We start from the raw sequence: 144,179 nt of genomic DNA, 5'->3' as shown, positions 1-144,179 counted from the left end.
TTGCTTGAGGACAAAAGTTTGAGACCAGCCTGGGCAGCATAGCAAGATCCTCATCATTGCCAAAAATAAAATTTTTTTAAAAAATTAGCTGGATGTGGTGGTGCATGCCTTAGAGTCCCAGTTACTTGGGAGGCTGAGGTAGGAGGAGCTCTTGAGCCTAGGAGTTCAAGTCTGCAGTGAGCTATGATTGCACCACAGTTCTCAAGCCTAGGCAACAAAGTGAGACCCTGTCTCTTTCTCTCTCTCTCTCTCTCTCTCTCTATATATATATACACTATATATATATATAGTATATATATATACACTATATATATATAGTATATATATATACACTGTATATATATGTATATATGTATATATGTGTGTATATATGTATATATATGTGTGTGTATATATATGTATATATATGTGTGTGTATATATATATATATATGGAAAAGGAAAGGGGCCAAGAATATCAAAGACATTATTGAAGAAGAGGAAAGATTTGTCCTGCCAAATATAAGAACTTTTATAAAGCTACAGCAATTAAGACAGTGTGGTCTTCACTGATAAACTGATTAATGAAACAGAATAGAGAGCTCCCAAGCAAATCTCCACAAATTTAATCTTTGATATGTGATGTAGGTGACATGGTAGATCAGCAAGGAAAGAAAGGACTTTTCAATAAATAGAATAGAAAAATAATGGTTATTGATATAGGAAACAAAATGAAATTATAGTCCTAGTTCACTCTATATACAAACATTAAATTCCAGATGGACAAAAGACTTACATGTCAGAAACAAAACTTTAAAACTTTTAGTAGAAAATGTAAGTGAATGAGACACAAAAAGCCACTTAACCATTAAAAAAGATTAGACATTTTGACTATCACAAAATTAAGAACTTTTTACATCAAAAAATGGAAAAATAGGCTGGGCATGGTGTCTAAAACCTATAATCCCAACAGTAGATCACCTGGGGTCAGGAGTTTGAAACCAGGCTGGCCAACATGGTGAAACCCCATCTCTACTAAAAATACAAGAAATTAGCCAGGCATTAGTGGCAGACACCTGTAATCCCAGCTACTTGGGAAGCTGAGGCACGAGAATCGTCTGAACCAGGGAGGTGGAGGTTGCAGTGAGCCACTGCACTCCAGCCTGAATGATAGAATGAGACTCTGTCTCAAAAAATATATAAATTAAAAATAAAAGTAAAAAAGTGAAAAGATAAACTATAAATTAGAAGAAGATATTTGCAGTACCTAAAACCTACAAAAGATTAATATCATATCAACTAAGTGCTCCTATGAATTAATTTTGAATAAGGAGCTCCTATGAATTAGTTTTAAAAATAGCAACCCAACAGAAAATTGGGAAAAGACATTAATAGGGATTTCACAAAAGAGAAAGCCCACAAAATATAAAAATTTTCTTAACCTCATTAGTAATCAGGAAAATGCACAAGATACTTCACATCTATTCTCTCCACAAATATTAAGAAGTTTGACAATACCAAAGTATTAGTCCATATTCACACTGCTGATAAAGACATACCTGAGATGGGGAAGAAAAAGAGGCTTAATTGGATTAAGGGTTCCACATGGCTGAGGAGGCCTCAGAGTTATGGCGGTGGATGAACAGCACTTCTTACATGGCGTGGCAAGAGAATATGAGAAGGAAGCAAAATAAGCAAAAGATGAAATCCCTGATAAACCCATCAGATCTTGTGAGATTTATTCACTATCACAAGAATAGCATGGGAAAGACTGGCCCCAAAGATTCAACTACTGCCCCCTGGGTCCCTCCCCAAACGTGTGGGAATTCTGAGCAATACGATTCAAGTTGAGATGTGGGTAGGGACATAGCCAAACCATATTATTCTGCTCCTGGCCCCTCCAAATCTCATGTCCTCACATTTCAAAACCTATCATGCCTTCCCAACAGTCCCCCAAAGTCTTAACTCATTTCAGCATTAACCCAAATGTCCACTTTCCAAAGTCTCATCTGAGACAAGGCAAGTCTCTTCTGCCCATGACCCTGTAAAGTCCATATCAAGCTAGTTACTTCCTAGATACGATGGGGGTACAGATAATTGAGTAAATACAGCTGTTAAAAATGGGAGTAATTTGCCAAAACAAAGGGGTTACAGGCCCCATGCAAGTCCAAAATTCAGCAAAGTAGTCAAATTTTAAAGCTCCAAAATGATCTCCTTTGACTCCATGTTTCACATCAAGGTCATGTTGATGCAAGAGGTGGGCTCCCACAGCCTTGGGTAGTCCTGCCCCTGTGGCTTTGCAGGGTATAGCCCACCTCCTGGCTGTTTTCATGGGCTGATGTTGAGTGTCCGCAGCTTTTCCAGGCTCATGGTGCAAGCTGTCAGTGAATCTACCATTCTGGGATCTGGAGGAGAGTGGCCCTCTCCTCAAAGCTCCACTAGGAAGGGCCCCAGTAGGGACTCTGTGTAGGGGCTCCAACCCCACATTTCCCTTCTGCACAGCCCTAGCAGAGGTTCTCCATCAGAGCATCACCCCTGCAACAAACTTTCGCTTGGACATCCAGGTGTTTTCAAACATCCTCTGAAATCTAGGTGGAGGTTTCCAAACCTCAATTCTTGACTTCTATGCATGTGCAGGCTCAGCACAATGTGGAAGCTACCAAGGCTTGGTGCTTGCACTCTCAAGGCCATGGCCTGACTTCTATGATGGCCCCTCTCAGCTGTGGCTGGAGGGGCTGAAACGCAGAGAAACAAGGCTCTATGCTACACGCAGCACAGTGAACCTGGCCCAGCCCAGAAAACCATTTTTTCCTCCTAGGCCTCCGGGCTTGTGATGGGAGGGGCTGCTGTGATGACCTGTGACATGTCCTGTAGACATTTTCCCCATTGTTTTGGGGATTAACATTAAGCTTCTCACTACTTTTGCAAATTTCTGCTGACAGCTTGAATTTATCCTCAGAAAATGGGATTTTCTTCTCTATCACATTGTCAGGCTGCAAATTTTCCAAATTTATATGCTCTGCTTCCTTTATAAAACTGAAGGCCTTTAACATCACCCAAGTCACCTCTTGAATGCTTTACTGCTTAGAAATTTCTTCCAGCAGATACCTTAAATTATCACTCTCAAGTTCAAAGTTCCACAAATCTCTAGGGCAGGGGCAAAATGCTGCCATTCTCTTTGCTAAAACATAACAAGAGTCACCTTTGCTCCATTTCACAACAAGTTCCTCATCTCCATCTGAGACCACCTCAGCCTAGACCTTATTGTTCAAAACACTATCAGCATTTTTGTCAAAGCCATTCAGCAAGTCTCTAGGAGGTTCTAAATTTTCCCACATTTTCCAGTCTTCTTCTGAGCCCTCCAAACTTTTCCAACCTCTATCTGTTACCAAGTTTCAAAGTCACTTGCACATTTTTGGATATCTTTTCAGCAGCACCCCACTCCACTGGTACCAATTTACCGTATTAGTCCATTTTCACACTGCTGATAAAGACATACCCAAGTCTGAGAAGAAAAAGAGGTGTAAAGAAAAAGAACTGTAAATGGATTTACAGTCCAACATGGTGGAGGAGGCCTCAGAGTCATGGCAGGAGGTGAAAGGGACTTCTTACATGGCAGCAGCAAGAGAAAATGAGGAGGAAGCCAAAGCAGAAACCCCTCATAAACCCATCAGATCTCATGAGGCTTATTCACTATCATGAGAATAGCACAGGAAAGACCGGCCTCTGTGATTCAATTACCTCACCCTGGGTCCCTCCCATAACATGTGGGAATTCTGGAGATAGAATTCAAGCTGAGATTTGGGTGTGGACACAGCTAAACCATATCACCAAATATGGAGAGACTGTGGATCAACAAGATCATCTCGAACTAATACAGGAGGTGAGAGTTTAAATTAGAACAACCACTTTGGAAAGCGATTTGGATTATCTTATAAATTTGAGCATTCTCATATGTTATGGCAAAGTAATTCCTCTACCACAGGCCCTGGAGAAACTCTTGCCCATATGCACCAGAAGTAGTAAAAAAAAATGCTCATGTAATGCCATTCATAATAGCAAAAATCTGGAAATAAGTCAAATGTTCATTAATAGGAGAATGGGTAAATTGATAGAAGAATGGGTAAATAAATTATACCCTTAAAAACTAAATAATATGTCATTTAGGGCAATCATATGTATGCAATAAAACAATGTGTTTTTTAATGGAAGGGAATCCTAAACATAAATTCAGGGTAGTAGTTACCCTCGGGCTGAAGGTTATAAATCAGGAAAAAGGACAGAGGAGGAGCAGATGTTAGGGTCAGAGCCCTAGTTCTTGGGTTGTGTTCTGGGTTCACAAGTGATTACCATGTTGCTCAAATACATTTACATAGAGGCCCAGGCACACACAAGGATGAAATAGGAGCCAAGGTGTGCTATGAGCCAAGGATTATGATTAATCCAATTTTGTGCACTTTAAGCCGTTTGAAAAACAGAAAAGCAAAACAACAATATAATTTTTAAGAAATTGAATATAGGGTGCTATGTACTGAATGTGTCCTCCTAAAATTAATCACCAATATCAAAGGATTAGGAAGTAGGGCTTTTAGGTAGTGATTCAGTCATGAAGGGAGAGTCTTCACAACTGGGTTTAGGTCCTTACACAAGGACTGGAGGGAGTGGACTTCCCCTGTCTTGCCCTTCCGCCTTCTGCCATGTGAGGACACAGTGCATCTCCTCCTGAAGACACCGTGCACAAGATACCATCTTGGATGCAGAGACCAGGACCTCACCGGACACCAATCCTGCTGGCACCTTGATCTTGGACTTCTAGCCTATGGAACTATGAGAAATACATTTCTGTTCTTCAGAAATTACCCAGCCTAGTGTATTTTCTTATATAGTAGCACAAACTCATTAAGGCGTAATGCCTCTTGTCATTTTCTTTTAAAATATTCTTTGTTGCCTCTTTAGCACTGGGGCATTTTATATTTGACCCTTCATAATATCTCTTACTTTTGGTTTTTCACATTTCTGTTCCAAGTGTATTCTTAGATACATATTTTCCACTATTTGTTAGTATCCAGGTCAGAAAGCCCAGAATACCTTCTTTTAAGGCTTCTGTTTCTGCAACAATGAAGTATTAATGCCTCCTGTAAACTAGGCATTTCCTTTCCAATTGTAACTGCCATCGGAAAGCAAAGTAGAATTACAGTCTATGAGTGTGGGGTTGATTTTTAATGTATCTAGAGTATGGTTAAATGCTGGTTTTTAATCACACAGATACATTGATTGCTTGGCACACTAGGGTATCAGTTGCTAGTTATCTCTGTATTTATCCATGCTGTTACAAAGGGAAAGTACAGACCATGAAGTTGGACCAGCTGTCATACCCACAACATTTGGGGAGCATTGATTTTTTTTAACCTTTAGCTGCTTAACTGTCATACGTAGCAGCTTAGGTGAAAAGCACCTTTATTGTGGGGACTTTCTCTTAGTGCTCTGTGGCACAAAAGAGCAGACCTATGTAGAAGCATTTAAGTATTTTGTGCATCAACAGGAAAATTAAAGGAACAAATTCTTATTGTATCCTTTAATCCCTGAAGACAAAACCACAGTGACAGTAACTAGGTCACGGCATTGTATTCAGAGAGGGTCAGCCTTGGTCTTTGAGAATAAGTCCCCTTTACCCCACTATCAAGACTCACTGAGCAAACGGGAAAGTTCAGGTGGAACATGCAGTGAAGAGCAAACACAGTGGGGGGCGCTCACTGTCATGCGCTGCCATGCCTGCCATGGTCAGCAGACCTGTCTTCTACTTGACAACAGGCAAGGTGAGAAACATTTTCTTGTAGAGTTTCTTGATTCTTCCAAGTTGTGGCAGGATGGACTGACTTAGAGGAGCTCAGGAAGGCCGTTAAACAACACAGAAACACAAGATGAATTGTACTCCTCAGCAGGCCTATGTTAGAGCAGCAGGTCCTTGAAGCCTCAGCCACTCCTGGGACACAGCACAATGCCCCTAATGATTTGAAAATTGGTGGAGAGTGGGCTGCTAATCCCTGTGTCCAGGGACAAAAAGAGACATAAACAGCAAAAAGTTATAAAATAAGTGTGCCTAACATCTGCTTATTGTGGGAGGTAGGGATTTAAGATATAAGAATTTAGCTGCATGTGGAAGCTCACACCTGTAATCTCAGCACTTTGGGAGGCCAACACAGGAGGACGGCTTGAGCCCAGGAGTTTGACATGAGCCAGGCAACATAGTAAGTCCCCATTCGTACAAAAATGTTTTTGAAGAAAAGTAGTTGAGTGTGGGGACACATGCCTGTAGTCCCAGGTACGTGGGAGCCTGAGACAAGAAAATTGCTTAAGCCTGGGAGATTGAGGCTGTAGTGAGCTATGATCACAACAATGCACGCCAGCCTGTGAGTCCAGAGACCCGAACCGGCACCCTGAAGCAGGGTCCACCTCTACTGGTAGAAATCGGCTCAAGGAGGTCTTTAGGACAGAACTCCCGAGGCTCCGGATCTGGGGGTCCCGAAGCTCCCTCTCCCACAGTGCCCCCTACTACATCCCAGCTCAAGCAACCACCGCGACTGCAACAGAAACGCCCGTCCGCGCATCACAGAACCTGTTTAAAGGAGCCGCAGCCGGACTTTGAAGAGCAAAGCCCGAGTCAGCATGGGAAACGCGCATGCGCGAGGCGCCAGCCCATTCTCCTGTCACAGTGACTTCAACGGTTGGCTGAGACCACTCCTTAAACCTTATCAAAGCAGGAGCCCTTCGGGGCAGTGCGTCTGTGTTGACGCTCAAGCCTGACAAACCCAGGGGTTCGAAAAAACAGTTTCAGGACACCACGATACAAGGAGGGCTAAACAGGAAGCAGAAAAAGCAGACAGAGTCCTGGCAAAGCAGCGCAACAACCCAGACACAGGCCTACCTGGACGGTATTCGGGTGAGTCTACCCAGAAGTCGTGACCCCGTGATCTCGTCAACAAGACTCCTTGCATACCCGGGGGCTGTTCGCTCAAGCAAGGATCGTTCCCGTAGAGAGCAAAACCCGGAAGACGCAGGGTGTCCTGGGGCGTGTATTTCTGTGCCACTGCGGTAGGACTGTGTGTGTGAGTGTGTCTCCCATTCTCCCTTCTCTCTGTCTCTCACCCTGGGTGCTTCATTCCCTCTCTCTGTCGGTTTGTCTGTGTGTGTGTGTGTGCGTGTGTGTGTACGCGCCCGTGTGGGTGTGTGTCTTTGGACGAATGTGCCCTGTGCGTCAAAAAGGGATGTCTTTTATGTCGGCCGGTCTTTGGTGAGCCTCTTTCTGCGTCTCTCCCTGGGTCCTGTGGCCGGCTGTCCGTCGCTTTGGCGCCGGTTCCACTTTGGGTCTGTGAAAGCCTCGATCACGTGAGCGGATGCTTGGGGCCGGAGCAATGGAAGTCTCATCCCCATCCTGAGCGGCCTCTTTCCTAGGATCCAGGGCACCACACTCCAGCCAGCCCAGGACAAAAGCCCCACAGGAGCACATGGTCCCGCAGGAGACGATCAGACCCGAGTCCAAGAAGATGGTTGTACCTTTCCACGGCTCTTCTCTGCGAAATGAAGCCACACCACCACACAGTCTTCAAGAGGAAGCCGGGAATGGGAGACGGCAACAATCCCTGTCCCTGGAACGCTGGCCTCTCTGGACAAGCCACCCGCTTCCCACCCCTCCTCCCCTTATGCCCGTGGCGGTGGCTCGGCGCCGTATCCTGCCTGGGCTCTGGCCTCTGCTCTGTCCTCCCTCTTGCTCTGTCTCCCCTGTCTCTGAGCGGCCTAGATGCCTCTTGGTCTGGCTGAATATCTTCTACGAAGATCACTTCCCCGTCCATCAGGGAGACACTTCCTAGAGATCCGTGTCGTGACTGTTTCTCTCTCCAAACCTGTTTCTGCTGCATTGGGCAGGTCTGATGACCCTGGAGCTCTTGGCTTCCATACGTGTCTCAGACAGGGAAGCTTCCTTGGTCTCCATGTTTCACCTCATGGCTGGGTGGATTGCCTAGAATGAGCGCTAGGCCACCGTGACTGGCCTTGTCTTCTAGGACAGGTGGTGTCGCATTTCCTCTGCTCTTCCTGTCTCACTCTTGAGGGACATCCTCTCCTCTGCTCAAAGGTGGACCGACTCCCTGAATCTTTTGGCTGTAACGAATGTCAGGAAACCAAGGGACTACGCGGGGACTGGGGCTGGGGCCGGGTGCAGGGGAGGTCGCGTCAGGGCTAGCTGGGCGGTGGAGGGTTGGGAGTGGGGTGAATGTTGCCGAAACCTCCGTGCTCCTCTGGCCGGCCTTTCAAGATGTGGCTTGGGCTGAGGCACAGGCCCCGTCCAGGTTCCCAGGTCTTCTTTGAGTTCCCTTGGTACTCGGGGAAAGGCCACTCTTTCCCCCTTTCCACCGGGCACATGCCTGGACACCATTGTTGGTTGCGCCATCGCCCCATATGCCTCCGGTGACATACATTCACGCCATCTGCTCTGGGATACGCCAGTGCCACGCGTGATCGCATTGTCTCCACCTCGGATTCGCCCCGTCCCTGTCTGCACGTGTCCTGGAAAGCGGTGTCGGCTTGCAGGAGCCCCAGGGCTTTTAGAAGCGGGGCAGGCCACTGCTCTTTCAAAGGAGGAGGGAAGCAGAGGGCTCACGGATCAGTGAATTTTCAGCGACACCACGCCTTGAGGGCCATGGGATCATTGTGTGCTGCAGCCAGGCCCTGGCGGCCTCACCCCATGTGGTGAGCCCATCCTTTGTCACCCGGAGGGGTCCAAAATCGCTTCTGAAGAGGAGTCCAGAGAACCCAGCAGGCGCCCTGAAGCTCCCCCTCCATCGGTGGAAGTCGGCTCAAGGAGGTCTTGAAGACGGGACTCCTGGGGGCTTGACCCTGGGACACCTTCGGCCCCCTCTCCCACGCGGCCCAAACTGGACCCCGGCTCCAGCAGCAGTCGCGGCTGTAGCAGGAGCCCCGACTGCCGCCGCGCAGCCGCCCTTATTTAAAGGGGACGCAGCCTGCCTCACTGCCAGGAGCCGAGCGCCAGTTGGCCCAGCCAATGCGCATGCGCGAGGCGCGCGCCCATTCTCCGGTCACAGTGCTTCCCACGGTTGTCTTAGAAACCAGTCCCCGAGGCTTGGGAACACGGGAGCCCTCCGTGACAGCGCTTGGGTGTCGGGCCTCCGAGGCTCCGGCCTGACCTCAAAACGGGGTCCATGGGAACGTCTCCGGCCGCCAGGAGTCGCAAAGGGCCGAGCAGCATGACGAAACCACACGGGGAGTCGGGGGGAAGCAGCACGGCATCCCAGCCTCAGGCCTGCCCGGACGGTGTTCGGGTGAGTCTACCCAGAAGTCGTGCCCCCGTGATGTCGAGGACAGGTCCGCCTGCGTGCCCGAGGGCTGTTCTCTCACCCGAGGGTCCTTGCGGTCGAGATCAGAACCCGGCAGCCGCAGGGGTTGCCTGGGGCCGTGTATTTCTCTGCCACCGCTGTAGGACTGTGTGTGTGCGTGTGTCTCCCACTCTCCCTTCTCTCTCTGTCTCACCCTCTGTGTGCTTCTTTCCCTCTCTCTGTCGGTTTGTGTGTGTGTGTGTGTGTGTGTGTGTTTGTGTGCGCCTGTGTGTGCACGCGGCCCTGTGCGTCTGTGTCTTTGGACGAATGTGTCCTGTGCGTCAAAAAGGGATGTCTTTTATGTCGGCCGGTCTTTGGTGAGCCTCTTTCTGCGTCTCTCCCTGGGTCCTGTGGCCGGCTGTCCGTCGCTTTGGCGCCGGTTCCACTTTGGGTCTGTGAAAGCCTCGATCACGTGAGCGGATGCTTGGGGCCGGAGCAATGGAAGTCTCATCCCCATCCTGAGCGGCCTCTTTCCTAGGATCCAGGGCACCACACTCCAGCCAGCCCAGGACAAAAGCCCCACAGGAGCACATGGTCCCGCAGGAGACGATCAGACCCGAGTCCAAGAAGATGGTTGTACCTTTCCACGGCTCTTCTCTGCGAAATGAAGCCACACCACCACACAGTCTTCAAGAGGAAGCCGGGAATGGGAGACGGCAACAATCCCTGTCCCTGGAACGCTGGCCTCTCTGGACAAGCCACCCGCTTCCCACCCCTCCTCCCCTTATGCCCGTGGCGGTGGCTCGGCGCCGTATCCTGCCTGGGCTCTGGCCTCTGCTCTGTCCTCCCTCTTGCTCTGTCTCCCCTGTCTCTGAGCGGCCTAGATGCCTCTTGGTCTGGCTGAATATCTTCTACGAAGATCACTTCCCCGTCCATCAGGGAGACACTTCCTAGAGATCCGTGTCGTGACTGTTTCTCTCTCCAAACCTGTTTCTGCTGCATTGGGCCGGTCTGATGACCCTGGAGCTCTTGGCTTCCATACGTGTCTCAGACAGGGAAGCTTCCTTGGTCTCCATGTTTCACCTCATGGCTGGGTGGATTGCCTAGAATGAGCGCTAGGCCACCGTGACTGGCCTTGTCTTCTAGGACAGGTGGTGTCGCATTTCCTCTGCTCTTCCTGTCTCACTCTTGAGGGACATCCTCTCCTCTGCTCAAAGGTGGACCGACTCCCTGAATCTTTTGGCTGTAACGAATGTCAGGAAACCAAGGGACTACGCGGGAACTGGGGCTGGGGCCGGGTGCAGGGGAGGTCGCGTCAGGGCTAGCTGGGCGGTGGAGGGTTGGGAGTGGGGTGAATGTTGCCGAAACCTCCGTGCTCCTCTGGCCGGCCTTTCAAGATGTGGCTTGGGCTGAGGCACAGGCCCCGTCCAGGTTCCCAGGTCTTCTTTGAGTTCCCTTGGCACTCGGGGAAAGGCCACTCGTTCCCCCTTTCCACCGGGCACATGCCTGGACACCATTGTTGGTTGCGCCATCGCCCCATATGCCTCCGGTGACATACATTCACGCCATCTGCTCTGGGATACGCCAGTGCCACGCGTGATCGCATTGTCTCCACCTCGGATTCGCCCCGTCCCTGTCTGCACGTGTCCTGGAAAGCGGTGTCGGCTTGCAGGAGCCCCAGGGCTTTTAGAAACGGGGCAGGCCACTGCTCTTTCAAAGGAGGAGGGAAGCAGAGGGCTCACGGATCAGTGAATTTTCAGCGACACCACGCCTTGAGGGCCATGGGATCATTGTGTGCTGCAGCCAGGCCCTGCCGGCCTCACCCCATGTGGTGAGCCCATCCTTTGTCACCCGGAGGGGTCCAAAATCGCTTCTGAAGAGGAGTCCAGAGAACCCAGCAGGCGCCCTGAAGCTCCCCCTCCATCGGTGGAAGTCGGCTCAAGGAGGTCTTGAAGACGGGACTCCTGGGGGCTTGACCCTGGGACACCTGCGGCCCCCTCTCCCACGCGGCCCAAACTGGACCCCGGCTCCATCCGCAGCCGCGGCTGCAGCAGGAGCCCCAACTGCCGCCGCGCAGCCGCCCTTATTTAAAGGGGACGCAGCCTGCCTGACTGCCAGGAGCCGAGCGCCAGTAGGCCCAGCCAATGCGCATGCGCGAGGCGCGCGCCCATTCTCCCGTCACAGTGCTTCCCACGGTTGTCTTAGAAACCAGTCCCCGAGGCTTGGCAACACGGGAGCCCTCCGTGACAGCGCTTGGGTGTCGGGCCTCCGAGGCTCCGGCCTGACCTCAAAACGGGGTCCACGGGAACGTCTCCGGCCGCCAGGAGTCGCAAAGGGCCGAGCAGCATGACGAAACCACACGGGGAGTCGGGGGGAAGCAGCATGGCATCCCAGCCTCAGGCCTGCCCGGACGGTGTTCGGGTGAGTCTACCCAGAAGTCGTGCCCCCGTGATGTCGACGACAGGTCCGCCTGCGTGCCCGAGGGCTGTTCTCTCACCCGAGGGTCCTTGCGGTCGAGATCAGAACCCGGCAGCCGCAGGGGTTGCCTGGGGCTTGTATTTCTCTGTCACCGCTGTAGGACTGTGTGTGTGCGTGTGTCTCCCACTCTCCCTTCTCTCTCTGTCTCGCCCTCTGTGTGCTTCTTTCCCTCTCTCTGTCGGTTTGTGTGTGTGTGTGTGTGTGTGTGTGCGTGTGCGTGTGTGTGCACGCGGCCCTGTGCGTCTGTGTCTTTGGACGAATGTGCCCTGTGCGTCAAAAAGGGATGTCTTTTCTGTCGGCCGGTCTTTGGTGAGCCTCTTTCTGCGTCTCTCCCTTGGTCCTGTGGCCGGCTGTCCGTCGCTTTGGCGCCGGTTCCACTTTGGGTCTGTGAAAGCCTCGATCACGTGAGCGGATGCTTGGGACCGGAGCAATGGAAGTCTCATCCCCATCCTGAGCGGCCTCTTTCCTAGGATCCAGGGCACCACACCCCAGCCAGCCCAGGACAAAAGCCCCACAGGAGCACATGGTCCCGCAGGAGACGATCAGACCCGAGTCCAAGAAGATGGTTGTACCTTTCCACGGCTCTTCTCTGCGAAACGAAGACACACCACCACACAGTCTTCAAGAGGAAGCCGGGAATGGGAAACGGCAACAATCCCTGTCCCTGGAACGCTGGCCTCTCTGGACAAGCCACCCGCTTCCCACCCCTCCCCTTATGCCCGTGGCGGTGGCTCGGCGCCGTATCCTGCCTGGGCTCTGGCCTCTGCTCTGTCCTCCCTCTTGCTCTGTCTCCCCTGTCTCTGAGCGGCCTAGATGCCTCTTGGTCTGGCTGAATATCTTCCACGAAGATCACTTCCCCGTCCATCAGGGAGACACTTCCTAGAGATCCGTGTCGTGACTGTTTCTCTCTCCAAACCTGTTTCTGCTGCATTGGGCAGGTCTGATGACCCTGGAGCTCTTGGCTTCCATACGTGTCTCAGACAGGGAAGCTTCCTTGGTCTCCATGTTTCACCTCATGGCTGGGTGGATTGCCTAGAATGAGCGCTAGGCCACCGTGACTGGCCTTGTCTTCTAGGACAGGTGGTGTCGCATTTCCTCTGCTCTTCCTGTCTCACTCTTGAGGGACATCCTCTCCTCTGCTCAAAGGTGGACCGACTCCCTGAATCTTTTGGCTGTAACGAATGTCAGGAAACCAAGGGACTACGCGGGGACTGGGGCTGGGGCCGGGTGCAGGGGAGGTCGCGTCAGGGCTAGCTGGGCGGTGGAGGGTTGGGAGTGGGGTGAATGTTGCCGAAACCTCCGTGCTCCTCTGGCCGGCCTTTCAAGATGTGGCTTTGGCTGAGGCACAGGCCCCGTCCAGGTTCCCAGGTCTTCTTTGAGTTCCCTTGGCACTCGGGGAAAGTCCACTCGTTCCCCCTTTCCACCGGGCACATGCCTGGACACCATTGTTGGTTGCGCCATCGCACCATATGCCTCCGGTGACATACATTCACGCCATCTGCTCTGGGATACGCCAGTGCCACGCGTGATCGCATTGTCTCCACCTCGGATTCGCCCCGTCCCTGTCTGCACGTGTCCTGGAAAGCGGTGTCGGCTTGCAGGAGCCCCAGGGCTTTTAGAAGCGGGGCAGGCCACTGCTCTTTCAAAGGAGGAGGGAAGCAGAGGGCTCACGGATCAGTGAATTTTCAGCGACACCACGCCTTGAGGGCCATGGGATCATTGTGTGCTGCAGCCAGGCCCTGGCGGCCTCACCCCATGTGGTGAGCCCATCCCTTGTCACCCGGAGGGGTCCAAAATCGCTTCTGAAGAGGAGTCCAGATAACCCAGCAGGCGCCCTGAAGCTCCCCCTCCATCGGTATAAGTCGGCTCAAGGAGGTCTTGAAGACGGGACTCCTGGGGGCTTGACCCTGGGACACCTTCGGCCCCCTCTCCCACGCGGCCCAAACTGGACCCCGGCACCAGCCGCAGTCGCGGCTGCAGCAGGAGCCCCGACTGCCGCCGCGCAGCCGCCCTTATATAAAGGGGACGCAGCCTGCCTGACTGCCAGGAGCCGAGCGCCAGTAGGCCCAGCCAATGCGCATGCGCGAGGCGCGCGCCCATTCTCCCGTCACAGTGCTTCCCACGGTTGTCTTAGAAACCAGTCCCCGAGGCTTGGCAACACGGGAGCCCTCCGTGACAGCGCTTGGGTGTCGGGCCTCCGAGGCTCCGGCCTGACCTCAAAACGGGGTCCACGGGAACGTCTCCGGCCGCCAGGAGTCGCAAAGGGCCGAGCAGCATGACGAAACCACACGGGGAGTCGGGGGGAAGCAGCACGGCATCCCAGCCTCAGGCCTGCCCGGACGGTGTTCGGGTGAGTCTACCCAGAAGTCGTGCCCCCGTGATGTCGAGGACAGGTGCGCCTGCGTGCCCGAGGGCTGTTCTCTCACCCGAGGGTCCTTGCGGTCGAGATCAGAACCCGGCAGCCGCAGGGGTTGCCTGGGGGCGTGTATTTCTCTGCCACCGCTGTAGGACTGTGTGTGTGCGTGTGTCTCCCACTCTCCCTTCTCTCTCTCTCACCCTCTGTGTGCTTCTTTCCCTCTCTCTGTCGGTTTGTGTGTGTGTGTGTGTGTGTGTGTGTGTGTGCGTGTGTGTGCACGCGGCCCTGTGCGTCTGTGTCTTTGGACGAATGTGCCCTGTGCGTCAAAAAGGGATGTCTTTTATGTCGGCCGGTCTTTGGTGAGCCTCTTTCTGCGTCTCTCCCTGGGTCCTGTGGCCGGCTGTCCGTCGCTTTGGCGCCGGTTCCACTTTGGGTCTGTGAAAGCCTCGATCATGTGAGCGGATGCTTGGGACCGGAGCAATGGAAGTCTCATCCCCATCCTGAGCGGCCTCTTTCCTAGGATCCGGGGCACCACACTCCAGCCAGCCCAGGACAAAAGCCCCACAGGAGCACATGGTCCCGCAGGAGACGATCAGACCCGAGTCCAAGAAGATGGTTGTACCTTTCCACGGCTCTTCTCTGCGAAATGAAGCCACACCACCAGACAGTCTTCAAGAGGAAGCCGGGAATGGGAGACGGCAACAATCCCTGTGCCTGGAACGCTGGCCTCTCTGGACAAGCCACCCGCTTCCCACCCCTCCCCTTATGCCCGTGGCGGTGGCTCGGCGCCGTATCCTGCCTGGGCTCTGGCCTCTGCTCTGTCCTCCCTCTTGCTCTGTCTCCCCTGTCTCTGAGCGGCCTAGATGCCTCTTGGTCTGGCTGAATATCTTCTACGAAGATCACTTCCCCGTCCATCAGGGAGACACTTCCTAGAGATCCGTGTCGTGACTGTTTCTCTCTCCAAACCTGTTTCTGCTGCATTGGGCCGGTCTGATGACCCTGGAGCTCTTGGCTTCCATACGTGTCTCAGACAGGGAAGCTTCCTTGGTCTCCATGTTTCACCTCATGGCTGGGTGGATTGCCTAGAATGAGCGCTAGGCCACCGTGACTGGCCTTGTCTTCTAGGACAGGTGGTGTCGCATTTCCTCAGCTCTTCTTGTCTCACTCTTGAGGGACATCCTCTCCTCTGCTCAAAGGTGGACCGACTCCCTGAATCTTTTGGCTGTAACGAATGTCAGGAAACCAAGGGACTACGCGGGGCCTGGGGCTGGGGCCGGGTGCAGGGGAGGTCGCGTCAGGGCTAGCTGGGCCGTGGAGGGTTGGGAGTGGGGTGAATGTTGCCGAAACCTCCGTGCTCCTCTGGCCGGCCTTTCAAGATGTGGCTTGGGCTGAGGCACAGGCCCCGTCCAGGTTCCCAGGTCTTCTTTGAGTTCCCTTGGCACTCGGGGAAAGGCCACTCGTTCCCCCTTTCCACCGGGCACATGCCTGGACACCATTGTTGGTTGCGCCATCGCCCCTTATGCCTCCGGTGACATACATTCACGCCATCTGCTCTGGGATACGCCAGTGCCACGCGTGATCGCATTGTCTCCACCTCGGATTCGCCCCGTCCCTGTCTGCACGTGTCCTGGAAAGCGGTGTCGGCTTGCAGGAGCCCCAGGGCTTTTAGAAGCGGGGCAGGCCACTGCTCTTTCAAAGGAGGAGGAAAGCAGAGGGCTCACGGATCAGTGAGTTTTCAGCGACACCACGCCTTGAGGGCCATGGGATCATTGTGTGCTGCAGCCAGGCCCTGCCGGCCTCACCCCATGTGGTGAGCCCATCCTTTGTCACCCGGAGGGGTCCAAAATCGCTTCTGAAGAGGAGTCCAGAGAACCCAGCAGGCGCCCTGAAGCTCCCCCTCCATCGGTGGAAGTCGGCTCAAGGAGGTCTTGAAGACGGGACTCCTGGGGGCTTGACCCTGGGACACCTGCGGCCCCCTCTCCCACGCGGCCCAAACTGGACCCCGGCTCCATCCGCAGCCGCGGCTGCAGCAGGAGCTCCGACTGCCGCCGCGCAGCCACCCTTATTTAAAGGGGACGCAGCCTGCCTGACTGCCAGGAGCCGAGCGCCAGTAGGCCCAGCCAATGCGCATGCGCGAGGCGCGCGCCCATTCTCCCGTCACAGTGCTTCCCACGGTTGTCTTAGAAACCAGTCCCCGAGGCTTGGCAACACGGGAGCCCTCCGTGACAGCGCTTGGGTGTCGGGCCTCCTAGGCTCCGGCCTGACCTCTCCACGGGGTCCACGGCAACGTCTCCGGCCGCCAGGAGTCGCAAAGGGCCGAGCAGCGTGACGAAACCACACGGGGAGTCGGGGGGAAGCAGCACGGCATCCCAGCCTCAGGCCTGCCCGGACGGTGTTCGGGTGAGTCTACCCAGAAGTCGTGCCCCCGTGATGTCGACGACAGGTCCGCCTGCGTGCCCGAGGGCTGTTCTCTCACCCGAGGGTCCTTGCGGTCGAGATCAGAACCCGGCAGCCGCAGGGGTTGCCTGGGGCCGTGTATTTCTCTGCCACCGCTGTAGGACTGTGTGTGTGCGTGTGTCTCCCACTCTCCCTTCTCTCTCTGTCTCACCCTCTGTGTGCTTCTTTCCCTCTCTCTGTCGGTTTGTGTGTGTGTGTGTGTGTGTGTGTGTGTGCGTGTGTGTGCACGCGGCCCTGTGCGTCTGTGTCTTTGGAGGAATGTGCCCTGTGCGTCAAAAAGGGATGTCTTTTATGTCGGCCGGTCTTTGATGAGCCTCTTTCTGCCTCTCTCCCTGGGTCCTGTGGCCGGCTGTCCGTCGCTTTGGCGCCGGTTCCACTTTGGGTCTGTGAAAGCCTCGATCACGTGAGCGGATGCTTGGGGCTGGAGCAATGGAAGTCTCATCCCCATCCTGAGAGGCCTCTTTCCTAGGATCCAGGGCACCACACTCCAGCCAGCCCAGGACAAAAGCCCCACAGGAGCACATGGTCCCGCAGGAGACGATCAGACCCGAGTCCAAGAAGATGGTTGTACCTTTCCACGGCTCTTCTCTGCGAAATGAAGCCACACCACCACACAGTCTTCAAGAGGAAGCCGGGAATGGGAGACGGCAACAATCCCTGTCCCTGGAACGCTGGCCTCTCTGGACAAGCCACCCGCTTCCCACCCCTCCCCTTATGCCCGTGGCGGTGGCTCGGCGCCGTATCCTGCCTGGGCTCTGGCCTCTGCTCTGTCCTCCCTCTTGCTCTGTCTCCCCTGTCTCTGAGCGGCCTAGATGCCTCTTGGTCTGGCTGAATATCTTCCACGAAGATCACTTCCCCGTCCATCAGGGAGACACTTCCTAGAGATCCGTGTCGTGACTGTTTCTCTCTCCAAACCTGTTTCTGCTGCATTGGGCAGGTCTGATGACCCTGGAGCTCTTGGCTTCCATACGTGTCTCAGACAGGGAAGCTTCCTTGGTCTCCATGTTTCACCTCATGGCTGGGTGGATTGCCTAGAATGAGCGCTAGGCCACCGTGACTGGCCTTGTCTTCTAGGACAGGTGGTGTCGCATTTCCTCTGCTCTTCCTGTCTCACTCTTGAGGGACATCCTCTCCTCTGCTCAAAGGTGGACCGACTCCCTGAATCTTTTGGCTGTAACGAATGTCAGGAAACTAAGGGACTACGCGGGGACTGGGGCTGGGGCCGGGTGCAGGGGAGGTCGCGTCAGGGCTAGCTTGGCGGTGGAGGGTTGGGAGTGGGGTGAATGTTGCCGAAACCTCCGTGCTCCTCTGGCCGGCCTTTCAAGATGTGGCTTGGGCTGAGGCACAGGCCCCGTCCAGGTTCCCAGGTCTTCTTTGAGTTCCCTTGGCACTCGGGGAAAGGCCACTCGTTCCCCCTTTCCACCGGGCACATGCCTGGACACCATTGTTGGTTGCGCCATCGCCCCTTATGCCTCCGGTGACATACATTCACGCCATCTGCTCTGGGATACGCCAGTGCCACGCGTGATCGCATTGTCTCCACCTCGGATTCGCCCCGTCCCTGTCTGCACGTGTCCTGGAAAGCGGTGTCGGCTTGCAGGAGCCCCAGGGCTTTTAGAAGCGGGGCAGGCCACTGCTCTTTCAAAGGAGGAGGGAAGCAGAGGGCTCACGGATCAGTGAATTTTCAGCGACACCACGCCTTGAGGGCCATGGGATCATTGTGTGCTGCAGCCAGGCCCTGCCGGCCTCACCCCATGTGGTGAGCCCATCCTTTGTCACCCGGAGGGGTCCAAAATCGCTTCTGAAGAGGGGTCCAGAGAACCCAGCAGGCGCCCTGAAGCTCCCCCTCCATCGGTGGAAGTCGGCTCAAGGAGGTCTTGAAGACGCAACTCCTGGGGGCTTGACCCTGGGACACCTGCGGCCCCCTCTCCCACGCGGCCCAAACTGGACCCCGGCTCCAGCCGCAGCCGCGTTTGCAGCAGGAGCCCCCACTGCCGCCGCGCAGCCGCCCTTATTTAAAGGGGACGCAGCCTGCCTGACTGCCAGGAGCCGAGCGCCAGTAGGCCCAGCCAATGCGCATGCGCGAGGCGCGCGCCCATGCTCCCCTCACAGTGCTTCCCACGGTTGTCTTAGAAACCAGTCCCCGAGGCTTGGCAACACGGGAGCCCTCCGTGACAGCCCTTGGGTGTCGGGCCTCCGAGGCTCCGCCCTGACCTCTCCACGGGGTCCACGGGAACGTCTCCGGCCGCCAGGAGTCGCAAAGGGCCGAGCAGCATGAGGAAACCACACGGGGAGTCGGGGGGAAGCAGCACGGCATCCCAGCCTCAGGCCTGCCCGGACGGTGTTCGGGTGAGTCTACCCAGAAGTCTGTGCCCCCGTGATCTCGAGGACAGGTCTGCCTGTGTGCCTGTGGGCTGCTCTCTCACCTGAGGGTCGTTCTCGTGTAGAGCAGAACCCCGCTGCCTCAGATGTTGCCTTGGGGTGTGGAGTGTGTCTGTGCCACTGCTATATGACTGTGTGTTTTTGTTTGTGTGTGTGTTTGTGTCTCCTATTCTCTCCTCTCTCTCTGTCTCTTACTCTTTCCCTCTCTCTGTCTGTTTGTGTCCTTGTGTGTGTGTTTGGACGAATGTGCCTTGTGCTCCAAAAATGCTATTTTTGCATGTCGTCTGGTCTTTGTTGAGCCTGTTTCTGGGTCTCTGCCTGGGTCATGTGGCCGGTTGTTTATCGTTTTCTCGGCGGTTCCACTTTGGGTTCGTCAAGACCTCGACCACGTGATGAGATGCGTCTGTCCCGGGGCAATTGAAATCTCATCCCCAACCTGAGCGGCCTCTTTTCTAGAATCAATGTGACCACACTGCAGCCAAGAACAAAATCCTCACAGGAGGTCATTTTTCTGCAGGGGTGGAGCCAACCAAAGTCAAAGAAGATTCTTGTATCTTTTCACAGCTCTTCTCTGAGAACGAAGCCACACAACGATACAATCTTGAAGAAGAAGCTAAGAATGGGAGATGGCAACAATCCCTGTCACTGGAACACTGGCCGCTCCAGACAAGTCACCAGTTTGGCACCCCTCCCCTTATGCCTGTTCCGATGGCATGGTGCTATATCCTGCCTGGGCTCTGGCCTCTGCTCTGTCCTCCCTCTTGCTCTGTCTCCCCTGTTTCTGAGGGACCTTGATGTTTCTTGGTCTGTCTGAATGTCTTCAACAAAGATCACTTCCCAGTCCGCCAGGGGACACTTCCTGGAGATCCGTGTCATGATTGTTTCTCCCTCCAAACCTGTTTCTGCTTGATTAGCCAGGGTTGATGATCCTGGGGCTCTTGGCTTCCATACGTGTCTCAGACAGGGAAGCTATCTTGGTCTCCATGTTTCACCTCATAGGTGAGTGGATTGCCTAGAATGAACAGTAGGTGACCATGACTGGGCTTGTCTTCTAGGGCAGGCACAGTGTCGCATTTCCTCTGCACTTCCTGTCTCATTCTTGAGAAACATCCTCCCCTCTGCTCGTGGGTGGACTGACTCCTTGAATCTTTTGGCTGTAACGAATGTCAGGGATCCAATGGGACTGGGCTGGGGCTGGAGCTGGATGCAGGGGAGGTTCCGTCAGGTCTACCTGGACATTGGAGGATTGGGGGTGGATTGAACTTTGCAGAAACCTCTTTACTCCTCCAGCAGGCTTTTCAAAATGTGGCTTGGACTCATGCAATAAGAAATTTAGGGGTTGAAAGGGCCCCTTTTTCATTGGCACTCTGGGTAACATCGCTTCAGCACAATCTTATGGTAGAGAAGCCTTATCAAATTTGCAGTCCTTCAGGGCTCTTAAAGATGCTTGATAAATGATTAGGGAAATAAGAACAAAATTGAAAGGAAAAGGAAGTCCAAGGACCTGCCCCAGAAGAATCATAGATATGTTTGAATACTTATTCATTATTTGCCCCAGATAGAAAATGTTTTTTAATCAAAAGGCAAAAGTTATAATGAGAAAGATAATATTGCCTGGGGCAATGTTGAGACAAATAAGGTAAAGATCAACCAAATGCCCTGAGTCCTTTGTCCCAAACCCTGCTGGGGACCCAAATACTTTTGATATAGCATCTTTCTACCTGAGGAATGCAAAGAGAATAATACTCATAAGCAAAGAGCCTCTGTTTTCCAATAGGACTGACTCTAACTATGTGAAGAACTGCTACATATTCTACAGTGCTTGATAGGCGGTTCCCATCTGACAGGAGCTGTTTGGCTTGTGGATAGCAGTTCCAAGATTAACAAATGACATCATGTTTGAAAGCCACTGCTCTTATTACAGAAGAGTCAAGCAAATGTTTTTATTTTGAGTTATTTATAGTTTAGAAAAATTGGGTGAAGTGTGTTTTTGTGAGCAAATTTATTTTTCTCTAGTTTCTCCATAATTTGAAAGCTGTGAGTATTCTGATTAGGTGACAACATAGTCATTTGCTTAAGTACATCTTTTATTGTAAAATGAGACAAATGGAGACACTGGTTATTTTACCCAGGCTTTGACTAGAATAACTTAATTTTAGGTAAATTCCAACAAACCCAACTTAAGAGAAGCCTATATGACCAATTAATTGTTTCTGCACTTTAAGTGAATACTCAGGCTGTACTAGTCCCTTCTCACACTGCTATAAAGATATTACTTGAGACTGGGTAATTTATAAACAAAAGAGGTTTAACTGACAGTTCTGCATAGCCGGGGAGGCCTCAGAAAACTTACAGTTACGATAGAAAGGAAAGTAGGCACCTTCTTCACAAGGTGGCAGGAGAGACTGTGTGTGTGTGTGTAAAGGATAAAATGTCAAACACTTATACAATCATCAGATTTCATAACTCACTATCATGAAAACAGCATGGGTGAAACAACTCCCATGATACATTCACCTCCCACCAGGAGGGATGACAATTTGAAATGAGATTTGGGTCAGGACACAGAGTCAAGCCATATCACAAGCCAACCATAATAAGCCTAAAACTTATTTTTCACACAAATTGTTCTCACTATGACTTCTCTTTAATAAAAAAGGAGAGCTAGAGAGAGACAGAGAGATTGTTTCAAGGGAAAAGGGTAATGCTTGTTACTAAATGTCAGCTCTGGCTTTTATTTTATGGAGTACAAATTGAATCATAAAATTTTTATATTTTATTTTATTTTCCTTTAAGTTCCAGGATACATGTGCAGAATGTGCAGGTTTGTTAAGTAGGTATACACGTGCCATGGTGGTTTGCTATACCTATTGACCCATCCTTTAAGTTCTATTCCCTCACCCCTCACCCCCCAACAGGCCCTAGTGTGTGCTTTTCTGCTCCCTGTGTCCATGTGTTCTCATTGTTCAACTCCCACTTATGAGTGAGAACATGTGGTGGTTGGTTTTCTGTTCCTGTTTTAGTTTGCTAAGGATGATGGCTTCCAGTTTCATCCAAGTCCCTGCAAAGGGCATGATCTCATTCCTTTTATGGCTGCATAGTATTCCATGATGTATATGTACTACATTTTGTTTATCCAGTCTATCATTGATGGGCATTTGGACTAGTTCCATGACTTTGCTATTGTAAATAGTGCTGCAATAAACATATGTGTACATGTATCTTTATAGTAGAATAATTTATATTATTTTGGGTATATATCCAGTAATGGGATTGCTGGGTCAAATGGTATTTCTGGTTTTAGATCCTTGAGGAATCATCATACTGTCTTCCACAATGGTTGAACTAATTTACATGCCCACCAACAGTGTAAAAGCATTCCTATTTCTCCACAGCCTGGTCAGCTTCTACTGTTTCTTGATTTTTTATTAATTGCCATCCTGACTGGTGTGAGATGATATCTCGTTGTAGTTTTGATTTGCATTTCTCAAATAATCAGTGATGTTGAGCTTTTTTTATATGTTTGTTGGCCATGTAAATATCTTCTTTGGAGAAGTGTCTGTTCATGTTCTTTGCCCATTTTTTGATTGGGTTGTTTGTTTTTTTCTTGTGAATTTGTTCAATTTCCTTGTAAATTCTGGATATTAGACCTTTGTCAGATGGGTAGATTGCAAAATTTTTTTCCCATTCTGTTGTTTGCCTGTTCACTCTGATGATAGTTTCTTTTGCTGTGCAGAAGCTCTTTAATTTACTTAGATCTCATTTGTCAATCTTGGCTTCTGTTGCAGTTGCTTTTGGCATTTTTGTCATGAAGTCTTTGCTCATGCCTATGTCCTGAATGGTATTGCCTAGGTTTTCTTCTAGGGTTTTTATGGTTTGGGGCTTGACATTTAAGTCTTATGTTTAAGGTTTAAAGTCTTAAGTTTAAGATTTAAGGAAGGGTTCCAGTTTCAATCTTCTGCATATGGCTAGTGAATTTTCCCAGCACTATTTATTGAATAGGAGATTCTTTCTTCATTGCTTCTTTTTGTCAGGTTTGTTGAAGATCATATGGATGTAGATGTGTCGTGTTATTGCTGAGGTCTCTGTTCTGTTTAATTAGTCTATATGTCTGTTTTGGTACCAGTACCATGCTGTGTTGGTTAGTGTAGCCTTGTAGTATAGTTTGAAGTAGTGTGATGCCTCCAACTTTGTTCTTTTTGCTATTCCAAACAATTGAAAAGGAGTGACTTCCCCCTAACTCATTTTATGAAGCCAGCATCATCCTGATACCAAAATCAGGAAGACACACACACACACACACACACACACACACACACTTCAGGCCAATATCCCTGATGAACATTGATGCACAAATCCTCAATTAAATACTAGCAAACCAAATTCAGCAGCACATCAAAACACTTATCCACCACAATCAAGTCAGCTTCATCCCTGGGATGCAAGACTGTTTCACCATGCACAAATAAATAAACATAATGAATCAACATAAACAGAACCAAAGACAAAAACCACATGATTATCTCAATAGGTGCAGAAAAGGCATTTGATAAAATTCAACACCACTTCATGTTAAAAACTCTCAATAAACTAGGTATTGATGGAACATATCTCAAAATAATGAAAGCTATTTATGACAACCCTACAGCCAATATCACAGTCAATGGGCAAAAGCTGGAAGCATTGCCTTTGAAAACTGGTACAAGACAAGGAAGCCCTCTCTCACCACTTCTTTTCAATGTAGTATAGGAAGTTCTGGCAAGGGCAATCAGGCAAGAGGAAGAAATAAAGGGTATTCATATAGGAAGAGAGGAAGTCAAGTTGCCTCTGATTGCAGAGGATATGCTGTTATATTTAGAAAACTCCATAATCTCAGCCCCAAAACCCCTTAAACTGATAAGCAACTTCAGCAAAGTCTCATTATATAAAATCAATGTCCAAAAATCACAAGCATTCCTTTACACCAACAATAGACAAGCAGAGAAACATATCATGAATGAACTCCCATTCACAATTGCTAAAAAAATGAATAAAATACCTAGAAATACAGCTGACAAGGGATGTGAAAGACCTCTTCAAGGAGAACTACAAACCACTGCTCAAGGAAATAAGAGGACATAAACAAATGGAAAAACATTCCATCCCCATGGATAGGAAAAATCAATACTATAAAAATGGCCATATTGCCCAAAGTAACTTATAGATTCAATGCTATTCCCATCAAACTACCACTGACATTCTTCACAGAATTAGAAAAATCTACTTTAGATTTCATACAGAACCAAAGAAGACCCCGTATAGCCAAGATGATCCTGAGAATCCTGAAAGTTTTCATAGTTAAATAATCTTCTAATGAGTACAAGATTATCATTTTTCTTCATATTTTCAGTTGGTGACCTAATGAAATAGGGTATTTTTTCTCTTTTGACACACAAGTACTCTTCTGATGGTCAAAATATTAATGTTATTTATCTCTCCTTGTTTCACTTCAAAGGAAACCAGAATCATGGCATTCTGAAGATTAGAGATGCAAATCTCCATTATTTGGCATCCCACTGGACCCGATCTGTTTTTCATTGCAAATGACCCACTGCTAAGACTATGCAAGGACCCTCCCTCTAGGCCCAGAGACTGTTGCAGAAGAGATGGGTGCATGAGATTGTAAGGGCTGGTTTTGAGGGATACAGTTAGCTCAGACACTCCAAATCAAGGAGAGTACATAGGTGCCTAAACAGCTTGTAAAACAAAGAACTTTGCTTTCTCAGCTATTATGTGGCACCTTTTTATCCACCCCAACCATGAAAAATGTCCTGCTTCCTGAAATTAAAAGAAAATAATTATTAAGAGGATAAAGATACCTCATAACCAAGCCTCCTGGGCATAATACTCCCAGTTATAAGTTTTGCAGATATAGATATTTAGATATATAAAATTATTTTTTAGAAAAATGTATATGTTTTGTATAGTTAACCACTGTAAGTCTGTAATTAAAACCAAGATTATAGTAGTTCAAGGCATAGAAGTGAAAGAAAAGTCAATTTTTGTAAACTCGTCATTGGCTTTTTGTTTTTGGCTCTTTACTTTAAATAAATCTTTTAAGGGGTAATGAATGCCTGCCCGAGTCCATTCCTATCTTTCCTAGAACACTTACTTGTCTATAAGTATTTTGACTTCAAGTCCCTCCACCATAGGGAGTCTCACTGAAGGACAGGATGGACACAGGGCAGGCAGATATGCCACCCAAGCAGTGCTGGGAGAAAAAAATTAATAGCCATTGATGCTGACGCTGGCAAATATTGGCCATAAAGGGAAGAATGTAAACCAAAAATAAAATTCTAAGCCCTTCAACCATCTGAATGTACCCCTCCTCTCGGCCATGGGGATTCCAGAGTGAAACTGAAAATCTTGTTCAGGCCATGATGGAAGAGAGCATTGGACATGCATCATTATATTTCTCCAGCATTAACATCAACACAGACCTTAAGACATCAACATCAGACCTAAGAGTCTGATCAGAAATATTTAACATCTATTTTCTCTGAAGCCTGCTACCTGGAGGCTTTATCTGCCTGATAATATCTACATTTCTCCAACCGCTTATCTTAACCCAGACATTCCTTTCTTCTGATAATAACTCTTTCAACCAATTGCCAATCAGAAAATTTTAAAATCTACCTATAACCTGGAAGTCCCCACTTCAAGATGTCTTGCCCTTCCAGACTGAAACAATATATACCTTACATGTATTGACTGATGTCTCATGTCTCCCTAAAATGTGTAAAACTAGGCTGTGCCCTGACCATCTTGTGCACATGTTCTCAGGGTCTCCTGAGGGCTGTGTCATGGCCCATTGGTCACTTATATTTGGCTCAGAATAAATCTCTTCAAATATTTTAGAGTTTCACTCTTTTTGTTGACCAGTCACTCCCTAGTAAGCTTAGGAGCGGGGATCTGACAGCAACAATTTCATGCTCAGAAACAGCATTCTCTCATCCAGTGTCCCCAGGCTCTGCAGAACCCAGGGTCCTGGTATCCATAACTCAAGGAAATGGGAAGGAGTCACGGAGCTCTTGGGCTTTCTCATTCTCTGAAAATGGGCAATTGATAACTAGCCTTGATTTTGTTTAGAAGTATAAATAAATGTCACATTTCTAAGCAAAATCAAGTCTAGTTTCAAACGTGTGAAAGGAAAATAGAAACTTGGGATCCCAATTCACTCTGCCAAAAGGAGAAAGTTAAGCTGAAAGCTGAGTCATGCAAGAAGCTGACTTTCCTTTTGCTCCTAAGCACACAGCTCCAGATAGAAGGTTAAATATCCCCACAGGTAGGTGCTCTGTCCTCATCTTACCTTATGTGAAGTGCTGATTTACTGAGCATAAGATGAATACAAAATTGACTATTCCCCTGCCTTATCCTTTTCTTTTGCAATGTGTGGATTCAGTAATGTGACCATACCTTTCCTCTTTCCCCTCCAGCACACTCTTCCCCTTTAAACGTTGAAGCCTCAGCATCATCTTTGGAGAAAGGCACAGACCACAGATTGTTTCTATGATTCTGTGTTTTTTCCTTCCAACTTGTCCTTAATCTTGGCAAAATAAACTTCTAAATTGATTGAGACCTGTCTCAGATACTTACTTGTTTATGAATATTAGAAGCAGTTTGTGTTCTCATCGTGTATGTTATTACAGCTATCCCTTGTTATCCAACCTTTTACTATCAAGCTCAATAATTGAATAAAATCAGATAACTTTTTAGGTGAGTCCCTTTCTATATAAATTCTTGCTATTCATACTGGAGCTACATTCATTTGGATAGTGCTTTCCCTCCTGAGTCAAGCTTGGTGCTTAACTCTCCCTATCCAAATCAGAAGCCAAATAGACTTGGAAGGTTCAGGCAGTCAGTGTACACAGAACATGCACCGAACTTTTTGTTTAGCCATCGCTAGTTATCTCTAGTAGGTGTAATAATGAGAAATGTTTACTTTTCAAATACATTGCTGTAGTGTTTTAATTTTTACAAGCATGTTTACATAACTAATTTTTATAAAATACACCTGTTGCTGGATACCTCTTGTCTCTATCTTGATAACCATCACCCAGATTTGCAAAGGAGGCCTTGCTCAAATATTTGGAAACTAATGCCCTCAGAGAGATGTCCACCAGCCTTGTTCCTCTCATTCCTATTTAAAGATTGTGATGTCATTGGATCTTTCCCTAGGGTGGCCCCTGGTTTGCCAGGCTGGACACTCCTGTGTTGGAGATGCATCGACTCATGTACTGCATAAATGTTTTAGATTTTACTGTGAAGCAAACAATTCACTCCTCAGACCCTCATTCACCCAAGTCCACATCTGGACTTGAGGTTTGGCTTCTCTGGTCCTAACTGGGACTTATCTGACCCTGACAGGAGATAACTTCAGTAGGGACTTTGACTAATAGCAAGCATGCACACTTCAACTTGGCTTACCCTGAAGGTAACATTTACTCATTATAATGGTAAAAAAAAAAAAAAAAAACATGCCCCTGGGTGGAGATTTCAGTCATTACTAAGATGTGTGATATATGTACTAGCATGTATCACCATAGAGCATGTGCACCCAGGAGACCACCCAAAACATGTTTGCTAGTAATACCCCTTCCCAACCCCTTTCATGAATAATCATATAAGACTCTCATAAGGGAGCTTCCCCAGTGCCGATCTACGCTGTCTCTTTTTCCAAGAAGCCCACTCTGACTTGGCTTTTAGAGTGTACTCTCTCTTTAAATAAACTCTGCAGCTGCTTCACTGTCACTGCTCACTTCTTGGCTGAATTCTTTCCTCCAAGAAGACAAGAACTGAAGACCCCACACCTCCCGGTAACATTACCAACTCTTTCTCCTTTTTCTCTGGAGCTGGTGCTCAGATGGTGAGAGCCCTGTGCTAATGGTCCCAGGGTGGGAGCCCGTGTGCCCCTGTCTGGTCCTCAGCAATGTCCTTGGTCAGCTGCCTGGCAACAGCTGTCGATTACCAGAGGGAACAAGTGATCAGCACCAGAGTCGATCACTTCACAGAGGAGCTGAGTGGACGGGGTCAGCTCAGGCCTCCCAGACTAGGGCGGGAATGTCCCGTGATGGCAGGTCAGTGTCTTAGCTACCTTGGAGGCACCTCTTCATAGACTGCAGGGATCATTTAGGTAAAAATATAGCCTGCTGATTTTTACACCTTGCTGAAAATCTTTGCTAATAGCAATCTGTTAGCTGTGACAATTACCATTGTTTTTTATTTTTCATTTTGTTCCTTATTACTGAAGATATTCTATGGAGCTTTAAAGCCTCCTGCAGTAAGAAACTAGTAAAGAAACATACTGTTTGCAGGAAGGAAAATTACCCACAATTCTTGTTCTCTAAGGTGCATGGTTATCATTCCAACAGCCATTCTCAGCAATGAACTGAGGACCCTCAGATGTGTTTCATTCCCTTAGTACTTTAATCCTCTCCTCCACTCTCAATTGCCACTTTTCCCATGAATGGGGGGAGAGGGGTTGGGAGAGATATCTCCTGTCTTGGGCCCACATATTTTGAAGTTCAAGTCGGAAGCTCCAGTGATTGCCTGGGTGTAGTGGTCAGGGGCAAGACAGATGTGTGGTTGGTAGTCTTTCCTTCTCTGTACATCTGGCAGCCTCTCTTCTCAAGCTGGGGCTTCATGGAGTCCCAGAACTTTGAACCTGAAGTAGTGTCAGCAGCCACGTTGCAGCTGGAGTCAGGCCAAATGTTGGTCTCACTCCCTCGTGACTGGGACGCTTGGAAGAGCCAAACGGGCAGGCTTGGAGAGCGTGTACTTTTGAAACTCAAGTGTATCTTAAACCATTTCATTGCAACTACGTGTGTGTCTGTGTGCGTGTGTGTGTGTGTGTGTATGTGTCAGGAGGATGCATAACAGCCTCACTAAGGGGTGACTGACATATAATAGAAGGACTTGTGCACCCATGAAACCATCACCATTATCAAGACAGCGAGCATGTCCATCCCCCATAGGTTTTCTTGTGCTCCTTTGTGATCCCTTCCTCCTGCCTCTCCTGCCATGCTCCACCCAAAGCAACCACTGATCTGCTTTCTGTCACGATATATAGATCGGCAAACTACTTATAATACCAGTTCTAACCTCATCAGGCAAATACTTTCTTTTTTAAGTTGGGCTTTTCATTGTGTGTTCAACATTCTTGATTCAGAAAGAGTAAGAGAGAAAGGCTGGTGTGGGCCCCTCCTGGGAGGCCTGGCCCTATCCGCAGCCCCAGTGTGGCTCACATGCCCTGGAGCCCCTGCCCACAGGACAGCCCTGACTGCTCATCCACAAGCTTTGTGGTATCCTTTACCATTCCTGGGCAGGCTCTGTACAGTGCAGAACTTTACCCCAGTCCTTGCACCAAAATAACAAGTGTCAGAGATAGTATATTTGGAGCCAGTGGCTGTGCCCTCACCTCTAGATGCCTGTAATACTGAGCTACTAAGCAAGAGGTCCCTCCCTTCTTGCCCTTTTCTTGGGGACTCATCCCTTGTGCTCTGCTCTTCCTCACACAGGATCTATCTTCTGATTGCTCCTCTCCATCTCCTGCAGTCCCTGGACCCCCATGGCAATACAAACAGACTCTTCTATATCTTCTGTCCATTGCAGGACCACAGCTCTGACCTGGCTCTCCTCTGTTTTCCAAGCCCTGCACCTGTGGAGTTGGGAATTAGCACCCACCTGACCCCATTGTGGCATCAGGCCCACCCTCCCCAATGCAGGAAGAGTTCCAGATGTTGGGGAGCTATGACATTATCCTGCACACATATCATGTCCTGGCCTGGGAAAGTGATGATGATGATATTTTCCCACAAAGTAGACAATAACATCATGAAAGTGCCTAGTTCATTTTCTAGCATAAAATATGTATCAAAGCAGTGGGGTTTAGTAGGCATATGTAGATTTTAAAAGCTCCTCTGAAGGCAGGGAATGATTTCTTCAATAGAAAAAAAAAACTACCCCAGAAGGAGAAGATCAACACATTGGATGATAGTAAAATTAAGAATCCCTCAAAAAATTCAATAAGAGAGGGAAAAGATCAGTCACAAATGGGAAATATATTTGTCACAATATGACAGGCAAAGGACTCATGTCCAGAGTGCATTAAGAATTTCTACAAATAAAATAAAGAATCCAACAGAAAAATGAACAAGAGAAAGGAATAGGAACTTCATTTTTAAAAAAAAGAAAAGAAAAAGGAAGTAAGGAAAGACAAATGAACATCCAAATGGCCAGAAAGCATATAAAAATGCCCAACCTCATAAACCATCAGACAAATGTGATCCACAATGAGAAGCAAATACACACCGACCAGCATGGCTAAAATTAAGAAGACTGTTAATACCAAGTGTTGGTGAAAATGTGAAGTAACTGAAACATTTATACACTGCTGGTGGAAATGTGAAATAGCACAACTACTTTGGAAAATTATTTGGGAATACTGCTAAAGGTGAGCACCCCTATGATCCTGAAATCCCACTCCAATGTGAAAACCCAAAAGAAATGCATCCTGATAGAGGCACTCTTCATAGTAGCCCAATGTTAATCACGGAATAATGGACAAATATATATTATATTATGGAATTTTTATGGTAATGAAAATAGATTAATAACTGCCATGCACAGTTGGTGAATCTCACCAACATAACGTTGAGTGAAAGAAACCTGATACAAATGAATGTGTGCTACACTATTTCATTTCCGTGAAGCTCCAAAACCAGCAAAACGAACCTATAGTGTTATAAGTCAGCATAGTGATTATCTTAGTGTTTGCATGGGAGCTCTGGTAATGTTTTATTTCTTGATCTAAGGGCTGGTGTCCCAGATGTGTTCACTTTGTGATAATTCATCAATCTGTTTTCTTGGGATTTGTGGCTTATCTGTACAGATATACTTCAGTTAAAAAAATCATTCAACTCAATGACAACAACAAAAAAACCTCGATTTTTTAACATTTTGTGGAGTGTTTATTATGATCCAGTCAGCATACTAAATACACTACTTTATTTGATCCTTAAAATAACTTAAACAACTTGATTTAAATATGGGCAAAGGACTTGAGAAGACATTTCTCCAAAGAAGATATACAAAAAGCACATGGAAAGACCCTTGACATCATTAGTCATCGGGGAATGCAAATGTAAACCACGGTGGGATACTACTTCACACATGTTAGAATGACTATTATCCAAAAATAAAACAAACAGAAAATAACAAGCATTGGCAAGGATGTGGAGAAATTGAAACCCCCATGCATTGTTGGTGGGAATGTAAAATGGTGCAGCTGCTGTGGAAAACAGTTTGATGGCTCCTCAGAAAACCATACACAGAATTAACATATGATCCAGCATTGCCACTTTCAGGTATATATCCAAAACAATAGCACAAAACACATTAAGAGACATGTTCATAGCAGTATTATTCAGAATAACTAAAAGGTGGAAGCCATGTTAAGTGTTCATTGACAGATTAATGGGTAAGCAAAATGTGATATATCCATACAATGAAATATTATTCAGCTTTTAAAAGGAAGGAAATTTGATACATGCAACAACATGGATGAATCTTCAGGACATTGCCTTCAGTGAAATAAACCAGTCACAAAAAGACAAATACTACAAGATTGCAATTACATGAATACCTAGAACAGTCAAATTCATACAGACAGAAAGTAGAATGGTGGTTGCCAGGTCCCAAAGCCAACATAAAGCAGCAGTTGCGGACAGCTTCAGTTTCAGCTGAACTTGACTGTATGTTATGCTGAAACCAGTGTAATCTGATGTCCAACACTCAGAGCCAGTTAAGACTTCTGTTTCTGGTGACCTGGGGAGCTGATGGTGCTTTTCTGGCACACCATGGATGACTCTTATTTCCCAAATGGGTTGGCAGATTGTTGTGGGTGCTAGGTCTTTGATGGAATGGATCTAGACACAAATAAATAGCCTGCTGGGATTTTGATTGGGATTGTAGTCAATCTATATTGAATCTGTCTTTTAAGAATATAACCTCTTAACAATATTGAGTCTTCTCACTCATGAACAACATATATCTCCCCATTTATTTATGGCTTCTTTAATTTATCACAGCAATGTTTTACAGTTTTCTGTGTACAGGCCTTTTACATTTTTTGTCAGATTTGTTCCTAAGTACTTTACATTTTTCATGCTATTGTAAATGTTGTTAATTTTTTATTTTAATTTCTTTAATTTTTTACTTGACAAATACAAATTTTATCTATTCATAGTATACAGTAAGATATTTTGCAATATGTGTACATTTTGGGATGATTAATCCAACCAATAATATATGCATTACATTTTAATTTTGAATTAAGTTACAAAGCTCTCATTAAACAATTTTTGTACAGTAATTTGTCCTGAAACCTTGATAAACACACTTATTAACCTCTTGTACATTCCACTGAATTTTCTACACAGACAATCATGTCGTCTGTGAATAACGACCATTATGTCTTTCTTTCCAAACTGAATGTCCTTTATTTCTGTTTCTTGGCTAATTGCACAGTCTCCAATACAGTGCTGGATAGAGGTGGTGAGGGCAGGCATCCCTAGTGTGTTCCTGATGTGAAGGGGAAAGTATTCAGTCTTCCACAATCAAGTGTGATGCTAGCTGAAGGACTTTTGGAATTGCCCTTTATCAGCCTGAGGAAGTTCCCTCTGTTCCTAATTTGCCTCAGTTTTTATCAATAATGGATGTTGGATTTTGCCAAATGTTTTTTCTGTATTGGTTACGGTGATCATATAATTTTTTAGTTTGTTTATGTGGTAAATTACATTGATTTATTTTTTATTCTTAAATCAACCTTGCATTTCTAGGATAAATACCACTTAATTATGATGTATTACCTTTCTATTATATTTAGGATTTCATTTGCTAAACTTTTGCATAGAATTCTTGCCCTATGTTCATGAAGAATATTGGTCTGTAGTTTTGTTTTCTTCTAATATCCTTTTCTGGCCAGGGTACAAAGATAATTTTGGTATCAGGGTAATGCTGACTTCATAGATTGAGTTGGGAAGTATTTCCTCCTCTTCAGTTTTTTGGAAGAGTTTGTGAAGTATTGTTATTACTTCTCCCTTAAATGTTTGGTGAAATTCACTACTATCACCATCTGGGCCTGAATTTCTTTATAGGGAGGTTTTTATGTTATTCTTTTTTTTTTTTTTTTGAGACAGAGTCTCCCTCTGTCACCCAGGCTGGAGTGCAGTCATGCGATCTCGGCTCACTGCAGCCTCCACCTCCTGGGTTCAAGCGATTCTCTTGCCTCAGCCTCCCAAGTAGCTGGTATTACAGGCTCACACTATCACGCCTGGCTAATTTTTTGTATTTTTGGTCAACAAGGGGTTTCACTGTGTTAGCCAGGATGGTCTCCATCTCCTGACCTCATCCTGGCCTCATGGTCTGCCCACCTCAGCCTCCCAAATTGCTGGGATTACAAAGGTGAGCCACGGAGCCAGGCCTTTTTTTTTTTTTTTTTTTTTTTGAGGGAGAGTCGCGCTCTGTCGCCCAGGCTGGAGTGCAGAGGTGTGACCTCAGCTCACTGCAACCTCGGGGGAACCCACCCCCAATAATTCAGTATGGGTCCTTTTCTATTTTCCATAAGTGTCAGCCAGTCTGAGAAATAAAGGGAAAGAGTACAAAAGAGGGAAATTTTAAAGCTGGGTGTCCAGGGGAGACATCGCATGTTGGCAGGTTCCAGGATGCCCCCCAAGCTGCAAAAACAGCAAGTTTTTATTAGTGATTTTCAAAAGCAGAGGGAGTGTATGAACAGGGTATGGGTCACAGAGATCACATGCTTCACAAGGTAATAAAATATCACAAGGCAAATGGAGGCAGGGTTAGATCACAGGACTGGGGCAAAATTAAAATTGTTAATGAAGTTTCAGGCACGCATTGTCATTGATAACATCTTATCAGGAGACAGGGTTTGAGAGCAGACAACCAGTCTGACCAAAATTTATTAGGCCGGAATTTCATCATCCTAATAAGCCTGGGAGTGCTATGGGAGACCGGAGCTTATTTCATCCCTTATCTACAACCATAAAAGGCAGACGTTTGCAGAGCAGCCATTTCAGAGACCTCTGCCTAGGAACGCATTCTCTTTCTCAGGGCTGTCCCTTGCTGAGAAAAAGAATTCAGTGATATTTCTCCTATTCACTTTTGAAAGAAGAGAAATATGGCTCTGTTCCACCTGGTTCTCAGGCAGCCAGACCTAATGGATATCTCCCTTGTTCCCTGAACATCGCTGTTATCCTGTTCTTTTTTCAAGGTGCCCAGATTTCACATTGTTTAAACAATTTGCTCAGTTAACGCAATCATCACAGGGTCCTGAGGCAACATACATCCTCAGCTTATGAAGATGACAGGATTAAGAGATTAAAGTAAAGACTGGCATAGGAAATCACAAGAGTATTGATTGGGGAAGTGATAAATGTCCATGAAATCTTCACAATTTATGTTCAGAGATTGTGGTAAAGACAGACGTAAGAAATTATAAAAGTACTAATTTGGGGAACTAATAAATGTCCATGAAATCTTCACAATTTATGTTCTTCTGCCATGGCTTCAGCCAGTCCCTCCATTCAGGGTCCCTGACTTCCCGCAACACCCCCCATCCCAGGTTCAAGCAATTTTCCTGCCTCAGCCTCCCAAGTATCTGGGGTTACAGGTGCCTGCCACCATACCCAGCTAATTTTTGTATTTTTAGTAGAGATGAGGTTTCACCATGTTGGCCAAGCTGGTCTCGAACTCCTGACCTCAGGTGATCTGCCTGCATCAACCTCCCAAGGTGCTGGCGCTGGGACTAAAGGCATAAGCCACTGTGCCTAGCCTATAGGGAGGTCTTAAAACAACACTTTTCATCATTTCTAGGCCTTTTACCTAAGATCAAGTGTAAAAAACGAATTTGAGTTTCTTTAATAGATACAGGGCTATTCAGGTTATCTATTTCTTCTTGGGTGAACTTTGGAAATTTGTCTTTGAAGGAATTTGTCAATTTTATCCATGGTGTTGAATTTAATTGAGATAAAAGTATTCCTAATGTTATTTTACTATCCCTTTATATCTGTAGAATCTTTAGTGATGTCACCTCTCTTATACCTTCTACTGGTAATTATCTCTTTTTTCCCTGATCAATCTGGCTGAAAATGTATCGATGTTATTGATTTTCCCAAAGAACAAGCTTTGGGATTCACTGATTTTCCTCTAACCTATTTTCTTTCACTGATTCCCACTTTGATCTTTATTATTCCTTTTTTCTGCTTACTTTGGATTTAATTTGCTTTTTTTTCCATCTTTAAGTGAAAACTGAAGTCACTGATTTGAGACCTCTCTTCTTTTCTAATATAATATTTAATGACATAAATTTTCCTCTAGGTACTGTTTTAGTGACAGCGCATATATTCTATGTTGTTTTCTATTTTCATTCACTTTGAATTGCTTTTTAATTTCCCTTTAGATTTCTCCTTTGACCTATGATTTATTTAGAAGTGTATTAGATGTCAGATATTTGGGGATTTTCAAGGATCTTTCTGTCACTGATTTCTAATTTAATTCTAATTCATCATATGCAGTATGTTTCACAGAGAACACACTGTGTATGATGAATACTTTTCAATTTATTGAGACTTAAAAATGGGCCACAGTGTGGTATAGATTCATAAATGTTCCATGTGCACTTGGGAAAAATCTGTATTCTGCTATTGTAGAGCAAAGTGTTCTGCAAATATCAATCAAGTCAATTAGCTGATAGTGTTGTTCAAATCTACTATATTCTTTTTTGTTTGTTTGTTTGTTTTTGAGATGGAGTCTCATTCTGTAGCCCAGTTTAGAGTGCAGCGGCACAATCTTGGCTCACTGCAACCTCTGCCTGCTGGGTTCAAGTAATTCTCCCTGCCTCAGCCTCCCAAGTAGCTGGGATTACAAGTGCTTGCCACATGCCCAGCTAATTTTTGTATTTTTAGTAGAGACAGGGTTTTGCCATGTTGGCCAGGCTAGTCTCAAACTCCTGACCTCAGGTAATCTGCCCACCTCGGCCTCCCAAAGTGCTGGGATTACAGGCATGAGCCACTGCACCCGGCCAAATCTACTGCATTCTTACTGATTTTCTGCCCACTTGTTGTATTAATTATTGAGAGAAGGTTATTAAAATATCTGATAGTTATGCATTTTTCTATTTCTCTTTGATGTTTTATTAGTTTTTCTTTTATTCATTTTGAAGCCTTATTAGGTACAAAAACATTTAGGATTGTTATATCTTCTTCACTGACCACATTGTCAGTATGAAATAACCTTTAATTCCTAGAAATAATTCTTTGCTCTGAAATCTATTTAATATAGCCACTCTAAATTTCTTTTGACTAGTTTTAGCATGGTATATCTTTTTCCATCTTTATACTTTTAACCTATTTGTGTCTTTATATTTATAGTGCCTTTCTTATAGGCAGAATATAGTTGGGTCTTAGTTTTTCAATGTAATCTGACACTCTCTGCCTTTTAGTTGGGGTATTTAGACTATTTACATTTAATGTGATTACTGATATGTTTAGGTTGAGCCACTCACCTTGCATATGTTCTCTATTCATCTCATCTGTTTTTTAATTCCTTTTTCCATTTTCCTTTGAATTAATCAAGTATTTTTATCATACCATTTTATCTCATTTTATCTCTCTTGTTAAACGGCCACAATTTTTTTTTTTTTTTTTTTGAGACAGAGTCTTGCTCTGTCACCCAGGCCAGAGTGCAGTGGCGGGATCTCGGCTCACTGCAAGCTCCGCCTCCTGGGTTCATGCCATTCTCCTGCCTCAGCCTCCCAAGTAGCTGAGACTACAGGTACCCACCGCCACACCTGGCTAATTTTTTGTATTTTTAGTAGAGACAGGATTTCACGGTATTAGCCAGGATGGTCTCGATCTCCTGACCTCATGATCCACCTGCCTCAGCCTCCCAAAGTGCTGGGATTACAGGCATGAGCCACTGCGCCCAGCCTACAATTCTTTTTTTTTAATTGTAAACCTTAAGATAATACATTTTATCTGAAGAAAGGTGCTGAAGAGGTGTTATTTGTGTAGGGTGTTAAAATAATGGTAAGCCATGAGAAGGGGAAAAGGGCATTGAGGCTAAGGAGTTAGTATGAAAAAAAAAAAAAACAGACCAGTACACATGGGAATGTTGGTGTAGTTTTGTACTGGGGTGGTTAGATTTGCAGTCGCTGAAGCTAAGTATGTAGGCAAAGACTGAATGAGAGATGAATCTGGAATGGCAAGTTCAAATTAGTCACTAGAAGACCTCAAACCATCCCCCCTACAACCCCAGTTCTGTAGATATTGAAAGAATGGTGGACCCAGGGCCTGCTCTCTCTGAGCTTAACTCCTCACTTCCCTATGAAAGCTGGCTTTGCTATGTGCCCTGTGATATATATCTGTCCCCACTTTACAAAAATATGAACCTTGTCTCTGGTTTACCTCCAATGCCTAGAAAAATATGTGGCAGAATGCATGCTTCAGTAAATAATCTTTTAATCACTGAATATTTCAAGAATTTCACAGAATTCTATATGACATTATTAACTATTGTAAATTTTTAAGTGGAGAAAAAGTGCCATGTTGCCTTTATTTCATGAAAGCAACTTTAAGAGTTGGCAGGAACACATCTATCCATCCACTTGTATTTGTGCTCATATACTCATATCCCACTTACTATGGATGAATCGAATGATCTATCATCTAAAGTCAATATTTCTTTTTCTTAACTTCCAATCCAAGGACATTATTCCAGAAATACTTCCTTGTATTTCCTACATTATCAATTTTGCCCTCTCTGTGGATGATTTCCATTGGCATGCAAACATGATACTATTTTTTCTCATCTCATAGAACATTAAACATTGTGATCTTGACTCTACTTCCTCTATAACTACTTACCTTTTCTCCATTCCTTTTTTGAGTGAACCTTCTTGAAATTGTTGACTGTGCTTACCGCATTCAACCCCTCTACTTTGTTCTCTCAGAAATCCCTTTCAGTCAAGCTTTCTCCTTATCACTTCACCCAAAGGACTCTTGTGAGTTCATCAGGGATAGCCACTTTACTAAATCCAATGGCTGATTATCAGGTCTCATTTTATGTCAACTTTCAGCAGCATTTGATAAAGTTGGCCACCATTTTCTTGAAATAATGTTTTCCTTTGGCTTTGTGAACATCATACTCTCCTTTACTGGTTGCTTTTCAATTTCTTTTTCTGGTTCCTCTTTACCCTTCTTTATTTTTATTTCAATAGGTTTTCGCGGGGAACAGGTGGTGTTTTGTACATGAATAAGTTTTTTAGTGGCAATATCTGAGATTTTTGTGCATCCATCACCAGAGCAGTGTACACTGTACCCAATGTGTAGTCTTTTATCCCTCGACCCCCTCCCACCCTTTCCCCCAAGTCCCCAAAGTCCATTGTATCATTCTTATGCCTTTGCATCCTCATGGCTTAGCTCCCACTTATGAGTAATGACATACAATGTTTGGTTTTCCATTTCTGAGTTACTTCACTTGGAATAATGGTCTCCAGTTCCAACCAGGTTGCTGCAAATGCCATTATTTCATTCCTTTTTATGGCTAAGTAGTATTCCATGGGATGTATGTGTGTATGTATATATATATATATACATATATATATATATACACACACACACATATATATACACATACATACATATACACATATATACCACATTTTCTTTATTCACTCGTTGATCAATGAGCATTTGGGCTGGTTCCTTATTTTTGCAATTGTGAATGGTGCTGCTATAAACATGCATGAGCAAGCATCTTTTTCATGTAATGATTTCTTCTCCTCTGGGTAGATAGCCAGAAGTGGGATTGATGGATCAAATGGTAGATCTACTTTTAGTTCTTTAAGGAATCGCCACACTGTTTTCCATAGTGGTTGTATTAGTTTACATTCCCATCTAACAGTGTAAAAGTGTTCCCTTTTCACCGTATCCACACCAACATCTATTTTAATTTTTTGATTTTTTTATTATGGCCATTCTTGCAGGATTAAGATGGTATCGTGTTGTGGTTTTGATTTGCATTTCCCTGATAATTAGTGAGGTGGAGTATTTTTTCATATGTTTGTTGGCCATTAGTATATCTTCTTTTGAGAATTGTCTATTCATGTCCTTAGCCCACTTTTTGATGAGATTGTTTTTTCCTGAACAGCTACAATTCTTTGGCTAGTTATTTTAGTGGTTGCTTTAGTGTTTATAGAGCATGTCTTCAACTGATCACAGTCTACCTTCAAATGATAATATGTCATTTTAGTATAAGAAACTTACATCAGTATACTTCTTCCCTCCTAGTCTTTAAACTATGACTGTCATCCATTTTATTTTACATGTTGTAAATTCCATAGTACTTTATTATTTTTGTTTAAACAATTATATTTTAAAGAGGCTTAAGTAATAATAACAAATCATATATTTGTCCATGTTGTTACTATTTCCAGTGCTCTTCATTCCTTTGTGCAGATCTAGATTTCAATATGGTATCCTTCTTACTGCCTAAAAGACATTCTTTAATTTTTCTTGTAGTGCAGGTCTCCAGGTAAGAAAGTCTTAAGTCTTTACAAGTCTAAAAATGTATTTATTTCTTCACATCCATTATTCTCTTTTTGGTAGTATCTAGTTGGCTGTGACACTAATCCATTAAACTTTCCATTTCAATTATGGTATTTTTCAAATCTAGATTTCCATTTGGTAATTCTTCCCAATATACTTGATTATTTTCGTACTCATGCTCTTTAATCCCCTGGTTTCTTTTCGTGTAAGACACATTTCATGTGATGTTTGGTGACTCTAATATCTTCAGTCTCTGTAGGTTGTTTCCTCTGTACATTGTTTCTGCTGGCTCTTGCCCATTATACATGTTTGTGATTTTTGATTAAAAACTTATATTCCTTGAAGCTGTCTTCCATTTTGCTTTTGCCAGGCACCTGGAAGGCATTAAAAACCTGATATCACTTTAAATTTGCAGCTTGAGACTTTTTAGATTATACAGCTTGCGTGTGAAGCCACCAGTGGAAGGGCTGCCCATGGTTATATATTAATGTATCCTCACTCTCAGGAGAGATGATTTCCCTCAGGATGGACAATCTTGTCTGCTGCTCCAGGGGCCGCAGGGATTGAGGGGTCAGGAGACAGGGGAGGCAGACAGGTTGATTCATAGTTCCTTCCTACACTAAACGTATCTTTTTGGTGTCCTACTTTTTTTTTTGTTTGTTTGTTTGTTTTTTTTGAGACGGAGTCTTGCTCTGTCGCCCAGGCTGGAGTGCAGTGGCGCAATCTCGGCTCAATGCAAGCTCCGCCTCCCGGGTTCACGCCATTCTCCTGCCTCAGCCTCCCGAGTAGCTGGGACTATAGGCGCCCGCCACTACGCCCGGCTAATTTTTGTATTTTTAGTAGAGATGGGGTTTCACTGTGTTAGCCAGGATGATCTCGATCTCCTGAACTCGTGATCTGTCCGCCTCGGCCTCCCAAAGTGCTGCGATTACAGGTTTGAGCCACCGCGCCCGGCCGGTGTCCTACTTTTGATGTCTTCTCCTAACCCTCCTACCTTGGACAGGATCTAAACTTTGTCTGCTATTCTGCTGCCCCATCCTCTTCCCAGACTATGAAAAGAGAGTTTCAGTATGACACTTGGCAACTATCTTAAGGGTGAAAAATGGCATCTAATTACTTCTTTGGGTTTCTACTTTCACTTTTTAATTTTAATTTTTTTGCCTTTGCGAACTCTTAATTATTTTGCAGCTCATTGATACATTTTTTAAAATGGTTCTTGATATGTATTCCAGAAGTTTTTGTTGTTTTCTGGTTCTTGTCAGCCCATGTTGCCGGAAATAAAATTCTTTCAACTTGTTCTTTAACAGTTTACAGTATCCATATATTCCTTCCTGCTTCAGAGGCAATAGGGTGAGAACACACACTTAGGAGCCAAGCTGGCCTGAGATTAAGATCCACCAGCAATGTGACCTCAGTAGCCTATTTACATTCTGAGCCTCAGCTTCTCATATGGTTGGTGTGATAATTAAATGAGGTAATATATGAATAACACTTAAAACAGAGACTGACACTGGTAAGGATGGACTTTCTTGTTATTACTATCTGAAAAAGTTGAAAAATTATGAGCCTGAGTAACAGTTATACATCTTACCCAATGGTTCACTAACCTCTGGTCCCTGGCTACCCCGGCCCCCTCTACCATGCAGTCACCCACACCCATGCTTATACTGATGGAGAGGAGTCAACTATGAGCTATTCACTGGATGACAGGCCCAGCTACTGTCACAGATGCGCCCCAAGTCCAGGACAGAATGTTAGCAGATAGCTGCTGGTCTGAGAAATGACATCATCACATAAGCCTGAGTGAAAGCACAGCCCCTTTACTACTAAGAAATCTGAAAACAAACAAACATAAACAAACATAATTTTAAATTTTGTATTTTTTATGATGTCATTTGTCCCAACAGCCATCTGACATCAATAGCCCTGATTACTAAAGGTCTCAACGTTATAGAAATGTTCTCCTCCTTTTTGAAAACCATGTTTATTTTCCCCCCACAATACAGCGCTATCTGCAAAGCCTTGAACTGATAACATAGCTCAGGGCTAACTCTGTCTTAGCAGAGTAGCAGCTGAAAAAAGAAGATAATTCTTAACAAACAAGGAGATCAGGAATGCTCACTTCTAAAAACATTATTTATTCAGGGCAAGTGGTATTTCTGACGTGCGAATGAAGCTTAAACTTCAGCTTTAATTTATAAGAATTAGGAAATGCAGATTAAATCTGTGATGCCATATTGTGAATTCAGTAAAGGTTAACTAATCTACCACGCAAAGACAAACGTTAGCTATCCTACGCTTATTATTCTGGAAATTTAATAAAAATTAAACAAGAAGCCTCACAGAGTATAAGAATTGTCCCCCCACCTTAACAGTGTTGTTTTCAGCCTCTGTTGCCTGAAACATTGCAGAATAATTCAGATTTTTTTAACCCTGCCTTTTTATTGAGTAAAACCAAAGTACTAAACTAATAAATATGAAAAAGGATGTTGGGTTTAAAAAGAAAAAGCCTCAAGACATTGAGCCTGTTAGATATTTTAAAAGTGAAGACTGAGAAGGAACGCACTGTTGCTAAACAGAATCATAGGATTATGGTCAATTTATAGTCTTTTCAATATGGGATTTGAATGTTCTGATATTAGATACGATGTACATACTTTATTTATATAGTACCTCCCGAGAAGAAAAAAAACCAATATTGGTTTATACAGTATTTGGCATGCTATGCATGTACGCAGTGATGTATACGATGTCAGAGCTAGAAAATAGCTTAGATACGACTTGGATTCAGCGCTGGGCGGGTCCGCCCCCACCAAGCTCCGCCCCGTCCCCTCCGCCCCGCCCCGTCCCCTCCGCCCCGCCCCGCCCCCTCCACCCCGCCCCGTCCCCTCCGCCCCGCCCCGCCACCGAGACATGCGCTGTGCGCCTGGCCGGTGGGGCTGGCTGTTTGAGGACTGCGCGTGGAGCTCCGTGGCCGGTGTCTGAAGTCGTCAGTTTACTGCTTGTAACGAAGGTAGCGATCACTGGGAACCTGGAAGTAGAGACTCCTTTCTGCCATCCCTCCGTCCCTCGGGCTGCTGCGAATCCCCCCGCCGGCCTCCAGGACCCCGGGCTGACAGAACGCCCGCACCGGTCCCGCCGCCCCAGGGCCCGCTATGCGCCCGGCATAATGGGAGAAAAATCACAATGGAAAGGCCCAGCCCCTCGCCGTGCAGACGGGAAGCTTGGTCGCACGTCTGATCACCCTTACGCCCCTTGGGGCTTCACTCCCTCTTCGCGGGCTCCAACAGCCTGGGTCGGGGCCTCCTTGTCCTGTGGGGGCCTCTCGGCCGCAAGAACACAGTCCCGAGCCCCGGCGAGCCCGCAGGCCTCCCACCCTCCGTGCACAGGCTGCACTTCTGCGCCCCAGCACTGCGCCTGCGGGACCATCTGGATCACTTTTCCATTCTGATGACGTCCTGTACTTCGTGGCTGCAGGCTCCTGAAGCCCCAGGTCTGTGCAGAGACGAGCAAAGCTTTCTGGAGCACCCATTTTACTACCAGATTTGGAAGGAACGAAGTTAAGTAATTTCCAAGGTAAGTAATTAAAATTTTACGATGAAAAGGCTAGAAACTCTTCGGCTGGTAAGAACTGTCAGACATATCTGTGCCTGAAATGTCAGACTTTTTCTGAGAAAAAAACTGAAAACTTGTTTCCCATTATTTTAAATAGGAAAAATTATAGAGCACAGCAAGTCAATAGAAAAAAACCTACCAATTTCCTAACTCACAGTGTGGCAGTAGATTTAAGTTGCACATAAGTTAGGATGTAAAATGCTTAAATGTTGCCACTTGGTCACCCACATTTGATATGGTTGTTAACATGCAGTTGCCTTGGATGCAGTAACTGTGGCTTGAGACCAGCAACATCCTTTTGCTGACCCTCCCCTTTGTCACCTGAACCTCCCCTTTGTCAACACACCAAAGCTTTTTGAAGTGACTGTCATGATCCTGATGGTCTACCAGTTGTTTCTGGAAGCAACATGTGGCTTTTTCCAGCAAACTATTTAGTTTAAAATGTTGTAATTTTTGAAAGCTCAAACATTATGTCTACAACCATCAGCCAAAAAATTTGAGACAGGTTCTTGCTCTTTTGCCGGAACTGCACCATGATAGGGGCTCCAGCGATCCACCTGCTTCAGCCTCCCCAGTAGCTGAGACCACAGGTGTGCGCCACCATGCCTGTTAATTTCTAAATTTTTTGTAGAAACTACATCTCCCCACATTGCCCAGGCTGGTCTTGAACTTCTAGACTCAAGCAATTTTCCTGCCTTGGCGTCCCAAAGTGCTGGAATTACAGGCGTGAGTCACCAACCACACCCAGCCTGAAAAATGATTTGTGAGATAAATAGCTGCTATACAGTTTAGATATTAAAAACTAAGATGTGTTCTTCCAGGAAAGTAATAATTTCAGATATATTCTGTGTCACATCCTGTATGATGAAATAGATGGTAAAAAAAAAAAAATCCCATTTAATTTAAAGATGGAAGCTGTAACTTCAAGTAAATTTGGAGCTGAGGAGTCCTTTCGGGCTATGACCCCAGAATTCTGGGGTTCTCTGTACCGATTTTTTGCTGGTGTCCACACACAAGCATTCCTTAATGCTGTGCATTAAACAAATAGACCTTCTTTAACCCCAGATTTCTCTCCATTTACCATTCTGTTTCTCTGCTCCATGCAACTACCTCACCTCATATCCTCTCTTGCACCCACTCCTTTCTAGCTTTCCTCCAGGGTACTTTGCTGAAATGACTTTTATCTCAGTCATTTAGCTGCATTTGACACAGATGATACAATTGAGGATTTCCACCCTTTCTTCTGGATTTTAGGGACCTTCCCTCCTGGATTCCCTCTCACCTTTATCTTCATCCTCCTGCTCCTCCTCCACCAGATCTCTAGTGATCCTCTCAGAATGATCCCACACAGTCTCATAGCTTTAAATACCATCCATCTGTTGATAACCACTAGGCTTGGGGCCTCTTCCCTGAGGGGAGCACCAAGAGTCATCCCTGACTCTTTTCCCTTCTCCCCCAACCCCCATGCAACCACACGGCAAGTCCTGTGGCTCTTGAGTGCAACCAGCATCCTGATTCACCATCTCCATTTCCACAACCAGTTTCAGTCACCTTCCTCTCCTACTGGTCTACTGCCAAAGATCGTCCAACCTCCCTGCATCCTATCTTGCCCTGATACAGTCCAGCCTCCACTCAAGCATCCAGAGTGATCTCTTGAAAATGTTAAAACATGATATAAGCATACCCCCACCCCTGTGTAAACCCTGCCACTGTCTACTCATTGCAGTGAATAAAAGCTCACACAACCTGGTGCGTGCCTCTTCAGCCTCATCTCCTACCCTTGCTTGTTCTTGCTATGTGGGTCAGATTTTCTGGTCTCCAGAGCTGAAAACAATCTTAACTGACAAACGCTAGATCATAGACTATATTTACAGCATAAGGCATGGAAGGAAAAGTCTGAGAGAATGAAGGGCCAGAAAAGTTTGTTTAAAAAAAAAAATAAAAAGCACAGGAAACTGGAAACATAACTAACCTGTATGTATATACTTAAAAGAACATGGTAACAAAATGAACTCTTTAGAAACTGAGCCAACAGACTTGCAAACAAGTAGAAATACCTTTGGTCCTACTCTGAAAACAAAAAGAATCCTTAGTGAGTATACAAGAACAAAAATTGTACACATTTCTGTGTCATAATGGAATAAAACTAGAAATAATCAAAAGAGAATTTAAAGATGTTCAGCTTCCTGAAAATGTTAAATTATCCTTTTAAACAAATTAATGCCTACGTCAGGGTGCAAATCCAAAACACAAAGACCTTGCCTATAAAAATATATTTTTGCAAACAACAGTGTATCGGGATGTAAGGAGAGAGCTCACTGACTCAGAAGCTCCCAGAGTGACCAAATGTGTTCATGGGAACTGGAGCACTGCCCTGGAGTCATTTGACATCACCTTATTACAAGTAGGAACAACCATGCTGGGAGATGCTCAGATGCCAGTAATAAGTCAGAGGATTCCCTCGTGAACGGAACCTCCCAGTCCTCTTTGGCACAGGGTTCCAGGCGTGACCACAAATCCATCGGTGAGGGCTTTCAAGATCAACCTACCCTCAGGCAGTGGAGTGGAAACTGGCACTAGCAGCTACAGTGGAAAAAATGAATGTCCTCTAAGAATATGTCATCTGCCCCATGCAAAGACTCTGGATCCCAGAAGTCCTCCTGGTAAGGACTTGGAGCCAGACAACTTCATTTCCTGTCACCTGGGCTGCTCTCCCTCTGACAGCTATGGAAATTGGTGAAGCACAGGAACATATTGGAAATGGCAATGATGTGCCATGCCAATGTGTGGAAGTGTACAAGTTAAGTAATATTTTAAAAACAGAACACACAACAGTTTGCACAATCTGACCAAAGCTCTGTCATGTATGCTTCTAAACAAGTTTGGAAGAGAATTTGGAAATGGCTGAAATTTTTTTGTAAAGCTCATGTTTTTAGTTTGTTTAAATGTAAAAGCATACACTTAGAAACAAGTTAGTATGTAAAAATTTTTAATCTTAGCTATCTGGAAGCTTCAAATACCTAGAATGAGGCATTTCCCAAAGGTCTCTGTAACTTGAATTTTACCGTAGTTTGAAAACTCTTGCCCAGCATAATGGCTAACACCTGTAATCACAGCACTTTGGGAGGTTAAGGTGGGCAGATCACTTGAGCTAGGAGTTAGAGACCAGCCTGGGCAACATGGTGAAACCCCATCTCTACAAAAAATTTAAAAATTAGCTGGGAGTGGTGGCACTGCCGATAGATACAGCTACTCAGGAGGCTGAGGTGGGAGGATCCTTGAGCCTGGGAGGTCTAGGCTGCAGTGAGCTGTGATTGCACCAGTGTACTTTAGCCTGGGCAATACTGCCAGACCCTGCCCCCTCCCCTAAAAGAAAGAAAACTATTAGTTCATAGTGCAGCTGATGAAATAATGTACATCCACAAAGAAAGGGGCAATCCTAATATGTATATAATTACTCAGTATTAAAATATTATGTATAGTATTACATATATTGAATACCTATAATGAATGGGGCACTGCTTTAAGCACTTTATACTCATTATCCCACAAGAATTCTGTCTCCAGCAGGTCTTAGTATATTCAATTTAAGGGCTAATTAGTAAGCAATATATAGAATTGAATGAGAAACTACTTAAAACATAGAAGGCTCTCGAAAATACAATGTGGAATGAGTAACGCAAGTTACAGAGATACACAGCACATTTATAGAAAGTGTAAAAACTTACAAAGTTAAACAGTATATTATTTAGGGAAACAATATATTATTTAGAGATATTATTATGTAATAAAAGTATAATGAAAGTCAGGGAAAAATACTTTTTGTAAAGCTTCAGATGAACGATTGTCCCAGATGGGGTTACATTTCAGAAGGGCCAACCATGCAGACGGCTTCAAATGTAGTGGAGTAGGTGATGGGTACAATTATTTATTTTACTTTTATGTGAGTCTGTGTATGTGTGTGTGTGTGTGTAATTTTGTATGTATAAAATAGTTCGTAATAATTTTTTTTTTTGAGTTGGGATGTTTCTCTGTCTCCCAGGCTGGATTACAGTAGCATCATCACGGCTCACTGCAGTCTTCAGCTCTCAGGCTCAAGTGATCCTCTCACGTCAGCCTCCTGAGTACCTAGGACTACAAGTGCCCACCACCATGCTTGGCTAAATTTTTAAAATCTTTTGTAGAGATCGGGTCTCACTCTATTGTCCAGGCTGGTCTCGAACTCCTGGCCTCAAACAATCCTCTTGCCTCAGCCTCCCCAAGTGCTGGTATTACAGGGTAAGTTGCTGTGCCCAGCCTAATTTTTTTTTATTTTTAAACAGCTTTATTGAGGAAAAATTCACATACCTTATGATCTGCTAGGGTTTAGTATAATCACAGATATGTGCAACCAAAACCATGGTTAAGTTTACAACGTTTTTATTAGTCCTGTACCTTTTAGCTATCACCCTGTTCCCCCCACCACCTACCCCAGCTGTAAGCAACCACAAATCCAGTTTCCATCTCAATAGATTTGTCTTCTCTGGGCATTTCATATAAGTCGATCCATATAAGTGTTTTTTCATGTCTGGCTTCTTCACATTTGTCTCATTCCAGAAGGTGCCTGAATTTTTCCACAACTGGGAATGCTAAGCTGTGGGGTGAATTTTTGGTTCCCAAGTGAATGTGAATGAGGCAGAGTGGAAGGAGAGTTCTTTGACTGAGGGAACGGGACAAGAACCAATGAAAGAAAGAGATCCAGCAGGAGGGGAGGGAGGAAGCGGGGTGGAGAGCTGCTTGAAGCAGATGAACAGAGCTCTGGGCCATGACAGCAAAATAGAAGGTGCAGTGCAGCGGGGTGCAGGTCCTGAGGGGGTGAGAGGGGGAATGTGGAAAACAGCAGGTCATAAACTCTGAATTCCAGCTGCTGGAGCTGTGGGTCCCAAGGGCCTGGTTATCCCCTCTCAGGCAGGAGCTGGAAATTGGTGCTCTGCTCAGGTCCAGGAAGGAAGTGGATGCACTGGTGGTGTGGACATGTGCATGGAAGCCCACAATGCCCACAACGTGAGGTCAGAACTTCAGGGAGAACCTGCATTTGGGCTCCAGGCTGGTTGGAAGTATTCTTTCATTCAGCAGCCTTCTCATTAAGTGCCTGCTGTGTGACAGACACTGCAGAGCACAGAGATGCAATCTTACCTGTCCCAGCCTTCCAGGCACCAGGGGTGTCACGCGCTTTCAAACAACCAGCTCTCATGTTTCATAGAGCAAGAACTCACTCACTACCAATGGGACAGCACCAAGCCATTCCTTCCAGGGACTTGCCTGGAAGGCTGGGACATGGTTATTTTCCATCTCCCCATGGTTCATGGAACTGTATTCTGCATAGAATGGGCAAAGTACAACTATCATTGATTAGTAATTGAAGAAACAAAGATTTCACCTTCATGTTTTTTACAAAATGCAATATCTGAGATGTAGCATTCTATATCTTTGGCTTCTTTAATGTTAGCTATACAGACAAAATAGAAAATGAAAAAAAACTTTCCAATATTAAATATTCACATTGATGTCTGTATTAGTCTATTTTGTGTTGCTATAAAAGAACACCTGAGGCTGGGTAATTTATGAAAAAAAGAGATTTATTTGGCTTATGATTCTGCAGGCTGTACCAGCCTGGCACCACCATCTGTTTCTGGTGAGGACCCTAGGAAGCCTCCAGTCATGGTGGAAGGGGAAGTGGAGCAAGGAAGAAAGGAGGTGGGGTGCCAAGTGCTTTCCAACAACCAGCTCTCATGTTTCATAGAGCGAGAACTCACTATCACTGGGACAGCACCAAGCCATTCCTGAAGGATCTGCCCTCAAAGACCAAACACCTCTCACTAGGCCCCACTTTCAACATTGGGAATCAAATTTCTTTCTTCTTTGTTTCTTTCTTTCTTTTTTTTTTTTTTTTTTTTGAGATGGTGTTTCACTCTGTCTCCCAGGCTGGAGTGCAGTGGCATGATCTCAGCTCACTGCAAGCTCTGCCTCCTGGGTTCATGCCATTCTTCCACCTCAGCCTCCCAAGTAGCTGGAACTACAGGTGCCCACCACCACACCCACCTAATTTTTTTGTATTTTTAGTAGAGACGGGGTTTCACCATGTTAACCAGGATGGTCTCGATCTCCTGACCTTGTGATCCGCCTGCCCTGGCCTCCCAAAGTGCTGGGATTACAGGCTTGCGCCACCGCACCCATCCTAGGCCCCACTTTCAACATTGGGAATCAAATTTCTTTCTTCTGTTTTGTTTTGTTTTGTTAAAGAGATAATCTCACTCTGTCACCCAGGGTGGAGTGAAGTAGCGCAGTTATAGCTCACTATAGAAGCCATGGCTGAGCTGAGCCATAGCTTACTGTGGCATCCAACTCCTGGAGCTCCAGAGGTCCTCCCACCTCAGCCTCCTGAGTAGCTGGGATAACAGGCTCAATCCACCATGCCCAACTAAGTTTTCAATTTTTTGTAGAGACAGGGTCTCACTAGGATGTCAAATTTCAACATGAGATTTGGAGGGGACAAATATTCAAACTGTATCAATGTCAACAGGTTTTTTTTTCCTCATAAAGAGTATCTATGTGTTAGGAACTTTAGATGTTTAAAAAGTGGTGGGGGGGAAGAAATATATAATAAGGGACACACACTTTATAATTTCCTCACATTTTAAATTACTCCAATAACTAATGCATAGATGGATTTATGGGTCTGGAATTTTTTCAGTGAGACATTTGTTTATAATTAAAATGTGGATTTTATCTCCTTATTCCTTTTTAATTCAGTCCCAGGCCTGAGCCACCATCAAAACCTTCCTACATTGAAGCTGGGGTTTTTCCCTGAAAATGTTGCTTGTTAGGAACAAGGAGGCAGTTGCCTTGAGCCAGCTGACCTCAGCCGCCATGCCACTCTCACAGAGGAGTGTTATTCAGTGGGAAGTTTTGCTCCCTGCATGGCACCGCAGCCCCTCAGCCATGAACTCAGCAAACACTGTCCCATTTTGCCCCCAGTAACAAGCACAGGGGCACCATCACAGGCTAGTATCCAGTGTGAACTAAGTCTTGGGAACTTACTGGAATTGTTGGAAGATATGTCCCTTTTTAGTAATGCACATGGCTGTAAATATTAGGTACAATTTGATTTCAGACTCAATTCATCATGTGTTTTGGCTCAGCTGTGGCCTGCATATGGTGTTGCTGAAATAGAAATGAAAATGCTGGTGAGCCACAGAAAGAAAAATCCTGTGTTTTCTGAAAGCTTCAAACACCTTTGGCCTCATTCCTTAATCACCTGGGAGGAAGAGAACCTACAAAAACTGGAAATGCAGTGGCCAGCAACCAGCCCTTGAGAGGCTTGCTGAGCTGTGAGGGTCTGGAGGAGGAAGAAGCTCTGCATTGTTTCTGCAGCCCCCGTGCAAAAGAATGTTGAATTCCAGCGTGATATTGAAATGAATGTATTTTATTGTAATGTTAAATCTTAAATTTTTTATTAAGTCCTTTGTTCACAAATGGAAACAACAAAATGACAAATTATTTAAAATTTTCAGCTTGTGTAACCTTCCTGTCCTCTAGCAAAAAAAAAAAAAACGAAAGAAAGAAATTTGATTCCCAAAGTTGAAAGTGGGGCCTAGTGAGAGGTGTTTGGGTCTTGGAGACAGATCCTTCAGGAATGGCTTGGTGCTGTCCCGGTGGTAGTGAGTGAGTTCTTGCTCTATGGAACATGAGAGCTGGTTGTTGTGAAAGCGTGTGGCACCCCACCTCCTTTCTTCCTTGCTCCACTTCCCCTTCCACCATGACTGGAGGCAGCCTGAGCTTCGGAAGGGAGGCAGTCCTTTAAGACAGCCGTGTCCAATATAAACAATATGAGCTATGTCTGCCTGTAGTTTTAAATTTTCTACTAGCCAGGTTAAGGAAACTAAAGAGAAACAAGTAGAATTGATTTGTAATAATATAATTTATTTGACCCAATGTATCCAAAATATCATTTTAATGTGTGATGAGTATAAAATTATTAATGAAGCATTTTACATTTCTTTGTCCTAAATCTTTAAAACTCACTCCATATTTTACACTTCTAGCATATCTCAGTTCAAAGCAGCCAGATTCCAGATGTTCTGAAGGCTCTGACTCCCTGAACTCAGGAAGGTGAAGGGCCTGAACCGCACTTCTCTGCCAGGAGCGAGGGAGCTCCCCGTCCCTACCCACATCTCTTCTCAGTCCCAAAGGAAGAGAGAGTGCCCTGAGAGAGCAGGGGCTGCCAGCAGGAGGTGGCCACAGGTAGGCCACTGCTGCCCATCTGCTGCTTGGTGGGACCATTCTCCCCTCCAGAGATCAGAGGACAGCGGGGTCCCAGGAGGTGGGACCTGTCCACAGCCTTGACCTCCAGAGTTTAGATTTGGAGGGAATAGATTCCAGACAAATGCCTTACCTTGCTATTTGGCCTTCGCCCTAGTGGTCAGGCTGTCATCTATTTCCTCCTGTGTTGTGCGATACTGTGTGAGTTTTAAGCACATACACGTCTACATGCATTTCTTTATAATTCAAGGGACCCAACTTCTAATAAGGGGAAAAGGAATTCAGTACCTAGACAGTCCCTATAGTGTGCCAGCTAACTTGTAGTCAGCATGTTGTTAATCCTGGCATCCTGTCAGCTCTGGGTGTGTTGGTTAGCTGTTACTGTGTAATGAGCCATCCCAAAACTTATTTAGCTCATGATTGAGCAAGTCAGCAATTTATGGCAGGCTCCTGCCATAAGTTAATTGCTATACCTATAAAACCTGCCGTACCTTTATAAGGTATAGCAATCTTCGTGTGTGTATGGGAGAAGGGGGTCAGCTGCTGGTGACCAGGCAGCTCTGCTGTTGAGAGTGAGTTGACTGTGGACTGGGCAACTTTGGTTCTCTTCCCCAAAGTGTTTCATCCTCTAGCAGGCTAACCTGGGCTTATTGTCATGGAAATGGCAGGGTTCTGAAAGGAAAGGAAGAAGCATTCAAGACCTTTTGAGACTGGGCCCAAAACTGCCAGCTGGATCCAAGTCTTGGATCTAACTCTGGATGGGAGCAGCTGTAAAAGCGCATTGCAAAGGGTGTAGACACAGGGAAGGATGAAGAAACATGTATAAAGCACTCCACATGTTTGGAAATTCTTTTCATCCCATTTTGGTATTTGTAGGCTATTAATGGTCTTCAACACAGACCAAATCAAAATGCTGTGCCCAAAACAACCTCTTACTCTGAAAGCAAGTGATGTAAAGATAGATCTGCTGAAAAGACATTTCCTCCTGCTGCAATTTAGTCAAGCAGCTGAGCACGTCTTGAAGCCGTCCTTTGATTTTAACAGGGCAGAGCTATTTTCTAAGATGGCCCACCACCCCTCCCCACAAAGCTGAGATGCTGCAATGAGGCAAATCCCAGCAGCACACAAGGAAATCAGGCACAGCTAAGGTTCTCACTCATGATGCACCTTATAATCACCTGGGTGGCAGGGGGCTTTTAAAATTCCCAAAACCCAAATTGCAACAGACCAGTGAAATCAGAATCCCTGGGGTAGGATCCAGACATCCTTGCTGTTTAAAGCTCTCCAACTGGTTACAGTGTGTGGCCAGAATTGAGAACCACAGCGTGAAACCAACGTCTTTTGATGAACTAGTAGCAAATGGTTTCTCAAACCAATGTGAAGTCTTTGCTGCCGAGCTGTAGCTTTTCAGTCTTACTTGCATTATTTACATGCTATCTTTTGCAGGACTTGACCTCTGCTCCTCGTTTTGTTTCTGATTCAGCTCAATTTCACAAGTACTGAGTGCATACGATGTGCAGAACACCGTGCTAGTTATTGTGGCCTTGGTTTGGGGAGGACTTTGCTGGGAAATAAAATCACATCATCAGAAATAAGAGTCTTACTACTTACCAAATTGAGGCAAAAATGGGAAGACCTAGGGGGTCTCACCCAAGGGTTAGGACACTAATAGATACATCAGAATATTACAGTTCATCTGATGATGCTGTGAGTGGAAGTGTCCCACTTTGAAACAAAAAACACTGCTGTTACTCTGAGATACTAAGTTATGTGTGCAAATATGTGGTATTTAAATATTTTGTTGATATATAACATGCATGTAGAAATACATGCATAAAGCATTCCCGTAAGCTCAATGTATATTATGACAAAATTAATACACGTGGGTAACCAACAAATAGAAGCAGCCTCACTCATGTGGCCCACAAGCGCTTTCTCCCTCCCTCCCTCTTCAAATGTACCAGTGTCTTAACAGCTGACATTACAGATCAGTTTTGTCTTCCTGCACAAGTCTTTTCATTACAGAAAAAATTAAATATATAAAAAATGAACAAAATTGTATAATAGAGCCGTGACCCAGCTTCAACAGCTAATAATCATGTGCCATTTTGTTTCTTCTGTACCTCAGCCCTTTCCCTACTACCCCTCACTTTATTTTTTTTTTTAGTTCTTTTTTGGTGAGGTAAGATACACATGCATTGAAAGGCACAAATCTTAATTGTATAGCTTTGAAAAATAAATACACCCATATAACCTTCACCTCTTTTCAGAATGGAATATTTCCATCATCCCCAGAAAACACCCTCATGCTCATTCCTAGGCAATTTTTAACTCCCACAGAGGAAAGTACTGTTGTGGGGGGTTTTTTAACCGTAAGTTCATTTTACTTGAAATCACACAATATACATTTTTATGTCCAGCAGTCTCAGCATAATATTTGTGAAACACCTCCATAGTGTGTGTTTTAGTAGTTTGTTCCTTTGTATTGCTGAATAGTATTCTATTGTATGAATGCACCGTGGTTTGTTCATACGTTTCTCTGTTGATGAATATTTGGGTTATTTCCTGTTTTGGGCTATCATAATAGTAAAGATCTATGAACATTCTTCTACAAGTACTTTTTTGTATTGTTTTATTCCTTTATTAGCATGGAAGTGACACATTTTTTCATTTTTTAGCAGTTGCTCCAAGGATTACAATGTGCATCATTAACATTCTCACAGTCTAGAATTAATATTGTACTATTACAGCGAGTGTAAAATAGAAAAACTTGCTACAGAATAGCACCATTTATCTCCTATCCTTTGTGCTGTTGTTGCCATAAATTTTATATCTGCACATGTCATAAACCCCACAACACAGTGTTATATTTGCTTTAGTCATAGATCTTTAGATGAAATTAAGAGGAAAAAAAAGAAAAATATATAATAAATATTTGGAGGGAGACATTTTGAGGCCACAGAAACATACTGTTTCTTCATCCACAATTTTTGCATTCGTTGATGACTCTTTCCTGCAGTAATGATTACTGTGGTGTTCTAGTGGTAGTTTTCTGTTTGTGCTCCTTCAACATTTATTACTTGGAATTCTTCTGCAAGGAAGATTTGTCTTTACTTCCTGATTTATTTAATCTTTTCTATATCAGTATGGACTTGTGGATATTTATTTTATGTTCTTGGTTACAATTTAATGCTGTCATAATTGTTTGCCACTCACATTGTTCCACCTTGAGTCATAGAGAGCTCTTCCAGGTTGGCTTCTTTTGACATGTCCCCACCATTTTATGTTTTTTAAAAGCACTTTCTTATTTTCTGGTACTGCAAGTTGCTCTAGTCTCATCTTGTGTTTTACATGGCAGGCCTAGAATTAGTCATTTCTCCAAGAAGCCTTGGTTTCTTTTATAGGAAAATGGTATTTAGAAACCAGGATCTGGGTACTGGGTGTGCTCATTAATACTGGGATATCACTGCTTCGAGGCCCTCTCAGCATAGTTTGGAAACACGTGAATGTTTCCAAACATGTATGCATGAATACAAACTCAGCATCTACCTATCTACATCTGTCCATCTAAACAGATACATTAAAATAGACATGGGTTCATACCAACATTCCTAACTCCAGTCCAGCACCTTAGGGTTTATTCTAGCATTCTCCCTTTGTTTATTTATAACTCTTTCACCTACAGAGAGAAACTGGGCTCTAATTCTCTAAAATATATTTGCTAACATGGAAAATCATTTCAGAATTGCTAACCCATATCCTGAAACAAATTTGCCAACCAGAATACAGCATGTTTGTGTGCAGTTCTTGAGTCTTACAGTATGCAGTCAAAACAGTATTTTCCAAGGTTACTTAGGTGAAGACTTTTTTCCCCCCACACTCTTCAATATGGGCTAATCATAATTTTTAATTCAGTAAGATTCATTTATCACCAACTGCATTCCATCTGACCCACCCACCACCTTTGTTGATTTTTAAATTTACATAGAATAAAACTCATTCTTTGTAACATAGAGTTTCATGAGTTTTGACAACTGTATAGAGTTATACATTCACGTTCACAGTAACAGAACTGTCTCATCACCTCTAAAATTCTCTATTGTTGACGCCTCTTTGTAGTCAACCCCTTCCCCAACCGCATTCTTTGGCAACCACTAATCATTTTCTATCGCTATAATACTGCCTTTTCTAAAATATCATATAAATAGGATTATAGAACATATACAACAGAGATGAATCAATTGGTTTGTTTGTTGTTGTTGAGTTGTCAAGAATCGCTTGGCAATATATGTGAGAGTTTATTTTGGGGCTCTCTAGTCTATTCTGTTGGTCTATATGTCTGTCTTTATGCCAGCACCACATTGTTTTGATTTCTGTAGCTTTTTACTAAGTTTTGAAATCAGTAAGTATGAGTCCTCCAACATTGTTCTTTTTCAGGATTGTTTGGACTATTCTGGATCCTGAAATTTTATATGAATTTTAGGATGAATTTTTCTGTTTTGCACAGGACATCATTGGGATTTTTACATTCTTGGTTTAGTTAATTCCTACGTATTTTATTCTTTTTGATGCTATTGTAAATATAATTTTCTTAATTTCCTTTTCAGATTATTCATTATTAGTATTTAGAAACACAGCTGATTTTTGTGCACCGATTTTGTATCCTACCATTCAGCTGAATGTGTGTGTGTGGGTGTGTGTAATCTTTAGGGTTTGTGTGTGTGGGTGTGTGTGGGGGGGGGTGTGTGTGTGTGTGTGTAATCTTTAGGGTTTTCTACATCTAAGATCATATCATCTGCAAACAAATATAATTTTACCTCTTTCTTTTCAGTTTGGATGCCATTTGTTTCTTCTTCTTGCCTAATTGTTCTGGCTAGAACTTCCAAGCCATTTTGAATAGAAGTGGTGAAAGCAGGTCCCCTTCCTCTGTTCCTATCTTAGTAGAAAACCTGTCAGTCTTTCACCATTAAGTATGATGTTAGTGTGTGGAGGTAGCTTACATCCCCTCTGCATTTGCTGAGTGTTTTTTCATGGAAGGGTGTTTAAATTTTGTCAGATGCTTTTTCTACATCTGTTGAGATAATCATGTGATTTACCACTCCATTCTCCTAATGCAGTGATGTTTGAATGTTCAACCATCTTTGCATTCCAGGAATAAATTATACTTGGTCATAGTATATACTTATTTTAATATGCTGCTGAATTTAGTTTGTTGGTATTTTGTTGAGGATTTCTGCATTGATATGCATCAGGGAATTGATACGTGTCTCTAGTTTTCTTGTCTACTTTTTTTTCTGACTTTGGTATCAGGGTAATGCTGACCTCATAGAATGAGTTTGGAAATGTTCTCTGATTTTCAGTTTTTCAGAAGAGTTGGATTAGTGTTATTTAAATGTTTGATAAGATTCACCAGTGAAGCCATCTGATTCAGGGCCTTTCTTTGTCAGAAAGTTTTTGATGACTGATTCAGTCTTCTTAGTAGTTATGGGGTCTATTCTAATTTTCTGTTTTTTCATGATTCAGTCCTAGCAGGTTTTGTATACCTAAGAACTTGTCTATTTTATCTAGACTGTCCTATTTCTTGGCAAACAGTTGTTTATAATACACCTCTTATAATTCTTTATTTCTGTAGAATTCGTAATAATGCCCCACTTTTATTTTTGGCTTTGAGTCTCTTTTTCTTAGTCAATCTAGCTAGTTTTGTCAGTTTTGTTCACCTTTTCAAAAACCAACTTTTGGTTTTGTTTATTTACTGATAAGGAGGGATTTATTTCTGTCATATATTGTTGGTTGTTTATTTGCCTTATAGTTTTTTTGTTCTTCATTTCCTGCATACTGTCTTCTTTTGTATTTAATTGATTTTTGGTAATGAAATGTTTTAATTTCCTCGTTTCCTTTTGTATATATTCTATTGTGTGTGTGTGTGTGTGTGTGTGTGTGTACCACCATGGGATTACATTTAACTTGCAAATTTATTTATTTTATTCAATTGTATAAACATACTGTAATTTATTTATCCATTCTGCCCTTGATGGTCCTTTGGATTTTTTTTAATTATTGGACTTTTTTTAGAGCAGTTTTAGATTTATATGAAAAATGAGTGGAAAGTACAGGGAGTTCTCATATATCCAGTCTCCTGCGCACATGCCCTGTTGTTACCCTTACAGTCTTGCCTGGTACATTTGTTACAGTTGATGAACAATGTAGAAACATTATTAACTAAAATTCATTAGAGGTCACTCTTTGTGTTGTACCTTCTATAATTTTGAGAAATGTGTAATGACATGACATGTATCCATTATTAATGCAGCATACAGAATACTTTCACTGTCTTAAAATATCCCTTGTGCCTCAGCTACTTGTTCCTTTTTTTCACCCTCCCCCTCCCACAACTCTGGCAACTACTGCTCTCTTTACTGTTTCCATAGTTTTGCCTTTTACAGAATATCATGTGGTTGGAATTCTATGGTACATAGCATTCAAGTGGGCTCCTTTCACTTACCAATATGCATTTAAGTTTCCTGTGTGTCTTTTCATGGCTTGTTAGCTCAGTTTTAAATCAAGGAATAATAGTTCATTGTGTGAATCCACAACAGTTTATCCATTCACCTATAGAAAGGCATCTTGATTGCCTCCAAGTTTTAGCAGTTATGAATAAAGCTGTCATAAACATTTACATGGAAGTTTTTGTGTGAATATAGTTGTCAGCTTACATATGATAAGTGTATACTTAGCTTTATAAGGAACTGCCAGGCCAGGCACAGTGACTCACGCCTGTAATCCCAGCACTTTGGGAGGTTGAGGTGGAAGGATTGCTTGAGCCCAGGAGTTCATGACCAGCCTGGGCAATATAATGAGACCTCATCTCTACAAAATAAATTTAAAAATGAACCACGTGTGGTGGTGCCTGTTGGTGTTAATATCATTGTTATGCAACCTGCTCTAGGAAATGACTATCCTGTGTTCTCTAAGATGAACCTAATGAGAACTACTCAAGTCAGTAGTCACAACCCATCATTAGCAGAAGCTCAGAAAGTAAGATGTTAAATGCCTGGCCATTAAGTTTTCTTATCTTTGTTTATTTCTACAGAATCATCACCCCTGCCCCACAAACATGAAAGAAAAGACAAGAGAAGCACCCCAGAAGAGGAGGGGAGAAGTGCCCCAGAAAAAATCATCCAGTCTCTGAAGTTTGCCCAGGTGGGCACAGGCCAGCCAGCCTCTCCTCTGGTTGCCCAGCCGGCTACAGGCTGTCATTTAACCTTCCGCCCAGCATGCTTTTGAGTGTGCAGAAGTGCTGCATGCCCTCTTCTTTGAAAACCTGTTGAGCAAATGCCTCCACATTTTATGCACCTTCAACCTCCACAGTCAAAGGCCCCCCAAGACCAAACATGCTGTGCACACACAGCAGCTGTTTGTGTCCCACTCCTGGCCGATCTCCTGCATCATCTCGTTGAGCTTCATTAAACTCCGCAGTCTGCATGCTCTGTGGAACTCAGGGTCTTCATTTTGCATGGAACTCAGGGTCTTCATTTTCCGTGGAACTCAAAGTCTTCTTGCTCTGTGGAACTTGGAGTCTCCTGGCTCCGTGGAACTCAGGGCCTTTGTGCTCCATGGAACTTGGGGTCTGTGTGATTCATGGAACTCAGAGTCCTTGTGCTCTGTGGTACTCGGGGTCTGTGTGCTCTGTGGAACTCGGGGTCTGCATGCTCCATGGAAAGCACCAGGATGCACTTGACCCCCCATACCCACACATACATCCTTCATTTTATTCCTGGCCCTCACCTGTCCACCCTGTGAGGCTTCTTCACCCCCACTCTCCTTTGAGCTCATGCCGGGTCTTTTGGACTGGCCTGAAGCATGGGTGTTGGTAGGAGGGAGTGGCTGAGGTCATGCCTTCAGGCAAATTCTGCTAGTGTCGCACCTGATGGAGCTGCCTGGGGAGGATGTTTCCTTGGAGGACGCGCCCTGGCAGCCACTGGCTTCTTATGGTGCCTGCACTGCTGCTGCTGCCATGGGGGCGCCACAGGGCCACACTGGGGGCTGTTCTGGAATTGGTGGTTTTCATTTCCAGGTTAGGTAGGGACTGGCAGGCACCTTGGCTGTCCTTGTGGCTTCTGCCCTGACCCTGGTCCTCCCCAGGCTGCTGATTTTCCGGGCTGCTGCTCTTCCAGGAGGAATTGAAGGTGGGAATGGCTGAAACCTCAGCTTTGGATTCGCAGAGACTCTAGGCTGTGTCATGCAGAAAGGGAAAGGATTGCAGATGGTGGTGGGATCAGCCGATGGCAGGGGCTTCACTGTGATGCTGGAGCCGTCCATGCTGGGATGTTTGCATACAGCCCAGGTTCAATTCGGTGGCCCATCAGCAAGTCCTGGATTTGGTCTCACTCACAAGCCATGGACAACGTGAGCTCAATTTGCCAGGACTCTTGGGGTTAGGGAGAGCTCAGCATCCGGGTGGCTCCGGTTCCTTCTCATGCTGAAATTCTGCTGGTGTTCCTCCATGGGGCCCTTGTGGGTTTTTCTGAGGTGTCCCTCTTGCTGGAGTCGAGGATGAGAAATGTTTTCAGTGGGTTTTCACCCTCCACACATATGTAAGAGGTGTCGTGTTTCATTCCTGTCAGTATCCATTGCTGCAGCTTCCTGAAGTTGTGTCCGTTAAAAGGCAGGGACCTGGTGTCCAGGCTACAGAGGGTGACTCCAGGTTCCACACCACCACTGTGGACCAGTGTGCCTATGGCCTTAGGAGAATTCCCAGATAGCACAAGGGGGCTGCCCCAGAGGGTGTTCAGCTTGTTGCCAACAGTTACTGAAGCCAGAGTCTGCAACCTTGATGTTCAGGTGAAGCAGCCAGAAACAGGTGTTCTGGCTTTAGGTCCCTGTGGACAATGCCATTCTCTCCTTCCCAGGCTACTGATGTCCTGGGTTGCTCCTCTTATGGTAGAAGCTCAAGATGGAATGGCTGGAGCTTGGCTGCCTCTGGTTAGAGCCTGAGCTCTATATTGCTGACATCACCCGGCCAAATTCCTCATGGGCCCCTTTTGTCGTGGGTGCGACTGCTGGGACCAGGGTTGTCGTGGGTAGTAAAGGTATTTACCAAGACAACTGTGAGTAAAGAAAGGAAAATTTATTACAGAAACTATGAAAATACATTGCAAGAATGCAACATGCAGCACAGCAGAGAAGGGGCTGTCTGCAAAGATAAAGGGCTGGAGGGAAGTTTTCTAAGGTTGTGCTGGACAGAGCTATGTGCAGGTGAGCTTGTGCTATATGCTAAGAATATGTTGGAATAATTTTAACTGCCAGGCCTTTCCTCTTCTGGTGCCTGAGGGAAACGCCCTGCTGCTTTTAGCTGTCTTGTAACACACACGCCTTTTCATTTCTGAAGTTGCAAGATAACGGCTGTGGTTTTTCACACAAAAGGGTTGCAGACTGGGTTAGGTCCCTGTTCCGCCAACCTGGCTCTTTCCCAGTTTCAGTTAACTTAGTGGTTTACTAGAGCCCCACACCTTTCTCTTTCATATGGCCATGATCCAGGAGGTAATCCGTCACCTCCCCTCCACTAGAGTGCTCCATGGCCAGGGGTAATCCTCACCTCTCCTCCGCTAGAGTGCTCCATGGCCAGGCAGTGTTTCCTGCATCCAGAGCACCTCAAACAATTTCAGTGTTGTGGTGACTCAGGGCCTTCACCATACAGACTTGGCAGCATAGTCTAGAGGCTGGAGGGTCTCTGTGACTCCCATTAATGACGGTCACTGCCACGGTTTCCCCAAGCAGGATGTGCCAGGAAAACTGCTCCATGTTGGCTCAGCAGAATGTTATTATAGGTAGCTCAAAAAGAGAGGGAACAGGGCTTCTAGATTATTTCAGGGAACAAGCTATTATTTGAATGTTAATTTAAGACTATTTTATCAATTAAAAATGTAAGGCCCAAGAAACTTCAGTTAGGAAGAATGAATAAATCGAATAAATACTGTTAAACTTTATGCTTCTTTCAACAAATATTTTCTGCTCCTCTCTATGAGTCAGGCACTGTGCTAGATACCATAACATAGAAACATAGCATCAATCAAATACAGTGTGGGTACTGCATGTCAAATTTAAAAATAAAATAAAAGTGCTATATAAGAAACCTGTCAGTGCCCTGGAGGCAGGGTCCAGAGACATATCCTGTGGATGACTGGGGCTGAGGTTTAAGGGATGAGCCTCGGTGATGAGACAGATGGGAGAGGGCACCTAGGAAAAGCGTCTTCAGGCAATTGTGGTTCAGTGAGCTGCAGCCGTTGTGGCAGGAGAGTGAGGAGTGCAACCTATCTGGTGATTTGCTGTGGTTATGTTCTGTAAACTTGCCTCCGGGTCCTGAAGTATTGCTTCTGGGAAACACAGGGTAAGGTTCCTGCAAGCCTCTGGTTGCAATATTTTCAACTGCCAAGGCACCATTCATGTTCCATGGCTTTATTTTCCAACATCCCTGTAAAACAAGCCAGTCCCATCAGTGTTGAAAACTGCTCTCCACATACCCTTTTCCCATAGAGTACTCCCTGACATACAGAGCTGCCGCTGCTGAAAAGCTAACACTTTCCATGCCATGCTGCCTTTTGAAAGGTGCCAGCCAGGCAGCATTAGCTAAGGCCGCTTTTTGGCTCTCCTCACAACAGTGCTGCCCGCTGTGCTCTCATTGGTCATCATCTCATGAAGTCACAAATGTAGCTGCTTTTCCGTGGTTTCCGTGGTTTTGCCACACACCAGTGGTGTTAGTTTTGCACTTTCTGGAGCAGCCTCGTGTACAGGTTGGTGAAAACTCTCCTTCCTCTTTCTGGATGCACTGTAGTGCTTGTCATTAGCATTGAACTCACAATTTGCAGCACTAGAACCCACACCTGAACCAAGCTTGGCTAACAAGCGTTTTCTCTGTAAGGCTCATCACAGCCTTCTTGCTCATAAGGACACTAGACAGCGCTTCAGCATTATGCTTAGAGGCCATTTCAAACAGTGAAATCTCCAACAACAAGCTCAAAACTGCAAAAAAAAAGTGGTACTATATAGACCATGAGAAGACTGGTTTGCAGGTTGAGAGTAGGAACAAGAAGGCAGCATGGGGCCCTGCATGGCCTCCGCTGGGAGGCCGATGGCTCAAATTGTTGCCCTGCTCTGCACAGGTTTTCCTGTGGCTGTGAAAGCAACACGAGTATTGATTTGGGGGTTAAAAATACATTTTAACAAGCAGACAAGTTCACAAATATGAAATAGTGGCTAGTGAGGACCACACCCATGCTGGAGCTGCAGACAGAGGCTGTTGTGAGTGCGATGTTTGCTCCTATCCCGGGAGCTTCTGGTTGCCACCAGCACCTTGTAAGCCAGAGAGTGGTGTCACCTGTACTGTAGCAAAAGCACCTTTTCTCAATGTGAAGTATGGCTTGAAGAGAGGAAGAGGGAAGACTGGCTGGAAGATGGCTGTGTTAGGGGTGAAGCAAGGATGGGGGTGGATTGACCAAGCTGGGCCAGAGGTCCAAGGAGCTGATCCGAGAGCCCTGTGTGCCTGTGAGTCCTGGCGGAGTGGCCGTGCATGGTGACAGGGAGGAGGCAACCAGGACAGCATCCACGTTCCCGCCTGAGGTACATGAGGGTGGAAGACAGGGTTCGGGGCCCTAGCCTTCAAGTCAGACACACCTGAGTTCAAATCCAGACTCCACCACTGACTGGCTGTGTAGCCTTAGACATATTCCTTCACTTCCCTAAGCGTCCATTTTCTCATGTCCAATACATAGATTACTATGCCATAGGAATATTAAATCACTCAGTGATTTTGAGGTTAAAATGAGTGCTGGTGCTTTTTATTGAAATAAAGAAAATGGGAAAAGAAGCAGCATTTGAGGTGTGAGGGAGGGGAATCTGGGCATGGGGAGTTGGATGTGCCTGTGGACATCCATGGACGAATGTCCAGCAGCCGTCTGATGTGCTTCCGGGATGCTGGGGCCAGGACGTGGGGCCGCAACATACAGACCTGGAAGTTATGAGCAGGCAGGCAGCTGCTGCAGCTGTGAAGAGCAGGCAGTGCAGGATCAGAGGCCCAAGGGTAAAGCCTGGGGAACGCCAGCATTTAGGAAGAGGCCGCTGGAGATCAGGAAAGAGCAGCAGGAAAAGCAGGAGGGTGTGGAGGGATGGGAGGTACAGGAGGAGGGTTTCCAAGAGGGAGGGGCAGGAGTTGGTGTTCTGCGGGCATGGACTGGAAGTCGTAGCACTTTTGAACTGTAGGGACCTAAGACATCTTTTAGTCTAATCCCCTTATCTATCCTGAAGAAGAAATCATGATTCCAAGGTGACGTGAGTTGCTTGCTTTAGGTCACACTGATTTCACATTGGGATACCTCGATTTCTAATGAGTAATAAAATATTTAACAAATATTCTCGAATTTGGTATTGCTCCTATTCAGTCACACTGGATATTTTCCCAATTTGATGAAACTGAGATTTTAACAACTGTTAACCATTCCATGTACTAAGATGCTTATAGTCAAACTGTGCCTCTTAAACATATTTTTATTGTATATTTAATAAATTTTGCTATAAAAATAAGGTTAAAAAAACTCATAACTCATCAAACTGCATTTTAATTTTAGTAAACACAAATTACACTGAAGCGGGAGAGTTCCCTGGCCCCCCTCACAGGACGTGTGACAAGGTAGTGTGGCTCTCTGCCTATTCAAACCCCTTACGGGAGGGGGATCACGCACAGGGACAGGTGCAGGAGCCCAAGTGGGTGTGTGCTACAGTGTGCTCTTTTAGCCTTGGCATGTGTGGATGGCTTGAGTGTTAACCAGCTCAGTGGACCCTCAGCCTTTCTGCAAAAGCAGAGGGTCATTGTGACAGCTTTCTGTATCCCAAGCTCTTGTCCAGCATCCTGGAAGAATCAGGTCACACACAGACTTGAAGGATAAATGCAGGGGTTTCTTTGAGGGGTAGAAGTGGCTCTCAGTGGGATGGATGGGGAGCTGGAAGGGGGGATGGAGTGGGAAGATGATCTTCCCCTGGAGTTTGGCCGTCCAGCAGCCAAAATCCTCTCTGACCACCCCCAGCTGAACTCCTCTCAGCATTCAGGTGTTCCTCATCTTCTTGCTTTCTCTGCCGCACCATTCTGCTGTTTGTCTGCTTTTCTCTTCATCTCTTCATCTGCTCCTGGAGCCTGGGGTTTGGGGTTTATATGGGTACAGGATATGGGGGTGGGGTGGGCCAAAGGGCAACTTTTTGGGTACGAAAATAGAAATGCCTGTTCCCAGTTAGGGCCATGGGTCTCCAGGCTTGAGGGTGGGGCCTTTGCTGGGGAGCCGCCCTCTTCTATGCAGTATTTCCCTGTCTCTTTTCCATATCAATACCTCAATAAAATTTAGTTTTAAAAAATAGCACAAGTAAAAAGTTTGGCTATTTAAACTAAAAAGTAGTTATGTCCTAAATTATTTTGTATACAAAGACCTGAGGATTTGAAATATTTTAATAATTGGAGCTTGTCTTTCCTTTGAGGGCACCACTCACCCCTGATCCATCTTGGTTTCCCCCACAAGGTAGCAGGAGTGCCCATGAATGAACGTGGGTGAAATCATTGGATACAGATAGTAAATACATTCTATTTCCTGAAAAATATTACCTAACTACATGTCTAGATATGGAATTGCATTTTCAAGCCAAGTTGGAATTACAAATTGTAGCCCATTTGAAAATGCATACATACGTGTGACATATACACTCAGAGGGAAAGAAGTCACAATTATGAAAGAGCAAAGTGGGAAAATATCTCTTTCATGTAAGATTGAGCATTTTGGTTGATACTGTGATAAAAAATCTTGTGACTGATTCTCTTTTGCATTGGTTTTTAGTGTCATTTGCACTCTGCCCAACTCAGATAAAATTGTATATGATGTAAATAGCAGGAAACTATAAATGGTGATATTGTCCTGAAAGGAAGCCACTTCATTTTTCAAAGATTTCTTCTGTGGCAGGGATCTAGGAGTGTGCAGTGATGGAGTTTTGCATTTCTAGAGGGAACAGCAGGCGGGGGTGTGTGCAGCCGGAAAGGGAGGTGTCTAGGTTCCAAGGGTAAATCCCACCCCCTTAGAGGGGATTGGAGAGCCTGGGAAAGAGGCTGGGCTGCCTGTGATCCCCACCCCACACCCTGCCTCCTACAAGCCCCCTAGAAGGTCCACACTTTGAGTTGTCAGCCAGAGACAGTAACTCAAAACCTCGGCTCTGGGCAGCCAGAAGCCCAGAAATGGGGGAGAGGGCAGGCCTAGATACCAGGGATGAAAATAAAATGAATATTGAAAATTACCTACATGTAATGTTTCATATATTCTATATATTTTGATATAAATGCCAGAGGTTTTTGAACCAGAGCAACTCCATCTTGAATAGGGGCTGGGTAAATAAGGCTCCATCCTCAAGCCTGGAGAATCTTGAATAAGGCTTTGACCTACTGGGCTGCATTCCCAGGAAAGTAGGCGTTCTAAGTCACAGGATGAGATAGGAGGTCAGCTCAAGATACGGGTCACAAAGACCTTGCTGATAAAACAGGTTGCGGTAAAGAAGCCAGCCACAACCAAGATGGTGATGAAAGTGGCATCTGGTTGTCCTCATTGCTCATTACATGCTAATTATGATGCATTAGCATGCTAAAAGACACTCACCAGCACCACGAGAGTTTTTTAATGCCATGGCAACATCAGGAAGTTATCCCATACGGTCTAAAAGGGGGAGGGAACCCTCAATTCCAGGAATTGCCCACACCTTTCCTGGAAAACTCATGGATAATCCACCCCTTGTTTAGTACATAATCAAAAAGTAAAAATAAGTACAAGCAGTTGAGCACCCCATTCCACTGCTCTGCCTATGGAGTGGCCATTCTATTATTATTATTATTATTATTATTATTATTATTATTATTATTATCATTATTATTGAGACAGAGTTTCACTCTTGTTGCCCAGGCTGGAGTGCAGTGGTATGATCTCAGCTCACTGCAACCTCCATCTCCTGGGTTCGAGTGATTCTCCTGCCTCAGACTCCTGAGTAGCTGGGAATACAGGTGCCCACCACCACGCCCAGCTAATTTTAATATTTTTGGTAGAGACGGGGTTTCTCTATGTTGATCAGGCTGGTCTCAAACTCCCGACCTCAGGTGATCCACCTGCCTCCTCGGCCTCCCAAAGTTCTGGGATTACAGGCATGAGCCACCGTGCTTGGCCACTGGAGTGGCCATTGTTTTATTCCTTTACTTTCTCTAATAAACTTGCTTTCACTTTATGGATTTGCCTCAAATTCTTTCTTGCACGAGATCCAAGAATTCTCTGTTGGGGCCTGGAACAGTGCCCCTTCCCAGTAACATAAATATGTAATAAAACAAAGGTCCATAACTTGACCCAATTAGAAACACAAAATTTACTATAAGGATTTACATAACAAAGAGATAAAAGGGGCCGTGATTGGCTTTTGTGCCTGTGCAGCACAGGCTCCAGATTAACAAATGCTAAAATGCACCAATTGACAAAGCTTCATGAACTTAGTCAATGCGGGGACTCAAGTTACAGTTCTACCTGCGAATCTCACTAAATTTAAACACTACAATGCCTGTAATCCTGGCAAAATAACTATAGAGGAAAAATAGCCATGCTTTATTTTAACTGTAGCTTTGCCTAAATTTCACATAGGCATAATACTCGTTGCCCTAAAACATGCTCTAACACAATGAATAATATATATGATTCAATTAAGTCTTTGGCACTTACAAATTGGCTTGGTCTTTGGAGGTCCCTAGTAAAAATAGTTAATATTGCTATAACTATGAGACAAATTGGACCTTGCAGGTCCCCAGTTAGAATAGTTAATATGAATCTACGTAAGTTATAGCAAGATGTGTTAGTCTGCTAGGGCTACCAGACACTGGGTGACTTTAACAATAGAAATTTATTTTCTCACTGTTCTGGAGGCTGGAATTCCAAGACCAAGGTGTGGGGTATTTGGTTTCTCTGCATGCTCTGTGGAACTCAGGGTCTTCATTTTGCATGGAACTCAGGGTCTTCATTTTCCGTGGAACTCAAAGTCTTCTTGCTCTGTGGAACTTGGAGTCTCCTGGCTCCGTGGAACTCAGGGCCTTTGTGCTCCATGGAACTTGGGGTCTGTGTGATTCATGGAACTCAGAGTCCTTGTGCTCTGTGGTACTCGGGGTCTGTGTGCTCTGTGGAACTCGGGGTCTGCATGCTCCATGGAAAGCACCAGGATGCACTTGACCCCCCATACCCACACATACATCCTTCATTTTATTCCTGGCCCTCACCTGTCCACCCTGTGAGGCTTCTTCACCCCCACTCTCCTTTGAGCTCATGCCGGGTCTTTTGGACTGGCCTGAAGCATGGGTGTTGGTAGGAGGGAGTGGCTGAGGTCATGCCTTCAGGCAAATTCTGCTAGGGTCGCACCTGATGGAGCTGCCTGGGGAGGATGTTTCCTTGGAGGACGTGCCCTGGCAGCCACTGGCTTCTTATGGTGCCTGCACTGCTGCTGCTGCCATGGGGGCGCCACAGGGCCACACTGGGGGCTGTTCTGGAATTGGTGGTTTTCATTTCCAGGTTAGGTAGGGACTGGCAGGCACCTTGGCTGTCCTTGTGGCTTCTGCCCTGACCCTGGTCCTCCCCAGGCTGCTGATTTTCCGGGCTGCTGCTCTTCCAGGAGGAATTGAAGGTGGGAATGGCTGAAACCTCAGCTTTGGATTCGCAGAGACTCTAGGCTGTGTCATGCAGAAAGGGAAAGGATTGCAGATGGTGGTGGGATCAGCCGATGGCAGGGGCTTCACTGTGATGCTGGAGCCGTCCATGCTGGGATGTTTGCATACAGCCCAGGTTCAATTCGGTGGCCCATCAGCAAGTCCTGGATTTGGTCTCACTCACAAGCCATGGACAACGTGAGCTCAATTTGCCAGGACTCTTGGGGTTAGGGAGAGCTCAGCATCCGGGTGGCTCCGGTTCCTTCTCATGCTGAAATTCTGCTGGTGTTCCTCCATGGGGCCCTTGTGGGTTTTTCTGAGGTGTCCCTCTTGCTGGAGTCGAGGATGAGAAATGTTTTCAGTGGGTTTTCACCCTCCACACATATGTAAGAGGTGTCGTGTTTCATTCCTGTCAGTATCCATTGCTGCAGCTTCCTGAAGTTGTGTCCGTTAAAAGGCAGGGACCTGGTGTCCAGGCTACAGAGGGTGACTCCAGGTTCCACACCACCACTGTGGACCAGTGTGCCTATGGCCTTAGGAGAATTCCCAGATAGCACAAGGGGGCTGCCCCAGAGGGTGTTCAGCTTGTTGCCAACAGTTACTGAAGCCAGAGTCTGCAACCTTGATGTTCAGGTGAAGCAGCCAGAAACAGGTGTTCTGGCTTTAGGTCCCTGTGGACAATGCCATTCTCTCCTTCCCAGGCTACTGATGTCCTGGGTTGCTCCTCTTATGGTAGAAGCTCAAGATGGAATGGCTGGAGCTTGGCTGCCTCTGGTTAGAGCCTGAGCTCTATATTGCTGACATCACCCGGCCAAATTCCTCATGGGCCCCTTTTGTCGTGGGTGCGACTGCTGGGACCAGGGTTGTCGTGGGTAGTAAAGGTATTTACCAAGACAACTGTGAGTAAAGAAAGGAAAATTTATTACAGAAACTATGAAAATACATTGCAAGAATGCAACATGCAGCACAGCAGAGAAGGGGCTGTCTGCAAAGATAAAGGGCTGGAGGGAAGTTTTCTAAGGTTGTGCTGGACAGAGCTATGTGCAGGTGAGCTTGTGCTATATGCTAAGAATATGTTGGAATAATTTTAACTGCCAGGCCTTTCCTCTTCTGGTGCCTGAGGGAAACGCCCTGCTGCTTTTAGCTGTCTTGTAACACACACGCCTTTTCATTTCTGAAGTTGCAAGATAACGGCTGTGGTTTTTCACACAAAAGGGTTGCAGACTGGGTTAGGTCCCTGTTCCGCCAACCTGGCTCTTTCCCAGTTTCAGTTAACTTAGTGGTTTACTAGAGCCCCACACCTTTCTCTTTCATATGGCCATGATCCAGGAGGTAATCCGTCACCTCCCCTCCACTAGAGTGCTCCATGGCCAGGGGTAATCCTCACCTCTCCTCCGCTAGAGTGCTCCATGGCCAGGCAGTGTTTCCTGCATCCAGAGCACCTCAAACAATTTCAGTGTTGTGGTGACTCAGGGCCTTCACCATACAGACTTGGCAGCATAGTCTAGAGGCTGGAGGGTCTCTGTGACTCCCATTAATGACGGTCACTGCCACGGTTTCCCCAAGCAGGATGTGCCAGGAAAACTGCTCCATGTTGGCTCAGCAGAATGTTATTATAGGTAGCTCAAAAAGAGAGGGAACAGGGCTTCTAGATTATTTCAGGGAACAAGCTATTATTTGAATGTTAATTTAAGACTATTTTATCAATTAAAAATGTAAGGCCCAAGAAACTTCAGTTAGGAAGAATGAATAAATCGAATAAATACTGTTAAACTTTATGCTTCTTTCAACAAATATTTTCTGCTCCTCTCTATGAGTCAGGCACTGTGCTAGATACCATAACATAGAAACATAGCATCAATCAAATACAGTGTGGGTACTGCATGTCAAATTTAAAAATAAAATAAAAGTGCTATATAAGAAACCTGTCAGTGCCCTGGAGGCAGGGTCCAGAGACATATCCTGTGGATGACTGGGGCTGAGGTTTAAGGGATGAGCCTCGGTGATGAGACAGATGGGAGAGGGCACCTAGGAAAAGCGTCTTCAGGCAATTGTGGTTCAGTGAGCTGCAGCCGTTGTGGCAGGAGAGTGAGGAGTGCAACCTATCTGGTGATTTGCTGTGGTTATGTTCTGTAAACTTGCCTCCGGGTCCTGAAGTATTGCTTCTGGGAAACACAGGGTAAGGTTCCTGCAAGCCTCTGGTTGCAATATTTTCAACTGCCAAGGCACCATTCATGTTCCATGGCTTTATTTTCCAACATCCCTGTAAAACAAGCCAGTCCCATCAGTGTTGAAAACTGCTCTCCACATACCCTTTTCCCATAGAGTACTCCCTGACATACAGAGCTGCCGCTGCTGAAAAGCTAACACTTTCCATGCCATGCTGCCTTTTGAAAGGTGCCAGCCAGGCAGCATTAGCTAAGGCCGCTTTTTGGCTCTCCTCACAACAGTGCTGCCCGCTGTGCTCTCATTGGTCATCATCTCATGAAGTCACAAATGTAGCTGCTTTTCCGTGGTTTCCGTGGTTTTGCCACACACCAGTGGTGTTAGTTTTGCACTTTCTGGAGCAGCCTCGTGTACAGGTTGGTGAAAACTCTCCTTCCTCTTTCTGGATGCACTGTAGTGCTTGTCATTAGCATTGAACTCACAATTTGCAGCACTAGAACCCACACCTGAACCAAGCTTGGCTAACAAGCGTTTTCTCTGTAAGGCTCATCACAGCCTTCTTGCTCATTAGGACACTAGACAGCGCTTCAGCATTATGCTTAGAGGCCTTTCAAACAGTGAAATCTCCAACAACAAGCTCAAAACTGCAAAAAAAAAGTGGTACTATATAGACCATGAGAAGACTGGTTTGCAGGTTGAGAGTAGGAACAAGAAGGCAGCATGGGGCCCTGCATGGCCTCCGCTGGGAGGCCGATGGCTCAAATTGTTGCCCTGCTCTGCACAGGTTTTCCTGTGGCTGTGAAAGCAACACGAGTATTGATTTGGGGGTTAAAAATACATTTTAACAAGCAGACAAGTTCACAAATATGAAATAGTGGCTAGTGAGGACCACACCCATGCTGGAGCTGCAGACAGAGGCTGTTGTGAGTGCGATGTTTGCTCCTATCCCGGGAGCTTCTGGTTGCCACCAGCACCTTGTAAGCCAGAGAGTGGTGTCACCTGTACTGTAGCAAAAGCACCTTTTCTCAATGTGAAGTATGGCTTGAAGAGAGGAAGAGGGAAGACTGGCTGGAAGATGGCTGTGTTAGGGGTGAAGCAAGGATGGGGGTGGATTGACCAAGCTGGGCCAGAGGTCCAAGGAGCTGATCCGAGAGCCCTGTGTGCCTGTGAGTCCTGGCGGAGTGGCCGTGCATGGTGACAGGGAGGAGGCATCCAGGACAGCATCCACGTTCCCGCCTGAGGTACATGAGGGTGGAAGACAGGGTTCGGGGCCCTAGCCTTCAAGTCAGACACACCTGAGTTCAAATCCAGACTCCACCACTGACTGGCTGTGTAGCCTTAGACATATTCCTTCACTTCCCTAAGCGTCCATTTTCTCATGTCCAATACATAGATTACTATGCCATAGGAATATTAAATCACTCAGTGATTTTGAGGTTAAAATGAGTGCTGGTGCTTTTTATTGAAATAAAGAAAATGGGAAAAGAAGCAGCATTTGAGGTGTGAGGGAGGGGAATCTGGGCATGGGGAGTTGGATGTGCCTGTGGACATCCATGGACGAATGTCCAGCAGCCGTCTGATGTGCTTCCGGGATGCTGGGGCCAGGACATGGGGCCGCAACATACAGACCTGGAAGTTACAAGCAGGCAGGCAGCTGCTGCAGCTGTGAAGAGCAGGCAGTGCAGGATCAGAGGCCCAAGGGTAAAGCCTGGGGAATGCCAGCATTTAGGAAGAGGCCACTGGAGATCAGGAGAGAGCAGCAGGAAAAGCAGGAGGGTGTGGAGGGATGGGAGGTACAGGAGGAGGGTTTCCAAGAGGAAGGGGCAGGAGTGTTCTGCGGGCATGGACTGGAAGTCGTAGCACTTTTGAACTGTAGGGACCTAAGACATCTTTTAGTCTAATCCCCTTATCTCTCCTGAAGAAGAAATCATGATTCCAAGGTGACGTGAGTTGCTTGCTTTAGGTCACACTGATTTCACATTGGGATACCTCGATTTCTAATGAGTAATAAAATATTTAACAAATATTCTCGAATTTGGTATTGCTCCTATTCAGTCACACTGGATATTTTCCCAATTTGATGATACTGAGATTTTAACAACTGTTAACCATTCCATGTACTAAGATGCTTATAGTCAAACTGTGCCTCTTAAACATATTTTTATTGTATATTTAATAAATTTTGCTATAAAAATAAGGTTAAAAAAACTCATAACTCATCAAACTGCATTTTAATTTTAGTAAACACAAATTACACTGAAGCGGGAGAGTTCCCTGGCCCCCCTCACAGGACGTGTGACAAGGTAGTGTGGCTCTCTGCCTATTCAAACCCCTTACGGGAGGGGGATCACGCACAGGGACAGGTGCAGGAGCCCAAGTGGGTGTGTGCTACAGTGTGCTCTTTTAGCCTTGGCATGTGTGGATGGCTTGAGTGTTAACCAGCTCAGTGGACCCTCAGCCTTTCTGCAAAAGCAGAGGGTCATTGTGACAGCTTTCTGTATCCCAAGCTCTTGTCCAGCATCCTGGAAGAATCAGGTCACACACAGACTTGAAGGATAAATGCAGGGGTTTCTTTGAGGGGTAGAAGTGGCTCTCAGTGGGATGGATGGGGAGCTGGAAGGGGGGATGGAGTGGGAAGATGATCTTCCCCTGGAGTTTGGCCGTCCAGCAGCCAAAATCCTCTCTGACCACCCCCAGCTGAACTCCTCTCAGCATTCAGGTGTTCCTCATCTTCTTGCTTTCTCTGCCGCACCATTCTGCTGTTTGTCTGCTTTTCTCTTCATCTCTTCATCTGCTCCTGGAGCCTGGGGTTTGGGGTTTATATGGGTACAGGATATGGGGGTGGGGTGGGCCAAAGGGCAACTTTTTGGGTACGAAAATAGAAATGCCTGTTCCCAGTTAGGGCCATGGGTCTCCAGGCTTGAGGGTGGGGCCTTTGCTGGGGAGCCGCCCTCTTCTATGCAGTATTTCCCTGTCTCTTTTCCATATCAATACCTCAATAAAATTTAGTTTTAAAAAATAGCACAAGTAAAAAGTTTGGCTATTTAAACTAAAAAGTAGTTATGTCCTAAATTATTTTGTATACAAAGACCTGAGGATTTGAAATATTTTAATAATTGGAGCTTGTCTTTCCTTTGAGGGCACCACTCACCCCTGATCCATCTTGGTTTCCCCCACAAGGTAGCAGGAGTGCCCATGAATGAACGTGGGTGAAATCATTGGATACAGATAGTAAATACATTCTATTTCCTGAAAAATATTACCTAACTACATGTCTAGATATGGAATTGCATTTTCAAGCCAAGTTGGAATTACAAATTGTAGCCCATTTGAAAATGCATACATACGTGTGACATATACACTCAGAGGGAAAGAAGTCACAATTATGAAAGAGCAAAGTGGGAAAATATCTCTTTCATGTAAGATTGAGCATTTTGGTTGATACTGTGATAAAAAATCTTGTGACTGATTCTCTTTTGCATTGGTTTTTAGTGTCATTTGCACTCTGCCCAACTCAGATAAAATTGTATATGATGTAAATAGCAGGAAACTATAAATGGTGATATTGTCCTGAAAGGAAGCCACTTCATTTTTCAAAGATTTCTTCTGTGGCAGGGATCTAGGAGTGTGCAGTGATGGAGTTTTGCATTTCTAGAGGGAACAGCAGGCGGGGGTGTGTGCAGCCGGAAAGGGAGGTGTCTAGGTTCCAAGGGTAAATCCCACCCCCTTAGAGGGGATTGGAGAGCCTGGGAAAGAGGCTGGGCTGCCTGTGATCCCCACCCCACACCCTGCCTCCTACAAGCCCCCTAGAAGGTCCACACTTTGAGTTGTCAGCCAGAGACAGTAACTCAAAACCTCGGCTCTGGGCAGCCAGAAGCCCAGAAATGGGGGAGAGGGCAGGCCTAGATACCAGGGATGAAAATAAAATGAATATTGAAAATTACCTACATGTAATGTTTCATATATTCTATATATTTTGATATAAATGCCAGAGGTTTTTGAACCAGAGCAACTCCATCTTGAATAGGGGCTGGGTAAATAAGGCTCCATCCTCAAGCCTGGAGAATCTTGAATAAGGCTTTGACCTACTGGGCTGCATTCCCAGGAAAGTAGGCGTTCTAAGTCACAGGATGAGATAGGAGGTCAGCTCAAGATACGGGTCACAAAGACCTTGCTGATAAAACAGGTTGCGGTAAAGAAGCCAGCCACAACCAAGATGGTGATGAAAGTGGCATCTGGTTGTCCTCATTGCTCATTACATGCTAATTATGATGCATTAGCATGCTAAAAGACACTCACCAGCACCACGAGAGTTTTTTAATGCCATGGCAACATCAGGAAGTTATCCCATACGGTCTAAAAGGGGGAGGAACCCTCAATTCCAGGAATTGCCCACACCTTTCCTGGAAAACTCATGGATAATCCACCCCTTGTTTAGTACATAATCAAAAAGTAAAAATAAGTACAAGCAGTTGAGCACCCCATTCCACTGCTCTGCCTATGGAGTGGCCATTCTATTATTATTATTATTATTATTATTATCATTATTATTATTATTATCATTATTATTGAGACAGAGTTTCACTCTTGTTGCCCAGGCTGGAGTGCAGTGGTATGATCTCAGCTCACTGCAACCTCCATCTCCTGGGTTCGAGTGATTCTCCTGCCTCAGACTCCTGAGTAGCTGGGAATACAGGTGCCCACCACCACGCCCAGCTAATTTTAATATTTTTGGTAGAGACGGGGTTTCTCTATGTTGATCAGGCTGGTCTCAAACTCCCGACCTCAGGTGATCCACCTGCCTCCTCGGCCTCCCAAAGTTCTGGGATTACAGGCATGAGCCACCGTGCTTGGCCACTGGAGTGGCCATTGTTTTATTCCTTTACTTTCTCTAATAAACTTGCTTTCACTTTATGGATTTGCCTCAAATTCTTTCTTGCACGAGATCCAAGAATTCTCTGTTGGGGCCTGGAACAGTGCCCCTTCCCAGTAACATAAATATGTAATAAAACAAAGGTCCATAACTTGACCCAATTAGAAACAAAATTTACCATAAGGATTTACATAACAAAGAGATAAAAGGGGCCGTGATTGGCTTTTGTGCCTGTGCAGCACGGGCTCCAGATTAACAAATGCTAAAATGCACCAATTGACAAAGCTTCATGAACTTAGTCAATGCGGGGACTCAAGTTACAGTTCTACCTGCGAATCTCACTAAATTTAAACACTACAATGCCTGTAATCCTGGCAAAATAACTATAGAGGAAAAATAGCCATGCTTTATTTTAACTGTAGCTTTGCCTAAATTTCACATAGGCATAATACTCGTTGCCCTAAAACATGCTCTAACACAATGAATAATATATATGATTCAATTAAGTCTTTGGCACTTACAAATTGGCTTGGTCTTTGGAGGTCCCTAGTAAAAATAGTTAATATTGCTATAACTATGAGACAAATTGGACCTTGCAGGTCCCCAGTTAGAATAGTTAATATGAATCTACGTAAGTTATAGCAAGATGTGTTAGTCTGCTAGGGCTACCAGACACTGGGTGACTTTAACAATAGAAATTTATTTTCTCACTGTTCTGGAGGCTGGAATTCCAAGACCAAGGTGTGGGGTATTTGGTTTCTCTGAGGCCTCTCTCCCGACCTGAAATGACCTTTCCTATGAGCACACCCAGCACTGAGGTCTCTTTATGTCTCCAAATTTCTTCTTTTATAGTGACACCTGTCATATTGGATTAGGGCCCACCTTAATGGTCTCACTTTAACTTAACCACACCCTTTAAAGGCTGTATCTGTAAATTCAGGCACATTCTGAGGTACTGGGGTAAGGGCTTCAGTATGTAATTTTGGGAGAGACACAATTCAGATGTACAGGACCTTCAAGTTTAAAACTTAATATATAAACCTAATTAATAAAAGGATGATTCTCTCCACTGCTTCTCCATTTGACAGCTCAGTCTTGCATGTGCTTAAGCCTGGAAAAAAATAAATGGTGCTTCACAGTGGATTACTACAACCTTAACATTGTAATCCTTTCATTAAGACCCCATACCCAACACCCAGTATTATGGAACTTACTGACCCCATCCAATCAACAACTGGTAAATATTTTGCTGTTATAGATTCGGCTATCATGTTCTGTTCAGTGCCTATTTCAATAGCCTCTCTGCCTTAATTCACCTTCACCTGCAGTGGGACACAGTACTTGTTCTCTAGGCTACCCATGGGATATCCCAACAGCGTTGCCACCACATACAATCTTCATAGAGCTCTTAACTGCACCCAGCTTTCTCCAAGAGCTCAGGATGCCCCAGACCCTCATCCCAGACAGCATTGCACTGGAGCTCACAGCTGGAGATGACATCACCACAGACGTCCCCATCCCAGCCTTGTCCTGGGAGCAGGATTCTGGCCTCCCTAGTTAGGCCTCAGAGCTGGCTGATCACCTGGCTTCATAAACCTGGGTGTTTTCAGGGAAATTTTTGATCTCTACAAACCGTGACATGTAGAGAGGGACACATATCTGATCCAACAGTCCCTGATCCACTGATCCATGGACATATTTGCCCACAAGGAATAACCAAGAATCTCTCTCTGGTGGAGGTCAGGGGCATTACATGAGCTGAGTAGAGCTTAGTTTTTAATCACAGACATAGGCAAGGTGTTTAAGTTATTACACTTTCAAGCAGCATGGCCCTCACTCACTCAAGGTGAGATAAATATTGCTGCAAAGGAACAACAGCTGCATTGTTGGAGTTTTGCTTTTGAGGTGTGTGTGTGTGTGTGTGTGTATGTGTGTGTTGATTTCTTTCACAAAATACATTTTCAAATACTTCCTTATTCCAATCAACATTGCCCCTTCCTTTTAAATAAATTTTTTGAAAACTAATAAGCCTATTTTATTCATTTACATTTTTTATTTACATTTCTTTACAAACTGTTCGCTATTAGTCTACAGTGAAAAGTCAACACTTTATAAAATAAGATTGGCATTTAAAAGCTTCTCAATTCTAATACTTTGAAAGGCTACACCCATTTTCAGAAAGTCTGGGCTATTCAAAATATTTTACAAAATTCTGAAACTTTGAAAAGCTGCAAGACTTGGGGACAGCAAGATAAGGCGTTTTTTCTTATAGCCAGTTTTGTTCACTATATTATTAAATAAGCACTTTTTAAATTAACAGCTTGAATTCTAAAATATATTTTTGAAAATCAATAATGATTTTTGTAAAAATAGAAAATCTGTTGTACTTTTATCTTAAAATTCATCTCTTATCTATTTTCTAGATTTGATGTTTTGCCATTTTAAAGACTACTAGACAAGAGGATCTCAATTTGGATCACTATATTGGGCTCCTAATATCCTGATATAATTTTAAATCATCCCAAACAATGCATTATTACCATATACATCAGCATTTCCCAAACTGTGCTATAAGCTATGTATACTATTGCTATTTTTGAGCTAAAATATACTTATAAATACATAAAAATGTATTTGTCTAGGTGTTGTTATGCAATAATGCACTTTTCAAAAAGAAACGATATACCAGTCTCAAGAATACCTGGAAGCTGCATGAAAATTCTTGATTCCTTTTATATATAGTGACAGAAAAAGATGTAAATCTCACAATTGGTTCTTTTTATTGTATAAAGTTTTTTCTATAAGCACATGTGAATTAAGTATTCATTATTCCACATTCCCCATGTCACCGACGCTGGGTGCCCACAGCACAGTTTTTCTAACACTGCAGCTGCGGGGCTGAGGGTGGCAGACCGGACACCTGCACTGAGCTGCATTCGTCACACAGTTGGACCAGCCCTGAGCCGGGGGCGGAAGCATCCTGACATGAAAAGCTGTTTGCCAAGTACAATGACCACACGTTCTGTCTATTTTGAATACACCATCACAACAAACTCTACACTCTTGACAGATGAGACAGGCAGATACGATCTTTGAACGCGAGTGAGAAAGACATTCACACAGACTCCCATCCTCCCTCACATGACTGGAGGATTAAATGGCAGCACGGGGGTGGATGTTCAGCTCAGGGGCAGATTAGTGACACTGTCACAGCTATTTTAGGACCTGAAATATTTATATGATCCTATTCCAAACCCTAATACATAAACAATGAACTCAAAACTGTACACAAAGGGAAACAAAAAACCACTCTGACAGCCTCCAGGTCCCTCATAAACTCCCCAGAAATCAAGGAGGTCAAGGCTGGTCTCAAACTCCCGGGCTCAAGCGATCTGCCCACCTGGGCCTCCCAAAGCTCTGAGATTACAGGCATAAGCCACCGCACACGGCCTAGTAAGTTCTTTTGATATGTTTGGAATGAATGTATTTCCAAGGATAAAAGTTTACAATGACATCTTTCTTACCTGTAAGATACCCGAAGAGCCGAGAGAGGGTCCCCAGGCTGGCTAAGCATCCAGAACACTGGGGGAGCTTTAAAAACATAGATATGAATTATTGTGCTTCACCCCTTACTTACTGAGTCACAATCCCAGGGATGGAAGCGCCCAGAGATCTGTCTTTTCAGAACTTCTCTGGCTCTCCAGGTGGTGCTGACGATCAGGCAGATTGAGAGCCAGCGCTGCTGGCAGCCCGTCCCAGACCTCGGGAGCAGGGGAGTCACCTAGGGCTAGGTCAGACTGAAGGTTCTGGGGCACCAGGGGTGGGGAGGGGCTTGAGAGTTGGCCTTTCCAACAAGCTTCCCAGAGGGGCTGGTTTGCTGATCCTCAGACCAGGCTTTGAGGGTGCACAGCACTCTTCCTCTAGGTGTGTGTCCACATACCTGGCACCTTTGTTGTTGCATTGCCCCAGGTATAAAGTGCAGGGTGCCCCCTCTACGCCTTCAGCCCTGCTGTCTCCCCTGCTGACCCCCAAATCTCTGGGGCTTGGACTTGCCTTTATAAAGGGACCTCTCAGCTCAGGGGTGGGCCCTCCCCACTGGCCCTCTGTTCCCAAGGCCCAGCATCAGCGGGAGCTGCTCGAGCAAATTCATCCTGAGGGGTCTATGTGGTGTGAAAGGCTGAGGGAGACTGTTCTGTTTATTGTTAAGGGCCAGGAAACAAAGCCTGGAAACAAAGTCTGGTGTTGCTCAACCCAGTGGTGACGAGTGACAAGATAGGGCGGGGTGCAGAGGAGACTCCCACACACAGCAGGGCCGAGTGAGCGCCAATTCTTCCTTCTAACACTGGCACCAAGGAGAGACCACTGTCCCTTCCCATAAAGGCAGTGGCCAAATGGAAGCATCGCTTGGTGTGCCAGCTCCTTTGGGGCAGGAGAACAAGAGAAGCCCCATCCCAAGCACAGTGGATGATGAAGGGGGTCCCGGGCTCCCCAGATCCTGGGCTTCTCTTGATTCTCAATGTTAAGCTTGTTGATTGAATATAGTTGGTTAATGTGGACCCCAAGGCAAGGAAAAGACACAGGCCAAGAACCGGGGACTTCAGTCAGCAATGAAAAGTCAGGAAGAGCATTTCTCTTTTTTTTTTTTTTTTTTTTTGAGACAGAGTCTCACTCTGTCCCCAGGCTGGAGTGCAGTGGCGCGATCTCAGCTCACTGCAAGCTCCACCTCCCGGGTTCATGCCATTCTCCTGCCTCAGCCTCCCGAGTAGCTGGGACTACAGACGCCCACCACCATGCCCGGCTAATTTTTTGTATTTTTAGTAGAGGTGGGGTTTCACCACGTTAGCCAGGATGGTCTTGATCACCTGACCTCATGATCTGCCCGCCTCGGCCTCCCAAAGTGCTGGAATTACAGGCGTGAGCCACCGCGCCCGGCCAGGAAGAGCATTTCTAACATCCATATGCAAACGTCTGCCACCCCGGGCTGCTCTCCTCTGGAAACTGCACTGCAGGGCACAGCACGTCCCAGGTTTGCCTTTCCTAATTCCCTGCACCACCCAGCTCCCGCCTCCCTCACTGTGCGGGATGAGAGGTCCACACAGACAGTTCCTTCTCACCTTTGAAATGGCAGTGGTGGCTGCAGCCTGGGAGCTGAGGCCATCCCAAGCGGGTGAGACCCCCACCAGGGCCCCTGGGTGCCTGCCGGCCACAGGCTGAGCCATCCAGGCTGTGCACAGCCACGCCTCAGCCACCAGGATCACTTTCCTGTGGAACTGGACCTTCCATCCAGAGAGCCTTGCAGCAGAGAGCAGAAATGGGCTTTCTCTCTGCTGGTGTAGGAAAGCCATGGCAGGAAGGCGGTATCAACAACACACAGCTGCCTGTCCCACGTGGGGTCCCGCACCTCCCGCCTCCCTGCTTTCCTGCCCCTTGACTTGGTAAGTGTGCTCTTTGATTAAGTGTCCTCTTTTTAATTGTGTCCAAATGTTCACACTGTCTCAAGTGATGCTGGAGCCACAGCCTGGGGCCACTGCAGGTCCTTCCTCTGGAGCAAAGGGTCTTTGTCACAGTGTTTCTCTAAAAGCATATCCATCCTGAGTGACACTTATTTTAGAAACAGATAGAATTGGTGAAAAAAGGGTTGAGCATTCGAAAATGTCTCTGGATTTCAAAGAAATTGGCCACTATCTATGGGGAATTGGGGGTGAGTAACGGCTCTTTAAGTAAATGAGGACAGGCCATGCTTGGTGGCTCACACCTGTAATCCCAACACTTCAGGAGGCCAAGGCGGGTGGATCACTTGAGGTCAAGAGTTTGAGACCAGCCTGGCCAACATGGCGAAACCCCATCTCTACTAAAAATACAAAAATCAGCCAGGCGTGGTGGCATGCACCTGTAATCCCTGTAATCCCAGCTACTCAGGAGGCTGAGGCAGGAGAATTGCTTGAACCCAGGAGATGGAGATTGCAGTGAGCTGAGATTACACCACTGCACTCCAGCCTGGGCGACAGAGCAAGATTCCATCTCAAAAAATGTAAATGAAGACAAAATCCCAAAGGCTAGAGCCACCACCCAGAGCAGGTTCAGGATGGAAGTGCCCCTGTGGTTCTGCTCCCACCTGAATGCTGTATTTTAAAATGAAGGTCCAGGACAAGGGGAGAGCATGTCATTACTAATGTTCAGTGTTAAATAGAGACATTCTTCCACTGATGGCAGCCATGATGGGCCACCTGAGCTTTCTTTGGTTTTCCCTGCCATCTGCATCGTCCTCCACTACACTTGAATGAGGAGTCCTGAGGGTCTGAGTAACTTGCAGGGATTGCTGTGCTGCCAGGAATGAGGGAAAGAAGAGGCCAGAGCAGCCACCTCAGCTAAAAAGAAAGCCAGAGGAGAGGGTGGGTATTTAGGGAGCGGGGATTTTTAATTTCAAGTGAATTCTGTAATTAAAGACAAGGGGTGGTGGTGGTGGGGCTCGGGGCTGGGTGCTCTAGCACTGTCCCTAACGGCAATCACAGTGATGGCTTTGCTCCTGTGCTGCCATCCCTCCTCCCTCTCAGTAATAGGAAGAACATGTGTGCTTTTGATGCACGTGGTGCAGCAGGCCTGGGATGCCGCATTTCACACAAGCTTCGGGTGACCCCAGTGCTGCTGGTTCATGGACCACGCTGTGAGTAGCAAGGTCACAAACTCCCCTGAGGGAGGGAAGTAGCTGGGCTGGGTTTCTGAGAGACCCTATTACGACTGGACTATTTTGGGCCTCCCTTCTTGAGAACCCAAAACAGCTGCTGGGTGTGCTGAAGCCATATTCACCCCACCACAAAGAGGACGGTCAGCACCTTTCTCCACACAATGGTATAAGGTTTTGTTTTCATATAAAACCTCAACAGATGAATGGGGCCACTATCAACCATTTTCAGAAAGAAAGGCTCAAATACCAACTATTTTTTTTTATGGAGTCTTGCTCTGTCACCCAGGCTGGAGTGCAGTGGCACGATCTCCACTCACTGCAACTTCTGACTCCCAGGTTCAAGCAATCCGCTCGCCTCAGCCTTCTGAGTAGCTGGGACTACAGGTGTGCGCCATGCCTGGCTAATTTTTGTACTTTTAGTAGAGATGGGTTTCACCATGTTGGCCAGGCTGGTCTCGAACTACCCTGACCTGAAGTGATCCACCTGCCTCTGCCTCCCAAAGTGCTGGAATTACAGGTGTGAGCCACCATACCCGGCCCCCAAATACCAACTATTCTTTAAAAAAAAATTATGATTATGTTGGAGGCACAGTGGCTCATGCTGTAATTTCAATACTTTGGGAGGCCAAGGCAGGCAAATTGCTTGAGCCCTAGTGTTGGAGACCAGCCTGGGAAACATGGCAAAATCCTGCCTCTACAAAAAGTTTTTAAAAAATTAGCCGGGCATAGTCGCATTCATCTATAGTCCCAGCTACTCAGGAAGCTGCGGTGGGAGGATTGCTTGAGCCCAGGAAGTTGAGGCTGCAGTGAGCTGTGATGGCACCACTGCACTCCAGCCTGGGTGACAGAGTGAGACCCTGTCTCAAAAAATATATATTTTTTTATTTTATATATATTTATTTATTATATATTTATTTTATATATTTATTATATATATTTATTATATATATATTATGTTGGGAGAGGTGTCCCTCATAATTAAACTAGGTTAATACAGATGATTTTATTTAACAGCTGAAATGGTTCCGTTACCTGGGAGCTTGTTTTATATTTAGTTGATCTTGGAGGATCCATCATGAACCCTCCTAGAAGTGCCCACAGTAACATGTTCCATAAGTGCTTGATGGAAAACCATGTATTTATAAGGCTCTGGTGGCAGGTAGCAGTTATGCGATGGCATGAGGAAAATCCATTTAATAGAGTTGTCCAAAAGTGCAATGGCCTGGCTTGGTAAGCTGTAAATTCTCTGTCCCTGTGAGGGGTAGAAAGTGAGGATGGAGAAGGAAGGAATATGCCAGACAGGGGTTGAACCAGATGGGCTTCTTCCAGCTGTCAGCTTCGTGACTGTGGGTACTGTCCATGTCTCCAGGATCCACCTGGGATGCCTCTGATAATGTAACCACGTACCCCCATTTTTCTTGGGCAGTTTATTCCAACAAGTGAGCTATGGTGCAGGCATTGGGCCATGCGGTATCTGTTTGACTTTCAAGGGCTTAGGTCAGCTTGGTGGAGTTCTCTGGGTCCCTCTAGAGAATCATCCAACCCAAGGATGGCCTGCAGGGTCCCACCCCACCCCTAAAGCACTTACATTCACACAAAATCCTAGAGCTGAATGTTCTCAGCAGGCTTATTCCTCATAGCCAAAAGCCAGAAACAAATCCGGAGGTTCTTTGAGGAGTGAGTGGCGAAACAGTTGGGGTCATTGTGGAAATGAAGGGAAGCCTTTGGAGAGATGTATTGGAAGAATGAACAGCACTTGGTAATGGATTGTTTATGATGTGGGGGGATACAGGCTGAAGAAACTCTCCTAGAGTCTGGAATGGGGTCCCTAGGTGAGCTGTCACACCATTTATTTAGACAGTAAGTCTGGGTCACAGCCAAGTCAAGGAAGATGACCTGGACAATAGAGTGGGATCAGTTTTAATCTGTAATGTCAAAGAGGCATTTCAGTCTGGAAATCAACTAGGCAGCTGTACATATAATTCTGAGTGGAGATAAAATCTGGAGGTTGTAAGAATAGAGTTAATAATTAATGCTTTAAATATCAATTTGGTCACCCAGAGGGCTTGGGGTTCTTTTTTTCTGGCATACCAATAAAAGAATAACAGAGTCCAGGGGTGAGTTATGACGCACTTCAGATTTTAAATCCCAAGCAGGGGTTGTAAGCGCGCTAGCAAACCTTAGGGAGGAGCATCAAGAAAGGCAGGATGAGAAGGAGAAGCATCGGCATCAGGAGCCAGGAGCAAGACGGACCCCAGAAACAAAAGGAGCCACTTACCTGGACTGCTCCTTGGACGTGGTAAATGGAAAGTGGCCATTAGATTTTCCATCATGGAACTGTCAAAAGACAAAAGTACAACAGGTTTAGTTTAAAGATCCCAATTGGCTTTATTTGCTATTCTAGAATCAGGCAACACTTCATTCCATAAAACAGACTGAGCATTCCTCCGAGCAGAGTGGGGGAGATGGGCTTTTTGGATACAAAAGGCTGAAGTGGAAGCAAAGAACAAAGCATAGATGGGTTGCCAAGTTACTTTCCTTGTAAACATTAAAGCAGAGGGGAGGGACTGCTTATCACTCTGGCTAAACCTGGCCTGTTGGGGATTTGCCTTTTATCTCTCTGTGTCCTGACTTCTCAGAAGGTCAGATCAACAACTTAGTTTTGGTTTGGAAAAGTGGAACTTTAGCGCAAGGAACTCCATTCCAGTCTGGTCTTGTTACTGAACTGAACCTGGGTCTGCTTGCCCCCTGTGGTAAAACCAAACACCCACACCGAGGTTTGCAGCAGGAGAAAGGAGGATGTTAATTTGCAGGACACCAAGCAAGGAGAATGAGGCAGCTTACGCTTCAGACCCAATCTCCTGGATGGCTTACAAGCAAGGGATTTTAAAGGCAGGAGAACAATTCAGGAAAGCAGAAGTTACAGGGAAACCATAAATCAATACAGAGGGTATACATTGGTTTGGCCCAAAAAGGTGGAAGCTCTTGAAGCAGAGGCTTACAGGTCATAGGCGGCTTCAGGATTCTTTGATTGCAGTTGGTTAAGGAAGCCAGGCTTTGTCTAAAACTGGGGGTCAGCAGAAAGAAATGTTAATGTCTGGTCTGTGGGCATGACTCTCTCCAGGCCCCTGAGAATGAAATTTACAACAAAGAGCAGCCGTGGGAGTGCAGCCCTCAGCTCCCCGACATCTGAGGTCTCTGTGATGATGGTCAGTGTTTTCCATCTGAGGTGGGTCTGGGTTTCTGAAAAACCATTCAGGGACATATGCTAAGATGTAATCTTTAGTTTCAATAGGGGACCAAACACCTTGTGGCTCTGACTTACTTGAGTGGCTATTACTTGCAGCTATTATTCCCTTCTTGCTTATCAGGCAGCTCATTTACTTCTCAAGGCCAGCTAGTTGCCTGGAATTTCCCTTGAAGGCAATCAAGATTTTCCTTTGTTTCCATGCTTGGAGGAGGCCCAGCAGGCCCCTAATAGGGGTCCATGCTCCGTCTCAGTCTGTTGGGCCTAGTGCAGAAGCTCAGTCCAAACCAATGGCCTCCTGTAAATGTATTTTACAGAAGTCAGCAGTGTCCACAGCAAGGGAGAGCAGTTTCTTGAGCAACCTGTTGGGAGACGTAAGAGTGAATGTCAGGTGAAAACACGGAAAAGATGAGTACCGACAAGTATTTACAGAGGGTCAACTCTGAAGTGGTTCCAACAAACTGGGATCTTGGAAAGCAGGTAGTGGAGGGAAAAATGGCTTCCCCTTCCCCTTCTAGGTTCTTTAGCTGGGATAGGAATTAAATTGACATAAGAAAGGCTAATAGGAGAAAAACCATTTTAATTACATCTATATGCACAGGAGTCCCCCAAACTACAGACCAGGAGAAGGGCCAGATGAATGAAGCTTAGACAGTGTCCTGAGTTACAGAAAGGAACAAGGGCTTGGGGCTTGTTGGGAATGGGCACAAGTTCTGGGAGGGTGAGGGGAGGCAATGTCTGGTGAATAAAAGGTGTCTTATTCTGCAGAGAAAAGTCTCTGGGGTAATAGAAGTTGTCTGGAACCAGCCCTCTTCCTGATACAGATACTTCACTAATGTAGATTTCTTTTATAGTTATAAATTTCTTTTACAAAAGGGCAGTTTTTCAGAGCTACTCTTGTGTCTGCAATTTCTTAGAATAACAAGATCAAAATTTGCCGAAGAAGTATATTTTGTGTTCACATATCTGGTTTTGTACTGTCATATTTTGGGGTGGTGTGTCCTGAGCCCCACCAGCAAGGGCCATGTTATAGGAATACAACTTTTAATTGACTTTTTAGAGTTGTTTTGAATTCACAGCTGAAGGGGCTTAGAGTATGCCATCCCAAAATGTGCCACTCTGACATAAAGATTATTTTGAGCTGAAGACAACTGAGACCAAGTAGACACAGGACAAACTCTCTGCCCTGCCCCCATCTACCAGAAGGGCAGGATGGCTCTTACCAGCCCAGAGGTGGCACCAGAAAAATCAACATCACAAGCACGCCAAATCAACCTTATCTGTCAGCTTCCCCCATGTATCTACCTTCCCACAACTTGTTATCCAAAGAAGCTCAAGGTCCCCTTCGTCTTTCCACTTCTCTACAAATACATTGCTCTCTCATTAGGGTGCTAATAAGCCCAAGTTCTAACCACCTTTTTGAGTTACTACTTATCACTGAGCTCTCCCATGTGTATTTGTGATGCACGAATTAATAAATGCGTTGTTTTCTCCTGGCTTTCATTGGTCTAAATTTGTGGGGCCAAGGCAATAAAGCTAAGATGGGTGGAGGAAAGATTTTTTTCTACATCTATACAGCAAAATTGAGCTGAGCGCGCAGAGAGCTCTCATATGCACCCCTCACCGGACCCGCGCGCGCACACACACACACGCACACACACACACGCACAGCCTGCCCTACTGTCCGTGTCCCGCATCAGCAGAGCGCATTTGTTACTACTGCTAAACCCACACCAACACATCATTATCACCCAAAGTCTGTGGTTCACATTAGGGTCGTTCTTGGTGTTGTATTTTCAGTGAAAAGAGCCAAACTCTGTAAAATATTTGAAGAGATTTATTCTGAGCCAAATGTGAGTGACCCAAGGTACAGTCTCAAGAGGCCCTGAGAACATGTGCCCAAAGCGGTTGTTTTACAGTTTGGTTTTATACATTTTAAGGAGACATGAGACATTAATCAGTACATGTGAGATGTACACTATTTCAGTCCAGAGAGGTGGGACAGCTCGAAGGGGGTCGGTAGGAGGAAAGCTTCCAGATCATAGGTGGATTCAAAGATTTTCTGATTGGCAATTGATTGAAACAGTTATTATCTAAAAACCTGCAATCAGTAGAAGGGAGTATCTGGGTCAAGATAAGGGGTTGTGGAGAACAAGGTTCTTACCATGTAGATGAAGTCTCATGGGGGTCGCCCTTAGAGACAATAGATGGCAAATGTTTCCTATTCAAACTTTTAAAAGGTGCTAGACTTTCAGCTAATCTCTAGAGGATTGGGAGGGCCTGGAAGGGAAAAGAGCTAGTTATGGTAATAGAGATTCTTTACAGATGCAAATTTTCCCCACAAGAGACAGCTTTGCAGGGCCATTTCAAAATATGCCAAAAAAATCCTATTTTGGGGTAAAATATTTTTATTTCCTTCTTTATCTGTCATATGATGTTATATGAGAGTCAGGTGGGAAAGTAAGCTGTGTTATATATAAGGTTAGATAAAGCCCATCCGTTGAGATGTTAGTTTCTAGGGTATGACTCTCCAGGCCCCTTAGATAGGAATTTGGGCAAGAGAGAAAAAATGTCAGTTTAGTCCTCAGTACATTCTGTGGGTTTGAACAGATGTCGAATGCCGTATCCACCACTGTCATATCATACAGAGTAGTTTCACAGTCCTGCAAATCCCCTGTGCTCTGCCTGTTCATCCCTCTCTCCCCCAACCCCTGCCAACCACTGCTCTTTTTACTGTCTCCATGGTTGTGCCTTTTTCAGAATGTGACAGAGTTGGAATCTTACAGTATGCAGCCTCTTCAGATCAGTTTCTTTCAGTTGTAATACGCATTGAAGGTTCTTTCATGCAGCTCAATAGTGTTTGGCAGAAACTCAAAGGCAGGGAGAGGAATGGGAAATCTGTGTGGTGGAAAAGGGGAAGAGGAGTCCTGATGGGGTTGCCAGCTGCTTGAGGAAGCCAGAGGTGGCTGCTAGTGAAGTGGCCTCATTGTCTGGGGTGACATCCAAGGTTCCTTGTCTCACAGCCACAGAGATCAAGGGCGCGGACACACAAAGGGTGAGGTTAAGAGTGGAAATTTAATAGGTGAAAGAAAGAGAATAGCTCTCTGCTACAGAGAGGGGTCCCGGAAAAATAGGTTGCTGATGCACAGTGAAATGCAAAGATTTTTATAGATGAGCTAGTGGGGAGCAGTGTCTGATCTACATCAGGTGCGAAAAAAGTTAGGACCAGGTGTGCCATCTGCATAGGGCATGAATCTCTGGACGCCCCCACGTCAATCTTTTATTACACAGGTGAGTAGCTACTCCATGTTGCTTATTTCTTTCTTACTGTGCATGTGTTAACAACAACAAAAAAAAAATTAGGGAAGGTGAATTCCCCATGGTGGACATGCCTGGCCCCAGGTAGTCCCATTTATCAGTGCGGCTGCAGGCCTCCCCCCAGGCAAGCTTCCAGCTTCCTTATCTATGTTTGCAGCTCCATCTTTCAGGCTGCTCTTTGTTAGAAAGAAATGATTTCTTGGGCTGTTTTTTGTTAGAAGTTCTGCCAAGGACTCTTTTGCCCTATCTGCCTAAACAATTTATTTTCATCTCCTGTATCACTGGAAGAGGGGATCCTACCTGACTGGTAAGAGGGTGCCTATTTGGTTCTCCCTGTTGGTCCTAAGTTGGAAGCAAGGGCAAAAAGGAGGGAAGCCGTCAGTGCAGTCCTGACCATTAGGGTTGCTGTATGCAGTTTCCAGCTGGTTGCTTCACAAACTGTGGGTCAGAGCGTCACCAGGCTCTTGGGTGGATTTTTTAAATCCCACGGACTGAAACCCTTCTTTATTATCTCCAGTCACTTGAACATCTTTCTTTGATAGAGACAGTTTATACTACTACTACTACAATTACTATTTATAATGGTAATAATTACAATAATGATGAATCCCAGCAAGGACCAAATAATTATAATTACTGATTTAATATTTATACATAAATATTTACTAAAATATATCATGTATATATTACATATATTTGTACCATGACATTTATAGTATCTACATAAGTGTATATTATTTGTGTATTTATGACAATTTATATTTATAAATTACATAATAAAAAGAAGAATATTATTACTACTACTATAAGCCTCAGGACTCTCCCCCACCCCCCACCATAACCTAATATCCCCTTTAGCCATCCGGCCACCCAATCCCACGTTGCCCGCGCTGGTCGAGCTTGCTATATATAAAGGTGGCCGCCAGGTGTCGCCAGACAACCAGCCTGAAAGCCAGCCGGACGGATCCGGATCGCGGGCGGGCGGGTAGGAGGCCAGGCCTCGTCAGGGTCCACCTCGGGTCGCATTCCCACCTCGGGGCTCCCTGGCAGGCATGAGTGGAACCGTGAGATCCCTGGCAGCCAAAAGAAGCGTTGGAAAATTTGGGGGGAAGCGCCCTAGGCCAGGGACAGCTGCCGGGCAGGGGACAGACTCCCCAGCGCCTCCTGGGCCAGCTCCCCACCCAGAGTGGACTTCAAAATTCACCGGGGTCGACCTACCTCAGCCTCCCCAGGGGCATTTAGAAATTTCTGCGGACGGAAAGCCCCTCCTGCATCCTCTTCAGAAGTATAACTGTTTATGTCTAATCACTATTTATGTAGATTTATTATTTATAAAGTATAATTTATACTTATAATTCTATAAATGTATATTATTTATATTGACATAGTTTTAAAATGTAAATAAATTATTATTTGTTTGTAATACTTGCTTATAACAATTACTATTGCTACATAAACCTCAGGTTCCCCCATCCCCCTACCCTTACCCTCCCCTCCTCACCTCCCCACAGGACTCCCCCCACGCCCTTCTCCCCTCGCCTTGCCCCCTTCTCCTCTCCCAAATTCTAGTTGCCCATCTGCTGGGTTGGGCTGCTGGTCGATCTGATCAACTTTCTGAGACTACATCAAAACTGCAGAAATGAGGCTGATCGACCCAGCAACTCTAACAAAGATCATCCATCGGACATCTGGTCGCCCCTCTATCTCAGAGCCAGAGGCTGTACGCTCTTCCCCGGTGGGGAGGGTGGGGACCCAAAGTCCAACCACAAGATCCCATTATGCGAGCCACGGCTAAATCCACTGCGCCTTCCCCGTTTTTCTCGTACTGCCCAAGCCAGACTCCACCTCCAAGATAAGACTCGGAAAAAGGTGTGGAGCTCAAGTCGGATGACCACGACCCACGCGTGGCCATGGACTGGCCCATGTTACCCTTCGCAGTCCTCCTGGAACAGCCGGGCCGGTCCTCACCTCCGGGGCGGGGCTTGGAGATAATGGGTGTAATGGAAGGCCTGAGGACCTGGCCCCACGCCAGTCGGCGTCCGGGTGGGGTACCCCATCCCCCGTTCACACTCTTGGAAGGCCCAGCGATTCCCGCGTGTACTAATTGACCCGCTCAGGCCACAGCACGCCGAGCTCAAGAGCGCGCCTCTAACGCTGACCCGCAGGTTTAATCTCCGACGAAAGGACGAAGAGTACACCCGGCAAAGCGAGGCTCATCCTGCCAGTGCTGCCAGTCCCCGTGAACTCTGCACCGCGCCCTGTGGCCAAATCCCCTTTCTTGCCGGCTTCGCCAGAGCGCCAGAGAGAAAACCTTAACAGTGAAGCCAGGTGGCGCCCGACAGCCGGCGCCAGCGGCCGCGGATCAGACCCGCATCTACGGCGGGCGAGGCCTCTCCTAGTACCTGACCAACTGGGATCGCGTTTCTCGGCCGGGGACGGGTGGAGGAGCTCCCAGTTGGCACCGCCTGGAATGGCGCGACCCCGCAGCCGAAGGAGACTTGAAAATTTTTCCTAACCACCGTTCCGCTCCGAGGGACTGCTACCTGCGAGGACAGACCTCCCACGCGGCTCCGGGCTGGGCGATCTTCCGCGGGAACCGAGAACGTTTCCGGAGACCCCCGCAGGCCGGGGCCCTGCCTCGGCTTCCCAGCGCAGCGGGGTCCCGGGCTCCTCGCGGTTTAGAAAGTTTTGCGGGGCTCTGGCAGCGGGAGAGACCGTGAAGTTGAAACCGTGAAAGGGAGAACATGGGTGAATCACTTTTATTCTGTCTTTTCGGAATGGGGAAGCCTTTCTAAAGCATAAAATAAACCCAGAAGCCATCAAGGAAATGATTGATCAGCTTGACAACATAAAGTTTGAACAAAATACACAAGCAAAGTCAAAAGATAACAAATGAGTGTGGGGATCGCTTATGCATAAGATAAGAATATTGATTTCATTCACAGTAGCCAAGATACGGAAGCATCTACCAGTGAGTGAACGGATAAAGAAAATGTGGTGTATGTACACCACGGGGTACTGTCCCGCCTTTGAATAAAAGGAAATCCTGCCATTGGCGACAACATGGATGAACATGGAGGCCATTGTACTAAGCAAAGTAAGCCAGGCACAGAAACAAATACCACCTGGTCTCTCCTGTATGCGGAATCTGAAAATAGTTGAACTCATAGAAACGGAGAGTAGAACGGTGGCTACCTGAGGCCGGGGGAAGGGCAGGCGGGGGGAGATGTTGGTCAAAGGGTACAAGGATTCAGTTAGACAAGAGGAATACGTTTTAGTGATCCACATGACACGGTGAATGTAGTTAATGCATTTTATATGTCAAAATTCCTTAAATAGTAGATTTTAAATATTCTCACCACAAAAAAATAGATGTGTTGGTGATGGATATCTTAATTAGCTTAAAGTAATTGTTCCACCAATGTGTACATATATCAAAACATCACATTGTATCCCATGAATATATACAATTATGATTTGTCAATTAAAAATAAACTTTAAAAAATCTTTTAAAAATATTTCAGCATTATTTACTATAATAACAAAAAAACTGGGGTGGGGGATAATAGCCATTGATTAAGAGGGGTCGGGTTAAATAAACTCCAGTACATCCACACCGTACACTGTGTGAATTTGTTTTGTTTGTTTTAGATGAGATAAATGTTGATGATGAAATGTTAAATGAAGAATTTAAAACAAGTATTAAGTTACCCCTATTTCAACACATTAAATAGCTAGTAAAGACCGTGTGGTGTGGACAGAGGGAGATGATCTACAGAACAGAAAAGAGACCAAAACAAATGCACCCAGCTGGTTTTTGACAAGCATGCAAAAGCACCTCGTGGGAGGAAAGGTAGCCTTTCCATCAAATGGGAGTAGGGCAATTGCACATCACAGGCACAGCAAACAAGCAGGCAAACCAAAACCCTTGACCTACACACTATCAACTTTAGAATCCCAAGCCCCCACCAAATGAATGGACCCCCTCTTGGCCAAGGGGACCTCAGGAAAATCTTAAAAGTTTAGTTCTAGTCATGATGGGGTGGGAGGTCAAACATGCCTCATTATACCCCCTGCCTTTTGGGGTTTAGACCAGCATTAATGTTAACATAGAGATCAGAAGACTGAGAGAACAGACTCTGAGGCAATAAAATACCAAATTATAAACGGGACCTAAGGCCATGCCAGGCAAGGGTTAAGTCACTAACCCTACGCCTAAAGAATAAACTGTGTTCTAAGGACCACAAGGCTTTTCTTTTTCTCTAGCAGCTAAACAACCACTGGCCTCGAGATAGACAAGATTAAAACAATTTCCAGCTCCACCACCCACTGACTTACTGAACCCCTGCTCTACCAGCCATAACTTCCTGATAAGACCACCAACCGTGGATTGTCTTTGGCTGGTTTACAGAGGCTGCACGCTTGTGTGCCTTCATGCCCTGAAAAGACCTGTTGAAATATAGGACCTAACTGTAATACATTTAAATGTTAAGTCTCCACCCCAAAGTGAACATGGTCATATGCTACATGCATGTCTGTTCAATATGCATGTGTCAGGACCACCTTCATGAATATTCATAGCTCCTCCTATAACCTGTTGAATATGTATGTTTAGCCAACCTGCCCAGCATAAAGCTCCTACCCTAACCCCTCCTCCTTCAAAGTGCCTGTTTCTGGTCCCTTGGCTGAGCTGGCCACCTTGAAGGCTGTAATCCTTATGAGAAATAAAGTCTCCTCATGTTTCTAAATGGATAAATTGTGGGGTTCTACCCTCACACCTCATGCAAACCTTAACTCCAAATGGATCACATATTTCAATGTAAAATGTAAAACTATAAAATTTTAGGAAAAAAATTCTTAGAGAAAATTGGGATCTAGGCTAAAAAAGGAGATTTTATACTTGACATCAAAAGCATGATTCATAAAGAGAGATGGATAAATTGGAAGTCATCAAAATTAAAACCCTAGGCTCTGTGAAAAGTCCTCTTCCCCCCCCCCTCCCCGAGATGGAGTCTGGCTCTGTCACCCAGGCTGGAGTGCAGTGATGCAATCTCAGCTCAGTGCAACCTCCTCCTCCCGGGTTCAAGCGATTCTCCTGCCTCAGCCTCCAAGTAGCTGGGACTACAGGTGTGCACCACCACTCCCAGCTAATTTTTGTATTTTTGGAATGGACGGGGTTTCACCATATTGGTCAGGCTGGTTTTGAACTCCTGACCTCGTGATCTGCCTGCCTTGGCCTCCCAAAGTGCTGGGATTACAGGCGTGAGCCACCACACCCAGCTGAAAGGTCCTTTTAAGAGGAGGAAAACAAATTATAGATCAGAAGAATATATTTACAAACCATATATTCTACAGGAATGTGTAAGAAAAATGCAAAATGCAATGGTATTTTTCTTCAAAATCCAATTACAAAATTGATGAAAGACCTGTTAAAGTATGCCCCCTGCAGAAAGACAAAATGACTCCCAGGAGTCTAACTGAGGTGCTCAAAGTTAAAATGGAACCAGGCAGCCGTAGCTGGGTGACAGAGCCTTCATGTACTCTGTGTTCTCAGAAAGATGTTATAAAAGTATCACAAGACCTCCCTTCCACAACCAAACCAAACCAGTTCCAGTTGTCAGTGCCAAAATAACTGTAGCCTGAGCACCGTTTCCCTGGACCCATGACAGCCATTTATAAGAAATTTCTTTTTTTTTTTTTAGTATTTATTGATGATTCTTGGGTGTTTCTTGGAGAGGGGGATATGGGAGGGTCATAGGATAATAGTGGAGAGAAGGTCAGGAGATAAACACATGAACAAAGGTCTCTGGTTTTCCTAGGCAGAGGACCCTGCGGCCTTCTGCAGTGTTTGTGCCCCTGGGTACTTGAGATTAGGGAGTGGTGATGACTCTTAAAGAGCATGCTGCCTTCAAGCATCCGTTTAACAAAGCACATCTTGCACCGCCCTTAATCCATTTAACCCTGAGTTGACACAGCACATGTTTCAGAGAGCACGGGGCTGGGGACAAGGCCATAGATCAACTGCATCCCAAGGCAGAAGAACTTCTCCTAGTCAGAACAAAATGGAGTCTCCCATGCCCACCTCTTTCTACACAGACACAGCAACAATCTGATCTCTCCTTCCTTTCCCCACACTTCCCCCCTTCTTTTCAACAAAACCGCCATCATCCTCATGGCCCACTCCCGATGGTCGCTGTCTCTTCGGAGCTGTTGGGTACACCTCCCAGACAGGGCGGCCGGGCAGAGGCGCTCCTCACTTCCCAGACGGGGCCGCGGGGCAGAGGCGCTCCTCACTTCCTCCCAGCCGGGGTGGCAGCCAGGCAGAGGCGCTCCTCACCTCCCAGACGGGGCGGCCGGGCAGAGGCGCTCCTCACCTCCCAGACAGGGCGGCCGGGCAGAGGCGCTCGTCACTTCCCAGATGGGGCGGCCGGGCAGAGGGGCTCCTCACATCCCAGACGATGGGCGACCAGGCAGAGACGCTCCTCACTTCCTAGACGGGGTGGCGGCGGGGCAGAGGCTGTAATCTTAGCACTTTAAGAGGCCAAGGCAGGAGGCTGGTAGGTGGAGGTTGTAGCGAGCCGAGATCACGCCACTGCACTCCAGCCTGAGCACCAGTGAGCACTGAGTGAGCGAGACTCCGTCTGCAATCCCAGCACCTCGGGAGGCCGAGGCAGGCAGATCACTCGAGGCCAGGAGCTGGAGACCAGCCCGGTCAACACGGCGAAACCCTGTCTCCACCAAAAACACAAAAACCATTCAGGCGTGGCGGCGCGCGCCTGCAATCCCAGGCACTCGGCACGCCGAGGCAGGAGAGTCACAGGAGCCCGAGGCAGGGAGGTTGCAGCGAGCCGAGATCACGGCAGCACAGTCCAGCTTCGGCAACAGAGGGAGACCGAAAAAAGAAGGAGAGGGAGACCGAAGAAAGGGGAGAGGGAGAGGGAGAGGGAGAGGAGGGAGAGGAGGGAGAGGGAGAGGAGGGAGAGGGAGAGGAGGGAGAGGGAGAGGAGAGGGAGAGGGAGACGGAGAGGAGGGAGAGGGAGAGGAGGGAGAGGGAGAGGAGGGAGAGGGAGAGGAGGGAGAGGGAGAGGAGGGAGAGGGAGAGGAGGGAGAGGAGGGAGAGGGAGAGGGAGAGGAGGGAGAGGGAGAGGAGGGAGAGGAGGGAGAGGGAGAGGGAGAGGAGGGAGAGGGAGAGGAGGGAGAGGGAGAGGAGGGAGAGGGAGAGGGAGAGGAGGGAGAGGGAGAGGAGGGAGAGGGAGAGGAGGGAGAGGGAGAGGAGGGACAGGGAGAGGAGGGAGAGGGAGAGGGAGAGGAGGGACAGGGAGAGGAGGGAGAGGGAGAGGGAGAGGAGGGACAGGGAGAGGAGGGAGAGGGAGAGGAGGGAGAGGGAGAGGAGGGAGAGGGAGAGGAGGGAGAGGGAGAGGGAGAGGAAGAGGAGCTATAAGAAATTTCTGACAGTCTTCTGCTTAAGGCTTAAAGAACAACAAGTCAGAACTCCCCTGCCCCGACTAATCAGGACTCAACTGCATCAATCAGGGTTCACCTGTATCGACTAATCAGGATTCAGCTACATCCACCGATCAGGACAGCATGAGTTTCAGTCCTTCATTTACATAAATGAAAGTAGTTGGAAACCTGGAAAGAAACTTTTACCATAGAACCCAAACCCTTTCTTAGTTTTCTAGAACTTACTTTCCTTTTACACCGAAGGCTGCAACTTCCCCATTTACAAACTGTTCACTGAAATAAAGTCACTTTCCACATTCCTTTTCAGAAAACTTAGTTCACAGACATGAACTAGCATTTCACTGAGCAGGATGTACAGATGGCAAGTCGGCACATGAGAAGACGTTAGCCTTTTGTGGGAGTATAAATTAATATCATGGTGAGACGTCATGACACATCCATCAAATGCCTTCAACAAAATATAGGAACAGCATTAAATGCGGGCGAGGCTGTGGAGGAATGGGCTTTCTCACACATTGCTGGTGGTAAGGTAATATTGTACTGCCACTCTGGAAAACAGTGTGGCAGTTTCAAAAAAGAAAACAGCAACAACAAAAACGTGCAAGTGAAGTGTTGCAGAAAATGCTACCCCAAAATATGCCACTTTAGCATAAGGGTTATTTTGAGCTAAAGGCACTTGAAAAACAGCAGACACAAGGAAGATGCCCTGACCTCCCCTTTTTCTTCCTGAAAGTAGGAAGTGAATCTCCCATGGGAAAGGCGCCCTCCCTGTACCAGGAGGAAGGAAGCCATTCTTAGCACCAGAGGCAGGGAGTTGGGGCCGAGGGGAATCTGTATGAACAAATCTCATTAAACTAACCCTCATCTGCCTCGTCACTTCTCCACGATGAACTGCCCTATCCCAGACCCCATTGTCTCACACATTTTCAAAACTTACTCTTTGTCCAACCTAGTATATAAGCGTTCAGGACTAACTGCTTCTTCTGATCTCTTCCTACAGGGTTCCATTTACATGTGCAAATCTGTGTGCTTTTCTCCTGTTAATGTGTTTTATGTCCACTTACCTCTTAGGCCCAGCCAGAGACACTAACAGCAGAGGTAAAGTTTTGCTTCCCCTGCATAAGGACCATGTAACCCAGCAACCAAACCCCTGGGCATTCACCCCAGAGACACGGGAAATTGCTGTGCGTGAAGGGTTGATTCAGCACCTCTGGGGCGGAGGACTCCCCCTGACCTCTGACCCTGGGCTACAGCAGGAATTAGAATATTTCCCAGCCTGAAACTCCTCTTTCCTTAACTTCAGTCAACCAGACACCCTTTGTGGATGGAAAAATCTCATTCAGTGTTTTTATAACAATAACAAATAATAATGGTAATCATTGCAATAACGATGAACAACAGCAACAATAACTATTATTATTATTAACCTTAGGGGATGAAAGGGTAGGGTACAGACCTCCGCACATGCTCCTGGAGAATGACCACCTACTCCTGCTGGGTCCCAGGGTGGGCTGGAGTCAGAGCCCCAGGTTTGCACATGCAACATGTTCTGTGAAGGCAAGGGGCGAGCAGCAGGAGGAAAGGAAAGTTGCCCTAAGAGGGTGTGGCAGGCCAGTGAGGACCGTGGGAGGGGAAATGGGGGAGGGGCGCGCAGGGAGAGGGACCCAGGTCGGGCACCCGCTGCCTGGTCAGTGAGCTGCCAAAGCTTCCTCCACAAGTGCTGGACTCCTTGTCCATGCCTGCCTACCTGGACCCAGGCCAGCAAACTGCAGGCACCAGCTCATGGTGCACAGAAGTATGCACTCCGGATGAATCGCACACCTCAATGTTAAACGTAAAAGAGAAAACTTCAGTAGAGAATGCTAAGCGTTTGTGTCCCCTGGAGAAATGGTCTTCAGTGTGGCACAGCAGAAACCCAGGTGGTCAGCAGCCCCAACTGGTGTGGTGCCAGGGAAGAACGCTGACTTGTTAGAGCAGCCTGGAGTTCTGCCTGCTGCCATCCACCGCGGCGGCCTCTGCATCTGCAGGGTAAGGCCTTCAGGTTTAGCACCGCAAACCCAGGCACTTGGAGTCTGTTGGGCCAGTATCGCTGCTCAGGTGCAGATGAGCCAGCTGACTTCATCTGAATTGTAGCTGCCAGCCTTCGTGAGAAATGGGGGCACTGCTGGGACCGGCCGGCTGGGGCCTCGGGTGCACCATTTCTGCTTGAACACATGTCCCCCAGGCACTTGGGGCCCCCAACCCCCAAAGCGACCACGAGGTGCTGGGCCTCCCTCTGGCTAGGGGGAGCAAGGAGACAGCGAGTGTGGCAGCCAGGACTGGGCCTCAGTGCTCCCAGGGGGTGGGGGTGTGACAGGTGGCATCAGGCCAGGTCCATGGGGAAGGTTTGTAGGACTGGGGCTGGGGGCTAGCCTTGAGTCCTGAGCCACCCACCAGTGGCAAACTGCAGTTTTGAAGAGTTTGACCCTCCAGCACCTCTCTAAGGCAGCTAGGCTGGGACAGGACTGGCAACAGCAGCACCAATGCCTGTGTGTCCTGAGCAGGGGGTGCTGCACTCACAGGCTCCAACCAGCAATGTCATTAATGTTTTTCTCCACTGTGAGGATCATGCAAACCCTATCAGTTTCATTCCAATGTTTTTTGAAAAACATACTTGACCACAGAGCCGGGAGTTTTGACAGGTAGGCTTTAGGAGCTTTGTCACCACTGCCAGGACACAGGGACCTCCCAACAAGGTGCTCAGGGACCTGTGGGGCCCGGAGGCCAGGGGGCTGGGAGGGCCTGGAGTGGCCGGCAGGGAGGCCTCAGAGCCATGCCTCCTCCTCCCCTAGTCACCCCAGCAGACCTTCCCCTGAGAAGCAGCAGACCAGGGAGGGGGCATCTGTCATTCTCTGCCTGTCACTTTCTTCTCCACTCCACCACTTATGCATTTAACACAGAAAGTGCATGAGGCCATGCCTTCTGCAGTCAGCCACAGCCACTGCTCCATCCAAGGACTCTGCACCAAAGGCCAGCAGGACGCCCTGGGTTTCCTGCAGGGGCTAAGCCATGCACGGGTCCTGGTGCAGTCAGGGACCCAAGGCAGTGAGAAAGGTTCAGCCTGGAGGCTGTGGTTAGACATAGGTCCTCGAGGGTCCCTTTAAGGTCTCAACCCTAGGATCCCGTGGGGTCCCGTTGCTGTGGTTCAAATTTCTCAGTCTCCTTTGATTTTGCTGGTTTTGACTCTTTACAGATTATTTCCTTTTGGGTTTTCTCTACTTCCTTTTTTTTTTTTTTTTTTTTTTTTTACAGCCCAGAGGTCCTTTATTTTTATTCTTTTTTTTAACACCTATTATGCCATGAATTCATAGGGAAGAGGTTCCAGCAGCTCAGGCTCCTTCCCATTGATTCTCACAAAGTGTGCTTTTCTGGGTAGAGCAGGCTGGCACTTTAGTTGAACCCAGGTACATTTCTCTTTGGCTTCTTTCTTTTTCTGATCATTTTCCTTCACGCATTTCAGGAAGCTATCTTGGCTCTTAGAGTGCTTAATGTGCTCAATATGCACATTAATTGTCTTGGCAAGAATCTTGCCCTTAACTTGTTTGTTTACAACAATGCCAACAGCATGCTGGGTAACATTGTAGACTCTTCCAGTTTTGCCATGGTAACACTTGTGGAGCATTCCTTTTTGAACAGTACCCATTCCCTTGATGTCTACAATATCACCTTTCTTATAGATTCGCATATACGTGGCCAAAGGAACAACTCATGTTTTCTAAAAGGCCTAGAGAACATATATCAGGTGCCTCTCCTCTTTCCCTTTGTGTTCGTCATTTTGGGGAATTACTGGAAGATGGCAGTTCCAGCCGAAAGGTGGGTTTTCTCTACTTCTAAAGAATTTTTTGTTGTAATTATTTCAGACACTGCCTGAGGATTGAGACTTTACAGTTTTCAAGAGTTATGGTTTTCAATACATCTTTATGTTCCCTCGTCCTATTCTCCTAGAAGTTGGCTCTGTGCTGTTAGCTGCCTCCACACATGTGCCCTTCATTTGTTAGGACTCAAGTGTCATATCTGAAATGGGGGCTAGCAAGGTAGATCTGCAAGACCCATCCCTTGGTTGCAGTAGCAAGCCCTGGAGTGGCCCAGCAGGTGCTGATAAGCTGACCTGTGAGAGACTCAATATACGATGACAGTGGCCAGACTACATAAAAAATCAAACTCTGAGCCACAACCAGCCCCAAAGCCAGCCTGAGATCTGTAGCAACAGCCCAGGAAGCCAGCCCGCTAGAAGTCAGATGTGCAGGAAGCCAGCCCACTAGAAATCAGACATGCAGGAAGCCAGCCCGCTATCTCCAGTCAATCCAGGGAGCCTAACACCGCCCTGTAACAACCAGCCCAAAACAGCCAGAACTTGACTAATAACAGCCTCCTTAATTTTTGTCCCCGCTTCCAACTTAGAACCAACCAGAAAAAGTGAAATCTGCTGCCCTAACCGACCACACAGGAGGCCCCGTTTCGGTCAGCCACCCCAGCTTCCCCAAGCCAATAGCCTCCACTCGGAGTGCACCTGGAGCCTCCTCTTTTTCCACTGTGAACCTTTCCCATCCTCTGCCTGCCTGGAAATTTCTACCAAAATGCAACTGGCGATGGCTGACTCCCTTGCTGGGGCCTTTGCGTCTCTCATTTGAGTTGTCTTTGTTTATCCCCATGCTGCTTCCCATGCTACTACGATGGGCATTTCCTGCCCATCCACGAAGATTTCACGTGCGTGCCTGGGGTGGCAGCATGCCCAGGTGCATTTCTCCTGCCTCCTCCTTCTCTCTTTATCCCGCAGTCTTCCTCCTCACCCAGCTAGCCACAGGTGTCCACATGGAGTACAGTCTGAGGAGAGAGCAGGGTCAAACACAGCCAGGTTCTAGGTGGAGCTGAGTGGTGTTTGACAGGTGCCAGGTGCTCCCCCAGATGGATCTTTACATCATAAAAATGATTTTGTGCTTGAGGATGTTGCTTCAGATCCACCAAGCATAAAGTCACCACCTGAAATTAGGAAGAAAACATCCAATAAAGAGACCTTCACTCCAGCATCCCTCTCCCTATCTGCCTTCTGAAGCTCCTGCAGCAAGCCCGCAGATGGGTTCAGAAAGCGTTTCCAAGAGGAGCACCACACAGCTCTAACACAAACACACACACAGACACACATACACACACAGAGTCAACATGAGGGTAAGAATGAGGAGAGTGATGGCTGCGGTGTCTGAGAGAATCTGGTCTCGAGGATTAAGGGAAGGCTCCCCAGGCGAGTGGGAAAGGTGAGCAGTGTTCGGTCTCTCAGAAGCGTGGACGGAAGTGTCGTCCAGGCAGAAGACAAAAGCACAAGGCTTGAAGCCGGAGCAAACAGCTTCCATATGCAGCAGCGCAAATGGCAGGTGCTTCTATGGCAAATCCAAGAGTGAGGCAGGAGGGGTCAGGGCCTAGCATGCCAGGCCAGTGACTTCGTGGAACCAGAAAACCAAGCTAGGCAAAGTGTGGCATGTTACTTCCTTATAATATTTTTAATTACAATAGTAATATTTTCTTTTTAATGCAAAAAATAAATAAATTCTTAAATAATACCTAGCCCAAGGCCCACTATCCAGAGACACTCATGCTGCTAGAATTTTTAATGTATCCTTCAAGAAATATTTTCTATATAAACAGAAGGCTGAGATGTATATGCTATTTTTTGTGGTCTCTTCCACCAAAACTTCCTCAAATGTATTAAGAGCACAACTCTTGAAAACTTGTTCCCACAGAAACATGCACACAAACGTTCTTAGCAGCATCATTCATTATAGCCAAGAGGAAACAACCCAAATATTCACTGACTGATGAGTGAATAAACAAATGTGCTCCATCCACACAATGCGACATTCACACGTGAGGAACGCCACACCGTGGTGAACGCCGGAAACAGCACATTCAGTGAAAGAAGCCGGTCATAAATGACTCCATTCATGGAAATGTCCAGAATAGGCAAATTCGTAGAAATAGAAAGTAGATGAGCGGTTGCTTAGGTCTGGAAGGGATGGAGAGCATCCTTTCAGGATGCTGAAAATGTTCTGCAGTTGACTGGATAATGGCTTCACGGCTCTGTGAATATACTAACAACCGCTGAATAGTACACTTCAATGGTGAATTGTTTGAAATGCAAAAGAGGTCTCACCAAAGCTCTTACTAAAAAATAAATGAGTTGATGGCAGATAGCTATCAGGATTATGAGGGTGACATCGCAGGGAAGGGGCTATGTGTGTGGAGGGGCCAGCACTGCACAGGACGTCAGCCATTGAAGGGTCCTCTGATGTAAAAATAGGAATTGTGACCTGAGTAATTAATGAGACGCTGGCTGTCCTGAATTTGCAGCTAGTAAAAAAGTTGTGTAGCAGGAAGAAGCTTGGTTTTTCCATAACGGGATTTTGGCTGCTGCATAAGAGAATTGGCTGGAAGAAGCACCATTCACAAGAACTTACTGTCAAGAAGCAAGAAGCACAAAGCACTTACCATCAAGTAAGAGGGACAGGACTCCCAGTAAGGGGGTAGCAGAGAGATGGTGGCAAGTGGACAGATGCACGATACACTTGGGAGGCGACACTGACAGAACATGTCTCTGCGGACATGCAAGAAGAATTAGGTAAAAGCATAGGTCATATCAGGGTATGTCAAAAACAGTGACAGGAGCAAATAGATAATCTAAATTGAGGAACGCTGCTTTGAGAATTCTCAGACATGGATTATTGATGGAAAAGCCAAACTCTGTAAAACATTTGAAAGAGGTTTACTGTGAGTGAATGAGTGACAGTGGCCTGGGGAAACAGTCTCAAAAGGCCTGAGGAAGCACTCCCGAGGCAGTTGGGTTAGTTTGGTTGTACATATTTTAAGGAGGAAAGAGTTCTAGGCAAAGACATAAGTCAACACATGGAAGATGTACATTGGTGTGACCCGAATAGGTGGGACATCTTGAAGCAGGGGTTTACAGGTTATAGATGGATTCAGAGATTCTCTAATTTGCAGTTGGTTAAAGGAGCAAGCTCTATCTAAAATTTGATGTCAGCGGAAAGGCATGTTTTAAGTTAAGGATGCTATGTAGCAAGGTTGATGGCCTGCAGGCCTGACTAAACCCTCACCTGGCATGGCCTTAGGTCTTGTTTATAATTTGGTCTTTTATTGACACAGAATCTGTCTTGTCAGTCTTAGGACCTCTAATGTTAATGCTGGACAGTTGCACCTAAACTCCAAAAGGGAAGGAGTGTAACAAGGCTTAGGATCCCCTTGGCCAAGAGGGGGTCTGTTCAGTCAGTGGGGGCGGCTTAGGATTTTATTTTTAGTTTATAGGATGGATGAGATTGTTTTTCTTTTGTCATTACAAATAAGGCTGAGGCCGAGCATAGTGGCTCACGCCTGTAATCTCAACACTTTGAGGGTTGAGGTGGGAGGATCATGTGAGCCCAGGAATTCAAGACCAGCCTGGGCAATATAGGGGGACCTCGTCACTACAAAGAATAAAAAAATAAAAATTAGCTGGGCATAGGAGCCTACTCATATGGTCCCAGCTGCTCAGAAGGCTGAGGCAGGAGAATCACTGGAGCCCAGGATTTCAAGGCTGCAGTGAGCCATCGTTGTGCCACTGCACTCCAGCCTCGGCAACAGAGTGAGACTGTGTCTCAAAAAATAATAAATAAATAAACACATAAATAAGGCTGAAATGAACAGCCTCATCCATATCTTTTCATGAACACCCACCAACTTTTCCCTCCGAATAGCTTTCTAAAGCTTTCAAATAGCTTATTTCTAAGTCTGGCAATGACTTAACAATTTGCATGTCAGAAAGCCTGTTACGAATTTAGACTCCTGTGCTATTTTGAGATAGATATTTGGCCTTCATCCCCATCCCCATTTCCTGGCAAAAAGCTCCTAAAATCCTTGGAATCTCCAGAGTACTAAGAATGTCATTTGTGTGCTAGTGAAATGACTGGTGGCTGGGGACCCTGGAGAGCTTCAGGATGCGGGCTGGCCACCAGAAAGACAGAGGCGGAATTAGGGGGTTGGGACTTTCAGCCCCACCTGCCAACCTCTGGGGAGAGGAGAGAGACTGAAGGTTGAGTTGATCACCAGTTGCCAATGATATGGTCGATCAATCATGCCTCTGTAATGCCGCTTCAGTGAAAACCCACAAGGACAGGGTTTGGAGAGCTCCCAGATAGCTGAATACGTGGAGCCTGGAGAGCGGTGTGTCTGGAGCAGGTGTGGGAGCTCTGAGTCCCTTCCCAGATGCCTCACCCTGTGCACCTCTTCCATCTGCCTCTTCATTTTCATCCTTTGAAATATCCCTTGTAGTAAATGAAGAAGTGTAAGTAAAGTGTTTCCCTGAGCTCTGTGAGCCACTGTAGCAAATTAATCAAACCCGAGGAGGGGATACTGGGAATCCTGATTTGCAGCCAGTTGGGCAGAAGAACAGGTCACAACCTACTACTTGTGACTGGCATCTGAAGTGGGGACAGTCTGGTGGGACTGAGCCCTTAACCTGTGAGGTCTGACACTGTCCGAGTAGAGAGTTTCAGAATGGAATTGAATTAGGAGACACTCAGCTGTTATCTGCTGAAGGAATGGTTGGTGTGGAGAAATCTCTACACATTTTAGTGACCAGTGATCAGAGAAATACAATTATCCTTTGGTATCTTCAAAGGGATTGGTCCCAAAACTCCTCCTCTGGAAGGGTTTTGGTGATTTGGACACCAAAATTACCGGATGCTCAAGTCCCTTATATAGGAAAGTATAGTATTTGCATATAACCTACACACATCCTCCACATGCTTTAAACCAGATGTGTCCAATCTTTTGGTTTTCCTGGGCCACACTGGAAGAAGAATAGTCTTGAGCCATACATAAAATACACTAACACTAACGATAGCTGATGAGCTTTAAAAAATCGCAAAAAAAAAAAATCATATGTTTTAAGAAAGTTTACGAATTTGTGTTGGAGGGTACGCCACAGGTTGGACAAGGTTGCTTTAAATCACCTCCAGATTACTTATATCTAATACAATGTAAATACTGTGTAAATAGTTGTTATATTGTATTGTTTAGAGAATAATGGCAAGAAAAAGTCTGTACGTTTAGTACAGACACAATCATTCTTTTTTTTCAAATGTTTTTGAATCGAGGTTGGCTGAATCCGTGGATGCAGAACCCGTGGGTATGAAGGAGTGACTGTATTCTGTGTGGAATTTATGCTGAATGGGGTGGCAGAACATACATATTCAATAAGCTATAGGAGGAGCAATGAATATTTATGAAAGGAGAAACGTGAATGTGCCATTGAGTTTCATGCCTCTTCATGGGTCACGTGTTCATGCATTAGCATGATCCGAGGGTGTAGTTTTTAGCCTCTGACATCAAAAGGTGAAGCAGGGGCCACAAACCACTCACTGTGCATCCTCTGTGAGCCAGCCAGAACTGGACCAGAGGTGGTGGTCCGTTTTAGGAAGGATGCACTGTGAAGCTGGTGACTGTCACTCCAAAACTGCAAAGAGGTAGGGTGAGTCCAGCCATGGCCTCAGATGATTGGCTAAAGATGATAAAGGAATGAGTCCTGTGTTTCTTGTCTGCCAGAGCTGGTTTCTGCTTACTCCTTAGGAAAGAGTTCTGGCTAAAGGTTAATATGGAAGGGACATGCTGAAGTCTGTCTGACCTCCCATACCGTCCTGGCCAGGAGCTCAGTTTTTAAGGTTTCTCTGGGGTCCCTTTGGCCAAGAGAGGGTTCTATCAGTCAACTGGGGGAACTTATGATTTAATTTTTATTCCTCGGGTCAATTTAGTAGACCTTGCAACTTTAAAATAAGCATTATCAGGTCTAAGAACTCAGTGTGTGAGCACCATTCAAGCATCACAGCCTGCTGCCAAGATGCTAAATGTTGTAGGAAAACTAATAACTTAAAGGTAAAAACTGACCCCCATGAAAATGAAAAGCCTGAAGACACTGTAACTCTAGAGAAAGGAGCATGTGTCCCAGTTGAGGGGAAGGCAGCGTCCATTTCAGGGCACACTGCAGGCATGCCAGGGTTTTTCAGGAGTCTGCCAGGTGTCCTGTCCTGTCACTCGAGACTCCAGCCCAGAGACAGACAGAAAACCGGAAGACAGCACCTCCTGGCCAGGATCCCAGCATCTATTTGAGGGAGACAAGATGAGAAGGAACACTGTTGTAGCAAAAATAATAGGTTTTCCGCTTTCCTACACAGAAGGAAATTCCCACACCTTGATAGGAGGCAGTTCCCCTTCCTGCCCACCTTGGCACAGGCGGTCACACTCCCCACCTGTATGTTGAGGGATGGTGCAAGAGGGCAGCACTGTCTGAGTTGGGACATCCACAAGCCCCTGCTCAAGCCCACCCTTGGCTTTAGTGCTGGTGATGGCAACACCCCCTCTCGGCCCTGGCCTGAGGTCCTCCACCCTTCTTCAGTTCTCCCTCTCAGGCCTCCATCATCTCACAGCTTTTCTTCCAATCTCTCCTCTTTTTTCTTTTTGATGATGTTTCAAAAGAGTCAGCATTTTGGAAGACAACTGTAGACTTGCTTTCAAATGCAGAGTGTCAGAGAGCCATGGTCTGCCCACAGGTGGCCTGGAGCAGGGCAGAGCTGTGCCTCTGATGGCCAAGGGGGAGGTCACAGTTGCTGCTTCTGTCCTCCTCAATGCTCCTGTGACACAATTAGAACAAAGCCTAACTGCTGTGACAAAGAAGAGGTGAACTCATGCTGGTGGGTGTCTTGTCCAGAGCACGTCAGCCACCCCGTGAGTTTGCAGAGCCAATGGGCAGACACACAGGATGAGGTTACAGGAAGATGCTCTCCTGCAGCAGATCTGAGGAGACTGAGACCCCAGCAGATGGCCCAAGAAGCTCCCACCTGCACCTCCAACATCAACAGGCAGACAAAGCCCTCCTGTGAGAGGGGATGAGGCAAGTCTGGGGGTCTTGGAAGACTGCAGGAAGAGCTGCGAGGGTGTGAAGCAGGTTCACTAATGACCAGTCCAAGGGAGGCCTCCCACTGCATGGAGAGCAGCAGAGACCATCGCTGCCCCTCCCACAAGGAATATTTGGCCTGGAATATTTGCTACTTACACAGTATGACTCTCCCAGTTACCCACTGGTGTGCTTTCAACTAACATGAGAAGCAGGGACCGGGCTGTTTGTTGAGTATTATGTCTTGATATTTTTTAGTTCAATTGTACATGTTAGTAACAAGGGTAGGGGTGGAGGGTGTCCTCATGCATGGCTGCTATAAAGGTCATGAGCAATCAAAAATAGAAATAATTATTTCCATTAATTGGGATATTATTGTAGGATGAAAGTGGAGAATGTATGCTCTGAACATGAAAAAGAGGGCTTGGATCACAGCTCTGCCTTCTGATATTTTATTTGTTTGTTTGGAGCAGGTGCTTGATCCTATAGGTAGAAAATAGGCTTAGTGAAGTTAAGTGATTGTCCAAAATCATGCTGCTTCTTACCAGTTGTCTAGAATTCAAACCCGAGCTGACTTGAATAAGAGCCCAAATTTACACTGGTTATGTTGGAGAGGGGTTGCTTTTGTTTATTTCTCATTACTGTGAAAAGACATCTTATACTCAGTAGGGGATATAGAGTCTATTTTTATACTCTAAAAATTATAATGAAATGGACATGCATGTACCATCGCCCACTGGAGATATGCACCGGTCCACCTGCCTTTGTAGCTCTCATTTCACACTCCAGCCGCTACACTCACATCAGCGGTGCATAGAAGAACTTCGGTTATTTCTCATGTGAGAGTTCACCTCTTGCAAAGGCTGACAGGAAGTGGATGACGAAGAACTGAGTTTTATGTAAAGGAGAGGGAGAGGTAATTGATGGATCAAGGCTGAGCGCACTGCAGGGAGGAAGGATGGAGGGCAAGGGTGGAGGGGAAGGTCACCATGGCAGAGACGGGGACATCTCAGACGAGATGCCCAGAAGTGTAAGAACTCTGATAGGAAGCTGTGCTGTGTGCCACATGCCTCTGCAGGCTGCAGACCAGTTTGGATCTTACTGGTCTATGTATCAAGATATGGAGTGAGCTTACCCTCTCCAGGCTGCAATTCCTGTGAGTTTCTCTCTTCTCCTTGGAATCTGAGTTTGTTGGTTCCAGAGTAGCTTTCCAACTGGGAATCTGGGGTGAGATGTCAGCAGCCAAAGGCTGTTGGAAGGCAAATCAGGGTGTTGGGTATGGGCTGGGCTGACTACAGGACTGGACTGAGCACTGGATCCTCAGGGTGTCACCCCTGGGGCAGGGTGGGCTTTGGGAGGAACACAGCCCTGGCAGGTGCCACCTCTGCTTAGTTTGTGTTGGTTGCTATGGGAGTGAAGGGGCCGCCAAGTGGTAGCTCCAGGTGGGGCTGGCCCTCCAAATTCCAGGCCTATCATTTTTCTGGCATATATAACCCCTCATTTGAGGCTTAACTTGTTTCCGAACCCTTGGGTTTGAGAGATCTTACAAAACTTTTATTTTATTGTCATCATATTGTGACAAGTGAAGACATACCCCAACAAAAAATTGAGGATACACTCCAGTTTGATGAGTTTTTCCTCCTTTTGGTGTGTTGATATCAAGGACCCTGTTAGACATATGGATTAATATCAGGTCTGCTTTTCAGACACTGACTCAGCCAGGAGGAGGGGGACATGGCCCTGGCCCAGCCAGTATACATAATAGATACGGACCTCAGGCAGCTGCAGGCCCAGGCACATGGGCATGGAAGCCTGTGGTGCCAGCTGAAGAGGCTGAGACTTGGAGGACAGCCAGATTCCTCCTTGCCTCTGCTTAGGATGCTGCATTCTCTAACCAGGCGTGGCTGTTGGTTCTGGCCTCTGCCTGCCTCACAACTCCAGTGAGACGCCTTCCAGATTGTCCACCCGGGAGATCAGTGAGCCTGGAGAGAAGGGCGGGTTATCAGAGCTGCAGGTGGAGCTTGCCTTGCAGCAAGGAATCCCAGGCCAAACTAAGCAGGGCAAGCAGCACCATTGAGTGTCCCGTCGTGTGATTGGTTTCATGTGTTGAAGAATCTGCAGCCTGGAAAACAAGTGGCAGAAACCTGAATGGCAGCATGGTCACGGACACGGGCTGGCTGAGGACTTCGAGACTGTTCTGATACTTTCTCAAGGCTTCTGTTCCCTTACTGGTCCAATTAGAGTTGAAACCAGACCTAAGGTCAACTGATCCCTGTCTCTCCTATGGATTCACTGCTACCTGGAGTCAGGAGAAGGGAGCGGGAGGCAGTCAAATCCTTCAGGGCCTTAGTTCTCGTGGACCAACATGTTAACAAGTGCAGCTGTTCTGAGCTCTTCGTTACTGTGGTAGGCAGAGCAATGACCCCCAAAAGCTACTCCCATCCCAGGCCATGAAACCAGCAACCATGTTACATATGTGGCAATGGGGATGTGCCCCTGCATTGAGGTGCGGCTCTGGAGAAGATGTCCTGGATTTCACGAGTGGGTCCAAGATGATCACAAGGTTCCTAAAGAGGGAGGCAGGAGGGCCAAGTCATAGAAAGAGAGGTGGGCGTGGAAGCAGAGGGTGGAGTGATGTGGCTGTGAGCTAGAGAATGTGGGCAGCTTCTAGAAGCTGAGATGGTGAAGAACAGTCTCCCCAGGAGCCCCCAGAAAGGAGCGCAGCCCTGCAGACAACGTGACTTTAGCCAGATAGACCCATTTGGGATTTCTCACCTCCAGAAATGTAGCACAAACGTGTGTGGTTTTAAGCCAGTTTGTGGTATGCAGCCATAGCAGCAATGAGAAACAGACATAACTTCCTTGTGATTCCTTGACAGGCCACGTGGCTCAGGGCTCCCGACTCCTTCCTGGCTTTGTTTGCTTGACTGCAAGACACAGTGGGGCTAGACACCTGCTGTGGTCTGAGTGTGGCCCCCAAAAGCATGTGTTGGAAACTTGGTCCCCAATGCAACAGCATTGAGGTAGGACCTTTTACTTTTTAAAATAAAAGGGTGCCATGAGGAAGAGCTAAAGTAGGTGGAATCTTTAAGAAGACGTGATTAGGTCGTGAAAGCTCTACCCTCGTGAATGGATCGATGCCCTTATCTTGGGAGCGGGTTAGTTATCATGGCAGTGGGTATCTCTCTCCCTCTCGCTTGCTCTCTCTCTCTCTTCTCTCCCCCCACCTTGACCTTCCACATGGGATGATGCAGCAAGAAACCCTTCCCTTACCAGATTTCAGCATCTTAATACTGGACCTATCGGTCTCAAGAACTGTGAGACATAAATTTCTTTATAAATTACTCCATTTGTGTGGTACTCTGTTGTAGTAACACAAAATGGACTAAGACAACACATAATGTTTTATAAATAAATTGTATTTGTGGGGTGCTTTTGTCTTTCCAATCTCTCCAACAAAAGACAACTTTGCAGGCCTACTTCTGTTTGCAGGCCCTCTGAAAAGCCATCTCAAAATATGCCAAAGTATCCTTTTTCTTTTTTTCCAGAGTCCTTTTTTCCAATGCACCAAAGTATATATTGAGATAAAATATTTTTGGTTTTCTCCACTCCCCACTTTGAAACTTCAAATGTTTCACATATAAAAAGGCAAGTTGATTCCTTTGGAGAGATTTAGGTTGGAGTTTGTTAGATAAGAGACAGGCAAAGAAGAGAAATGACAAATTTGAATGAGCAGAAAAGAACAAATTTAAATATTTTGTCTCTGATCTTCTTGAGACATTTCTATGGAAACAGAAGAAAAACAAAGGTTAATGTCTGGAATAGTCTATAGACTAGTGTTTCCAGAGTCGCTGAAGCATCTTCAGATTGTGGTGGTAATCTGACAGATTTTTCTGGGTATTACTTGGAATCAGGTGTTCCAACGAACTTTCTTAGTAGTCTATACATCAACAGGTACAAAGGCTGTTTACATGTAAAGTTGCTATAGTGATTTCCCCTAAAGTTTATATCAAGTTTTCTAGTGTCAATTTGCAGGGCTTTAAGAAAAGCACAGGTTTTTTTTATTTCTAGTGATTCCAAGCCAGAAAAATGTGAGAAAATGTGAAAACATTAGCTTAGAGACTTGTAGCCAGAAAAGAATTCAGGATTCAGTCCCAATTGTAGACAAATAATAAAAACTGAAAAACAATGGACAGGACTAGAATAGAATAGTGGGTATACTATAGTTTTCTTCTGAAACATAATTTTTCTCTCTCCAGTTCCACATTTCTAACAAAGACAAATCACAATAGGACCAATTTATTCACAAGATAAGTTTTCGTTTTGTTATAATTGGCCTGATTGTTTGAATAAAGTACAGAAAAAATGGTGGTGATTGGCCATTCTTTTAAGTTGGCCTTGCTGGAACTGTTTCATAAGGAATTTCAGATTAGACTTTTAAAATCCTCTAAAGGCTAGGAAACCAAGCCAAGAGTTTGCCATCAGACTGTGCCTGTAATGCCTGTACAAATTTGGTGAATTCCTCTCCTCTTGAGGTCCCAATATATCTTGAGGTTCTTGGGCCCTTCAGAAAGTGACATTCTATACTTACTGCAAGGTCCAGAACCTTGTAAGGGAACTGTGTAGACAAGGTACCTTGCCAGTCTTTCCACAAGGATTTTTATTAGATCTATAAAATCAACTTTAGTTCTGTTAAATAGGCTCATCATATCTGAAAATATGCCATTCTTGTCAAAACCTTGGTAAAATAACCAGTGCCTCCAGTTAAGTTCTGTTATTTAAAAAAACCCAATTCTTACTGAGCTTATGCAAATAACAGATTTCTAGAGAAATCTGGTAGAGAGAGAGATAAATGTTTCAATTTTGTTCAATTGTTAAAAGCTATGGATGGCTTAAGAGAAAAAAGTTTTCTTGATTCTGGAAAACAAAGCATAGAAAGAATCCACAATGTTTCAAACCAAAGAGTCGAGAAAAAAAAAATTTCAGTCCTCTATCAGTTCAGTACCATGTAATTAACTCTTGTTCTGCTTGATGTTGGGTTAGCAATCTTCAGGAACCCATCACCTTTTCTTATCAGAGTTCTGGAAGTTTTTGCCTAGTCCAAAACTTGGTATGATATCCAAACTTACCGGAAATCTGTATCCAAGAGTACTTGTCAAGGACTTTTTGATAAATTTCCTTGAAGAAGAAGCAAGCTTTTGACTATAATAAATCATAAACTGCTTTCTGAGAATAGTCAAAGTAAAACAAAAATTATCTGTGGATGACAAAAGACTTAAAATAACCAGGGTTAAAGACACAATTGACAAGGAAATTTGGTTACTTCTGTGACATTCAGCAATTTAATATAATAATCATAATTACTACTGATACAAATATGAAGACATATCAGAATTTTAGTAACCCCAATACCATTTTGGAACACATATTAATAACACATTTTTATAACTACAACTCAAAGAAATTTAAATACAATTTCTTATGTGGCCAGTCTTTCCATGATTTTTGCATACCAAATAAGACTAATATGTCCCTCTTGGACTTCCAGGAGTTCTTCGTGAATATACTTACTTTTATAATTTCAAATTAGATTTTGGGAAGTTTTCCAAATATCAACAGTTTAAAACACTTGATAAAAAACAGGATGAATCACATGCCACTATAAAGTAATAGTCATTCATTAGTGATCATTACCCCAAGTGATAATTCAAAGATTTTAAAAACCAAAAACTTTTACTCTTTGATAGAAAGGAGACTCTGTTTCCCAAATAATCAAAAGACCTAATGAAGACAGCATGAAGCAAACAAAATCCATCTCTCCCCTCTTTTTTGTACAGTTTACTTACAAGGAAGACAAAAATCATTTACTATCTCTTATTAATACTACACGAAAATCATGTTTAAAAGAGAAAACCAAATTCTACCTTTGCAACAGTGTATTAATGCTAAAGCTGATTTTAATAAAATCTTATAAACAGATCCCTTCAATCTCAGTTTTGATCACATAAAATAAGATTTTCATAAACCTTTTATAACTTCTTGCATTTTTTCTATTTTCTTTTTTCCCCAGCTATCCATTCAGTTTTATGACTATAAAACACCCAACAGAGACAGTAAAAACCTGCCTAATTAGACCCAGGCAAAAATGTCTAAATTAAATTCTGAAGATGTTTCTGTTTTATTTACTTTTCTTTTTATTTATTTATTTATTTTTAGAGACAGGGTCTCATTTTGTTACCCAGGCGTGAGTACAGTGGTGCAATCATAGCTTACTGCAGCCTCCAACTCCTGGGTTGTAGCTGAGATGACAGGCATGCACCACCACAACCAGCTAATTTTTTTTTTTTTTTTTTTTTTTTTTTTTTTGAGATGGAGTTTCGCTCTGTCACCCAGGCTGGAGTGCAATGGCATGATCTCGGCTCACCGCAACCTCTGCCTCCCAGGTTCAAGTGATTCTCCTGCCTCAGCCTCCCTAGCTGGGATTACAAGCATGTGCCGCCACGCCAGGCTAATTTTGTATTTTTAGTAGAGACGGGGTTTCTCCATGTTGGTCAGGCTGGTCTTGAACCCCCGACCTCAGGTGGTCCACCCGCCTTGGCCTCCCAAAGTACTGGGATTACAGGCATGAGCCACTGCACCCGGCCTACAACCAGCTAATTTTTTACATTTTTTTGTAGAGATTGGGGTCTTGCTATGTTGCCCAGGCTGGTCTCAAACTCCTGGCCTCATGTGATCCTCCTGCCTCAGCCACCTAAAGTGCTGGGATTACAGATGTAAGCCACCATGTCTGGCCCTTCTATTTTACTATAGCAATAACTTAAAAACTATCTTTATGGCTCGGCATGTAGCGCATGCCTTTAATCTCAGCACTTTGGGAGGCTGAGGCAGGTGGATCACTTGAGGCCGGAGTTCAAGACCAGCCTGGCCAACATGGAGAAACCCTGTATCTACTAAAAATAAAATAAAATAAAATGCCAGGAGTGGTGGCACATGCCTGTAATCCCAGCTACTTGGGAGGATGAGGTATGAGAATTGCTTGATCTTCGAAGGTGAAGATTGCAGTGAGCTGAGATTGCACCACTGTATATCAGCATAGGTGACAGAGTGAGACAGTCTCAAAAAAGAAGAGAAACTTTTTTTTTGGAGACAGAGTCTCACTCTGTCACCCAGGCTGTAGTGCAGTGGCACGATCACAGCTCACTGCAGCCTCGACTACCCAGGCTCAAGAAATCCTCCCAGCTCAGCCTCCTGAGTGGCTGGGACTACAGGCCCATGCCACAACACCTGGCTAATTCTTGTAGTTTTGTAGAGACAGGATCTCACTTTGTTTCCCAGGGCTGGTCTCGAACTCCTGGGCTCAAGTGATCTTCCTGCCTCAGCCGCCCAAAGTGCTGGGATTACAGGAGATTGTACCATTGGATCTTTTTTTTTAAAACAAAGGTACCGCCTCAAGTGGCTCACCAAAACCAATAAGGCTTAATCAAGATTATGACTTAACCAAGGACACATGAGGTGTCTCCAGAAAGGTGCACAGCAGTCCTCATCAGATCCAGAACCACCTCAAAGACAGCTCAAAGAAGGGAAAGTTTTGCTAGCCACAAATGGGGTACAACCCACATCTGCCAGCCATATCTTCCAGGGTCTCAGCCTTTCAGCTGACCATCTGCACACAAGAGCCTAAGAGCTCCGTGTAACCCCTCAAACAGGAGATGACAGAAAACCAAAAGCTGTCTATGGAAGGGGAAAGGATCAATGACAAGTGGGTACGCCACAAAGTCAAAAGTCACACAAATATCAAACCAAAAGCGACTGGCTTCCCAACCAGGACTGCACCCGGGCCATGGCAGTGAATGTGTGGAATTTTAACAAGACTGCAAGGTGGGGCCAGGTGCTGTGGCTCACGTCTGTAATCACAGCACTTTGGGAGGCTGAGGCAGGCAGATCACGAGGTCAAGTGATTGAGACCATCCTGGCCAATATGGTGAAACCCCGTCTCTACTAAAAATACAAAAAATAGCTGGGCATGATGGCACATGCCTGTAATCCCAGCTACTCTGGAGGCAGAGGCAGGAGAATCGTTTGAGCTTGGGAGTTGGATGTTGCAGTGAGCCGAGATTGTGCCATTGCACTCCAGCCTGGGTGACAAGAGCGAAACTCTGTCTCAAAAAAAAAAAAAAAAAATAGACTGCAAGGTGGAGTGGCTGGCACTGCAGATTCCACAAGGGACCCAGGGCAGGCATTTGGAGCATATGAAGGATTTTAGCTTTGTTTCAGGTCAGACTTTTGCTTTTTAATCTCGTCAAGAGGATTTCTAAGGCAAGCCATGACACTATGATGTGTCTTTTAATTTAATCTTCCAATGAATATAAATAAGGCAGTTGTTTAGAATAAGAAATCTCTAAACTATTTTTTGTAATTTAGAGGTCTTTCTGACTTAAATAATCCATCTTTTGGCTGCTAATGACTAGAATTTCCAATGATGTACTTACTCTAATAGCAACTCCATTCCACAGCCTCTTCATGGAAAGCCCCAGATGTGGTTTTCCAGGCTTAGAGTACGTTATTACCATTTAAGAAAGACTTGTTTCTTGAAGAGGGCGTAGGATAGGCAGTTCCAAAGATCCCTCCAGTAAAATTCACTCCTAGAAACAGGCTCAGATAGCAAGAGACTTTTTTTTTAATTTTAACTCATAGTTTTTATTGGTTGAAGTAATAAAATAAAAATTAGCTCCTTAGTTCCCATTTCTTGTCTATTGTTTTTCCTTGTTTTTAAAATTTAATTTAATTTAATTTAGTTGTAAGTTCCAGGATACATGTGCAGGACATGCAGGTTTGTTACATAGGTGAACATGTGCCATGGTGGTTTGCTGCACCTATCAACCCATCACCTAGGTATCAAGCCCGGCATGCATTAGCTATTTATCCTGATACTCTCCCTCCCCACCACCAACAGGCCCCAGTGTGTGTTGTTCCCCTCCCTGTGTCCATGTGCTCTCATTGTTCAGCTCTCACTTATAAATGAGAACATGTAGTGTTTTGTTTTCTGTTCCTGTGTTAGTTTGCTGAGGATAATGGCTTCCAGCTCCATCCACATCCCTGCAAAGCAACAAACTCTTGTTGCCACACATGGTTAGGATGGTGTTTGTGTACACAGTACCTCTGGTGACCCACACATTTCTGGGGACACCTATCAAAGACCCCTTAATTCATGACACTGGACAGCTCTCCTAGGATGGGACTTTCCCGGGACTAACCAGGCAACAAGGGCCAGACCACAAAAATTCCTTATGGATGGGACTTCTTATTAAGACAAACATTCCCAACAGCTGGACACATTCAGAGCAAAAGGTGTGCTGCCTAAAACCTTGTATCTCAGGTTCCCAGGCATCTTCAGACTGAACACCTGATGTGACCCAAAAATCACACCCCAGATGGTAGAAACAAGAGACAGTGCTCCCACTTGTCACAAGTCAAACTTTCCAGGGCATAAAACAAGATGAGAGGGGTCCTCATCTGGCTTCTATTTTGTTTTTGTTGTTGTTTTGAGACGCAGTCTCTCACTCTGTCACCCACGCTGGAGTGCAGTGGCATGATCTTGGCTCACTGCAACCTCTGCCTCCTGGGTTCAGGTGGTTCTCCTGCCTCAGCCTCCTGAGTAGCAGGGATTACAGGTGCTCGCTACCATGCCTGGCTAATTTTTATATTTTTAGTAGAGATGGGGTTTCACCATGTCAGCCAGGCTGGTCTTGAACTCTTGACCTCAAGTGATCTGCCCACCTCAGCCTCCCAAAGGACTGGGAGCCACCGCACCTGGCTTGGCTTCTATTTTGAGGACCCACAGCAAAGTTTGAATGCTCATCTGATCACAGCCGCAGACTGGCTGCTCTTCAGGTCCGGCCTGAACAATGGGCTGGCAGGATCTTCAGCCCCCATTCTACCCTACAAGGCCCCTTTTCAGGACAGAACAACACAGGAAGACCAAGACAGAGGAGAAGAATCCTCCTGGAAGGAAGGGCCCTAAACAATATGAGTATTCACACCAAAAAGTACACCAGAGTCGCTGCACCCAACACTGTTCACACAGATCCTTTCTCACACTAATCAACATCTTGCAGAGGAAAAACGACTGATTTTTACCATCTGCTCACCTGGATTCCACAGAGAGACCAGCCAGGAGCCTGGCTGGTAAGAATTTGTTACCCTTCTGCCAGCTTGTCAGGTCCTGGGTCCCCTGACTGAAGCTGCCAGAAGAGCAAAGCAGCTTTGGTATTCTGTTCAGGACACCAAAACTGTAGGGGCCAAAGGAAAACCTCCACTTTGCCCTTGAAAAGTTCACTGAAAAATCGACTCACAAAAGTCAGGTTAATTAGAGAAATGGCATGCACATTTATTAATGTGCACATGGAGAAGAACCAAAGCGATGATCCCAACCCCGCAATGGTGTGCAGAAGCTTATTTACCGCCTTGAGGTTACAGAAGGAACAGAGGCTGGGATGACAGCAAGACAGGTTAGGGAAGAGGGAGGAGGAGGCCTGGCTAGCAAAGGTGGGCTCAGAATGCAGACAGAACTGCACAGACAGCAGTCCTCAGAGAGAATAGACGGTAAACGTTTCTTTCTGATGGTTAAACATGTCAGACTCAGGGAATCCTTCCTCGATCCAGACAAGGGAAGGCTTCAGAGGAAACTTGCCTTCATCAATGCGGATTCTCTACAGATGCAAACCTTCCCCTCAAGACAGCTTTGCAGGGCTGCTTCTGTTTGCAGGCCCCTCTAAACAGCCATCTCAAAATGTGTCCAAATATATTGTGGGGTGAAATATTTTGGTTTCCTTCAACTACATCCTTACTACTTAGTTCAATGCAATTTCTCTTAGCCATGAACTCTTCAAGTCTTTTTTTTTGCCTGAAAAGGTTTTGATTCAATTCATAATCTTGAGTGATCACCATGTAAGCAGAGAAATCTTGGTTGACAGTTATATTTCCTCAGTATATTAAAGAAACCTGGCTGGGTGCAGTGACTCATGCCTGAAATCCCAGCACTTTGGGAGGCCAAGGTGGGTGGATCACTTGAGCTCAGGAGTTTGAGACCAGCCCGGGCAACATGGCGAAGCCCTGTCTCTCCAAAAATTACAAAAATTAGCCGGGTGTGGTGGTGCATGCCTGTAGTCCCAGCTACTCGGGAGGCCGAGATGGGAGGATCCCTTGAACCCAGGAGGTGGAGGTTGCAGTAAGCTGAGATCACACCACTGCACTACAGCCTGAGCAACAGAGTGAAACTCTGCCTCAAAATAAATAAATAAATCTTTCCATGATTGTGTGGATGTTGAGATATCTGCCTTGCCTACATTTATTTCTCTAATTTTTCCTATCTTTTATTTTGATGTAATTTCAGACATTTTAAAAGTTGCGGCCAGGCGTGGTGGCTCAGGCCTGTAATCCCAGCACTTAGGGAAGCTGAGGCAGGTGGATTCCCTGAGGTCAGTAGTTTGAGACCATCCTGGCCAATGTGGTGAAACCTCGCCTCTACTAAAAATGCAAAAATTAGCTGGGCATGGTGCGGGGGTGCCTGTAATCCCAGCTACTCAGGAGGCTGAGGTAGGAGAATTGCTTGAACTCAGGAGATGGAGGTTGCAGTGGGCTGAGATCGCACCACCGCACTCCAGCCTGGGTGACAGAGCAAGACTCCATCTCAAAAAAAAAAAAAAGTTGCAATAGTAGTGCAAAAAAATCCATTTATGATTCCTTCAGATTCCTCTCATACTAACATTCAATTACATTTGCTAAATGTTCTTCTCTTGGTGCAGATGTAGAACATTATAGCTATTTTCCTAGATCCTGTGAGAGTCAGTTGCAGACATGATGCTCCTTTACCTATAAGTATTGAGCGTGTGTTTCTGAAACCAAGGGCAACTCTTACATTATCACAGTACAGTGATCAAAAACAGGAAATCTTCATTGACACAATACAATTCTCAGACCTTCAGATCTTCTTCAGATTTTGTCAACTGTTCCAATATTGCTTTTATAGGGGAAGAAGGTCCTGAACCATGCCTTCATTCAGTTGTCTCATCTGGAACTGTTCTGCAGCCTCTTTGATTTCTTGATATTGATGAATTTCCAGATACAGGCTAGTCATTTAATAGAACATCCCTCCATTTGGTCACCTGATATGTCCTCATATTGAGAATCAGGTTTTGCGCTTTCAGCAGGAACACTACAGAGGGGATGCCAGGCTTTTTCAGTGCAACCGCTCACAAGAAACATGAAACCAGTTTCTCCCCTGCTGTGAGGGTGAGGTGGGCTTTCTCCCTGGACTGCAACCATCTGGGTAAGTGTGTTTTATAAAATTATTCTTTCTCCACTGTAACCTTCTCCCGTTTCCATTTCTGAGTACAAACTATCTTGTGGGTGGATAGTTTTGAGATTCTGCGTCTCTTAAACATTAGTTTTGGTTGATTTACTTCAGTATCACAATACTTCTGCATATTATCTACTGTCATTTATTCTTGGCACTCATTGTGGTTCTGGAATCTAAAGATCAATAGTTTTCATCAATTCCAGAAATTCCTTAGCCATTATCCCTTTGAATAGGACCATTCTCTCATTATCTGCATTTTCTCCTTTTGTAATTATTGTCAAACATGTTTTGCATATTCTCATTTCAATTCTCCAGTCTCTTGATAATCTTTCACAGTTTGCAAATTTTTATTGCTATATATTCTAGACAATTCCACATATGGATATTCTTATAATTTCTATCATCATCTGAGGCTAATCTGTTGTGTTTTAATTTTTAACTTCACTGATTTCACTCTTCACTTCCAGAAGTTTCCCCTTGGTGTTTCAAACAAGCCTGTCTTCTGTGATGGCAATGTGGTATTTTCTAGTGACTGCAGCCATTTTTACCTATCTTTAATCCTTTTAAACCTAGCTAAAAGATTGCCTTCTTCCATGTTCCCTCTGAATGTTATCAGCTTCACATTGCTAAGGTTTTTGAGGTATAATTGACAAAGTGAGGTGTAATTGCTTTATTGAAGTATAGTTGTCTAAGATTGTATACATTTAAGGTGATGTGATGATCACAGTGTGATGTTTTGATATATGTATATATTGTGAACTCATTACCACAACCAAGCTAATTAACACATCTGTCACTTCACACAGTAACCTTGTGTGTGCGTGATGAGAACCTTAAGATATGCTCTTAGCAAATGTCAAGTATTATTAACTATAGTCCCCATGCTGTATATTAGATTCCAGAACTTATTCGTCTTGTAACTGGGAGTTTGTGCTTATTTATTTAATTTATTTATTTATTTATTTATTTATTTATTTATTTTTGAGATGGAGTCTGGCTCTGTCACCAGGCTGGAGTGCAGTAGCATGATCTTGGCTCACTGCAACCTCTGCCTCCCGGGTTCAAATGATTCTCCCGCCTCAGCTTCCTAAGCAGCTAGGATTACAGGTGCACACCACCATGCCCGGCTAATTTTTGTATTTTTAGTAGAGATGGGGTTTCACCATGTTGGCCAGGATGGTCTTGAACTCCTGACCTTAGATGATCTGCCCTCCTTGGCCTACCAAAGTGCTGGGGTTACAGGTGTGAGTCACCGCACCCAGCCGAAGTTTGTACTTTTTGATCAACATCTCCCCATCCCCTCCACTCCCAGCCCCTGGCAACCCGCATTGCCCTCTCTGCTTCTGTGAGTTCAACTTTTTTAGATTTCACATCTAAAAACAGGAGGTAAGGGAGATTGTGCAATACAGTCAACCCATGAACAATGTGAGAGTTGGGGGTGCTGACACCCCCATACAGTTGGAAATGTGTGTATAACTTTTGACTCCCCAAAAACTTAACTATTAGTAGCTTTACTGTTGCCTGGAAGTCTTATGTGTTAACGTAAACCATTTATTAACACATTTTGTATGTTATAGATATTATATACTGTGTTCTCATGGTAAAGTAAGCTAGAGGAAAGAAAATGTTATTAAGAAAACCATGAGGAAGAGAAAATCTGTTTACTATTCATTAAGTGGATCATCATAAAGGTCTTCATCCTCATCATCTTTAGGATGAGGAGGAGGGAGAAGAGGGGTTGGTCTTGCCGTCTCAGGTGGCAGAGGCGGAAGAGGTGGAGGAGGTGGAAAGGAAGAGGCAGGAGAAGCAGGTCCCCTTGCTGTAACTTTTTTTGAGAAAAATTCATGTATAAATGGACCCACACAGTTCAAACCTCTGTTGTTCAAAGGTCAACTATATCTGCCTTTCTGTGTCTGGCTTATTTCACTCAACATGACATCCTCTGGGTTCATCCACAGTGTCACAAAAGGCAGGATTTCCTTCTTTTGAAGGGTGAATGATATTCTATTACCTCATTATATGTACATCACATTTTCTTTTTCCACTCATCCATGTGTGTACACTGAAGAAGTTCAGGAAATTCCTTCCCCCCATCCAGAATATGCCAATTTGATGTGTTGATTGCTTCAAACTGAGGGCAGTGGTGGAGGAACAAATGCAGGGAGGGCTTTCTCTGGACCTCCCTCATCTGTTGAAAGACAGATCCTCCAAAGGGAGCTCAGCTGGCATGAATCCCCTCCCTGGGAATCTCATCAACCAGGGAAGATTGGTTCATGTCACAGCACCCCAGACAGACCTCGTCACGGCTGTCCCTTTTTCATTTCTTCATTCTTCCAGGGATCCATTTATCTTTCCCCAAAATCATTTACTCTCCCTTCGGTTCCCTTTGTTCCCTCTCTTTCTCCCCTTTGCAGAAAAATATATAAGCTGCCAGCCTCACTGGGTGTTGCGTTTCACTTTTCTTTCATGTAATGCCTCCCGTGCCCACATGAAAATTTGTAAGCCTTATTCTCCTGTTATTCTGCCTGCTGTCCATTTATTTCACAGACTCAATTATCAAACCCTGTGAGGGTAGAGGGAAAGGTTTTCCTCCCCACAACACCTGGGTTGATTCAGTATTTCAGCTATTATGAATATGCTGCAATGAGCACAGGGATGCAGACAACTCTTCTACACCCTGACTGCATTTCTTTTGGATATATACCCAGTAATGGAGTTGCTGGATCACATGGTTGCTCTATTTTTAGTTTCTTGAGGAACGTCCATGCTGTTTTCCACAGTGGCTGTGCTAACTTACATTCCCACCAACAGTGTACAAATGACACTGTACCGTGGTCTGCTCTACCCTCCTTTTCTGGCTTTGACATTTTGTCTGTGGTGCTCTCCTGAAATGAGTTCCGTGGCATGCCTTGTTCCTGTTTTCACTGGAACATACTGCATGCCATGAGGATTATTTCTTTGTGGAGGCCTGGTCATACTTGGTTGATGAGCAGAAGGATCATCTGCCTTTTAGAAGCAGATGTTTGACTTCAAGTTTAAAATCTTCTGTAGTTACTGATCAAATTAACATCTCCACGATACTAGTTAACACTTTTCTTAAAACATCTCTTGTTTCCTAATACATTTTCTACATTTTTGCACAAAATGATTTCATTTTAATTACCCTTAATTTACTTTAAATTTGGAAGTGAGCTTTCTTTTCAACAATCCATAAATGGTTTTTTGTTATTTTCTCTTTTTTCTTATTCATATTTTCCCAACATTGTCCATTATATATTTCCTTATAGTTAACCAGATTTATTTCTCAACAATCTAATTTGTTTTATATTTTCATCAATTTATCTTTTATCATTATGAATTTCTTTTTTTTTCTTACTTTTTTTTTTTTAAACAGAGTCTTGTTCTGTCACCCAGGCTGGAGTACACTGGCACATCTTAGCTCACTGCAATCTCTGCTTCCCAGATTCAAGCGATTCTCCTCCCTCAGCCTCCTGAGTAGCTTGGATTATAGGTGTGCACCACCACAACCAGCTAATGTTTGTATTTTTAGTAGAGATGGGGTTTCTTCATGTTGGCCAGGCTGGTCTTGACTCCTGGCCTCACATGATCTGCCCACCTTGGCCTCCCAAACTGCTAGGATTACAGGCATGAGCCACCACACCTGGCCATTTTATCATAACGAATTTTTGTTCTACTTTTTCTTTCTTTTTTTTTTTTACAGATTTTAGTCTTGTTCCACTTTTTGTTTACCTAACTTCTTCAGTTAAAGTTAGCTTATTAAAATGTTAAATTTCTTAGGAAATGGTAATCTTCCGAGGTTAAAAAGATTTAAATTTCTTATTATTCCCACAAATGCACCTAAAACTATACAGCTACACATTTTTTCTCTTAGAACAGCTTCTGTTGTATTCTGAATATCTTCTTATGTTGTACTTTCAATCCTAGATAACTTCTTTTCTAAACTTGGTAGGATCTTCTGCAAGTAGGAGCAGAAGGGGCTTTATAGTTTAAAAGGTCCACTGCTGTCCAGGGATGTGAATTCTTTGAGGAGGGAGTTACTGCACAGGGAGGTCTGGAGCTGAGGGAGTCTGATGACAAGGCCCTGGGGTGTAGGAGAGGGCACAAGGCACAGCAAAGCCAGCCTCACTGCGTGTCCCTGGAGCCTGTGCCAGGTCTACTTCCTGGCTGCCAGCTTTTCCACAAATGCCCTGTGTGCCTCGCACTTTCAGATTAGGCTGAAAGCATTCTGTCGGTCATGCCAGGAAAGGGAGGTTAAGCAGGCAGCTGTCTAAGGGGTTTGGGGGAAGCTTGGGGGAGTCACAGGATTTTGTTGAGGAGAGAGAGGTGGAGGAGATGGGGCTGTGTGTTGGGGAGGAAGGTTCAGACTGGAGATCCAGAAATCCATTAGATCCTCTGGTGGGTCAGGGACGAGAGTTGGGGGTGTTGGGGGTATAAGTGGTGGAGAAGGAGGATTTATGGTGGGAGTGGATTTCAATGTCTGCTCTAGGTCAGCTTTTGGTTCCTTAATTTTGTTAAGGGATGTTTTAAGACTAACCGTAGTACATTCTGTGTTCCTCAGTCAGTGTGATCTTCCCATAGATGCCAGCAGACCAGTTGTTTAGAACGAGCACTCTCTAACATGTTTCAAACACAGATCCATCTCTGGCCGTGGCCAATTCGGATCTACACCAGCGCATATGTTCCAGTAGTGCCTTAATCTGCCTTCCCAGGGAAAGGCCAGGAGGTAGCTTTCCATCATTACCAGAATGCAAGGAGTCTTCCTGCAGTAGGTGCAGAAAAGGCAGCCCGTGATCCAAAAATTCACTCTCAGAGATGAATGAAGAAAGCAAAGACTTACATTGCCACGTGCAGGTAAGGAGAGTGCTTGTGCAGACCACGCCTCCAGTCTCCCATGGAAGCTGAGACGCCTTCAGCCTCAGGTCCACTCACTGTGACACTGGGCAGGTGATGCTGGAATGGGAATCTCCCAGCACTAATCAGGGCAACAAGGGTGAGATGAAAAAAGCCCTTATGAATTGGCGTCTTACAACAAAACTTCATGAGAACTTGACACATACAGAGAGAGAGAGTGACGCCCGGGTCTCACGTGTCTTGAGTCCTCAGTCTGGTCAGACTGCTGTCTGGCACAGAGCCACACTCTGTGCCCCTCAGATGGCGGAGACCAGAGAGGCGTCCTCCTTGGTCACACAGCCAAGCTCTCAGGACATAAAACGAGGCCAGAGGGGAACCCCATCGCTTTTGTTTTTTTGTTTCAGGGACCCACAGCACAGTTTGCTTAGGCAGACGTGGATCTGACAAGTGCCACAAACCCAAGCGCTGGGGACACAGCAGACTTTGAAGGACCTGTGCCTGTGTTCTCTACCCGACACTTCCTCTCCTTATGACAAATGGCAGAAAAAGACAGAGACAAAGGAAAACAAAGACCATCTCTGATATCAAAAAGATCAAATAGAAATCTAGAGAACTCACAAAAACACTAAAAGTCGCTTTTTACCCAAAGAACTAGTTCACAAATGTTTTATCCTGTCAATCTCAATTTAGAGAGAGAAAAAGACACAAATCTTTTATCCTGTCAATCCCAATTTAGAGAGAGAAAAAGACACAGACAGCAGAGACCTGGAAGGCTGGCAGTAAGAACTCTGCCTTTGCCGGCTTGGGTCAGAAATCCCGGGTCTTAGCTGCAGTAGCTCCAGAATAAGCAGTGTCCTAGCCTGTGGGGGAGGGCCCCGGGCTCTGCGCCACGTTCTGCAGGGACCCAGAGATCGCCTCCAACCCCACTTAGCTCTTACATGGGCTCCTCGGCTGGAACCTCGGCTAGAAACCAAATTGAAACCAAGCATATTAACAAGAGAAAAACATAAAAATTGTATCAGTATTAAAGGTACATGGGGATCTTCCCAAATTAGTGACGTCTGAAGAAGTAGCCAAAGTAAGATGCTTTTGTACTTTTTAGACAAAGAATAATAAATCTGAGAAGAAATGACAAGGCCAAGCAGAATATGGCTAGGGGCAGTAAATTTCCAGGAGAGCCTCTAGGTGATATGCGGGAATATAAAATCAGTGGACAACAAGGCTTACTTCATGAAGTACATTTACTGGGGTCCATTGCTGCCCCAATCCCCAGTCTCTGGTGCTAAGGGCTCTCTTCTTGCCCTTGTGTGGGGGTACCACCCCCAGAGGAGTCTTTATGGCTTGCTACATGCAGGAAGAGGCAGGTCAGCTCACCCTTTCTAAAACTACAATTTCTCCAATGTTTTTAACATAAAATTATCAATATACCAATTTGGCATATTTTCGGATGGCATTCACTCCTTCAGGGGAAAGGTGGGCTGGGGAGGTGCGGGGTCAGGTGAGGATGTGGTGAAAGACACGGTGGGGTATGGATGGAAATGGGCTGTAGGGAAAGAGGGAACAGGCAAGGAAGGGGTGAGGAGAGAGAGGGCCATGAGCCGTGGCTCTGGAGGCAGAGAGGCAGGCACTGGTGCAGGTGATAAAACCTCACATGAGGGGTGGCACAGGTCGGGGGAAGGTGGAGGCCACTGGTGAGGAGACCAGGGGTCGGGGTGGACAACTCCATAGATCTCAAAGGTGATGGGGAAGAGCAGCATCTTCCCCGGCTCCCCACACAGCAGCATGTTGGCCTCCAGGGATAGTCCATCACCCCCATGGGCAGGGCTCACACTTCTGACACCCAGACTCTAGAATACTCCTCTGTCCCCACCCAGGGAAGATCCCTGCCCTAGAAGTTCTCCCTCTCATGTCCGGCAAATGCTGCACAGAGCCCTGGAATTCCACAGGGCAAGTTAGGAAGAGGGACAGCTGAAATGAGGAAGTAATCACCTTCTCCAAAGAGAAGTTCAGTCCAGTACCATCTTGTGCCCCTGGGCAAGCTCTCCAGGCTGAGAGAACAGGAGCAGAGGTTATGGTGGGCAAAGATGGAAGCAAGGGACCTCCCAGGAAGTGCTGTAGAATGTTCCACTGGGGACACCTCGTACCCTTCCAGGATTAGACCTTGAAACCTGGAGATCCCAGGCAATTAGTATTCAAGGTCAAAGGGCCAGCGACAGGAATAGGAAGGCCCACTGTGTCATTCACAAAGCACTTCCAAACCCATCACCCCAGGTGACCCTCACAACAACCCCGTGAGATCTGCACGGCAGGGGCTCCCACAAAGAAGGAGTCGGGAATGTCGGGATTTTAACACCTTCTCTAAGTCAGAACCAGGAAATGCTGTCCCAGCACCAACCTATATTCCCTAGGCTTCCTCCCACACCACAGCTTAGGGTGACTGCCACCTCATGGGCAGAGACCCTCGCTTTCCAATCCCTACAAGGGGCTGTGCAGGGGGAGGACGAAGCCCCCTCCTCTGACTGCCTCCTCTAAGATCCTGTTTTCTGAGGAAAGTCACTTTGGGAACTGTCCGCCTCCACAAATGGGGGCCCGGACCTCATGGAAGATGTGAAGGTCACACCTGGCAGGGACCAGTGCTGGAGAGCAAACCTCACCTTTTAAAATTCCCAACCTGCATGTCCTCCTGCCACTGCATTGGTGCTGACTTCTAAAGGAGCAGCGGACGTGAAAAAGTTGACTTTCTTCTAGGTTAACTTCATGAAGATTATTAAAGTGATGAAAACATTTATCCTATTCTCTATAAAGCTCCAGCGAATACGGTTTTCTGCACATGCTTATCAAGGAATCTTTCAGCCAGGAGCCCTCTGCTGAGGAACAGTGCACAATCTCAGCTGGGACGCACATGTCGCTTCTGGAAACAGATGAACACGGTCTGATCGGAGTCTTTCATGGATCAGCATTGCTCCAGGCCAGCCCAGCACAGTCAGCAGCCTCAGCCCAGGCACGCCCAAGAAGGGAGGGTAGCTAGTGCCCAGGTGCTGGGGGACTGCTCTTTTTGGGTGGTCTTAATTCTGTTAAAAAGCCAGTCCATGGCCCTGAAGTCATGGTGTTTGGGGCTTTGCCCTGGCATCCTGAACACACCCAGGTAGCTGGGTGTGAGCACTGGAGAGAAGCCCCGGTCCCCACTCCACCTCCTGCCCTGCCCAAGCTGCTCCCCTGGACTGATAGTGTTCTAGTCTCTCCTGAGCATTCTCATTCCTGGGGCCCCTGGGGTCCAATAGTCAATTTAGGAGCCCATCTAAAGAGACTATCTCTTTTAGGGGGCTGGCTTTAGGGTTCCCTTACTGATGAATTGGCAAATATGGATGGCAGTGGATGCAGTTGCATGACAGAAAGCACATCCCACCCCCACACAAAATAATGAGAAATGGAACCAAAGTCCCAGGGCTCTCCAAGCACAGAAGAAGCCACCAAATATTCTGCATCTCCATCATCTGAAGTGAGCTGATGCCTCAGCAATTGGGCACAGAGAACATGCTGCTCAGCGCAGAGCTCCAGGCCCACATCAAAAGCTGTGGAAGGGTTACAGATTACTCTCATACTCAGAAGGGGACAAAACAATCAGTTTTCTCCCCCTGCTCCCACCCCAGCAGGTCCAGCACCCCTCCCTGCTTCCAGGCCCCATCACCCTGCTGCCACTACCTATTTTCTATCTCCAAATTTACTTTACTGTAAGTTCCTTTTCACTCCGTCCGTGACCCAGACATTAGCAGGGATCCCCTCAGAGAAACAGACTTGGATCCCAGCTTCGGAGGTCTGAAGATCTCCAGGATTTTTTTTCTAATTCTCAGGCATTAAAACAAATTTTTTGAAAGTATAACACACAGATGGAAAGCACAAATATCTTAAGCCTACAATGCAATGGATTCTCACAAACAGTACACTATGAGAGTTGAACTCATGCCAAAAAATGGGCTCACCCCAGGACCTGAAAGCCTCTCTAGGGCCCCTTTCAAGACATCACCTATGCCCCACCCCCCACCACACTTTCCTGACTTATGATTTTCCAGGAACAATTTTATAGTTTTCCTGTGTTTTCACTCAACTAACATTTACAGTAATCCTCTGAGATAAACACTGCACTATCCCCCATTGCAGATGGGAAGCTGGAAGCACAGACACTGGTTATTTATCAGGTGCTCACTGCTAAGGGCGGAGCCAGGGTCCCATGAGGAAGCTCCCTGAAGAGCCACATTCTTGAACCATTGAACTGCGCTGTGAAAAGCCCTTTGGCTGCCTGGGTGTGGTGGCTCATACCTGTAATCCCAGCGCTTTGAGAGGCCAAGGTGGGACTGTTGCTTGAGTCCAAGAGCTCCAGACCATCCTGAGCAACATAGCAAGACCATGTCTGTTAAAATAATAATAATAATAATAAATTAATAAATTAAATTAGTGGGTGTGGTGGTGCATGCCTGTGGTCCCAGCTACTGGAGAAGCTGAGATGAGAGGAAAAAAAAAAAAGCTCTTGGCAAGCAGGAAAAACAGCCCAGTTCAATACAATTGGGTGTGTGGAAGAATCACCACCAGCCTCTGGGTAGGCTAGGCAGAGGGTTTTGCACACACTCTGGGAGTCCTGTCCTCTGCACTGTGGTTGGAACCTGAGAGGGGCTGTGAGGCTCTGAGCAGGAGAGAGACTTGCCCAAAGGCCACAGACAGGGAGGAGTAGAGTCTAACGTGAGTACAAGATGGACTAGGACCATCGTTTATCTCTTTACACAGGAACAGGAGGAACTTGAGGCAAGGAGGGGCTATATGAGATGCAGTCCCCTCCCCGCAGGGGCCAGCTTGGCACTGGATGCGTGGTTGGTTTTACAGTGACTTGAACTCTGGGACTGCGGCAGGCGGGGCCAGCTCCCTGACTGTGCAGGAATAGATCTCTTCCCTGAACCAACAGATGCTGTATGAGGAGGGGAGGAGGGCTGGGAGGCCAGCCAGGCTGGGGTGGGTGGGCAGAGAGTGATGGGGTTTCTCACCTGTTCTAACAACCACAACCACCTTTCTGGCCTTAGAAAGAGGCAACAGGGAGTGCGTGTTCTGTAGAGTTCTTCAGGGCTGGGCAGATCCCCTGGGGAGATTTGTCGGGGGTGGAGGGACAGAATTCAGATGAAAGAGACTTGGAAAAATGAGTTTCAAGAAGTTTTACTGTGGGGTTATGATTCTGATAATGATTAGAATTGCATTTCAGGATGGGCATGGTGGCTGATGCCTGTAATCCCAAAACTTGGGGAGGCAAAGGCAGGAGGATCACTTGAGACCAGGAGATTGAGACCAGCCTGGACAACATAGCAAGGCCTCATCTCTGCAAAAGAAAAAAAAAAATTAAAAATTAGCCAGGCGTGGTGACACACGCCTATAGTCCCAACTAGTTGAGAGGCTGAGGCAGGAGGATCACTTAAGCTCAAGAGTTCAAGGCTGCAGTGAGCTATGATCACACCACTGCACTGCAACCTGTTTCTGAAAAAACAGAAGAATTGCACTTCAGTATATTGAAATCATAATTTTTTAAGGTAAATGCTATAACCTTTTATTGAGAGAGGAAAAGAGTTTGATAGTTTCAAACTTGATACTGGCATAAAAATAAAATAGCCCAAAGGTCTTTGCCAAATATTCATGTATGTATAGGAACTGATAACAGAACAAAGGTTGTTTTCAAAAGAAATGAGGGATGGCTCACAGATTCATTGCGTATTGGTGAGGAAATAGGCTATTCATCTTTGCAAATGCTCAGATTATTCCTACCACACAATATACAGAATCTAGTTGCTGTATAAGGAAGAAGAGGGTAGCTCTGGGCAGACACCTGTGTTTCAATCCCAATTTTGCTCTATGCAGCTCTATGGCCTAGAGAAATTTACCCTACATCTCTAGGTATATGCTATCCAGATCTTAAGCGGGTTTAAGAAAATAGCTAGGCTGGGCATGGTGGCTCACGCCTGTAATCCCAGCACTTTGGGAGGCAGAGGTGGGAGAATTGCTTGACGCTAGGAGTTCAAGACCAGTCTGGGCAACATAGTGAGTCCCTGTCTCTACAAAAATAAAAACTAAAAATTAGCTGGGCATGGTGGTGCACAACTGTAGTCCCAGTGACTTGGGAGCCTGAGGCAGGAGGATTGCTTGAGCCCGGGAGTTCAAGGCCGCAGTGAGCTATGATTGCACCACTGCACTCCAGCCTGGGCAACAGAGCAAGACCCTGTCTCAAAGGAAAAAGAGAGAAGAAAGAAAGGTAGCTAAATCATAGAATGGTTCTGATAAACTGGGCTCTAGATGTGAAGACCTTAGAACAATGCCTGGCATGTTCAGTAAATACAATTTCCCCATATCCATCTATTAATAGCATGCTAAACACAGGAGGAGAAGGCCACACAAGCAAGTAGGTTACAAACTTCTGGTTCTGGATAGGACTCAGGAGCAGAGACAGATAGACGAGGGATGATGGGGGATAGCAGTGGACTCACTAACCCCTCCCTGGCTCAAATCTTGGAGGGGAAAAGGGAAAATCCCAAAGGACTTTGGCCACTGGGGTTTTGCTGCTAGAATTCCAGGGCACGTCCTGGGATTCATGTTCTCTAAGACAAAGCATTTTATAGCAGTTGCCATCCCAGAAAATTCCAATTCCAACTTCCCTGGGCCACAGGTGAGACAGAGCCTCTCTAAAGTCAACCCGCAGGTCTGGCTTCTTTCATTTAGCGGTGCCCTTTCTTTCAACAAGGGGCCTCCAAGGCTGCCATGACGGAGAAAAGAAATGGAGATTACACAGGAGACGGTTCTGTGAGCCAAGACCCAAAGCGGCAGCCTTAGCTTCTGCCCACATCATACCGACAAGGACTCAGTCCTGTGGCTTCTGCTACATGCAGGGACGTGAAGTTTCCCTGATCTGCAAGAGGAACACGAATGGGTTAGGTGAGCAATAGCACTGACTGCACCAGCATGCCTTCAGGTCGGCAGAGCGTCATGTTTCTGTTGCCTCTTTACACAAAGAAAACAGAAACTCACTCTGTCTCCAAGGTGGCCATGCAGAGGACTCTCTAGTAATTCCATCCTGCTCAAAGCTCAGGACCATTGGCTCACACGGAGTCCTCTCCAAAGCAGCAACATGTGGCCCTGTGCAGCCAGGAGGCAGAAAAATAACCTAATTCCCATTCAGAACATGCAGAACATGGACCAAGGAGAAACACACAATAATTTGTGTAGCCTATGGGGCTGACGATGGGAAGTTAGTAAAAATGTTTTCCTTGACTGGACATCAAGTCTGCTCTCTGGAATTAAGTCCATTTCCATTTTGTTTTCTCTTCTTGTCCTTGGCTCTCCTCTCCAAGGAATTCATCATTGTCTGTTACCATCTTGGGTGACTTCTGAAGTGGGTTTGGGGGAAAAAGTCTCCATGCGAGCTGCAAGTTTAGCAGCCTGCTTCCTTATAAAGATGGTACCAAGACTTGCCTATGGGTCCGAGCATTTTAGATCCTACTCTGCACTTAGACCAGGCTCATAGCTGTTTTGCAAGCCACCCAAAACCTTGGTTAACTCACATCCCTGTGTTTCCGGTCAGTTCCATGAGCCAATTACCACATCCCAAAGGCCTTTCTTGGACATAATTCTCAAGACTAAGCCTTGGTAGATTGGACTTCTAAAATACTCTCTTACTACTTGGGGTCCAGAAGCAGCAAGGTTTTTCCATCTCACAAATTCTGATGTTTCAGGATTCTCTTGATTTCCTTCTAGTTCTACTTACATACTGGGAAAATTATTGAACTCATCTTTCTCCAATTACTTGCCAAATGCATTTATCAATATAGAACACATACTACTAACATTGTTTATCAAACTCTTCCCTTATAGTCACAAGTTCAGCAGGCGCATAATCTGCCATCTAAGTAACTGCAAGTGATGACTTTACCAAAGGCTTTGTTATCACTTAAGATGGATTCAGTTTTCATTAGAATTATTCATCAAATTAATGTAACACAAAAACCAAATAAAACATGGCTACACCATAAATTTTGGTAAATGATTAGCAAATATAAAAATTAAAAATTGTTGGAACGCTTCTCTTAATGAGACAGATGGACTTCTGTCCCAGCTTTGCCATGAATCTGTGAATGAACAGTTACCTGCTAGAATGTGACAGAGCTCAATATCAGTTGTACACCTATTTTTTCACTTGTTCAGTTGGAAGCCTTGAGAAACCTTGCTTACATAAATACATAGATAGGAATGGAAAGAGTCTTTACACAATTATTTGAACTCCTTCAAAGTTATAGACCAAAAAGCAAGTTATACATAATAAAAATTATTGTAAATGACCCATCTGCTGACAACTGGATTCGTTCCACCTTCAACTTGTTTAAAAGAATTGAAAGTTACATGACTTGTAGTGGGATTTGATATCCAGAAATTAAAGACAGTCTCACCCGAAATACCTACTTCAGTATTTTAAATTATCCCCTTGTTAATCCCTGGAGATATGGATCTATGGTCTATAGTAAGATGCAAGGTTGTTGAAAGGGAACCTTTTGTGAAGTGGGAGAAGGGCTATTCTAAATAGGGACTCTTTGATCTCATGCTAGTTCTTAGGAAGATCATGTTTTGGAAACAGCCCAGGTAGAAGTTAAAGATCTGAAAACTTATTTATTTAAAACCATCCATGGGAAAGTTCTGAGTTAGGAATTCCAAGGGCCTGCCTTCCACCAAAACAGTGAAACCACTGGCAAAAAACTGTCAAAATCACTCTTTATAGAACTCTGGAAACTAATAAAAAGTTTGCAGCAACCAGTAGAGCACATATCCAAGAAAAACTGCTGACACCAATAAGAAAAGCTTGCTCTGGGATCTTTAGCTTATCCTGATTCCATCTCCTGCTTCCCTTGAAAACTCACAGCTGCTGTTCCCAGTGCGGTACTGCAGAGATCAGAAATGAAGATATTCTCAGAGAGTTGGAACTGCTCGTTTTGATCTGTCAGATTGCTCCCCGGAAGGCCGGCTCCAAAGGATTGCCATTCTCTCATCCACCTTGGAACTCACCCCAAACTGAAGCACCCACCACAGGGCAATTGTTGACAATGTGTACAGCAAATGTTCCAGGCTCAACTGCCAAACAGAATGGACGATTGCTGGGGAAACAATAGGTTAACCAAAACCTACTGGGAGAAATGTCTGGGAATAAGATGTTTTAGGCAACAAGGGCTTTGGAAAATTGTTACAAATTCCTGGGAATCTTGAAGGCCGCACACATGCCCAGGGCTCTGTGCACCCTCAGAGAAGAGCTCAGACAGCCCTAAGCTCACCCTTGGCTGATCATGAGGTTCAGCACAGGCAGGAGGTGAAGGTTAAGGCCAGATTGGAAACCACCTGGCTGAGCATTGAAGGAATGACCTCAAAATGAAAGACTCCCTCTCCGAAGATTAAATTTTTATTTTATTTTATTTTATTTTATTTATTTTTTTTTTAGACAGAGTCTTGCTCTGTCACCCAGGCTGGAGTACAGTAACATGATTATAGCTCACTGCAGCCTCAAACTCTTGGGCTCAAGTGATTCTCCCACCTCAGCAGCTGGGAATACAGGTGTGTGCCACCATACTCAGCTAATTTTTGAACTTTTTGTAGAGACGGGGTTTCACCATGTTGCCCAGGTAGTCATGAAGTCCTGACCTCAAGTGATCCACCCGCCTCAGCCTCCCAAAGTGCTGGCATTACAGACAAGAGCCACCGCGCCTGGCCAAGATTAGATTTTTTTGAATCCCAGTATTTAAGGAAATATCTGTCTAGTTGTTAGCTGACCACTAAACTAATGGAACAGAGACTTCAAAGAATATAAACTTTAAAATGAGTTCAGAAAATGTACTAAACAAACAGCTACAACAAGCACAACAACAAACCCCCTGGAGAGAAGAGAATTTCCAGTTTCCATGTTATAATATGCAAAATGTCCACTGTTCAACAAAAATGTAGGAGGAATGCCAAAGAAAAGAGAGAATGGCCCTTACACAGGAGAAAGAAGCAATCAATAGAAACTGCCTCTGAGAAAGCCAGATATTTGGAATCACTAAGCAAAGGTTTAAAATCAGCTTATTTTTTGAGACAGTCTCACTCTGTCGCTCAGGCTGGAGTGCTGTGGCACAATCTCGGCTCACTGCAACCTCTACCTCCCAAGTTCAAGCAATTCTCATGCCTCAGCCTCCCAAGTAGCTGGAACTACAGGCGCCCACCACCACGCCCAGCTAATTTTTTTGTATTTTAGTAAAGACGGGGTTTCACCATGTTGCCCAGGATGATCTCGAACTCCTAAGCTCAGGCATTCCACCTGCCTTGGCCTCCCAAACTGCTAGGATTACAGGCATGAGCCACCATGCCCGGCCTAAAATCAGCTCCTTTAAGTATGTCCAAAGAGCTACAAGAAACCATGTTCTAAAGAACTATGGTGAGGACACAAACAGTATCTCACCAAATAGAGAATATTAACAAAGAGACAGGAATTATAAAAAGAAATTCGGAAGTTGAAAAGTACAATAACTGCAATCAAAATTCAGTGGAAGGCTCACCAGTGCATTTGATCAGGCAGAAGAAAAGATCTGACACCTTGGTTTAGGTCACACCATCCCAGTTGCTGCAACTAGATTTTTCCTTTTTTAGGGACCTCAGGGTCCAAGGGTTGTAGTCCCACCGGCGTTCAACGACACATGATCAATGTGTGTCCATGCAGTGCATTTAATTCCAAACCCCCGTTTAGGGGGTGCTGTCGGGCTCACAGATGCCTTCATATACATACATTATGAGATGCTAGGATGTTCCTGCTGCTCATTACTAGGACAGAGCTCCAGCCGCCCTTTCAACAAAATATCCCAAAAAGTCAACTAAATTCAACTCCTTCATCTGCACTCAGTAAGCCTGTCTGCCCAGTGGGGATTGTGGACAGAACAGAAGCATTATGACACATTATGTGTTGGGGTTTTTAGTGCTAAGTTTGTGTGATGAGAATCACTGAACCCTCCTGCCGAGACCAGCTTGGTTGGGGAGACCCTAACCCAGCAGCGCTAGAGGAATTAAAGACACGCACACAGAAATATAGAGGTGTGAAGTGGGAAATCAGGGGTCTCACAGCCTTCAGAGCTGAGAGCCCTGAACAGAGATTTACCCACGTATTTATTAACAGTGAACCAGTCATTTGCATTCTCTATAAACATTAAATTAACTAAAAGTATCCCTTATGGGAAACGAAGGGATGGGCCGAATTAAAGGAATAGATTGGGCTAGTTAACTGCAGCAGGAGCATGTCCTTAAGGCACAGATCACTCAGGCTATTGTTTGTGGCTTCAGAATGCCTTTAAGCGGTTTTCCCACCCTGGGCAGGCCAGGTTTTCCTTGCCCTCATTCCCGTAAACCTGCAACCTTCCAGCGTGGGCATTAGGGCCATTATGAACATGTTACAGTGCTGCAGAGATTTTGTTTATGGCCAGTTTTGGGGCCAGTTTATGGCCAGATTTTGGGGGGGCTTGCTCCCAACACCTCCAATGTGGGGTGAGTCATTAAATTGTCTCCGCTGCCGCTGAATAGATTCCAACATAGCCCGGCCACACGTCCAAGGGCATGGGGGACAGAGGGGGGGCTGAAGCACTGATGCTCCCTGATCCTTCAGGTGGAGGGGTCAAGATGACTGAGGTGGGTGCATGCAGAGGGCGGGGGCAGGAAAGTGCTGGAGCGGATGTTGGAGAACCGACACTAGTGCAGCTAACCCAAAATCACTACATCGGGGATTTCAGATGGCGTCTTTTGATAGGGAGACGAGAATCCTCATGCGAAATGAGTCAGGTTCTCCTGGGAATTGCCGTCAGTGGGGGGAATTAAATGGCACTCCTGAACACTAGGGCTAATTAATAATAAAACCCTATATTTCCATTTTACTGCCAATCACATGGAGACATAAACATCTTCCTGATGGGAGCCGTAGCCAAAGTCTTTCCACTTGCAAGAGCTTGGACCTCCCCGCAGTGCATGCAGGTTGACCAGGGAGACTACAAGAGGGGGCAGGGGCAGGATTCGTGGCAGGTGAGCCTGGGAGCAGAGCAGAGAGAAGCACTGTTGTCCTGTGGCTTCTTTGTCTCTGCTCCGCTTTGCCTGCATCATTATGGACTATCCCGGGGGGAGAATCTGGATGAACGCAGGTGGTGGCTGAGTTCTCCACAGCCCACCTGCAGTGAGTGAGGACCTGCCTCTTCTCCTGAATGGTACCTCTTTAGCCAGCAGATGGACACATTTGTCCTCATCCTGGATCTTCTAAATGCGTCCAAGAAGTCTTAGTGCCAGTTGTTTCTCCAGACCTCTGGGAGGCTGTGGCAGTTCAGGGGCTGATTGGCAGATCATCTCCTTTCCAACCTTTCCCTCTATGAGTTCCAACTTCAATGAAGCCTGTGTCTTCTCAGAAGAGATGGGAGAGGTTTCTTTTTCTCATCCAGCCCACAGCCCCAGCAAGGGATCGCCCATATCAGTGGCTATCATGGGCCCGGGCATGAGGTGACCACGGGAGTTGGGGCTGTGTGAAACGCTCACCTTGCAGTTGGCAGCAGGTATGTCCTCAGGGGAGTCCCGTCAGCCTGCACTCCAGGTGTTGGGGGGAGGGCAGGGCAGCCTTCAAGGACAGCAGAAGACCGGGTTGGGTGAGAGAGGGCTAGGAGGAATCACTGATGTATGCTCCCCAGTGCTAAACCTACAAAAATGTTGATAGGATAGAACTAACAGTCTGATCATTTCAAAACGTAAATAAAACTCTCCTTACAATCCTTGTCCTCCAAACCCAATTCTTTCTTGGTAATTATCCTTTGACCAAATTTGAAAACTGAAAATGATGTATGGAGAGCTTTATTTCCTTAATTTTGACATTTCTAGAGGAGAAGGAGTGTAGTAGATGGAGCAAAATGTAGGGTTCTGTGGCAATTTTGAAGGACTGGAGAGACCAGATTTGATCATGAGGCTTCTATCACCCATTAGCAGATACACAGGACAAAGACGCAAGAGCAGCAATGGGGACTGATGCTTCGAGGTCCCACAGGACACTGAGAACGGAGGCCCCATTGCAGTAGGGGTCTGCATGAGCCGCCCTGCAGTGCAGCAGGCTGGGCTTCTGCTCTGAACTCTGTCCTTAGCCCCGCGCACACAGGATTGTGCAGGATGAGGGAAGCTGCACCTGCCAGCCCAGGCCTATGGAGTGCTGGGCTTGCTTCATCACTCTGTGTCACTCATAAGGGACTGTTCACGTGGATTTGTTCAGCTTCGCTCTCCAGCAGGCCCTTCACGCATTAGTCCATTGGATCTCTCAACTCTCCCAACAGGTTGTTGAACCATTTCACGGAGGAGGAACCTGAGGTTCCTATGAGGGAATAGTTCACCCAGAGTCACAGCTGATAGGCCACAGGTTGTGGAGATGGCTTGCCATAGGATGAGTGTGTAGATTGACTTTAAATTGCTAAGGAGGGGAGTTTAGATATGTATTCCCGAAACTTAACATCGCCATCTGGAAGTCTGAATTACCATCTTACTGGGAACTGTCCAGGTGACCTCACGCCAGAGCTCATATGATATCCATTTATGATGAGGTGGTTGTGTGCTCAGGGTGCGCACATATCTCTGAGTGGGTGTGAGGCACATGCCAGGTGGGCACAGAGACATCCACCTGGAATCCCAGTGCGGTTTGAGCCCCTCTACACATAGCCCTTTCCTTGGTGCTGGGAAGTCAATTGTCCTCCCCTGATCCTTGGGAGGGAAGGTCCTGGCTGGCCCAGAATGTTTCAGATGTTTTAGGTATCAGTAACCTTTGAGGACATTACTGTGGACATCCCCCAGGAACAGTGGGCCCTGTGAGACCCAGCCCAGAGATGCCATGCTGGAGAACAATGGTCTCCTGGGCCTAGTGGATGAGTCTGTCAGCACTGATTGATTTATTCATTTATCTTTAATAATTTCAACTTTTCTTTTCGATTCAGGGGGGTCCATGTGCAGGTTTGTTACATGGGCATATTGTGAGATGCTGAGGTTTGGGGTACGATTGATATAGTCAATCAAGTAACAAGTGCGCATGGTACCCAATGGCTACTTTTTTAACCCTTCCCCCCTTCTTCTCTTCCTTCCCCCTCTTGAACTCCCCAGTGTCTATTGTTCCTATCTTTATGTGCATGTGTACTCAACATTTACCTCCCACTTGTAAGTGAGAACATGCGGTATTTGGTTTTCTGTTCCTTCAGTAATTCACTTAGAATAATGGACTCCAGCTGCATCCATGTTGCTGCAAAGCACATGATCTCGTTCTTTTTATGACTGTATGGTATTCCATGGTGTATATGTACACATTTTCCTTATCCAGTTCACCATTGAAGGGCAGCTAGGTTGGTTCTCTGTCTTTGTTATCATGAATAACTCTGATTTATTTTTTGAACAAGTGTCCAGGACAGCCTGGCCACACCCCTCGTCTCTCAGCCCTCAGTCACACTGGTTCTTTCACAGCACAAAGGACTACCTGAAGGAAGCTTGTTAATGTCTCTATATCTGGCTTGTCACCGACCAGAGCATCATCTTCCCATTGCAATGTCATGCCTTTCTGGCTGCTAGATCTCCAACACCCAGAACACTGGCTATCTTAAAAAAAAAAAATCACTAGATTAAATTTTTACCAAGCAACAACTCTGTTCTGAGCACGAAGCTAGAGTTTGAGAGCATAGCAGGAAAAATAACTGGCCCTTGCCTTTTCCATACAAAACTGACATTGTGCTGGTAGAGCTTTCATTGATTGGATTATTATGAAAATAAAGGTCAGCCAGCTGTGGAATCTTCCTTCACTCTGCTCTGAGCCTGGCCATGCAAACCAGCAACATGAGCTCCCACTGCCTGGGGATCCAAGGCAGGACTCCTGTCCTGTGAGGGATGCTGGTGTCCTTGGGGTCAGGGCTCCCTCCTGTCCTGTGAGGGACACTGGCGTCCTCAGGGTCAGGGTGCTCTACCCTGGCTGCCCTTGGAGACCCACCTCATTCTTCCTCAGGAGCCTGCCCTGAACCTGAGGCCTATGCTTGGTTCTCAGCATGTGTAGTTTCACTGCACAGCAGGAGCTCTGCCAGTCAGAGAGAATTTCCCAGCTGGAGCAAAGACAGGGCTGTGGAGGGCAGGGAAGGTCCTCCCTGGGGCCTGAGTCCAGGTGAGCGGCAGACAGGTGTGCTCCTGGGAGGACCCTGCCAGGGAGGGAGCAGGGTCTTAGTGAGCGCGGTGCGGAGTTCCAGGAATGGTGTTTTCAGGTAGTATGGGGGCTGCTGGTGACCGGTTCCTTCGAGGTCATATTCCTCACACATATCAGTCTCCCTTCCTATGTGTTCCTGCCCTCCTGGGCGTCGGAGTTTCCCGTTGCAGCCTCTGCCCTGACCCTTGCCCTTGGACCGTTTCCCTCCCCTTTCCTCCCTGATATCCCAGATCTATTCCATTTTTCCTCTTATATCAACCTTGAAAATGTTGTCTGTCAGTTTCCTAAGTCGTATTTCCACTCGCTGGTGTACGGAGCGTCAGGTTCTACCCCGTGCGGCCGGGTGGGCCCCTCCTGCTCCTTCCTGCTCCCGGAGGTTTCATCCCCCACCTCCCCCCACAGTGGCTTTTAGCTGCCTGGGGCGGGGTGAAGCGGCTGGGATCCCCAGCCGCCCGCCTGCCCCTGGGGCGAGTGCCGAACGACCCTCTCTCCACGCGGAGCCCTGAGCGGGAGGAGGCAGGGGCCCGGGCAACGGGAACTGGGAACAAGCCGCCCGGCAGGAAATTTCGGGTGGCTGGAATTTAGGAAGAAGCTCGGGGGAGCTCAAAACCTCCTGCTAAACGGACGACCGTTAAGGCGCGCATCCGGTTCTGTTTCCCACCAGCAGGCTCGGCGTTCCTCAGCCTGGCAGGCGGGGAGGCGGGTACGCGGTCGGAGAAGTGGTGGAAGGCTGGGGTTGCGGGGTGCAGAGAGTGCTGAGCCACGAGGACTTGGGGCAGCGAGGCCGCCGAGCGATGGCAGAGCCTGGGGAGGCGTCCAGGCTGCGGGGGAGCGGGGACTTGGGAGCAGGGACCCTGGGGGACGCTGAGCACAGGGCCAGGGCTGCTTCCAGGGATCTCGGATAGGCCTTGACTAAAGAGGGGGCTGGGAAGAAAGACGTGGAGAGGTCAAAGGGCCCTGGTGAGTCTGGGTGAGGAGCAGGGGATCCAGTCCCCCCAGAACTGAGTCCAACGTTTTGGGGGAGAGGGACAAGGAAACAGTGAGGGGGTGGGGGCCATGGGCCACTGTTCGAGGGACAAACCCCGCTCAGAGGAAATAAGGCACGGAAGTGAGGTGACAAGGGACATGGGGGTGACAGGGCCATGAGATATGGGGTGTCGAGGTCGGGCCAGGAAAAGATCAACTAAACAGCTGGGGGAAGTGGGGGCCGGGGGAAGCAAGACATGGAGGCATGAGGGAGAAAAAGGGAGGAGGGGGAGCTCAGCAAATCAGTCACTGCCAGGTGCCTCTAGCAGCCTGATTTTGTGGCACCTTAGTCATGTTTTCAGAGAAGAGGTTCATGGTCTAGAGGATCCCATGGCCACATGGACAACGCAGGGAGGAAGTGGTGTGAAGAGCTGGGGTGCCCATCTGTGGCCCCGCTTCCTTGTGAGGTTCCCACAGGCCCTGTGGGCACACAGCCCAGCCCTGCCCTGAACTCGGGGCCTGCCTGGATCTTGTCTCTTCCCTCCTGTGCTTTCTGTCTCAGCTGAGCTGTTCTTGCCTGCACCTTAGCACCTCAGGCTGAGTAGGAGGGAGAATCCTAAACTGGCCCTCAAGATTCTGCCCCCTGGGGAACAGCCCTGTATATAGAATCCCCTTTGCCAGGGTGGCCTGGACCTCTGAATACTTTGGGATCTCACTCCCTAAGTTACATGACTTTACGTTGCAGTTAGGGTGGTTTGAAGATGTAATTACAACCCCTAATCAGCCTACTGTAAGGTCATCAAAAAGGAGATTTTCCTGGAGAGGCCTGGCCTAATCAGGTGAGCTCTTTCAAAGAAGGGCTGGAGGCTGGGCATGGTGGCTCACGCCTGTAATCCTAGCACTTTGAGAGGCCAAAGTAGGAGGTTCACTTGAGCCCAGGATCACTTGACCCCATCTCTACAAAACATACAAAAATTAGACGGGAGTGGTGGTTGCACGCCTATAGTCCCAGCTACATGGGAGGCTGACATGGGAGAATCACCTGAGCTCAGGGAGGTTGAGGCTGCAGTGAGCTATGATTGCACCACTGCACTCCAGCGTGGGCAACAGAGCAAGACCCTGTCTTTAAAAAAGTAAAAGAAAAGAGAAAAGAAAAAAAAAGTGGGCTGGAGGTCAGAAGCAGAGGGGGTCAGCGTGATGCAAGGCAGATAGTCTCCTGCAGGCCCTGAAGAGGCCACCTCCTGTGCTGTGCCTCTGTGCCGCTCTGCCGCTGTGCCGCTGTGCCGCTGTGCGGAGGGCCTCCAGGAAGATTTCTGAAGCTGCTGCTTGTGTGGCAATTGGTTACATAGCAGCAGAAAACAAATGCAGGCATCTGTTCCTCCCTCTCCTACCCCAGCCCTGGATCTAACCAGTTCCTGATATCCTCTAACCAAGGATCACCCTGCACGCTCCTGGACAGCCCTGGTGTGAACCTTCACTCACCCTGGGTGGCTGAAGATAGTTTGGGATAATAATGATAATAGTGGCTCCTGATATCTGTTGGGCACTAACTACTGTGCAAAGTGTTTTACGCCCATGAAGCCATCCCATTTTTACAACAGCTGCATAAGGAGGCATAGCTAGAAGAGGATCTAGCAGCCTTCCAGTTCAACTTCATTTAGACGTCAGGAAGAGGCAGTTCATAGTTTCCAAGCCCCACACGGCGCTGTTTCCAACTGTTAAGACAATCCTGAACACCTAGAAGGCACTCCTATGTGCTATGGGTGTAGCAAAAACATCCTTCATTCACAGACTCTCCCCAGGCTGAGCCTGCAGACCCCCTCTTGTGATAGAGTCAGAACTCAGTTTTTAAAGAGCTTAGTGTGTAGATACTATTGATGATCTTTGGGAGCTGAAGTGCTCTGGAACTCCAGGCATAGTAACATGTTTTAGGTTCATTGATTTGAAGCATTATGAAAGGAAAATAAATGTTACACCTCAAAAGGAGTTTAGATTCTCTGTAGTTATAACTACAGTATAGTCACATGACTATTTTCTAAATTTTAAGCTAAATATTCAGTGTGATAAGATACTCATTTTTGTACACATTACATCCACTTAACTATTAAAGCTGGTCATTCATTACCTCACATGCAGTGTTAAGATAATGAGTAAATTGTTCATAAATGTACTATTATTGGGAAGCATCATGGCATGTAATCATCTTTTTTACACATAGAATGAAATCAAGGCTAGGGAAGGTATATACTACTCCATTCGTGCTGTGTGGCTAAGCATGGATCTCATCGATTATGTATAATGGCAAGATGAGTACTAAAAATATTTGTAGGACCAATACTTGAAAGTCCATAAGCAAGATGTCACAAATATCCCATCAGTCCTACAAATTAAAATAATTTTAGTATAATTTTGAGACAGCACATTTATAAACATGTGGCAAATAGAACGTAGCCACCTAGCACAGTGACTGGATTGGATGTAGTACGTCCCTGGATTCCTCCTGTGTGTTTACTGGAGATGTTTGGGAAGTCACCCAGTCCTTTGCTTGTTCATATTCTTTATCCATGTATTGGAATTTCATAGTAACTGCTTAGCTGATGTGTTTAATGTAAGTTACAGAGTTGTCTATTAAACATGCTGTGCTCATTACCTATTATAGGATACTGATTTTTTTCTGTATCTTTGCCCTTCTTTAAAACATTCTAGTACTTTTACTTTTTAGAACATGCATGAGAATACATAGCAGGAGGAGAGCAAACATGACACCAACTTTTTTCATTTCTTAGCCCTTTTGATCTATGTTACGGCTGAAGATATAGATGAAAATTAAGGCTGAGATATCTGATATCCTGGTATCTGTTTGGCACTTTTAATCTGTTGGGAATTTTAATTGTTAGATATTTTACTTCTGATTATCTGAACATATACAATTTAATGATTAAAATATTATAAATTTCATGCTTAATAATAAATGTCTTTTATATATGACTCCATCAAATCTTTAAACTTTGCATATTTATACTGTGAAAAAAATGAATTAACTAAGCCTCCGGCTTTCTAAAATGGAAGCAGGAGAGGCACTCACATCCGCTAAAGGTCAAGCCACAGAATGTTCCAGTAGACTAGGATAAACAACTGAAGCCAGTGTCCACCAGCCTTCAGCATCTTTCAGCTGGGAGTAGCCTCGTTAACTAACCAATCAGAATGAGTTTACAACTTAGGATTCCTGCCCCACAAATCAACTGCCTTTAAAAATAACTTTTTGTGGAAATCCTCAATTCAAAAATGTTTCCTGCGCTTGCCTTACAGGACACTCTTCAGGGCCACCCTAACTCACTGTACCTGAGTTGCAATTCTTTGTTTCCCAAATAAATGCTATTTCCTTTGACCTCCATGTCCATCTTTTTTAGTGAACAGCAAAGTATCTTAACTGTTATTGGTATCCACTATTAAGACTGTTGGATCTTTCACTGCTTCATAGAATTATCTTTATCTTGGGCAAGAAAGTGAAAATTATCCATAGTTTCTTTAAAATAGTAACATTTTAAGCCACTCAAAATAAGAAAAAGTCAAAGTTCACAATAAAAAGATCCTGATTTACCTGAATAAGACTTGAAAAGTGAAGAACAATTCCTTCTACCTGAAAAGGGTGTTGACCCAGAATCCACCTCGGACAAC

At 45.8% G+C, this 144,179-nt stretch overlaps 2 long non-coding RNA genes and 2 pseudogenes across 3 annotated transcripts; 3 read left to right on the top strand and 1 right to left on the bottom strand.

Annotated features, from left to right (window-relative positions):
- The first annotated feature begins 16,218 nt into the window (after nt 1-16,218).
- LOC129051241 (uncharacterized) lies at nt 16,219-26,595 on the top strand. Of its 2 annotated transcripts, none has more exons than XR_010138108.1 (3): nt 16,219-16,541; nt 17,068-18,947; nt 26,456-26,595. It is a non-coding gene; the product is annotated as an uncharacterized LOC129051241 (long non-coding RNA). The 2 variants fall into 2 exon arrangements; XR_010138109.1 differs by lacking the exon at nt 26,456-26,595 and adding an exon at nt 19,545-24,462.
- A 15,945-nt stretch (nt 26,596-42,540) lies between these two features.
- On the top strand, nt 42,541-64,149 carry LOC129051240 (putative uncharacterized protein LINC02693; annotated as a pseudogene).
- Nucleotides 64,150-99,378: 35,229 nt separating this feature from the next.
- Nucleotides 99,379-100,753, bottom strand: LOC134760609 (large ribosomal subunit protein eL21-like; annotated as a pseudogene).
- Nucleotides 100,754-102,469: 1,716 nt separating this feature from the next.
- On the top strand, nt 102,470-125,701 carry LOC129051239 (uncharacterized). Its single transcript, XR_010138116.1, has 4 exons — nt 102,470-102,711; nt 119,241-119,362; nt 124,047-124,264; nt 124,669-125,701. It is a non-coding gene; the product is annotated as an uncharacterized LOC129051239 (long non-coding RNA).
- The last annotated feature ends 18,478 nt before the right edge of the window (nt 125,702-144,179 follow it).

This window comes from Pongo abelii, chromosome 19 (assembly GCF_028885655.2).
Source record: "Pongo abelii isolate AG06213 chromosome 19, NHGRI_mPonAbe1-v2.0_pri, whole genome shotgun sequence".
NCBI lineage: Eukaryota > Metazoa > Chordata > Mammalia > Primates > Hominidae > Pongo > Pongo abelii.
This window is presented reverse-complemented; position numbering and strand designations above follow the sequence as displayed.